Source organism: Mauremys reevesii, linkage group 5 (genome assembly GCF_016161935.1).
Source record: "Mauremys reevesii isolate NIE-2019 linkage group 5, ASM1616193v1, whole genome shotgun sequence".
Taxonomy (NCBI): domain Eukaryota; kingdom Metazoa; phylum Chordata; order Testudines; family Geoemydidae; genus Mauremys; species Mauremys reevesii.
Genome location: NC_052627.1, coordinates 111,722,828 through 111,867,006, shown reverse-complemented (window position 1 = coordinate 111,867,006; position 144,179 = coordinate 111,722,828). Strand labels below are relative to the sequence as shown.

At 41.5% G+C, this 144,179-nt stretch overlaps 2 long non-coding RNA genes across 2 annotated transcripts; one reads left to right on the top strand and one right to left on the bottom strand.

Moving 5' to 3' along the window:
* Positions 1-61,652: 61,652 nt before the first annotated feature.
* On the bottom strand, positions 61,653-64,051 carry LOC120405716. Its single transcript, XR_005598797.1, has 3 exons — positions 63,819-64,051; positions 62,938-63,226; positions 61,653-61,784 (listed from the first exon to the last, which is right to left on the bottom strand). It is a non-coding gene; the product is annotated as an uncharacterized LOC120405716 (long non-coding RNA).
* Positions 64,052-69,373: 5,322 nt separating this feature from the next.
* Positions 69,374-122,010, top strand: LOC120405789. Its single transcript, XR_005598880.1, has 3 exons — positions 69,374-69,422; positions 71,781-71,898; positions 119,786-122,010. It is a non-coding gene; the product is annotated as an uncharacterized LOC120405789 (long non-coding RNA).
* Positions 122,011-144,179: the final 22,169 nt, after the last annotated feature.

Sequence of the window (144,179 nt, the reverse complement as noted above, 5' to 3'; positions counted from 1 at the left end):
GCTGTGTGACTCTTACTGGTGAAGTGAAATGTCCTCTGCTTTTTCTCCAAGTTTCTGTGGGCATGAAAGGAGCTATTGCTTCCATGCTTTCCTTATTTTGGGGCTGAGAGACGTGGGGACCGCTCAGAGCCCTGTATATTCTGGGACCTCTCGGTGGAGCAGAGGCAGCATTAAGATCAGGACTGTTAATGAATCCACTACTGCAGGATGGGGTGAGTGGCCACTGGTGCAGAAATGAGAGGTAGTGAGGAAGCAGTCAGGCCACTCTACCCTTCCCCATTCCCCATCATCACCATCCCAGAAGAACATCACAGTAGACATAGGGGAGGGTGGCCTACCAGCTAGCCCCCAAAGACACTGGAAGGGACATCATGCTGGCTGCTCCATGAAGACAGTGTGAGAAAGGGGCATGTGTGGTGGGAGGAGAGTATAGGGGTGAGGCATAACACTTCTGAATCCCTCCCCCAGAAGACAACTGCAGTACTAGGAAGATGAGGTAAAATGGAGCCCAGCCAGGGCCGTTCCACCTCTGTCCCACCTGCCAGAAATGTGGACCTAGAATGTGCAGGAGAGACCCTCAACACACACTCTAGGGGCATTAGTGGGCAGCAGAACTGCAGAGGGCAGCCAGCCAAAAACTCCAGGAGGTGGGAACAGGACCAGCCAAAGTAGGAACCTTAGGACATTCCCGTTAAAATTGGAAAATGTTGTCAGCCTTTCTCTGCCCTGTGCTGATTGGCTGTTTGCTCCAACCCACCCCTTTCCTCGGTCTCTTCACCTGAACTTGACTTTGCACCTGCCCCTCCTTTCCTTTTCTGTCCATTACTTAGGATTCCCTCCTAACTAAATAAACCACCAACAAATAAATAAATAAATAACTGTGGCACTAACATGTTTGCTAGCTTCATGTTGTTCACCTGCTTGTGTATCCTACTCTTTCCCCCTTTCTGTTCTGGCTTGAATATTTAGACCATATATTTTCAGTGTTCCTTGTACTCATCCATCTGTCTGTTTCCATTTCTTGACTCTCGTTTTACACTTAGATTGGAAGCTCTTTGGAACAGGGACCATCTTTTTGTTCTGTTGGTACAGCTCCTAGCACAATGGGGGTTCTGGTCCATGACCAGGGCTCCCAGGTGATATGGTAATATCCAGCCCTGTGGAAGGAGGCTCCAAGCAAGTTTGAAGAGCGTTGATGGTGACATATTCCTGTAATTTTGAATGAACCTGAAATGCAACAAATCAAAACTAGTATGTTCTGTACCACCCTAAAACAGGAATTGCTAAGAGCCAGACTGCCACAAGCAAACAAAAGTTGGTTTGCAGGTTCATAAATATCAGGCTTTGAAAACTGTGTCTAGCAATCCCAAATGCCATTGTATCGCTGAACAAAGATTAAAAAAGAGTAATAAAAAAACATCTGGGGGTTGAGGGGAGAAATCTCTCAAGTAGTGAAAATAAAAGACAATAAGAGTATATGCTCTGTACACTAAACTCAAACACTTATGCCATTTAGCCTGCACCTGCATTTCAGTTGTTCTGAGAGAATGATGTGAATCACTAATAATGCTCCTTAGAGCTGACAGAAGAGAAGAAATAGCCAAAGCATTAGAGAGTCAATGAGTACTTATCACCAGAAAGAGTGTATTTTTCACAGGCTGAGTACTTATTTTCAGTCATCTTAATAAGAAGAGGAATATGCTATTTGTTGGCTATATAACAGACCAGAAAAGGAGCAGACCATGCTTCAGTGACTTGAAATCAAATATTCAGGATCAGAGGAGCAAAGAAACAGTGGGCATGTGTCTGTTGCTGAGTAGCTAAAACTTCCTATAATTCAGGGCTCATCCATGGTCACTCAGTGAGTGAGAACAGCATGACAGTAATGGGATATTGCTGTCATCTAGGCTACCACTTACTCCCGCACTGAGGAAAGACTTAGCAGATGCTCTCACTACTGCAGTTGTTCTGTCACTTCAGCTTGGTCTTCTGCTCTGGCTAGACTTGAGGTGGGGGATTTGGGGATCACAAGTGCTGGTAGAGAAATTAGAAATCCTTTGCCTCTTCCATCTCAACTAACTGCTAAATTAGCACATTTTGAGGGAGAACTCGATTTTTTACAAGCCCATCTATAAAAATGATTGGCCCTTGGAAACCACCCAATGTGAACTGGCCAAAAGATCTAATGGAATCATTGTCACCAGTTTTGTCCTGTATTGTTACAAGTTATGGTCTCAGTTTCAACATGGCTTTCTGCAAGTAAAACATCTTTCCGTTCATGTTTGTACCTGAGAAAGTAGAGAAACAATAAGGAGGAAAGTCATTTATCTGTCACAATTTGAAAATGTTAAGTCTTTTGGATTCAGGTTTGCTCATATTAGTTTTAGGCTAAGGTTTGTGGTGTGGTAGAAGGCCAAATCGGGATGGGCTTCAGGATTCGGATTTTGTGAAGATGAAACTTCTTGAGCTGTTCCCATGGTTTTTAACACCAAAATCAGTAAATGAAGCCCTTTCAGTTTTGGATCCCCTGAAGAACCAAATTGTACTGTTTGTACGTGGATCATAGGATGTAGGCTGAATTCCTAGGCATCCTGAGATTTGAGAGTTAAGATCTGAGATTGACTGACTAATTTGTAGTTAAAAATGGTTTTTGTTTTTAATTTCTTTTTACATGGGTGTGTACTTCTGACACCTTTACTCACACTGAACAGCATCTGACACCATAAGAGAACTGTCTTAGTGACTATTGGTGGAATGGAAATGGAGATGTCAGACTACGAGACTGAGGTTAAAGAACTCCTTGGAGCTAGATTGGGCCTTTTAGGCACAAATGGTTTGAAGGGATGGTGTGGAGCATAGGAGAGACAGAATGCTTGCTGGAGCTCCCTGCTTGCAATGGAAGACAGTAATTTGTGACACCCTTTTGAATGAGTGCAACACACTCTGGCAGGGGTGTGTCTGAAGGGTGGGTGAGGCAGGGAGAGAAGTGGGCAGAGCTAGGGCTCAGCCTACTCCCTACATCTCCCTGCCCCTTTTTGACAAGTTGCTCTGGGTGGCAGACAATTCTCCCCCTTGTACAACAGGGGCTACTATTCCGGGCAGTCCTTATTTGGGCTGCTCAAAGGGAGGTCCTTACTCCCTACCCCTCACCCAGTAGCTATGCTGCAATCTAGCCCGTCAGCTCTAATGATGGTTCTGCCATTGACTTGCTGTGTGATCTTAGAGGTCAGGTGACTTACTGGAGCCTCAGTTTCCCCATTGGTAAAACATGGGCAACATAATTAATCCACTTCCTATAACTAAATGTTTGTAAAGTGCTATCTAAGTATTATTGGGGAAAATCTGTGGTCAAGATGCAAATAACCATCATGACCTCCTCACTCTCAGCCTTCTGTCTCTTTCATTGGACCACATAACTTTGGAGGAATGTCATCTCCTTTCCCAGCAGCTGCTTCAAAATTCACTAGTTCAACTTTTTGCTCAAAAATGACCTTTGCATTTTTGTATGTGCCAAATTTGTGCAACTGTCCTGGTTCAGTTCAGAGAGCTGTGGTTGCCATGTTTGTGGAGGGCTAGGGAGACTAGGTGTGAGGGAGGGTGGAAGGCTGTGGGGTAGAAACATATCAGTTACTACGTCGTGTCACACTAGCCCATTATCCTGACTCCACCGGATACTTGAGAGGAAGGTACAAGAATCCCTGTAATGAGCAGTTATGTGCCCCAAAGCACATGGATTTATATCTCAATTGTTTTTTATCCTGTTCAGTGTAACTGTACTTTCTCATTGTGCACTATAAATATCCAATTCTTTCTTTTTTCTTTTTTTTCTAATTTGGTAAGCTCTTGGTCTCAGTGGTACATCGTGAAAGAGAGCTCAATAGGTTAATTATGTGTTGTGTTGAAAAGTATTAAGTGAATACATTAGGTGTGGAGGGGTTTTGTCCCAAAAAATTGGAAGGAAGGAAGCAATGGACATGGGTATGAGGGCTTGGGTTCTGCATTTTCTGCAGACCATTAAAATATTTTGTTATTGTTTGTTAGCTGAGTGACAACACTTCAGATAGGGAGTTTCATAAAAATGTGTGTACATTGTACAAAACAATCATAGAAGTGTAGGACTGGAAGGGAGCCTCAAGAGGTCATCTCGTCCAGTCCCCTGCACTCAAGGCAGGACTAAGTAATAAGGGCATTCCTGACAGGTGTTTGTCCAGCCTGTTCTTAAAAACCTCCAATGATGGAGATTCCACACCCTCCTTAGGCAAGTAATTTGTTCCTGTGCTTAATCATACTGACTGTAAGGAAGTTTTTCCTAATGTCTCCATTACTGCAATTTAAGCCCATAGTTTCTTGTCCTGTCCTCAGAGGTTAACAAGAACAATTTTTCACCCTCCTCCTTTCATGTACTTTAAAACTATGATCATGTCCCCGCTCAGTCTTCTCTTCTCTAGACTAAACAAACCCATTCTTTTAATTGTTTCCTAATAGGTCATGTTTTCTACACATTTAATCATTTTTGTTGATCTCCTCTGGACTTTCTCTAATTTGTCTACATCTTGCCTGAAACATGTCACCCAGAACTGAATACAACACTCCAACTGAGGCTTTATCAGCACAAACTAGAGTGGAAAAATTACTTCTCATGCTAACACAGCATCTTCCTCAGCTCAAGGTCTTAGATAGGGGAGAGGAGTAGTTGGAGAGCAGGAAACCATGGGGGATAAATAGTGGTGAATTAACCTAGGTTAACTACATGCAGTGGATAGCTGTGGACAGAGGAGTAGCTAGAACAATAATTGCAGGTAGTTTATGGGCCATATCCTCAGCTGGTTTAAACTGGAATAGCTCTGTCCACTTCAGTGTACTACCCTGATTTGTCATTTGAGGGTCTGGCCATAAATATTAAATAGTAACAATTCTGCTTAGTGACTAGAGAACTGAACTGGGACTCTGGAGACCTGTGTCCTGTTCCCGGCTCAGTCATTAGCCTGCTAGGTGACCTCTGGTAAATCATGCCACCTCCCTGCGGCCCAATATCCTCAGCTGTAAAATTGGGGATAATGATACTGACCTTCTTTGTAAAGTGCTTTGAGATCTACTGATGGAATTCACTACATGAGTGCTAGGTATTATTATTCTGGTACCCTCACTCACCTAGAGCAGTTACCTTACTGAGCAAGTAGCTCCACTGGAATGAATGGGGTAATTGTGAAGAAATGTACTACTCTGAGAGTGAGGGTGCCAGAATTAGGCCAAGTTATGGCTAGGTAGAGGAGCAGGTGGGAATAGTTTATATGAAGAACAAATAACTTCTTCCTTCCTTCCTTTTCTCACATCTAACAGAAAAACCAATAATGTGGAACTCATCAGACATTTGCCAATGATCTCCCTGAAGCTTGTTTATTGTTATCCGTGTCCTTTTGAGAAACGAGAGCTTTTTAATCAGCTTCTCAGCAACTAGGATTACAGTTCTTCTGTTCTATCCTGGCCAGTTCTTGTTCTTGTCAAGAAGTGAAAGGAACAAAAACATTGCATGTAAGCTTTTAGTATGCGGGTATAACTCTGTTAGTTGGTGTACATAATGGAAATGGTGTGTGTGTACTGAAAAGCTTTGTAGAGGCCTTTGATTTTAAGATATATAGTGTCCTTATACATTCATTTCAATTATAACCCAACTTACATTAAGCCATTTTTTTAGAACCCTATATTTAATTTCTCTAGTTATATTAGCTTCAAAAATGCTTTTACTCTGAAATAAACAACATTTTTTCCTTTTTCTTTAACAGCCAAAAACTCAAGACATTAAATAACAGCCTGATTGGGATTTTTTACCTGCCAGTTTCTGTGTGTTGAAACACCTGCTATACCTCAGTTTCGTCAGTGCAACTTGTTCATGCCTGTAATAGTCAAATACCAAAGAAATAAGGTGGCTGCTTTAGAAGGGTAAATGATCAAAGAAACTCTCAGTGACCAGATCAGTCATGACTCTAGGCTTGTCACTGATGTAATAGTTTACACGTCACAAAGAAATCTGTTCAACTTGCCATTCATGTGTAACTTAATCAAACATTTCATCTTATTATAGGAATTTATCACATCCTGTGTATCCCCAACTAAGATAAAAGAACATTGCTAGGGTTTGTGTGTGCTGATGCTGCTTGCAGAATACTTTTCAGTTTGCATTAACTAAGATTAGCATATAAAGTTCCACTAGATTTCAATCTGGGTTTCTTGCATAATGAAATAATTGCTCAATGAAATATACAGCGTTCCTTATAAAGACATACTAGGCCAAATTCGTTCCTAATCTAACTCCACTGAAATCATTAGAATCACACCAGGCATATTCCTTGTAGCCTATCTCTATTTTCCATATTATGTTTAATGGAATTGCCATGCTTTCTTGCCTTGACTTCTTGCATTATAATCGTGCACTCAAAGTATTAAATAGAGAATTATGAAGATAAACAACTGAGATTTTATTTCTTTTGTGTATCCTGCACACATAGAAAATATTAGCATTTCACAGTGATTGCTTGGGGTAATATTGCTTTAATATGTGGGTAGCTGTAGGACTTCTCTCTTTAATGGGATTTCTGTCTTTGTGTGAAATTGTGGAAGAAAAATAAAATCATATTATGGGACAAGCCTGAATATACAGAATCAAGAAAAATCATAATAAGACTAGAAAAGGCAGGTTAACACTCTGATCTTAACTAACATTTTTATAGTGGGTTTTTTTGGTGGGGGGAGGGGATGACAGTTTTGCTAGCCTGGCTTTTCAGTGTCAACTGAATTTTATTGCTTTTTCTGTGACTTTAAGATTCTGGAAGAAAAAAAAACAGCTACACTGAGAATTCTGGAAAGTAAAGCATTCTATAGATCAACAAATCTAGTACTACATGAACAGCAGCAATGAATGTATCCCCTCACTGCCATACCAATTTGCCTCACCTTTGACCTTTAGGTCCAAGCCTGATTCTCCAGCTAGCCCTTGTCATAGACATTTACTGCTTTGCAAACTGGGTGTAAAACATTATCAGATCTGAATGGCAACATCTCATATTTACATTGCAGAGGGATAAAATAATAGATGGAAGGCAGTTAAAAATTTGACCATCTGCCTATACAGCTTCAGACCAATAAAGGACCCAGATGCACTATGTATACCTGCCAAACAGGAATTGGACTGAGATTATCAACTTAATTCCTTAAGACCAGCAAATATTTGTCAGATGGACTTGATTTATTCACTGTCAGGATTACTGTACATACCAGTAGCACTTTCCTGAGTCATCCCATCCTTCATAAGCCAGATACTTGAGTTTTCTCTGGTTCATTTTTTTCTTTCAAATTTGTTGCAAAATGTAGGGGTCTGCATACATGGGATGATTTGGAGGGAGTAGGCGTTAGAGAAATGCTTTTAAAATAAACTAAAACCTACAGAAATGTTTCCATGATTGTTTTTTGTTTTGTTTTTAACTCCAATGGAAAAAGGTAACAATTAAAGGTTTCTGCCCAGTGTTTGTCATCTCCAATGTCGCAGCACTGTACTACTGAGAACCTGACTCTGAAGTTGACTACCAACTGACTAAAAACCGGGGTGAAACTTGCAAGCCTTTTTAAAAATCCATTTTCATTCCCCAAGCTGAGAGAAATAAACAGCAAAAATTAGTGATTAGTGATTTAAAAATTATTTGTATTTTAATACGTTATGGAAGTAATTGTGACAAAGTTAAGGATATTTTTAATATCATGACAATATCCCTTTAACTGGCAATTTAAGAGACGGAGACAGGACTTTCCTTAGTAACAGGGCCAAGCCTCTGGAAGCCTTTACTGGAAGAGATTAGAATGACCTCACTGCTTTCAGAATGAAGTGTAAAACTCACTCCTTGAATGTCCTGTTCTGGCTGAGTAGGATTTGCACAAAGAAAGTAGGAAGGTGAGAAAAAAGAAAAAGAATGAAGAGAGACATGAGAAAATAAATACTGGAGATGAGGGAGATAAAAGAAAGCAGGAAGAAAAACTAGGAGACAAAAATACAGCCCAAACTGCCTCCAGAAGCGGAGGAGGAAAACACTAGGGTCCTGCTCCATGACTAGGAAATATTTAATAGAAATAAATAACAATAGACCACTGGCCTATTGTGATTTCATTGATTGACTTTCATAGATTCCAAGGCTAGAAAGGACTGTGTGGTCATCTAGTCTGATCTCCTGTATAACACAGAGACCCATAGCACTTCTCCGGATTAATTCTTATGCAGGGCCAGCTCTAGGTTTTTTGCTGCCCCAAGCAAAAAAAAAATTTGCTGCCCCCACCCCAGCCCTGGTCTCCCCCCACACCACCTGCCCTGGGCTCTCCCCACCCCACCTGCACCCCCCTGCCATCCCAGCCCTGGGCTCTCTCCATGCTGCCCCAGCTCTTGGCTCCCCCCCTAAGCCCCTACAAGTGGCCTCCCCGACACACACCCTGCTGCCCCAGCCCTGGGTCACTGGTAACTTGCTCCCAGGGCGGGACATTCACCAGGAATTTTGGATGTGCATAGAACAGACAGGATTGGTTCCCATATGGTCAGAGAACTGCAGTAAAGTGGAACAATTTTCAGTTTGTGTGATTGGAGGATATCTGGATGCATATTATAAGACTGTTCTCCATAAATGAGTAAAAGTTGAGGTGCCTTTATTATTCTTTTGTTCCAGTCTGTTTCTGTGGGGAGTTTGCCAATGTAATATCACTGTCTTCCTTTTAAACAAATAAAACTCAAAAAAAAAAAAAGACAATGGCTGTTGGAAATAGCAATTCCAGTCCTAAAAACCACTGGGAAGCATTTCTTGCTAAATTTTATCCTACTTTTTCTACAGCAAATTACAGTGGATCAGTATATTTGATTTGGGAGAAATGAAGTAACAGCTGCCCAAATTGAGCTTGAGCACTCCTGAATTTTGAGGTGTTCAAATCTGGAAGGCAGGTGCTAGATTCCCTTTCTGAATATTAGCTAAATCTGGAAAGGAAAAGTCAATTTCTGCTTCCATGGTTCAGAAGTGGAACTCCTCCTAAGTGCCTGGTACTGTATCTAAAGCTGCCCAGGTCCAGTAGAGCCTCCCCTCCCTTACTTTTCATTTTAAATTCTAGTGGGATCCACATACCTCCCTTGCTAGGCTTCAGATAGAGAGGGGCACTGTCCATTAAGTCCACCCAATTCTTTCTTTGGGGTCTGCAAGGTGAGGTCACACCAGTATCCCTAATCCAGTCTGGGGATGTCTTCTGAAGGGGATAACTTGGCCAAAGCCTTCTACTGCCACCCCGCTCTAGCAGTGGGCTTTCCATTCACAGCAAGCTGCAGCATGAGGTTTCAACTACCGTACTCCCTCCCTCTCCCTTTCCTGTTGATAGCGGCCAAGGGAATGCTGGGAAATGTAGTTCTTTCCCTTCTCCAGGGCTGGCTGTATAGGCAGGGAGCTAACCAAGGAACTACAGCTTCTAGGGCCCCCTGTTGGTTCTCAGCTCCCAGGCTGGATCCCTGCCAGCTGCCACCCCTGCAAATGGGCTGTCCCAAGCACCTGCTTGCTTTGCTGGTGCCTAGAGCCGCCCCTGTTCTTATGTGAACTACAGCATATCTCTTAGAAAAGTCTCAATTTAAATATTAAATATTTCTAGTAATGGTGAATCCATCAGAATCCTGGCTAAGCTGTTCCAATGGTTGATTAATTTACTCTCACTGTTAACAATTTATACCATATCTTGAATCTGAATTTTCTTAGCTTCAGTTTTCAGCCATTAGAACTTGTTATACTTTTGTCTGCTAGACTGAAGAGCTTTCTTTTATGAAATTTCATTTCCCCACGTAGGTACTTACAGACTATCAAGTCACCCCTTAACTTTCTCTTTGATAAGCTACACAGCTCCTGGAGTCATTCATTACTAGGCATGTTATTCAATCCTTTAATCATTCACTTGGCTCTTCTCTGAACTCTCTACAATCAACATCTCTCTTGAATTGTGGAATTGTAGACACCAGAACTGGACACAGCAGTGGTCACACCAGTGCCAGATAAAGAGGTAATACAGCTCTACTCTTACTTGACATTGCCATTTATACAACTAAGGACTGCATTAGGGCTTTGGCCACAGCGTCATGCTGGGAGCTCACGTTCACCTGATTATCCAGTCTGAACACCCAAGTCCTTTTTAGAGTCACTGCTTCGCAAGATAGTTATCCCGTTAGTAAGTATGGCTACAGTCTTTGTTCCTGGATGTATGATTTTACATTTGATTGAATATTGAAATCCATATTGTTTGCTTGTGCCCCACTTTCCAAGCGAATCAGATTGCTCGGTATCGGTGACCTGCGGTCTTCATTATTTACCACCACACCCCCACCACCAATCTTTGCATCATCTTCAATGTTTGTTTTCCTCCAGGTCACTGATAAATAACATTAAGCAGTGTAAGGCCAAGATCTGATGCCGCTGGGACCCCACTAGAATCACATCTGCTTGATGATGATTCCCCATTTGCAGTTATTTTGAGACCTATCAACTAGCCCATTTTTAATATAGTTAATGTGTGGAGTTAATTGCAGGTACCTGATATTTACAATTTGAGTAAAACTGGTTGGTTTTGAATGAGTACATAGGTCACATAACATAGTTCCTAATTGGATGAGTGAAACACTTAGAATCTGGTTTCCAGAGTGAATACTCGTCATTTCAAAATTCACTTTTTATGAGCACTCTTTACTATTTGCCTAAAATTCACTATTTCTGTGAATAAGTCTGACAGTAAATGCATTTGCTAGAATATTAATATAAAGCAAACACTGAAGAGGCATAAATACTGGTGAAGCTAATTCAATTTCTTATTTGACGCATATTCACAGATTTCTTTCCCAGGTATATGCACCCTTGTTTATTACACAATCACAATACTCTCTGATGCAACCATTACAGAGTGACACAAGCTAATTCCACAAACAAAGCATATACATCCTGTATGAGGCAACAGAAATTTTCCTCTCACTGTGAAACCTAGTTTTATATATTAATGCATTCAAGGCTGAGTCATTGATATTTATTTTTACAGGTGTTCACTTGAAGAATGAATGTATAACCATCACATGAGCAAACAGCTTTCTCTGTTTGCTTTGTAGGAGATTCTGCTTCATGTGACAATGAAAGATAGCAACTAATAAACAAAAATGATGATAAGCTCTGTTGGTTGGGAAGAATGAAAGAAGGGGGAAAACAAGGGTTGCATATCATCCTTGCTGTATAAAGCTGAATAGTCATTGTGAAGCAATGATGATTCATTAAATTTAACAGGTATCCATGACACACCTATGCGGCGTGACATTTATACACAGTTTCTCCACTTCTGCTTAGATAACACATTAAGTGTGGCATAAATAATCATTCTTTCTCGCTCTCCCTCTTTCCTGTCCCTATGTGTCAAGTCTATTCTTCCCTCTGCATTTCCTTCCTTCCAGCAGCTCCTGTGGGTTGTGTTTCGTGTCTCATGTGCTGGGTAGTAACATGGGATGACTCCATTCTTGTCATTGAACTAAACTGGCTCTTTATTAAAGCAACTATTTATAGAGTTGCTCCAGCCACAGTTTTGCATTCTAGCCCTGAGCAGTGCACACAGCCTGACATCCTGGTGCCTTCTCCAAACACTGTTCCTCTCTCTACATTCCGTGCAGTGTGCTACAAGTGTCGCTCCCCTCCCTGTCTCTACTCTATGCACTAAAAATCATAATAATGAAATAGTTAATGAAGTAGTCACTGGGCTTTGAAAGTTAACAGCTCAGTGAGATTAGTGGAACTGAGTAGACTGCACTCCTTAAAGGTCTCATTACTCCCTGCCTCTCCTAGGGCAATCAGGGAGTGTTGGGAAGCTTTCTGTTGTTCCTTCTAGTGTAGTGGGGCTCTGCATGGAACTGTGTCAAATGGACATAATTTAGCTCGGGGGGATAAAAAAGCATTTTTTGCCTACCACTGTATCTAGTAGATCTGCCTGGAAACTGGAATTTCTGTTTTGTGGGAAATTCTGACTTTTTTAAAAATTCCACATCAGAACAAAAAGTCAGTTTCCTGTGAAATTAAAATTATATATATTGATTCAGGACCATCAAATTATTTCATCTCAATAAGGTAAAATGTGTAATTTTGATAAGGAAAACTTTTCATTTCAACTTTATAATTTCAATTAATTTTGTTTTGATTTTTATATTTTATATATAATATAGTGATTGAAATGGTAAAGTCAAAACAAAACACTTTTTACCCTACTGAAACAAAACAATTTGAATCATATCACAACAAAATGAGAAAGCTGAAGTGGTTTCAAGGTCTTCCTGCTGAAGAGTTTGTGAACATCAGGATGTTCCTGTGAAATCTTATGATTTTGACTAAATTGCATTTTTCAATGGAAAACTGTTCAGTCACAATTTTTTGACTGACTCTGCATTCCAACTTTTTAAAAGTTTTGTTCTACCTTCTCAGTCTCTAAACTTGTTCTCCACTGGTGGCACTGTATTAGCATTCTGTAATCCACTCATTTACTATCAGGATCTTTTCTGATTTCCATTGCCTTGTTATCCTGTATGTAGAACTATGCAAGTAAAAAGAATGGGATAGATCCTTATTTAGGGTAAATTGGAATAGCTCCATTGACTGCAATGGCTCTATGCTGATTTATACCAGCTGAGAAGCTGGTCCAATATACAGAAATCTGTTTGTTGGAAGAAGTAGAGTTGTTTTCAAGAGGGATATGCCAGAGAATCACCCTTGGATTCAGTGAAGAAATGTTATTCTTGTTCCAACAGTTCCTTTATCATTTATATATTTTTCTGGCGTTTGTGTGGGGTCAGTGCTTCTAAAAACAGTTGCAGGTCACCTTTCAAGTGGAGTTCTGTATATCTGAATGTGTTCTTGTGAACAATGAAACTCCTGTGCAAGTGTGAACAAAGAAACAGTTGTACAAAGTCCTATCACATGTCACGAAGATCAATAAAACCTGCTGTTTGCTCAAGGTATGGTTACGGTTTGTTCTATTGACAGTGATATAAACATTATTGCTGGATTCTTGTGACTTTCTTCTCGGTGTGCTCTTTGAGTTGTACTCATCCCTCTGCTTTCACAAGTATATTTATATAATGGTAAATTGCCCTGCCTGTGTGACAATAACTGCATTGGCCCAGGTGCTCCCCTGCACTGAGCAGTGTTGGAGAGGAACAAAGCATTGGAGAGGAACCAAGTAGTGGGGAAATGTTTCTAGGAGTCAGACTGTATGGAAGGAGCAGAGCAACGGATATACTGGATGGCTCTTTAGAGTCCATCCAAGTTACTCCCTGGGAACACCATAGTCTGGGGAAACTGGACATCAGAACCAAGGAGGCAGCCACCATGCAGAACCAAATGAGCTATGTGAATTTCCTTTCTGAACCTCCCATCCTCTTCAGAGTGATTTTGAGTGGATAGTTAGCATGGGGGAGCCCATGCGGCCTTGCTCTGAGATGTGCCATGATTCCATGAGAGGAAGAGGTTTAGCTTGAAGGAACAGAGACTCTGCACAGATGCTCCAAGCTCTGTTGGGCAGGATTTTCCATGGATCAATGGACTCCTAAGTAGTTAATGGCCCCTTCCCTTATGCTGGCCTACCCTTCCCCCTTCACTTAGGGGATAAACTGTCAGGCATTCTGCATGGTCACCTGCATGGCATTTTACAAACAACTTCCATCCTGTGTGCTTTTCATTAGAGGGACACATTAGGTCTGTAATTAAATTCATCTACAGTCCATGCCCAATATGTCACAAGTGCAGCTTCTAGAAATATGGCTGATGTTTACTCTAAGTTCAGGCAGAGTTAGTGGGCAATTCATGACTAACCTGCTGATGTAAAATGAATATTTTACAGTGCTCTTCATGGCCAGGCATTAGTATGAGACAAGGAATGTGTGAAATGCAACTTTTGGGGACAGAGAAATCACCGTAATTGGCTTTTTTCCCCATTTAGTTAAATGGGCTATCTCTATAGCACAAAGCCTTTATAAATCCAGTTCAGCTGAGGGAGTGCTATTCTGACCCATGCAGAACCTTAAAAGTCTGAGCCATGTGTTTTTTTTTGTTTTGTTTTTTTGAAAACATTCTTCTGCAGCAAACCCTATTGAAATACTAAAATGTGTGCTGTTGATGCCATTTGAACAGTGGCATTTTGTATTTCCATCAGAGCAGATGTCATATTCCAGCTGAATGGTAGACTCTGATGCTGTGTACTCTCTAATAAAAGAATTAACTTCAGGGCAATTCCCTACACAGCTAGGGCAAGTCCAGTTGAGTTAACTATGAGTGATTCATTGATTGCTCCTAGTGTATGACAAGAAAGGCTGTGACACCTCAAAACTTCTTGTAAGTGCTTTTATCAAGCCTCACAATGACCTATTTACACATGGCCATAGTGAGGCATAGAGAGGTTAATAAAGTAGGCCACATATGAAGTCAGCAACATACCTGAGAACAGATCACAGGAATCCCAACTTCCAGTTTTCTGCCATTTACTTAAGTAGGAGTTGGATCGGACCCTAGCTACACTGACAACCCTACTTCTATCGCTATAGTCGGGGATAAATAAATCCTGTGTGTGTGAGAGAGATGACATTAAGTCATGTCTGGGCTTCATGGCTTCACTTTTGGATAGTACGTTAATCAATTACAAAATAATTAAATTATCTGGGAATGAGATGGCTCCAATAGGCAGCCACAGTCAAATTCAAAGTTTTGATCTAAGTAAAAACCATGCTCATGTTTCTTTAAAATAATAATAGAAGTAAACCCCCCTCACTGTGAAAATTAAATTATCTAACAAATAAACTAACTATATTAAACTAGCACCCATTCAGTTTATCAAGCAGACCCTTTGAGACAGATACAATATTTTACTGGTGAGGAAAGTATTAGGCACCATGGATCAAATCCTCAGCTAGTGTGAAGTGGTGAAGAACTACATCAATTCACACCTGCCAAAGATCTGGCTATACTTTTACTGCCCCAAGTAAGAAGGGGCATATTTTAAAAAATACCACCCGCCAGCCTCCTCCCCTGAAATCCTCACCTCTAACCTTTCCCCCCACCACACACACAAAACTACACTACTCCTGTCAGCACTCTCTTTTTATTAACCTCAGTTCCTCACCCATCCTTATGTGCCCTCTTACTGATGCCTTGTGATGCTCAAGTGGAAATTCCCTAGATATTCCCTGGTCTCAAAGAGGAAATCAGGAAACCTAAAACCAATAGCTGGGCTGAAACATACCTAAAGACTGTGGGGCAGGTCCCAGGAGAGTTTGCTCTCTGCCTCAATCACTCTAACTATAGTTGATTCTTGAGGTTGAGTTGCTACTTGGGAACTGAGCACTGAAGGGAAAAAAAAAAATCTGCGATCGGCACTTCTACAGCTGCCGCTTCATTCTTTGGCGGCAATTTGGCGGCAGGTCCTTCCCTGGACCAAGCACCTGCTTGCTGCACTGGTGCCTGGACCCAGCCGTGTGTCTGTATGCCGCTTGCCACCTCTTCCAGGATTTATGTAAATAAACAAATTACATGAAGAATATTCCCAACTCTGTATCACTGCTTTCTTCTCAAATTGGAAGCTGACCTGCAAAACCCAGGACACCAGCTACTCCTTGTCAGAGGGGTGGCAATTCAAATATAAGAGGATGGATGATGATACACACTAGAAAGTCTAAGGTTGCTGCCTTAGAAATAATGGCAGCAGCAAATTTAGCAGCAGCAGAGGTGACAGCAGTGACCTTTCAGAGGCTATAGCTGGATTTGGGGGCAGGATATTTAGTTCATAGAGCAGTAACACTTCAAACAATGAGTCATAAGAATCTTGTGAAGACAGCTTCAGAAGAATGCTGTGATACAGAGGAAGCTGACTTTGGAAGTGTAAAATGTTGTAAAGATTAATTCACGAGACAAATTAGTCATATTCACACTGTTCACCTGCAAACTCACCTGCCCACTCAATCAATGCCTTTCTCTTTGCTGTTTGTTTAATTTTTAACTGGCATGTGTTAATACAGTGGTATAACATTATCTCAGTACCAGCTAATATTAATGAATGACAGAAGGGCAGCTACTTTACCAGTGTTTGAACAGAGAATTAGTTAATCCTAGAATGGCTCTCTGATCACTGACATCTGAAGTTACCTTTGGGTGTGGTTACCCTATGGCAGAGAGCATGATTCCCAGCCCTGGTAGACAGACTCGCACTAGCTCCATTTGAGCTAGCACACTAAAAATGGCAGTGTGGCTGATGCAATGGCGGGTGGCAACTTGAGCTAGTCCCTTGATTTTAGGGAGCTGGGCAGGTTTGAACTCGGGTGGCTTTCACATCTTTAGTTAATCCAGATTAATTTTCCTGGGTGTCCCTGTGTAGAAAAACCGTTAGTGTGATCGGCACCTTTGCCATCTAGTATGCTACAAGCTGGTGAGTGATAAGTAGGTCACTTTGTTGCATCTTACATTTCAGTTTTAAAAGCTTTCTATTTTCACCAGGATCAGAGAAGGGCATAAGGAGACGGCTCTGATTGTGGGCATGAGCTGACACTCACTGAAGTAAATGGGAGACTTTCCATTTTCTCCAGTGGGAGGTAGATTGGGCCGCTTATTCCAATTGAAAACCTCAATCCTGTAAACCATCAATGAAGCCAAGAAGACCCCTCATATGCTTAAAGTTGAACACTTGCTTAAGTGTTTGCAGGACGAGACCTAAATGCCTTCCACAGGGATGTATTTGTGCAGTCTACTAAAGATGTATTTAATTTCCTGTTGCCTGTCACTTATTTTATATGTGTATATCTAAGATCTTGCTCATGGACACCCAGTTATCTATGGGAGCTCAGTTTGCCCTGCACCTGGTGTAGCCACTTTTACCAATGCACAGTAAGCGTAAAAAGCTGCAATTCTGCATTCAGCATTCATACCCATTTTGCACTAGTGTAAATGATTATGTATGATGCAGGGCAATGTTGAATTCTGGCCTGGGTGTCATGGTTCTTTGCCATAAACATTTCACCCCACGCACAGTCTTGGTGTGGCGCAGCTCGGCACTGTCTCCACTGGGAACCAGTGCCTAAATGGCACTTAGCACAGCCTGGTCCCTCTGGTGCACTTCTTTGGCCTGTATGAAGTGTGTATTGGGGAAGGCGGCGGGGAACCAGAAAATGTATAGCCAACGGAGCACACAGTCTTTGCAACAGTCTCTAGTCTTAGCCTGGGGTGCTAGTGGTAGAAGACTCCTTGAACCTCACGTGCATATGTGCCAAGTCATAATCTGGGCCCCTGACTTTGAGTGTTGTACAAGGAGAAGGCAGGTCATTCACCTATAGTAGAAAGAGTGTATGGACCACTAGGCAAGGCGCACTTACTTGATGATGATAAAATGGTAACTGCCAATTGGATGTAAAGAGGCAAATGCATAATAGAAGGTCACCTTGGCAAACAAGTTAAGTTGAGAAGCTGATTCTCATTGTCAGGGAAGTTCTGGTTATATAAATACTCATGTAAAATAGCCTTAGGGAAATGAATCATATGAGTGAAGGTTGTTTAAAAATGTCCCGTCACTGGGTGTGCTACTGTGAAACAGCTTTGTGCGATACAGACTGAGCTGAATTTAGAAAGTAAGAGGAAGTTTGTGAATGATCACCACTGTACAATGACACTGGTGACAATGGGCTGGTTAAAAATAAGAAATACATTTTTGTATTTCAGGAAAATGAGAGTAATTTTCCTTGGGAAATGAGAAAAAATTGTATCTCAGAGAATTGCAAATTATGGGCCCTATTCTCCACTGCCCTGCACCTTCTGCAGTCATGAGCACCAGTGCAAAGTGGATATAAAATGATGCCATTCTGATTTGGTAGTGGTCAGTGTTTCATGCTCACTTTACCCTCGAGTAAATGACTACACACAAGGTTCAAGACAGTTGAGAATCAGACTCTGTGTACTTTCTGATTCTTGTACTCACTCTAATCTCAGAATTTACATGAGGAGATGTCACTTCTATTCTCATTGGGGTGCCATATGACGGTTATAGCCAGGGGCGGCTCTAGGGCAAGCAGGGCGGCGCGCTGCGGGGCGCGCTCTGGCGGTCGCCGGTCCCGCAGCTCCAAGGGACCTTTTGCAGACGTGCCTGCGGAGGGTCCGCTGGTCCCGCGGCTCCAGTGGAGCATCCGCTGGCATGCCTGCGGGAGGTCCACCCGAGCCGAGGGACCAGTCATGCCTGCAGGAGGTCCACTGGTCCCGCGGCTCCGGTGGACCTCCCACAGGCATGACTGCAGAAGGTCCGCCAGAGCCGCCTGCCGCCCTGCCAGCAAAATGCCGCCCCAAGCGCGCGCTTGGCACGCTGGGGTCTGGAGCCAGCCCTGGTTATAGCCACAGAGAATAATAATAATAATTAATTAATGAGGAATTGGTATCTATGGAGTCTCTGTACCACTACTTATACATTTTACAACTCTTGCAACAAAGACTGCCCATTATCTTACAAAACTCGAGAGGCAGCTGTCAAGAAAGCCTCATATCAGTTCTGCCCTTGTAAATGAAACTCAGACTCACGCTTTTCCCAGACAATTAACTGAAATTGGCAAGATCTTGATGGGTGTGAACTTAATTGAGGCAATAAGATACTGTGAGTACAGAATATCCATGAGTAACATGGAGCCAGAATCTTCCTGTGCATCTCTTCAGAATACTCTTGTCTAGAAGATTCTGGTCTTTCCAATTACCCTGACTGTAAATTGATCCACAGTTATCTTCTTGAATCTGTAGACTGAGAAAATAATAATGAAAGATGTGAATGTCCATGTACATCTTAATTGAGCATTCATTTTGAAAATTACTTATGATCATTTCAATTCCATCACTAATAATATTTCATTGCAGATTGTCAAGACAAAACCGTCCAACTAATGTGCTGATCAGGCTGTGGGTGGGATTTGTCACCTCCTACATCACATTCTTGGGAATGAACATCCTACTGAAATGGGCTGCAATTTAAATATGCAAATAGATAAATATTCCTTTGGTTGTTGAGGTAATAGAGAAGTTTGCTACTGCTATTTAGTGAGAGTGATCTTCAGTGATCTTGACATAATAGAGAGAGACTGGCAGCCACCACTGAATCTTGTGTTAAGTCTCTCTTCTAACTAGCATCACATACTTTGGTAGGCCCAGTAAAAAAGAATCTACAAAAGCCTGGGACTGCAAGGAAATGAGAAGTATACCCTTCATGTTCATAACTCTTTTTTTTTTTTTGCTTTTGGCAGTGCCTCTGCAGCTGTCATAGGCTTGGGAGGTAACCAAAATGTTGACTAAAAGCAGGTTCTTTTTTAAATAGCTTGCAGCACTGACTAGAAATTAACCATAAAGGACTAACCTCTCTGCTAAGAATTGACTTCAGTGCAGCTGTGCCAGAATACACCAGCAGAGAATCTAGACCAGGGGTTGGCACCCTCTGGCATGTGGCTCGCTGGGGTAAGCACCCTAAGGGGCTGGGCCAGTTTGTTTACCTGCTGTGTTGGCATGTTTGGCCGATCGCAGCTCCCACAGGCCGCGGTTCGCCGTCCCAGGCCAATGGGAGCTGCGGGAAGCGGCGCGGGCAAGGAATGTGCTGGCCGTGGCTTCCCGCCACCCCAATTGTCCTGGGACAGTGAACTGTGGCCAGTGGGAGCTGCGATCAGCCAAACCTGCTGACATGGCAGGCTAACAAACTGGTCCAGCCTGCCAGGGTGCTTACCCTGGTGACCCGCATGCCAGAGGTTGCCGACCCCTGATCTAGACCATTTCAGTTTCACAATAACGTAAATAAATCCTCTATCTTGGTATTTAAGTTAAACAGAAGTATCTCAATTTTATGTTTTCCAAAGACTCCCCTCCAAACCTGGGTTATTTCTGGAGCTAAATAAGAACATATGAATGACCATACTGCATCAGACCAATGGTCCATCTAGCCCAGTATCCTGTCTTCCGATACTGGCCAATGACAGATGCTTCAAAGGGAATGAACAGAACAGGGAAATTATCAAGTGATCTATCCCCTATCATCTTGTCCTAGCATCTGGCAGTCAGAGGCTTTGGGACACCCAGAGCATGAAGTTGAATTCCTGACCATCTTGGTTAATAGCCATTGCTGGATCTATCCTCCATGAATTTACCATGTCAGGGTCCCCAGGGTGCAACCTGGACTCTGGGACTCCTAAGCCCTTCAAATCCACCAACCTGGGTTGCCTCTCACACTGTGATGCTGATGTCAAGCTACAATCCTCTGACAGGCACTGCACTTACACAGACATCCACAGGCAGGGACACACTCAACTGAGTTATATGAATGATCTTCCAGCCAGTCATGAACTATCAACAGAGAGGCTCCAGCCAATTCCTGCTGGCTCCTCAGTCTTGCACCCCAAAACTGTACTGCCTTGCACGGGTCAGAAGCCGGTCCAGTGTAAGCTCATACTACCTACTTTGCCACTCCAACGAAAGGGTAGTGGACGTGCAACAGCCCTTGTTAATCTGAGCTGAGATTTCTCAGATACTTCAACCAAAACACACTGTCAAGGATAAAACATAAAATAAGTTTATTAACTATAGAAAGATAGATTTTAAGTTATTACAAGTGGTAGGCATAAACGTCAGAGGTAGTTACTTTAAGAAAATAAAAAGTAAACATACATTCTGAATCCTAAACTTTTAGTCTAAGCAAAAGTTGAATCAAATAATGTCTCACCCTGACAGATCGTAGAAGCAGGTTACAGTTCCTTAATACACAGATTGGGACTACTGTCCAGCATGGGACTACCATTCCCTGGTTCAAAGTCTTTGTCTTCCAGATGTCCTTCCAGGTGTTGAGTTGGGTGGGGAGAGAGACCAAGTGATGATGTCACTGTCTGTCTTTTTATACCTTCTTCCAACTTGCTAGAAAGATCCGTGCTATGATATAGGGGTTAGGCAGCCCCCATTGGTCAGGCAGTCTCCATTGCCTAAGTGCTCTTTCTGAGAAGTCTCTGGGATGGCTGTTGGGAGAGTGGATTTCCTTTAATGGGCCATCAGCACCTTTCTGACTGGTCCTTTGTTGCAATTGAAAAGTTGGCTGTGGGTGTCTCCCAACCTCACAATATATTTCAGTAACACATATAGCAATGCTTCATAACTGACATATAATGTTAGCACATACATATCAAGAGTTTTAAAATGATACCTCACAAGGCCTACTTTATATAAAACATATCATAATTATATGACAATGGTAAATATGGGAGTTCCAGGGTGCAACTTTGAGGTACAGAGTGCCACACTTACCTAATTGTTTTTTGAACCCAGTTATACTTTTGGCCTTCACAACATCCCCTGGGAACAAGTTCCACGGGCTGACCACGCATTGTGTGAAGAAGTACTTTTGTTTGCTTCAAACCTGCTGCCTATTAATTTAATTGGGTGACCCCTAGTTTTTGTGGTATATGAAGGGGTAACTAACACTTCCTTATTCATTTTCTCCATACACCATTCAGTTAATAATGTTAAGTCCTCATACTTACCCCACAATCTAATAGCATGTGGCACACTGCTAATTTTGCTGTGGTTTTACATTGTAGAGTGTAAGGAGTAAAGTGTAATGTGTTTTGTGATCGATTGAAGGAAGGAGTTTCCTTGTGATGATGCAAAGTCTGTCATTCTCAGTGAAAATATGTTGGGTGGATATTAGAATATGAATACGAGGTCCCATAACTTGGCAGTTACTTATTTTTCAGATTTTGTGCTGGGGGATGTTGCCATCCCTGGGGGTTGTTAGCCAATCTTAATCCCTTTCAAATGGAGACTTGTTTATGGAATTACATCATGCTTTGGTTTAGACATACCTTAAATGTTGGGTAATTCCATCTAAGCCTCCATTTCCTATCACCTTTGTCATCTTTGTCTGTCATGTCCTTGTCCATCCCTCCATGAACACAAGTTTCATTGTGAGCACGTTCTTTCCATTTCTGGCCAAAGAGTTTTGTCATGGGATCGGCCCAGCACGTTTTTGGTCAGCCCAGCAGTTGCTTGTGGTCTCTGGGGATCCAGTTACTGATGTGGATTGTCCACCTATCGTCTTACCTGTGGACTATGTGACCCACCCATCTTCGCTTTGCATTGTACATCGCCTGCACTACATCAGTCACCTCTGTACGCCTTCCGATCTCATTTGGTACATGATCACAGAGCGATATATTGCACATTCACCTTTCCATTGCTTTCTGAGTGATGGCAAATTTTTCTTCCTCTGCTTTTGTTGTTGACCAGCTTTCTGCTCCGTATATCATTGCTGGCAGAACAGTGGAGTTAAATAGTTCTTTCCTTTCCTTCATGGACAATTCATCATCCATTATAGACTTCTTTATTTTGTTGGAATTTGCCCACCCTGCCTTTTGCCTCCTACTGCATTCACCTTTGAATGAGTTGTCTCTGCTCAGCTGCTGATCCAGGTAAATATATTTGTCGCGCTCCTCGATTTCTTTCCTATTTACACTGATGATTCTTTCTGTACAATGCTCATTCCGCATCCACTTTGTCTTTGATGTGTTCACTTCCAACCCGATATCATGCGAAAGTGTTTGCAGTTGCTGTAATTTGTTCTCCAGTTCTGCTGTGTTCTTTGCCATTATTACGCAGTCGACAGTGAAGAGAAGATGCGTTAACTGTTCTCCGTCAATTCTGATTCCTTCTTCCCAGTTCAATATCTTGAACAGCGACTCCAGTACTGCTGCAAACAGCTTCAGTCAGATTGTGTCCATTTCCTATAATCCTTTCAAATAGGGATATTCCTCAATGACTTCAGTCAACACGTTTAAAAGCATGCTTTGACATATCACATGAGGGAATTGTGTCCTTGAACTTTTTAATGATGAGTTTAAAATCTTCAGTGAAGTTACATCAAGTACATTTCAAAATCAGGAAGGCTTACTTATTCAACAGAAAACTGACAAATACTTGTCAGATTTCTGTCTGACCTCAAACCCACAGGCGCCAGCTTCTAATTTCTCCAGGGGTGCTCAACCCCCACTCAGCCCCAGGCCCTGCCCCAACTCCACCTCTCCCCCAAGCTCCCACCCCCGTCCTGCCTCTTCCCACCCCACTCCACCTCCAGCCCTGTCCCCACTCCACCCTTCCCCCAAATTCCCACTCCCACCTCGCCTCTTCCTATCCCCTCTCTACCCTGCTCCTGGCCCCACTCTACCCCTTTACCCAAGGCCCCACCCCCCACCCTCCATTTTCCCCACCTCTTTCCACCCCCTCTCCCGAGTGCACCCCATCCCAGCTCCTCCACCTCCCTCCCAGTGCTTTCTGTATGCTGGGAGTGAGGGGGGAGGAGTTCATCGGCAGGGCCACCAGTGGTTGGGAGGCACTGGGGAGCTTGGCTGCCAGTGGTGCTGAGCACCCACTAATTTTTTTCTATGGGTGCTCCAGCCCTGGAGCTTCCACGGAGTCAGTGCCTATTCTCAAACCAATATTGTAATGTATTTGAATAAAAGATATGTAGTGAAAGCTAGTTAAATGGTGTTCCATAAAATTGTGAATTGGACAAATTGAAACTAAAGTACTTGACAGTGTAATATTTATATTAATCAGCATGGGTGAAATCCTGCCCCTATTGAAGTCAATGGGAGTTTGCTGTTGACTTCACCAGTATCAGTCTTTTACCCTAAGTCTGTTCAAGCTATACTACATAGACTCATAGACTTTAAGCTCAGAAGGGACCATTGTGATCATCTAGTCTGACTTCCTGCACATTGCAGGCCACAGAACCTCACCCACTCCTGAAATAGACCCCTAATCTCTGGCTGAGCTATTGACGTCCTCAAATCATGGTTTAAAGACTTCAAGTTACAGATAATTCACCATTTACACTAGTTTAAACCCGTGAGTGACCCATGCCACATGCTGCAGGAAAGGCAAAAAACCCCCAGGGTCTCTGCCAATCTGACGTGGGGGAAAATTCCTTCCCAACCCCGAATATGGTGATCAGTTAGACCCTAAGCGTGTGGGCAAGATCCACCAGGTAGATACCTGGGAAAGAATTCTCTATAGTAACTCAGTCTGAGCCCTACCCATCTAGCATCCCATCTCCAGCAGGTGGGGATTTTTGCTACTGGCAGTCACCAGTGGGCCACATGCCATAACATCCCCTCCATAAACTTATTGAGCTCAGTCTTGAAGCCAGCTAGGTTTTTCGCCCCTATTACAGTGTGGTCCTGAGCTTCTTGGAATGGAAATGAGAAGTGTCACAGTCCATGCTCTCTGGACATAGAAACCCTGGGTGACAGAGCTCCAATAAAGTATTTTGCAGAGATGACTGATACATTTGTTTGTGCATCGCTGTCTTGTTCTAGTCCTTCCCTGCTGTATGTGCATGTACTATTTTGGTGCTACTTGATACCTCAGAATGGTACATTTTTGCTGAATGTTCAGATTTGCTCTAAATACAACTTCTTATGCTGGACGCTCTTGCTTTTTAAGTATGGCAAGAACCTCAGCTACTATAGGATACTGTAATGTTTGCGGATTTTTTTTTTTTTGTTCTGCCTAATTTGGTTTTGATTATTGTTTTACATGGAAGTGTACTCATCACAACACCGTCACCCTGAGCTATCCATTACTTGTTTCTTTAGTTCTATAGCTGTTAATTGATTGTTCTCTCGTAGCCTTGCGCTTTCTTTGTTACTGTTTGTCTCAACCATTCTGTTTTAATTAAAGTATCAGTGACTTATTCCAATTTTCAGGAACCTGCTCTTTTGTTAACTCAGCTGCAAACTAGCCTGTGTTTCACCCATGATCTCATTAATATTAAAGTACAGATGCTTTTCCCATATCAGTTTTTTTCTGAAGGCTACAGTATGACTGAATTATTTTATTCTCCTGAGCTTACTGGAAGGAATTCAATATTTTGTTGACTTCTCATCGCAATATATAGAAATCCTTTGCTGGAGCTCTCACATGTTGTTTCTCACTGAGACCACTAGCACAGACAAATGTTAACATTTTGTGACAACCTTTCCAGTTTTTAGCAGCATTGTTTTCAAAACCAAGTGTACTTAGCAGAATCAGGAAATTCATGTTGAGTTCTTTAAGAGTGTGTGTGTGTGTGTGTGTGTTCAATGTAACCCTTCTGCCCATCAGAGTTGGCAGCAACAAGGGCCGGGTTCAGTATCTAGGGGTTCTATTTCAATAACACAATGCAAAACTGGCTCAAGTTCCTCCCAGTGACCTGGGACAATTACATACCACCCCCCTGGGCACCTCTAAGAGGCAATACTTCCTTTCTCACAAGCACCGCGTCTGAGTGTAGCAAAAGCCTTTTGATAAAGGAGGGAAACAATGTGGCATTATGTTGGGGAAACACCACAAACAAGATTCATAACACAAACCATGAGCAAAAGACCCACCCCCAAGTAAGTTTGGCAGTGTCCTTTTCCCCTGGGTCTTAAGTCCAGCAACGCAACAGTCACCCCACCCACGGTTTCTGTCCTTGGTCAGTGCAGCCCCCAGAGTTCAGAAGTTCATCTGCAGAGTTTACCTCCCAGCCTGGGTGGAAGTGGGGAGAGGTATGGGGGCACCTTATATGCTCTGCTGATCAGGTCAATGGCCGATTGCCAGGGCTCTCCATGGGGTTCTGCTGCAGTCTCCACCACCAGCCATGCCTCTCTGCTAGCCATCCTGCTAGCCACTCACCAATATGTCTTCAGCCCCCCCGAACCCTCCTTAACACAGCTCTCAGTGATTTCAGCTGCTAGTAGGGGTGCCTCAGTGCTGGTGCACTCAGAACCACTAGCCCAAAGCAGGTCTAATGCTTAGACCTAGGTATCAGTGATTTCAGTTCTGCAGCAAGTAATAAGACTCTTAATGGAGTCAAAATTAACTCTGCTATTACACAGTGGAGAGCGGAAGCGTCAAAATGGTGTTTTGGGTCCACAAAGGGTGCCCACACTACAGATACCTGTGCCCAACCTATCTCAGTTCACTGGGCTTTGAAACCCATGTGCCTTGCCTAGTGAGTGCTACTTAGTTGAGGGCGAGTCCCTCCATCATAAAATGCCAAGTACAGTTCTACTGTCCTTGATTCACATAACCAGGATAACAACACTTTATTACTCCTGCCCAATAACAAAGAGACTGGGGATCCTACAGCAGCCAAAGTGACCATTTGGACAAGCAATCCCATCATACTAGGTGGTCTGGGTGTGCCCAGGCAAATGAGATCAGCCCCTGAAGTCCTTTTCCATAGCTCATCACCAGATGTCAGGGTAGATCTCATTCTGACTCTGCTTACGTCAGTATAATAATATCTAAATGAGGAGTACCTGCCATTTAACTATATTTTATCACTGGTATCCTAGGCTTTAATTAAGATGACCAGATGTCCCAATTTTATGGGGACAGTCCCAATATTTGGAGCTTTTTCTTATATAGGCTCCTATGGCCCCCCCCACCCCCTCACAATTTTTCACACTTGCTGTCTGGTCACCCTAGCTTTAATACTCTTGGCTTACAGCTGTAAGCCAAATCCTTTTCTTTTACTCTTTTCAGAGTTCTAAAGTCTTGTTTTGTTTGTTCTGCAATGAAAGTCTGATTACTATTTTTATCACTATTGTCCATATCTCACCATCCAATCTTTTTCTGCACTGCTCAGAAACTATGGTGAGGAAGGCCATTTGATGAAGGCTCCACAGACTTTTATCCTGTTTAACTCAATTATATCGTGTCCATAAAGATACCTTTCTAATTTACATTATAATATATTTATAAATGAATGGTTGTAGAGAGCATTAGTAGAATGGAAAGGACACTTTTTAAAAAATTCTTCCATGTCATTTTATTGTTAAAGCCCAACTTTTGCTAGGATTTGAGTGTCACCAGTCTATTAGATCTTTTAACCGGCATGAATAGTCTTGACCAATATAATAATTGCATTTATTCTTGGTCTTTTTTCTTCCCAAATAAAAAAGTTCCAGTTTGCTCAGTTGAAGGCCTTATCTTCCATCAAATGAAAGAAGTTTGGGCTGTCTTCTAACTGGATAGTGGATAATTCCAAGAACTCTTCTAAAGGTGTCTGACAGCTATCTTGGGCATACACTGACAATATGGTTTGTAATCTTGAGGCTATGGCTAAAATTTTCCAACCTGAGTGCCTAAAATTAAGCTCCTAGAAAGAAGTAGTTTGATTTTCAGAGATGCTGAGCAACTTCTACTCCTAGATCACAAGGCTGCTTTACTTACATTACATACAAGTGGTAAAGTGACTTGCACTTGATTACACAGTTAGGCCTTGTCTTCACTACAAAGTTTTGTTGGCAAAAGCAGCCTTTTGCTGGCAAAACAGGGAGGTGTATAGTCTACAAAGCTACTTTTGGCAGCAAAACTCTGCCAACAAAATAAAATCACCTCAACGAGAGGCATAATGCTTTTTGTGGAAAGTTAAAGCGACAAAGCATCAGTGTAGATGCTACTGTTTGTTTTGTCGACATATCTGGTTTCCACCAGTATACCACAATGTCTCTTTTCACTGTTTTGATCTCTCTCTGCCCTGCAGGCATTCTCCCCTCCCCCCTTTCAAAGCTCTGGGAAGTATCTGACAGTTGAGCCTGCTATTCCCATTCAGGGAACAAAGAGCAAATCATTAACGTGGAACGTTCCTGTTCTGCCCTGCACTAGGAACACAGCAGCAGTCTGCCTGCTGCTGCAGGGAATGCGTGATTGTGCAGGGGGGGAAGGGACACACTCTGTGCTGCTTTGACATTCCTCAGCACAGACAGCTCACAGCCCTGCTCAGGATGCTGCTCTGGCAGCTGAGGAGGCGGTGGGAGATCTCGGAGGGAGCTATAGGCAGGCAGGCAGAGCAGGCTGCTTTGGGAGAGACTGCTGTGCAGAGCAGAGCTGGGGGCTGATGTGGGGGGTGGGGTATCCCCCTCTCCCAGGATAGGTCAGTCAGCCTGTTGACTGACTCTCCCCAGACACACCACGCTCCTCTCCCTGCCTCTCTTCCATGCTTCAGTTGAAAAGCAGCTAACAATCTACTAGGATCCCCCTAGAATTGAGAAACCTGCATCATGTGACACTGTACCTGCTCCATGAGGCATTGCAAACCCTTCCCAAAGGACCCTGGGGCCAGTTGCACAGTGGGATAGCTACCACAGTGCACTGCTGTCTGTGTTGATGCAAGAGCTGTTAGTGTGGATGCACTCTGCTGACACAAGGAGCTAGTGTGAACATGCAATAGAGATTTTAATTCAAATGCTTTAATTAAAGCAACATAACTTTTGCCGACAAAACTTTGTAATGTAGACAAGGCCTAAGGGCCCAATTTAAAAAACCTTACTCACGCTGATTGGTACTTGTCCCATGAATAGTCCCATTGATTTAGATTGAGTAGGTGTTATTTGACATGACTAAAAGATTTAACCAAGATTAAAAATGAAGTTAGTAGATTCCTATCTTTGTCGTTTAATTGCTTTAATAGCTACTGTAGCTTTCCAACATAGGCCTTGGCTACACTTGAGAGTTACAGCGCTGGTGGTGGCTTTATAGCGCTGTAACTCACTCCCCATCCACACTGGCAAGGTACATACAGTGCTGTATCTCTTTGGCTACAGCGCTGCTTGTACTCCACCTCCACAAGAGGAATAAAGAGAACAGCGCTGCTCCTGCAGCGCTGGGGTGCCAGTGTAAACAGGGAATAATCTTAGTACGCTGTGACTGACCTCCGGAAGCTTCCCATAATCCTTTTAAGTAAAGGTTCCGCTCTTTGTTTTGTTGTGATGCCTCTCTTTGTTTTGTTGTGAACTCTGGGCTCCGGAGCTGCTTATCAAAAAAACAAACACAGCTACTGTTTGCTGTGAATGAGCCGAGGCAGGGGGGCTCCCTTTGGAACGCCCACAGCTAGTGTTTGCTTAAAGAGAGGGGCTTGAGGAGAGAAGCAGTGCGACGGGTGGGCAGGAGGGGGGCGGTCCCTTTCAGAGCGGCTGCTTATCTGGTCTGTGAGGAAAAAAACAGCTGCTGTTTGCTTGTAGTGAGTGAGAGAGGGGTGAGGGAGGGGGTCGGAACTTGCAAGGCAGGGCGCTGACAGTGTCGGCTCCAAAAATCCACTCTCTCTCTCCCCCATGCTCCCTGTCACACTCCACCACACCCCACACCCCTTTTGAAAAGCATGATGCAGCCACTTGAATGCTGGGATAGCTGCCCATAATGCACCGCTCCCAATGCCGCTGCAAATGCTGCCAATATGGCCACGACAGTGCGCTGTCAGCTGTCAGTGTGGACAGACTGCAGCGCTTTCCCTACTCAGCTGTAAGAAGACAGGTTTAACTCCCAACGCTGTACAGCTGCAAATGTAGCCATACCCGTAGAGTACGATCTCTTGACATGTTCTGAAAGAGTGGGGGCAAAGCTAGAGAGATGATGATGATGATGTTCGTCCATCGTTTTCGAAGAAGACCTTAACATCTATCAGGTTGTGAGCTGTCCACGGTGCGTCCGCAAATGGCTGGTAAGGCCAATACGGGCACGAAATGTTCTGCCACATGTCGGGCAGACATGTGTGGGCACCACTGTTACAACATTTGCAGCTCTGGCTTTACGGAGTGCTCGCTTCTCTTGTGCTAGGGTTATCCTTCTGGCTTCAGATGTCTGGCAGCCTTGATGGATCAGCGTACGCCATGTCGATCGGTCTTGTGCCAGGGTTTCCCAGGAGGTGATGTCAATATCCAGGGACTTAAGAGAGGCTTTCAGCGTATCTTTGTATCGCTTCTTTTGTCCCCCGGGCGATCGCTTTCCTTGAGACAGCTCACCATAGAAGAGCTGTTTGGGGATGCGGTGGTCTGGCATCCTTGCAACATGGCCTGCCCAGCGTGTTTGGGCTTTCATAAGCAGAGTGTAAACTGACGGCAGGCCTGCTCTGGAAAGGACTTCTGTGTCAGGCACCTTATCCTGCCACCGAATCCTCAGAAGTCTGCGGAGGCAAGTCGTGTGGAAGTGGTTCAATTGCCTAGCGTGCCTCCTGTATACAGTCCAGGTCTCACTGGCATACATCGAGGTAGTTAGCACTACTGCTTGGTAGACTTTAAGCTTTGTAGCAAGGCTAATTCCACGGCGGTCCCACACGTTTGTCAGCAGTCCGCCAAATGCAGAGCTTGCCTTGGCGATTCTGCAGTTGACCTCGATGTCAATTGTCACTGCGCGGGAGAGGGTGCTGCCAAGGTATGTAAATTGGTCCACTGCTTGCAGCTTCTGCCCCTTCACTGTGATGGTGGGCTCTTGGTGTTGGGCTTTCGGGCTGGCTGGTGCATCACGGTTTTCTTTATGTTGATAAGAAGGCCGAAGTTATCGCATGCTGCTGCGAATTTGTCCATGCTGGCTTGCATTTCCTGCTCTGATCCAGCATTCAGGGCACAATCGTCAGCAAAAAGGAGCACAGTCTCCTTTATCTTGGTGACAGCCTGGAGTCTTCGCAGGTTAAACAGTTTCCCATCAGTCCTGTATCTCAGGCTGACTCCCAAGGAACTGTTCTGAAAGGCGTCTGACAGCATGGCTGAAAACATCATGCTGAACAGGGTCGGTGCCAACACACACCCTTGCTTGACGCCATTTGTGACGGGAAAGGCCTCTGAAGCTTCTCCGTCGTCCAGAACATGAGCCGTCATGCCGTCGTGGAATTGACGTACCATCAGGATGAATCTATCAGGGCACCCAAACTTTGACATGATACGCCACAGACCTTCACGACTGACAGTGTCAAAAGCCTTAGTGAGATCCACAAAGATGGTGTACAGTTCACGATTCTGCTCTTGACACTTCTCTTGGAGTTGTCGGACTGCGAAGATCATGTCCACAGTGCCACGCTCTTTACGAAAGCCGCACTGTGTCTCGGGTAATAGACCCTGTTCCAGGTGGTCAATCAGGCGATTCAGCAACACTCGTGCAAAGATCTTGCCTGCGCTGGAAAGCAATGATATTCCTCTATGATTCTCTTGACATGTTCTGAAAGAGTGGGGGCAAAGCTAGAGAGATACTTAGGGCTTGTCTACACTGGCACTTTACAGCGCTGTAACTTTCTCACACAGGGGTATGAAAAAATACCCCCCTGAGCGCAGCAAGTTTCAGGGCTGTAAAGTGCCAATGTAGACAGTGCACCAGTGGTAGCTATGCCCCTCATGGAGGTGGGTTTTTTAGAGCAGCACTCGCGCTCTGCCGTGACTATACAAGCTACGTTGCCACCGCAGTGCTTTAACGTTGCCAGTGTAGACTAGCCCTTTGACATTATGGCTATAGAAGCAATAGAAATAAATAGATCAAAAGGCAGCCAAAATGAAAGAAGAGATGAGACAACAGAAGCCTTATTGAATGTAGCCTCCAAAAATTAAGATTATAATTTTTTATTTTGTTTAAAGTTTTTGTCATTCATTGAAAAGTCTTTGCAATTCATCCACCAGAGCAAGCTTCAGGTTTAACACAACGGATTGCAAATAAACAGTTCTTTATATAACATGAAGCAGTTCAGATATAGAAAATCCATTGACTCAGCTATGCTTTGATTTCCAAGTTGCAGTTGGAAAGAATATACAGTACCGACATTCAAAGAAATGGAATGGAAATATAAGGTTTGTTAACTTACTAAAAGAAAACAATTACTCGACTACCCATCTAGATACAAGTTTTCAGAAGTTTATAGGACTTTTTGGCAGAATTAGCTTCCTATAGAGCTATCACTGGGTTTTATCTAAAAATGTTTGCGAGATTGTTTACTTTGCATTTTGTGAGAAAACAGGAAACATTAGCTAATATTACAGGAAAAACAAAACAAAAAAAACTTCCTTGGTTGAAGTAGAATCTGAGGCATTTATTAATGGAATAAAAAACACAGTTCCAACATTTGTTCATTCGATTTGTTAAATGTAAAAGATTCTTTAATTACTCTTATGTAATGTAAGTAAAGCAGCTGGATAATATTTGTGCTATTATGACTGGCCTGCATTCAAATAAAGCAAGCACGAATACTTATTGTGCCTGGAAAAAATTTTGACTGTCCAGATTTCCACCTATTTTAAACAGGATTTGTTCTCCCAAAGTTGCATTTAAGAGCTCAAGGGGCTGACTCTCTTTTCACTTACCCTGGTGTATATCAGGCATTTCTGAAGTCAATGGAATTAGATAATACAAAAGCACTTCTTTCCTAGTCAGCCCAACTCCCTTGTTAATCACACAGGGGGAGGGTGACCACAAGGCTGATCAAAGATGATTAAGGAACAAAGGCTAAAACTGACACTGTAACTGTAAGTAACCTGAAAGAGAACAACAACAACAAAACAAGCACCTTATTCAGCAGGGGCATATTCTTGATCAGCCTTGTGATCACCCTCCCTCTGTGTGATTAACAGAGGGTAGGACTGTTTTAGGAGAGAAGGGCTTAAAAGCCAGAGGCTAAGGTATGGCTACGCTTGCAGATGTAGAGCACTTTGAGTTAAACCAGCCTTTGGAGAGCGCAGTAGGGAAAGCGCTGCAGTCTTTCCATGCTGACAGCTGCAAGCGCACTGATGTGGCCACATTTGTGGCACTCTCAGCAGCATTGGAAGCAGTGCATTATGGGCAGCTATCCCACAGAGCACCTCTTCCCATTCAGGGGCTGTGGCTTATGGGAAGGAGGCACAGGGTGCGGGACATTCTGGGTCCTGTCCCAATGCCCCATGATGTATCGATTCGCATCCCAGCAATCCCTCTGCTTCCATCCACTTTTGGTGCCATCTTTCAACATTTTTTGTGCTGCGTGCTCTGTCTTCCCTTTCGGTCTCCAGGAATGGAGCCCAAACTGCTGAGGAATATGCTGATGAGTCTCGCCAGCACATCACGTTTGGCAGTCAAGTTACTCCTTAAGATCCAAACTGACAGTGAGGACTCACAGACGTCTGTTAGTCTATAAGGTGCCACAGGATTCTTTGTTGCTTTTACAGATCCAGACTAACACGGCTACCCCTCTGATAAGTGAGGACTCCGATGATGATATCGACTCGAGTAACACATACAACACAAGATTGCTTATGACATTCATGGAAATGCTCACCAACATGGAACACTGCTTTTGGGCTCTGGAAACAAGCACTGAGTGATGAGATCACATCGTCATGCAAGTCTGGGATGACAAGCAGTGGCTGCAGAACTTTCAGATGAGAAAAGCCACTTTCATGGGACTGTGTGATGAGCTCACTCCCACCCTGCGGCACAAGGACACGAGATTGAGAGCTGCCCTGATGGTGGAGAAGCAGGTGGCTATTGTAATCTGGAAGCTGGCAACTCCAGACAGCTACCGATCAGTCACTAACCAGTTTGGAGTGGGAAAGTCTACCATTGGAATCATGTTGATGCAAGCTTGCAGAGCCATTAGTTGAATCCTGCTCAGAAGAACCATGACTCTGGGTAACGTGCATGACATTGTGGCTGGCTTTGCACAAACGGGTTTCCCTAACTGTGGAGGGGCGATAGATGGGATGCATATTCCAATTCTGGCAACAGCCCACCTAGGCTCCGAGTACATTAATCGGAAGGGGTATTTCTTTTTGGTTCTCCAAGTGCTTGTGGATCACCGTGGGCATTTCATTGACATTAACACAGGCTGGCCCAGAAAGGTGCATGACGCACACATCTTTCGGAACACTGGCCTGTTCAGTAAGCTGCAAGCTGGGACCTTTTTCCCAGACCAGAAGATCACCATAGGGGAAGTCAAAATGCCCATTGTGATCCTTGGAGACCCCATTTACCCTTTAATGCTGTGGCTCATGAAACCCTACACAGGAAGCCTTGACAGCAGCAAGGAGCAGTTCAACAACAGGCTGAGCTGATGCAGAATGACTGTGGAGTGTGCTTTTGGCCATTTAAAGGGCCGCTGGCATTCTCTGTATGGGAAGCTGGACCTGGCCGAGGACAGCATCCCTGCAGTTATATCTGTGTACTGTACCCTCAATAACATTTGTGAAGGGAAAGGTGAAAGCTTCACTCAGGCATGGACCTCAGAGGTTCAACACCTGGAGGCTGAATTTGAACAGTCAGAGAGCAGGGCTATTAGAGGGGCCCAGCATGGGGCTGCAAGGATTAGGGAGGCCTTGAGGGAGCAATTTGAGGGTGAAAGCCACCAGTAATATCTGGTGCCCTGCACGGGAGTGAAGTGCAGCGGTTCCAATGTTAGTAGGAATCTGTGTTTGCTACACGGACTTGCAGGGCCTGTTGCTTTCCTGGGCTAAGGTATCTTTTACTTTATGCAATAATAAAGAATGTTTTCAAAGCCAAAAAAATCCATTTATTGAAAAGAAACACAACTGCTTGGGAAACAGAAAGGGCAAGGGGGTGGGGTGGGGAACGGTACAATTACAGATTTGCATGTGTCCTGTTATCATACTCAGCTTTCCTTTCTGGAGTGCTGTGCAATGAGTGCTGTACTTCAGGATGGCTATATTGCATGGTGATGGGGGTTGAATGCAGTGGGTAAGGGTCGTAGTTTTCAGGGCTAGGTGGTGAAGCTACAGGTGTTGGAGGCAGCTGGTAGTGATAAGAACCTGGATATTGGGGAAAGTGGGTTGGAGGTGACATGGGGGCAAGGTGGTGCAGGCGTGGTAGTGCTCCGCCTGCATGGCTACAAGCACCTGGATTGAATCCGCTTGGTGCTCCATGATGCTTATCATCCGATCCGTGCTTCACTGCCAGAGCTCCGCACTTTTGTGACAGTGATCCACATTCTGCTGGTGGATCCTCCCTTCACTTTCCCTCCATTCCTGTGCTTTTAGATTCTCGTTAAGTGACTGCTGCATTACTTCACACAGCATGTCTTCCTTGCTTCTACGTGGCCTCTTCCTGAGTCTTTGCAGTCTCTCGGCCGGCGATAACATGGACAGCTGAGATCTCAAGGTTGCATCTTTAAAGGCAAAATGTAACACAGAAGCAGCAGCATTGCAGCCAGACAGAGCAATGATTGCACAGTCTACACAATAGAATAATTTGCATCCCAAAGCAAGTGCACATAACCACCAAGCCCCAAAATGGCTGGCGAGTAAGCAGGATTGGCCCATATGCAGCTTGCCTATGTGCACTGTAGCGTAGCTGAAGTTGACATATATTAGATCTATTTAGAATCACTTACTTCGCATCCTCACAGTGCTGGATCGACAGCCGCAGCTCCCCCGTCGACTTTGCTTCCGCCTCTCGCACTGCTGGAGTTCAGCAGTCGACGGGAGAGCGATCGGGGATCGATTTATCACTTCTACATTACACGCAATAAATTGATCCCCGATGGATCGATAGCTACCCACCGATCTGGCGGGTAGTGTAGACATACCCATAGTGACCAAGGGACAGCAAACAGGAGTTGGAAGGAGATGTAATATCCAAGCTGAGTGGGGTTGCTACCCAGCTTAAATGCTATTGCAGTCAAGCTCAAAATCAGTCCAAGTTCATGACAAACATGGCCAGAAGTTCACTTTCTGGTTTCAGCTTCTACTATACAGGTTTCAGCTAGATCTACTGACTACACCATCTCATTTATACTTTCTTTTAGCTGGCATGAAGGCAGAACAAAGGGAAATAAACCTACGTTGTTTACTGATAAAAGCTCTCCCACCTCCTTGGACAACATACTGTCAATAAAAGTAATTAACAAACAGGAAGGCCAAAGACACATGGTTTCCTGACTAAGTGCTCAGTCAGCTGAGGGAATCAGAAAAATCAAAGACTGTTGAAGCCAGCCAAAGATCATATATTTTCCGCAATTAGAAATCTGGCTGTATTTTAATTAGATCTGGTCAAAAAATTTCAAAAAATAAATGAAGATTCAGGTTCATTAAAACATTTCCCAAATTTGTGCACTGAATTGTTTCTATTGAAAATAGAACATACATAGAATCTGAAAAAAATCATTAATTTTGACATTTTTAAATGAAATATTTTGATTCAAAACAACTTTTGTGTTGAAATGTCCTTCAATTTTTTATTTAAAAATATTTTAAAAGCTCTAAATAAAAAATAATAATTTTGTTTGGCCTAAAACCATTTTTTTTCTGACTGTTTAGTTTATTGAAAAATTTTTAGTTTTTCAGGTCAAGTCGAAGCAAGTTTTAGTTTTTTTGGAACTGCCAGTGAACCAAAAATCAGTTATTCACACAGTTCTAATTTAGTGCTAGTAATGTTGCTATTCCTTAAAATGATCCAGTGCAACCTAGAATAAACAAAGCACTACAGCTGGGATTTTCAATGATATCTAATGAAACCATTGAAATCTACTGGGATTTGGATACTTAAATCCCCTTAAGGCTAGCTTTGAAAATGATAGCCTACAATGTCTTCTTAAGGATTATAATGTCATGCCTATGGCTGCTATGGTTTTTAATGCACAGCAGTTAGTAGGTAACAAAGGTGAATGAGATAGTCATTTGTATGAAATAAAACAAGTGCACTGCTGATCTATCATTTCCATGACATTAATGAAGGTCTAAAGCCTCTGGCCTGTCACAAAATTCCTTCCGCTCATGAATTTATAGCACACAGCTTCCTAAAATTTTGACCTAAGACAGGATCACTTGGAGTTATTGTCTGTTTCCACCCACACACACACACTCATTGCTTTCTTCTCTTTCAGAGCTGTATTATCAGACTATACTGTATATTTACCAAGAATAAATAGCTGCACATACATGCTTGTAGAATATTCTAAAGCAACTTTCCTTAATTGTGTTCAAAATGCGTACTCACATACAGAGGGAAATTGTTTGTGAAAATGTCTGTTTCCATATGCAAATTAGGTACACAAATTAATGCTGCTGTAGAAAGTATAAACACACTTGAGATGATCCATCAAAACTTTTAACCTAAACATTTATTTTATATGAACATCTTAAAAGCCAAAGGGCTAGATTCAGTCCTTGCAAAAGTGGGCACCATTCCATTGAAATAAAATCCACTTTTTTCCTCTTAGGGTAACAAATAGTCATAGGTGCTGGAACTGGGGGTGCAGGGGGTGTTGTCACACCACCTGGCTTGAACTGGTTTCCATTATATACAGTATTTACAGTTTGTTTCAATGGCTCCAGAACCCTCACTGTAAAAATTGTTCTAGCACCTCTGCAAATATTAGGACTCATCATGCAAACCCATACAACCAGACTTGAGGTAACACTTGCAAATGTGCCGAAGGGCTTTATATTTGAAGGTATTTAGGTACCAAAAGATGCAGATAGGTACTAGTGGACTTTTTAAAAGCACCTCAGAAGGTTAGGTTAATAGATACATGAATTCCAAGGCCATAAGAGACCACTGTGATCATCCTGTCTGACTTCCTATATAACCCAGGTCATTATTCCTCAAACTAATTCCTAGAGATGATATCTGACTCTCATTGTTGTACATGGGACCCCAGCACCAGAACTTTTTAGGCCAAAACTTTTTTTTGAGGGTGGGGAGAAGGAGTGGGAGGGAGAATGGCAGATTTGATTTCACCAAAATTTTTTACCAAATCATGTCATTTTTCACTGAATTGTTGGGGAAAATAATCAGTGTTTTGTTTTAACATTTTCAAAACAAACCAATTTTGATTCTTTTTTGTTTGAAACAACTTTGTTTCAAAATTTTCATAACATTTTATTTTAAAAAAAAACTTTAATTGCTCTAAATCAACATGAAATCTTTAGTTTCACCTGAAACAGGGTGGATTTTTTCCCCCCAAATTTCTGGAACTGTCATGCACCATTGGGTGCCTGTCTGCAGCTTCAGGTCCCTAAATCCCTTTGAAAATCTGGCCCTAAGACCAAGACCCTAAAAGGAATTTTAATGGGAGTTAGGCACCTAAATACCTTTGAGGATCTGGGCCGAACTGTCAGTTTTGAAAATAGGACTTAAGCACCTAAGTGATTTAGGTGCTTTTGACAGTTTGGGTGTTTATTATCACAAGTAATTCAGCTGAACTCAGGAGTTATGCTTACTAATATGAATTCAATGGGACTACTCTCTTTAGGAAGCACTGGTACTAAATATTTGCAGGATCGGGTTCTGTGATCACATACCAGGTCCACGCTAGTCAGTCACAATCCAGGATTATTAATAGTTATTCCAAAGTGAAACATTCTCCATTTAAAAATAGATGAGTTTACTGGAACACCAGAAAATTATCACTATAGGGGAATGGCATAGCACCAACACCATAGCAGCTCGCCAGCTCATGTAACAAGCCCCCTTCTCTGCAGTCAACACCTGGGTGCAACTAGAGAAAAGGGAGCATGGGCTGGGCTCCCTGATGCCCGGGCCCATGGGATGCTGTGCTGGCCCTCTGGGATCACTAGTAGTCCATGCAAATTAGAGCTACCTTTATACCACTCTGCCCTGAGTTGCTCCTGGCTGAGCAAAGAATGGGCATCTTTGTGGGTAGCAATAGTGCTAAAAGTCTACTATTTTAAGCTAATGGACATGAAAGCACAATTAATAAAGGAGGCTTTACTATTGGAGACATAGTCACTCATTAGAGATGGCTTTCCTTAACCCATCTGCTATTCTGCTGCTCTTGCAAATTTGTCATCCCTAGCTTGTGAAAACAAATTACGATAATAATTACAATGCTTAATATTTATAAAGTGTTTTTAATCTTCACAGTCATTCAGCGGCATTAGTCGACTAATTGATAGCAAATCCCTTTGTCATACATAGTGTATGTTCTTGTTTAAATAACAATTGTGATGGGTTGCCCCCCCCTTTCTGGGGTGCCACCTGATATGCTGGGGTCCCACTGAGCCTACCTGTCCCACCAGCCTGGGTCCCCTCCCCCAACTCTGTGCTGCTGTGTCAGCTCTCAAGCCCCCTTTCCAGCACATACACAAGTAGGGACATGCCCAGCTGTAGAATCACACAGAGTCTGCAATCAGCTCTGGGTGGGAGGGCTCAGCTCAAGGAATTGTCCAGCACTGTCGTGCACACACCCTCTGGAGTGTAAACCCAAAATTGTATTGTCTGGGGCTATATATAGATCTATACAGCGTAAGCTCATGAAAATCGCCTCCTCCCTCAATGTGGAGGAAGATATGCACAGCTTTTGCTCCCCTCTCCCCAGTTATGAATGCACAAACTGGGTTTTGGAATGAACAGAGAACAAGTTTATTAACTACAAAAGGTCAGTGTTAAGTGACTATAAGATATAGCAAACAGAACAAAGCAGATTACTGAGCAAATAAAACAAATCACGCAAACTAGGCTGGATACATTAAAGAAATTGGCTACAAATAGTAATTTCTCACCCTAAATGTTGTTTCAAACAGGTTGCAGAGTTTCTTGAAGGTAAACTGCACTGCTTGCAGCTTAAATATCTAGGGATTCCTTTTATGGGTTGATCTGTCTCACCTGGACTCGGCCCCCTCCCCCCAGCTTAGTTCCTTTGTTCTTCAGGTGTTTTCAGCAGTCTTCCTTCTTGGGCAGGGAGGCAGTGGAGAAGAGCCCAGAGATTAACTCACTCCCCAGACTTAACATATTTAGGATTTACATATAGTGGGATTTTTTTGTTCCCTAGCCCACTCCCTTCCAGTGGAAAAATACTAGCTCAAGATGGGGACCCTATACCAGGTGACATGATCACATGACTTTGTAGTGTCCAGCAGCATCCCAAGAAGCTTCTCAGAAAGGTGGGAGATTAGTATCTTCAAAGTCCTATTGTCCTTCTTAATGGCCCATGCAGGCTGATTGCCTTCTATCTGGTGGGCATTCCCTCAAGTACACACACAGTTGTAATTGTTACATAGTCAATATTCCTAACTTTAGATACAGAAATGATAGATGCATACAAATTGGATAATTAAATTCAGTAAATCATAACCCTTCCAATGATATCTCACATGACCCATCTTTCATGAAATATATCTTAGTTATGCCATATTCATATTATAACAATATTTATATGAAGAATATAAGGTGCAGCATCACATCAATATTTAGTCTCCTCTGTATAACTACATCTTTATATTCTTAACAGTCTGAGAGGATTGCTCTACTGAAGTGATGACTGCAGGAGTTTTATAATGCAGCTCAGCTTTTTTTGAGATGGCTGGAGTGCCTTAACACCTGATACAGCCAGATTATGAGCATCACAGAAACGTAATTACGTAATTCTGTTAACAATGAAAGAGCTATGGGCATAACCACACATGTTTAGTTGAGTAAATCCAGTCAAGATTAAATCAGTTATAAAATAGAAACTCTTTGTTTTAGGGCCAAATCCTAATTCCATTGAAATCCATGGTAAAACTCCCATTGACTTTAATGGGATGAGAATCTGACTGTAAGAAAACACCAGACATATGGAAAAACAGTTAAGAACAGTCATTTTTACTGGTAAACTCCCCAGCAATTCAGCATAAAATTGAACTTAATAAAATGATTACTTGATTGGTGCTCTAAGCACGATACAGAAGTACAACCATTAATTCAGGTACAATGCAGAAAAATAGGGAATTATTGACCCTAGAAGAGAATAATACACTTACATATATACACTTATATTTTAAATGTTAAAACATGCTTATCCAACAAGTGCTAAGTGCACCCATAAAAATCAAATGCAGATAATTTCTTAACTGCATCAGGCCTTTGGGTTCTAATAGATCTATTGGGTCTGAGGTGGAAGCAAATTTCAGAGTCAAGAATTCTCAGTCAAGGAATGCCCTGTCTCCATTCCTCAAGCACTCAAATGAGGGACTGCTAGGAAAAGTGCCCCAGGGGCAGCAGGTTTCTACAATTTTTGATGGTGCCCAGAACAGGTCCAAGTCCCGCCCCCCAACACCTGCCTTGTAAGCCAATATATATATATTTTAAATATTGTAAAAATGTGAGGGCTCTGGGGTGGAGCTGGTGATGAGGGGTTTGGGGCATGGCAGGAGCTCAGCCAGAGAGGTGGGGTGTAGGGGTGAGGGCTGTGGGTGGGTCCAGGGATGAGGGTTTTTTTATGCAGGAGGGGCTCAGGGCTAGGGCACAGGGTTTGGGTGTGGGGAATGAGGACTCTGGCTAGGGGTGTGGGCTCTGGGGTGGGGCAGGCCTGGGTATGAGGAGTTTGGGGTGCACATAGGATGCCCTGGGGCTGGGGCCAGAGAGGAGGACTGCACCCAGCCCTCTCCTCACCAGCAGCAGTGAGCTCTTGGGGAGGCCTCCCACCCCGGCAGCACTCACCTCACACTCCTGTCACTGCATCTGCTCCTAGAGCTGCTCTCAGGTCCAGGAAACCCCCTCGCCTCCCCTGTGGTGGGTTCCAGGGGGGGCTGCTATCACATGTGTGCCTCCTCCCCTGCTGCTGCCCCTCACTGTAGCCTCACTGGGGGTGGAGGGTGGGGCTGCCCCTTGCCAAGCATGGGGCAGGAGTGGTGACTGCAGCAGGGAGCCTCCTATGCTGTAAAGGGTCCCGCTGGAAAAGGAAAGGGTCCAAGGTGGAAGGGCAGGGGCAGGGGCAGCCTGCCCTGGCACTAGAGGATGGGGAGGTACTAGGACCCTGCGGTGGCAGTTGATGCCGGGAGCCAGCAGAGCAGAACACAGTATGGAGCTGCAGGGGGCAGCCACCAGCTTGAAGCAGGGATGCTCCAGGGCTGGTGTGCAGGGGTGGCATGTGGGCCCCAGGGGACACTCAGGGGAGGCGTGTGGCCCCAAACATCGGTGAATCCGGGCCCTGAATATTGCTGAAGCCCAGGCACCATGGGACCATGTAACTTGCCGCCCCTTCCCCAGCTGATTATAGCTGTTGTGGCAACCTCTAATGTAACTCTTCTCATGATCTAGTTTAAACGGTGTCTGCATGTTTTATCAAAAAAAAAACCCAAGGAGTCCTTGTAGCACCTTAGAGACTAACAAATTTATATTCTTTTGTTGAAGAATTGCCACTTTTAGGTCTGTTATTGAGTGACCAGGAGATTGTTCTCCTACTGGTTTTTTAGTGTTATGATTCCTGATGTCAGATTTGTGTCCATTTATTCTTTTGCGTAGATACTGTCCGGTTTGGCCAATGTACATTGCAGAGGGGCATTGCTGGTACATGATGGCATATATCACATTGGTAGATGTACCAGTGAATGAGCCCCTGATGGTGTGGCTGATGTGATTAGGTCCTATGATGGTGTGGACAGAGTTGGCACCGGGGTTTGTTGCAAGGTTTGGTCCCTGGGTTGATGTTTTTGTTGTGTAGTTGCTGATAAGTATTTGCTTCAGGTTGGGGGTCTGGCTGTAAGCCCCCCAACATCCCCAGTGAAACTGATCCACTCCTGTTCAGATAAAATCAATTTTCTTTAATAAAGATCAAATGTCCTGAATGGAATCCAAAATATGGACCCCCTTGTGGGCTGGCTAGCTCAGCTGGTTAGAGTGTGGTGCTAATAATGACAAGGTCACGGCTTCAAGCCCCATGATGGTCACTCCATGTGCGGGAATGAGAGGGTGGCTTCTGCTCTTTGAGGGGGGGAGGGATAGCTCAGTGGTTTGAGCATTGGCCTGCTAAAGCAGCATTGTGAGCTCAATCCTTGAGGGGGCCATTTGGGGCAAAAATCTGTTTGGGGATTGGTCCTGCTTTGAGCAGGGGTTGGATTAGATCCCTTCCAAACCTGATATTCTATGATGAGATAACTGGCACTGTGGATGAGGGGAAAGTAGTGGGCATTTTATTCCTTGACTTTAGTAAAGCTTTTGATATGGTCTCCCACAGTATTCTTGCCAGCAAGTTAAAGTAGTATGGGTTGGATATATGGACTATAAGGTGGACAGAAAGCTGGCTAGATCATCAGGCTCAATGGGTAGTGATCAATGGCTCCATGTCTAGTTGGCAACCAGTATCAAGTGGAGAGCCTCAAAGGTCGGTCCTGGGGCTGGTTTTGTTCAATATCTTCATTAATGATCTGGAGGATGGCGTGGATTGCACCCTCAGCAAGTTTGCAGATGACACTAAACTGGGAGGAGTGGTAGATATGCTGGAGGGTAGGGTTAGGATACAGAGGGACCTAGACAAATTAGAGGATTGAGCCAAAAGAAATCTGATGAGGTTCAACAAGGACAAGTGCAGCGTTCTGCACTTAGGATGGAACTGGAAGAATCCCATGCACTGCTACAGTCTAGGGACCAAATGGCTAGGCAGCAGTTCTGCAGAAAAGGACCTAGTGGTTACAGTGGATGAGAAGCTGTATATGAGTCAACAGTGTGCCCTTGTTGCCAAGAAGCCTAACGGCATTTTGGGCTGTATAAGTAGGGGCATTGCCAGCAGATCTAGGGACATGATCATTCCCCTCTATTCAACATTGGTGAGGCGTCATCTGGAGTACTGTGTCCAGTTTTGGGCCCCACACTACAAGAAGGATGTGGAAACATTAGAAAGAGTCCAGTGGAAGGCAACAAAAATGATTAGGGGGCTGCAGCACGTGACTTATGAAGAGAGGCTGAGGGAATTGGGATTGTTTAGTCTGCAGAAGAGAAGAATGAGGGGGGATTTGATAGCTGCTTTCAACTACCTGAAAGGAGGTTCCAAAGAGGATGGATCTAGACTGTTCTCAGTCGTAGCAGATGACAGAACAAGGAATAATGGTCTCAAGTTGCAGTGAGGGAGGTTTAGGTTGGCTATTAGGGAAAACCTTTTACTAGGAGGGTGGTGAATCACTGGAATGGGTTACCTAGGGAGGTGGCTGAATCTCCTTCCTTAGACGTTTTTAAGGTCAGGCTTGACAAAGCCCTGTCTGGGATGATTTAGTTGGGAATTGGTCCTGCTTTGAGCAGGGAGTTGGACTAGATGACCTCCTGAGGTCCCTTCCAACCCTGATATTCTATGATTCTACAGCTTGCTTCATATTCTTAAACAGCTGTTCAGTCTCTGGATTTAATTGCGGGTGTTCTGTTGATACTGGCATCATTTCTAAGAAAGCTGCTTTTGCTTGTTTCCTTTTTCTCCTTTTTCTAATCTCTTAAGGCCATATCTGTCAATTATACCAGTTAACTCCAATTTGAACTACTGGTTTCCTGAACTGGAAGCATAGGACCCTTCCTTAATATCTTTTTTTTTTCTGCTCTGCTCATGTCATTCTTGGTCTCAATCTACACCAGTGTGTTTCTCTCAATTTCTCCTGCAGACTTGCTCTGTCAGATACAGCTTTCACTTGCTCATAGTTGGCAGAAATCCTGAATAATTTATCTATGGCACATACTGTACCTTCTTTTTCTCAGGATAAACGCTATGTCTCACAGAATTTCTATTGGAATCTTTAATTGATTATCTTCCAAAGTAGCTATTCTTTATGGTGTCAATGCCAACAAAAAAACCCCAAAAAACAAAACAAAAAAACCCACTGTAATATAAACAGTGGAATAGCATCATATTTACATCAAAGATAATACATGATTGTCAAAGCTAATTAGGTGACCTTCCAGATACAGTTTTGCTGCTCACAATTCAAAAACAAGAAATCTTCAGAAAAGAAAATCAAGGAACACTCAGTGAGGTGTTTGGAGAAAGTTCAGATCTCATCCAACTAGAACTTTGGCACCAAAAGCAAATGCTGGGGAAGTCTGCCTTTTTGCTGCACTTTTTTTTTAAAGGCAGTTTTGTAAATGTTTGCATAATGTTATCAGCTTTGCCTGTTACTTTAGGGTATGCTCATTTATTAGGGTTACTCTTCAGGGGATGTTCTGTACTTCTATCAATGTATTGCTTGTGTCACTTGTGTTTTCATACAGAGCTCTACTTCTCCCTGCTGCAAATTTCCTCCCAGTGGAGCTACCCTGCAGGACCTAGGTTCCCCAGGGCTGGATTCTTCCAGCCCCAGACTCAGATGAACACACACACACACACACACACTTTATCAGAGCGTGTCTGAGAGAACCAGGTTAATCAGCACTCCCAAGCTGACCCCTTATATGTCCCTGGACTCAGAGGGCTGGGCCGAGCAGCACCTCCAAGCTGTCACCCTCATATGTCCCAGGTTCAGTACGTCCCTATCCCCACTTTCACGTTACAATTGTTTTGGTAGTAACCCACTTGATGAGCAAACCCCACAGGATTTTTGGGCCAAGCGGGGATCTTTTAGCTTAGGTACGAGGAGTGTTGTTGCAGTGCAAATGAGAAAACCAAAAAACACCCATGAGAGGGAGGGAGAGAGAGAGAAGCAACCAGCTTAATCATGAAAGTTATTTATTGCCAAATAATAACCATAGGGGAGCCAAACAAACAAAACAGTTATCATATTACACCTAAGTTAAACTTGATTATAAAAGTCAGGTTTAGAAAACTATAACTGATCACACAAGTCAGGGTCAGAAAGTGAGAGAGAGAGATTCTCACCACTCCGTGAAGCTTGAATCAATCGGGGATCCCAGGTGGTGGTGGTAGCTCAGGGTCTGGAGTGCTGGAGACAGGCAAAGCCCCCAGCACGATCAGTCAGGAGAAGAAGTCCCAGTGGAATTGATGCAGATTTTGGATCCAGGCATCAGAACCCTTACTTAAGCACGGTAGGGGTTTTTGTAGAGAAACAACAATGGTTCGAGGGAGAACACTAGATTTGTTTATGTGTAAACTGATGGCTCAAGGGCATATACCAAAGTTGTTTTGTTCAGGCTAGACAGTGGGAACTGATCATTCCTGGCTATTGGCGGTGTTCCTTGGAGGAAGCTCACATGCAATGCCGTCTTTTGTGAGTCGGACAGCTGGGAACTGTGTCCTGGTTGCCCAAGAACACAGAGCTGCTAGGTAACAACAATGTGTAAAGCATTTTGAAAATTAAAAGACCACAACTTCATAACAGGTACCAATAAACCCACAAAACAAACCCAGAGCTGTGAAATTTACAAATCTTGGCTTCATTGAAACTGCAAAAGTTTGCACTAGAAAAAATGTTTTTTCAAGACAAATTATGATGATGATCCTCTTAGTCTCATCAAAAAGCAGCTTACTGCACAATTAGTCCTATAAGACCAGATCCTCAGGCGATGTATATTGTCCTAGCTCCACTGCAGTCAATAGAGCTATACGAGTTCACACCGAGGATCTGGCCCATTGATTTTGATAGAACTACTCATGGGTGTAGAATACTACTTGGGGTGAGCAATGGTCCCAGAATCTGATTTTTCATGCTTCAAAGTTTGTTCAGCAAAATCTGTTTTTTTCCACAGCTTTGCCTTCAACCTGCTGACAAAGTAGCAGCAACAATTTTCGTCAGTGCTGTAGTCTGTGTCCCACAGAAAATGTTCATTTTCTTGCCTCAGTCTGTTTGAAAAGAAAAGGGGAGGAAAAGTCTTTTTCCTAACTGTTGGTCCTTTCTGCTTGGTGATTTCTCTTTGTTATTAAAAAGCAAATAAAGTAGTAATATGTTAGGAGAACTAATTTCTGATACTTTGGGATGGAGACTGGTCTGAACTTTTAATTGAGCAAAGAGGCCTCTGTCTTCTAGTACCTTTCTCCACAGCACTCCACAACTTGCTGTTTTGACTTTGATCAACACTCCAGTCTCCCATTGCAAATGTGTGTCATGAGAACTATTATTCTAAGGAAAAACAAAGTGGCTGCAGTTTCCAATTGTGTTGAAGGGACAGCTTTCTTTTTAACACCTTTCCTCCAAAAACAACATAACTGCATTCTTACTTTAACCTGTTGGAGACACATACAAACATTCACTTACGGCTAGCTTGAGGCCTTAGGCTCAGCTAAGGGCATTGGCTAGTTGAACAGCTCCAGGGTGCACTTATGCCCTCCACCTTCTTCTGCTCTGGTGGAGTGTCTTGAGGACTACTTTACTACAGCACTCTTCAGGTCAGAATATATTCCCATTTGTAGTCAGCCAGCTTCAGTAGCTGCTGTGTATATTATGGGGACAGAGCCATGGCTCTATCAATTCTTTGTCCCTTTCTGTCCATTTCCATATCACTTTCTTACTCCCAGGAAGAAATACGAGCTGCGCAACCTCTGCTGTCTTCCCCATGCCTCCTTGCCATCTCAGGAGCTATCACTGGGGCATGTCTAATGTAACTGTGCAGGGGAGCTAGCTTGCTCCCTGACAACATTAGACAAGTCCTTAATCAAGCCGTTAGCTGAGAGTCAGGAAACAACAGTGGCTTTGGTCCATTTTTGTTAGAACTTTCTTCTAATTTATACATGGCCAATTGGTACCCATTTGTTCTTGTGCCAGCATTGTCATTTAGCTTAAATAGCTCTTCTCTCTCCTTCGCATACCCCTCTGGCATATTTACAGAGAGCAATCATCTCCCCCTCTCAACCTTCATTTTACTAATGGCCAAGCTCTTTTAGTCTCCTCTGCTAAGGCAGGTCTTCCATTCCCCATATCATCCTTGTAGCCCTTTTCTGTACCTGCCGCAGTCCCAGTCTGAATTCATCTTTCTTGAACACAGAATTGACCAGAATTGTACAGTTTTCCAGATGATATCTTACCAGTGTCTTTTACAATAGTATCAATACTTCCCTATCTCACGTGACATATTTATTTCCTTTTTTTACAGCTGCATTACATTGGTGTTTGCATCCAGGTCGGTCTCTTCCTTTGCTGTTACCAGCTGATCAATCCCAGGTTTCTAGCGGGAATTCTTGTTGTTAGTCCCTAAGTGCATGACCTTGTACTTAGTACAATAAAATTTCATCCCATTTCTATCACTCCAATCCTCTAGGTCATCCAGTTCTTCCTGTACAATATTCTAATCTTCCACCACCCACTAAGGTTTGGTTTAGTCACATTTATAGAAGAATTTGCCTAGTTTAAAAAAAAACAGAGCCAAGAATTTCAGCAGTGACTTGAGGTACCTTAATGGGACCTGATTTTCAGAAGGTGGATGCTCAGCAAACCTTGGTATATTGTTTTAAATGCATTTGATTTGTAATAGCAACAAAAGTATATTGTGATTGAACAGCCAGTGTAATGAGAGAGCTTGTATGGAGAATTCCCTAGAACTATATTATAAGAAGTTGGACTAAAATAGAATTGTAATTATATTACAACATACTTCACGCTGTGCTGCATACATGAAAACCCCTTCCCAATGCTGTACATTAACTGCCTTGAAGAAATTTGACTTGATCTGAAGTCATTCCTAGAGTTGCAGATGAGGGAATTGACAGCGATAAGAGGGGACTCCACAAACAGAAGGCTGTGGGAACAAAAGTTGAATTTTGGCAAGATCTAAAAAGATTTCCCCCAAGAAATATCCCATTATGCAGTAGCTAGCTGACTATTGCAATAAGTTACACCACGGATGCATTAGTAGGCTATGGGTGAATGCCTCAGGTGCACTATAAGGGATAAAGCTAAAGTGCGTTTAGCCACCCAAGAAGCACAGCAACAACCATCTAATGTACACCTTCAAGTGGCTCATTTCTATTGGTTTAAAATGTCAAGACCAGCTCTTACACTGATTCATGCCAGCTGAACTTCACTGATTTAAATTTGTAACAGCTGAGACTCTAGCCATGAATTAAAAAATATATAAAGTTAATAGTGTCTTTTAAATTTTAAAAACACTTAACTGTTACACTGGTTTCATGCTGGTGTGACCCCATTGAAATCAAGAGTTCACCAATGGTGTAACAGAATAGAGAATTGGGTCCTTATGTCATGGTTTAAAAAATATCAAACAGAAGCTTTCTGCAGCATATCATTCTTCTAGAGAATGTAATTCATGGAGGGGGAAAGATTAAAACAAAATGTAGGGAAAAAACTGTAAACACCAGGCCCTAATACACCTCTGTGAAGTTGTGGGGAGGGAGAATACAATCCTGTCAAATCAAAATGGGAGCACATTTTGCATCCTCTTTGCCCATGTAAATGACTATTTACATGGTGCAGGGCAACAGCATCCCATTTCTCCACAATTTTTACTGTATAGATTGTAAAATATTTACTGTGGGGTTTTTTTGGGTGGTGGTGTTGTTGAATCAATTTTCGGGTCTTATGAGTCTCTTCTCCCTTTTTCCATCCTCCCAGTAGTCACTTCAAACTTCCTATTATGGAAACAAAACTGGGAACACTGACAATTACCGGATAATATAATAGGAAGGTGAATTGAAAGTGGCCAGAAAAAGTCAGCTTTAAATTGCTACTCCCAGCTCTCTCTTCCCACTGCAGATGTTCTTTGCTGCTGTTCTCTCTTACAGCATGAACCAGAATGACTCATTCTTTAAGAAAGCTATTCAAATAGGCTCAGTAGAACATGTGAAGTGGGCTTATGTACACAAGAGAGAGGATCCCCCTTCCCCTGACCACCATCACCATCTAAAGCAGCTTTTTCAAATCAAGATTCATCTCCAGCTTTAACTTCTTACATTCAGGGGTCACTCTGACAGCTCATCAGCATGTGGCTGAGCATCACAGCGAGGTTATACAGGGAAGTGGCTGTTTCTGTTTGATGTCCCACTGCAGTAGTAAGAGCAATGGGAGATCCCACTCATGTTGCCAACATCAAGCATTCAAAGTCACCCCAATAAAAATCACGAGATTGTCTTAAAAATCATAATAAAACCAATACATTTTGAGTTCTTTTAATTTTCCATCGAGCCTCTACGGTGTATTCAGGTCATGATTTTTAAGTCTTTTCTCTGCAGCCATGAGGGCCTAGAAACTTACTTTAAAAGAAAAAAAAAAGCGAAGAGTCTCATGTATTCACATGACTCCAAGTGTTATGAGAGACAGCTTCCCACTCACAAAGGGAGATGCAGCTAGAACCTCCAGGGGCCTGAATTGTGCAACATCTTGTATGACAGGCTATAGAATAGCTGGAGACAGGTCAGAAGGCAGATCACAGTGACAAAAGATAAGGAAGCAGTCAGAGCTGCAGCCCTGTTTGTAACATCTCAGATATATGAAATCAAGGTCTGTTACTGTGAAGCCTCAGGGATTTCTGTGTCTTATTGACAGAATCAGAATATGGTGTGAGAGTGGGATTTAAGCAATTTAAACCAGGCACTATTGAGGGCTCATTACCAGATACCTAAAATAGAAGAAATCCTACCTGACCTTGCTAAAGCAGAGATATTTTCAGTGGTAGATGCAAAAGATGGATCCTGGTGAGTCCTTTTAGATTAACAAAGCAGTTCTTACCACCTTCAGGACACCAGTAGGCAAATACAGATGGCTGAGAATCAAACTGTTGGAATCAAACCGTTTGCAGAAGAATATCACTGCCACCAGCAAGCTATCAAGAGGATTAGCATAATAGCTGATGACATTTTAGTGCATGGTGTGGTGATACAATGGAAAAGGCAATATCAAATCATGATTGTCGTCTCACTAATCTCCTTGAAAGGGCAAGGAGGTCAACCTAAAACAGAACAAGCAGAAGATGTGACTGCAACTCACTGAAGTATCTTACATGCGACACTTGCTGACCTCACAAGACCTGCACCCAGATCCAGAAAAGGTAAAAGTAATACAACAAATTCCCAAACCTTTTAATGCCAAGTCTCTGCAATGGTATTAGGATTTGTAAATTACCTGACCAAATCCCTCCCTTGTCTCTCAGACATATGTGATTTGAACCTCTTACATGCTTATTAGATATAGGTGCAATGTGGAACTGGCTACCCCCATATGATGCAGTTTTTCAACCGCATTAAAGACTTGGTCACCATACACCCTGTGCTAAAATATGATGAAGTGAAAGAACAATTACCATACAGCAGGATGCCAGTGAAACTGGACTTGGAGCAGCACTTCTGCAAAACACACAACTGTTAGCCTTTGCATTAAGGTCCTTATTTCCCACAGAAAGACAATATGCTCAAAATGAAAAAGAGCATCTAGAAATTGTATTTGCTTGTAAAAATTTGATCAATACATATGAGGTCAAAAATCCATGCATATTGAAAGTGACTGCAAGCCACTTGAAGTCACTTTCAAGAAACCACTGCTAACAGCTCCAAAATGCCTCCAACATATGCTATTAAGACTACAATGTTATCACCTATATGTAGGGCCCTACCAAATTGACAGTTATATGATTTTAGAAATTGTAAATTTCATGATTTCAGCTATTTTAAATCTGAAATTTCAGGGTGTTGTAATTGTAGGGGTCCTGACCCAAAAAGGAGTTGTGGGGGGGTGTCTCCCAAGGATATTGTAAGGGGGTTGTGATACCGCTACCTTTACTTCTGTGCTGCTGCTGGTGGCGGCACTGCCTTCAGAGCTGAGCAGCTGGAGAGTGGTGGCTGCTGGCCGGGAGCCCAGCTCTGAAGGCAGAGCCGCCACCAGCAGCTGTGCAGAAGTAAGGATGCAGGGTATGATATTGCCACCTTTACTTCTGCGCTGCTGCCTGCAAAGATGGGCCCTCAGTCAGCAGCTGCCACTGTCGGGCCACCCAGCTCTGAAGGCAGCAGCGCAGAAGTAAGGATGGCATGGTATGGTATTGCCACTCTTACTTCTGAGCTGCTGCTAGCAGGGCACTGCCTTCAGAGCTGGGCTCCCGGCCAACAGCTGCTGCTCTCCAGCTCTCCAGCTGCCAAGCTCTGAAGGCAGCGCACAAGTAAGGTTGGCAATACCATGACTCCCCTAAAGTAACCTTGCAACCCCCAATTTGAGAAATGCTGGTTTCCACTGCAAAATCTGTATAGTATAGGGTAAAAGCACACAAGACCAAATTTCATGGTGGGAGACCAGATTTCACGGTCCGTGGCGCGTTTTTCACGGCTCTGAATTTGGTAGGGCCCTACCTATATGTATGCTGTGAAAAAGGAACCAAAATGTATATAAAGAGACTTACCATCCAGAGCACAAGAATCTGAAACAACTGAACAAAATGATGAAATCCTTTACTTAATTTAAACAAAATCCCCAAAGAAATAGGAATATAGCTGATTTAATTAACACTTTGTTTCCCAGCAAGGACTACAGAAAGTCTGTGAGCATATGGTACAGAATCAAAAGCTACAAATTCTGACATCTGTTATTTTAACAGGGTGGCTGAACACATGTGAAGAGGCACCAGAGGCCACTTGTGAATACTGGAACTATCGTGGTGAACTCAGTGTGCAGGACAACATTACATTCAAAGGCAATCAAAAACTTGTGCCTAAGATCTCTTTTCTTAAAGCCTTATCTTGAATACATCGCAGCCACTGTGGGATAGAAGTGTGTCTACAAAAGCTAGGGACGTAGTATACAGGCCAAATATCAGTTAAATTAAAGATCTGATAAGGAACTGCAACACATGTGCAAAATCTCAAGCAAGTCAGCAGAAGAAAACTTTGAAGATACATAGCATTCCCATTAGACCCTGGGGCAAGGAGATAATTGACCTTTTTGTTGTAAATAACACTTACTACCTCATCATACTTGATTTACTGCTCTGAATTTTGGGAATGAAATTAAATATCAAACACCACTGTAGCAACTTCAGTAGGCGCAGCATGCTCAGATAATGGACCACAGTTCACAAGCAAGGAATTTGCACACTTTGTCAAAGATTGCAGCCTCTCCCTACAACAGTCAGAATCAGATGTCAAAATTGCAAAAACTCTCTTAAAGAAAACCTTAAAGAACAAGGAAAACAAGTGGCAAGCCATTCTGGAGTGGAGAAATACCCTACAGAAGGCATGACCTGTGCAATGTCTAATGTCCAGACACCCACATCCATTGGCTGTATATAACAATGAACTATTAAAACATGAAGCAGTGGAAGGAGTCACAGGTCAAGTAAAGAAGAAGTGCAACAAAGTTTTAAAACCTACTATGACAGGCAGGCAAAAGGCCTTCCAGAGATACAATCTGGAGAACCAGTAAGAGTGTGAATATTTCCTCAGGACAGATCCCTCACATGAAAAAGGGCAACATGCCTGAAGCAGATAAATCCCCACTCCTGTATTGTTGCAGTTGGTGGACATACATATTGCTGGAACTGTAAATTAATCCATCCAATACAATATCCTACAGCCAATGGAAACCCCACAGAGGGTGAAGAGGAACTGCAAGACCCTCCTTACAGTGATACATAGAAAACAATGAATTCACTGCCTAACACACACACACACACTCCAGAGGTGGGACCAATACACCTAACCACCCAACAACGTGAAGGGATAAGCAAAACTGAGACCAATGACAAGCTAAACACAGTAGCCTTTTCTGGTACCATGAGAAGTATTCACACATGAAATCACATTAAACCACCTTCCATATACAAAGACTTTGACCTGACTGACTGGTAAACCATTGACCCTCCCAAACCATATCAGCTGTTGCATAAATTCTGTGAAGTACCATTTTAGTATTTATTGTTTTATTACAGAACCACTTCTTACTGTCCTAAACAAATAAGACTAAGAGGAGGTTACGAGACACAGCTTCCCACCCACGAGAAGGAGCTGCAGCTAGAACCTCCAAGGGCCCGAGCTGTGCAACATCCTGCATAATGGAATGTAGACTAGTCAGCATGGCTAGCAGCACTAGTCTGCAGTGTTCACTTGGAGGAGCCGTCAGAGGAGCACAATGACTGGATTTCTAATCAAACCCTATCTGGGGAGGAACTTTTAATCCTTTCCTCCCTCCCCTCTACTCACCTGCACAGGGCCAGTCACAATAGCTGCTTATTTGTGTATGCAAAACTTTATGCTCTTGGTTTTACCCTTGGCTTCCCCTATTTGTGTACATAAGCCCACTTCACCTGTTCTACTGAGCCTATTTGAATAGCCTTCTCTAGTAACCTAAGTCACTCTCATACATGCCCTAAGAGAAAACCACAACAAACAACTTCTAAAGTATGGCAATTCGATGTAGCCATCAGCCTCTGGAGTACTACTACAGGCTTTAACAGACATGTTACTAGGTTCCCATTGCACACGTTTACACATGCATAATATCTCTGCCATAATGGGAGCCTAGGAACGTACTGACTGCTTTTTTTCTCTTTTTTTGGTCTGTAATCACACACAATCTGTGGATGGAGGGAATGGAATATTTCCCTGAAATGTTCCTCATTATTCAATGGTGACTAAGAGTCTTTTGTGTGTAGGCTGTAGTTCCCAGGACATATTTGTATATTACTTGCCGCTAACAGTGGTTTCCTGGAACACTACACAGTGACTAGTGTTTATGAAAACTACCTCCAGGAACTGGTTTAAGAAATAAGGTTGTTTAATACCTGCACTGAGTTTCAGTGCAAATAAAGACAATGATACAGGGCATAATTCTCCTCCCATTTCCACTGATGTAAATCAGGAGTAGCTCTATTGATGCCTGTGGATTATATCAGTATGAAACTGGTGCAAGCAAGAGGAGAATTACAGAACTCAGTTGTCCACTGTATCAGGGAGCTAGTTTAATAATTTGTTATGAATATTCATTGCAAATTTTGCCATTTTTTTCTATAGAATAAATTGGGCCTGACTGTCAACAGGTGAAAATCACAATAGCCCTACTGAAATGGGGGAAATTTCTCTGATTTACTGAGAATCTGGCAAATATTTCCATTGTTTTACAAGCTCTACCTACTCCTATCAGCTAAACTTAGTAATAGCACTGTCTCAATTCTATTCCTTTCCTAACCTCATCTCCAAAATTAATGTCTGTTTGTTGAAACGTATGCATCTCTTTGAGAGAGAGGCCACCCTCTCATATTCAGATAAATTATAATTCAAAATGATCTGGACAAACTGAAGTATGATCTGAAGTAAATAGCATGAAATTCAATAAGGACAAATGCAAAGTATTCCATTTAGGAAGGAACAATCAGTTGCACACATACAAAATGGGAAATGACTGCCTAGGAATGAGTACTGAGGAAAGATCTGTGGGTCATAGTCTATCACAAGCTAAATATGAGTCAACACTGTTGCAAAAAAAGTGAACATCCTTCTGGGATGTATTAGCAGGAGTGTTGTAAGCAAGACACAAGAAGTAATTCTTCCACTCTACTCCGAGCTGATTAGGCCTCAGCTGGAGTATTGTGTCCAATTCTGAGCACCACAGTTCAGGAAAGATGTGGACAAATTGGAGAAAGTCCAGAGAAGAGCAACAAAAGTGGTTAAAGGTCTAGAAAACATGACCTATAAGGGAAGATTGAAAAATTTGGGTTTGTTTACTCTGGTACAGAGAAGACTGAGAGGGGATGTAACAGTTTTCAAGTACATAAAAGGTTGTTACAACAAGGAGGGAGAAAAATTGTTCTTCTTAACCTCTGAGAATAGGACAAGAAGCAATAGGCTTAAATTTCAGCAAGGCAGGTTTAGGTTGGACATTAGGAAAAAACTTCCTAACTGTTAGGGTGGTTAAACATTGGAATAAATTGCCTAGGGAGGTTATGGTGTCTCCATCATTGGAGATTTTTAAGAGCAGGTTAAATAAACACCTGTTGCTTAGCCCTGCCATCAGTGCAGGGGATTGGACTAGATGACCTCTCGAGCTCCCTTCCAGTCCTATGATTCTATGAAATACAATGTAGTTAGATTATTATTAATTATTATTATAGGCAGAGGTGGTTGGGCCATCTATAGTCATGGTTGCCCGACACTTCCTATTGATTGCTGCACAACATAGCAATCATGGCTGGCGGACTGTTCTTGGAGACCACACAGGAGAAGAGAGTCTTAAGGGGGGATTTGAAGGAGTGTAGAGGTCTTACAGATCAGTTCAGGGAAGATATTCCATGCATAGGAGCAGTGTGAAAGAAAGCATAGAGACCTCTGGTGGGATGGGGGGAAGCTGACAAATGGGAATTCAAGGTTGCATCACTGGCAGCAGAGGTGGCTCTAGCTTTTTTGCCACCCCAAGCACGGCAGGCAGGCAGCCTTGAGTGGCTTGCCTGCGGGAGGTCCCCAGTCCCGTGGATTCGGCGGCTTGCCTGTGGGAGGTCTGGTGGTCCCACAGCTTTGGCGTACCTACCACTGAATTGCCACCAAATCCGCGGGACCAGCGGACCTCCCGCAGGTAAGCCGCCGAAGGCTGCCTGACTGCCATCTCGCAGGTACCGTCAGGGCACCCTCCGTGGCTTGTCACCCCAGGCACGCACTTGGAGTGCTGGTGCCTGGAGCCGCCGCTGACTGGCAGAGCGTAGGGTGAAGGTGGTAGGTGCAATGGGGCAAGAGACAAAAGCAGATAATAGGATGGGGATAGAAATGCCATGAAAGGGAATACAAGAAGCATTAATACGATGTAGTATAAAACACAGAGAGAGTGAAGGGGTTAAAAGAGGTAACATGATCAGAGCATCAAGACAGGAACATGATCCTAAAAGATGTTGTTTGAATGGACTACTTGGAGGTGATGTAGTGTCTGGAAGGCCAGAGAGAAGGAGGTTGCACTAGTCAAGATTAGAGTTATGGTGGGTTGGACAGAAGGGAAAAGGTCAAATTTTAGCAAAACCAATGCACAGTAATGACTGATATTTATACTTGACAATGGCTTTTATTCCAAGATGCCAAGTGATTCAAACTTTACAAAGTACATATGCGAATCACTTCACCCATTACTGAGACGCAGCCAGTTCTGTGGTAGAAAACATCACTCTTATCTTTGGCACTACTGAAAAATAGACCAGTGAATTTTTAATAACCACAAATGATCAGAGGGGTGATCTGAAAGATACTGATAGATTCTGTACAGTATTTACCTCACCTTTGCTCTGTGTCCTAGAATTTTTACAGCCAAGAATCATTAATTTATTCTAAATACTGTAATACCTAAGTTGAATGCTTTCTTAATCTGACATCAGTTAGGAAAGGATAGGTGTGTGCATGTGTCTATATATATATATGTGTAATTAAAATCACACACTTTTGAAACTGCCATCTATGCAAATATTTTCCTTCATGTGCATCTTCTTACCTGTTGCTCAGTTTTATACCAAAAGGAAAGGGAAAGCTCAGATATGGGCAAGCATACAGACAAATGCAATTCCATTGTTGTTCTTTCTGTAATATTTGCAAGGGATCTTAGTGCTTGTGTTTATAACTAGTTAGGATCAGGCACAGGTAACAAACAGTCGGAATGTTTGTCTTTGTGCCCCTGGAGTGGCTTATCTACATAAGGGAATTGATTCTCTTCTCACATCTGAGTATTCAGGTGTAACTTTAGTAAAGCCAACAGAGTTACATTGTAAGTGAAAAGAGAATTGGACCCAATATACTTATGAGTCTGCTATTACTTCAGCTAATGGATTTATTACTAGAGCTGAATGAAATCTGGAATTTCTGTCTGGTGGAAAATCCTGACAATTCAATATTTGTTTTCATCACAAATCACAGCAAAACCCTGAAATTTCATTTTTTTTTTCATGGAATAGGAGTTCCAAGGAAATTGTAATTGAAAATTTCAAAATGTTTCAGCATTTCTGAGGTTAACTTCCTACTCCCTGAGTCTTCCACCATTCTCTCAACTTCCATCTTCTCACTATTATAACAGGAAACATCCTTGATTGCCACCCTGAGGTAGAACAGACAAGGGGATGCCATGTGGAACTATATGGATCACAGGTTCCTAGCAGTGACTCTGGTTAATATTCTTCTCCACATCTGTAGTTTCAACTATTTCAGTGCTCAGTATGTTTCTGGAATTCTCACTGGAACTTGTCAACATTTCCCAAAATTAAAGGGTTTTTTTTTAATGAAATTTCTTTGAAACATTTTGTGATTTTTGACCTACTATCGATCTGATTTGAAATTTTTCAACAATCAAAACATTGAAATTCCAACATTTTTAGAAATTCCAAAAATCAGTAACATTTATCAAGCATCAGAGGGGTAGCCGTGTTAGTCTGGATCTGTAAAAAGTGACAAAGAGTCCTGAGGCACCTTATAGACTAACAGACGTATTGGAGCATAAGCTTTCACGGGTGAATACCCACTTCATCGGATGCATGCCATTTATTTATCAAACAATTACTGCAACTTTTTAAAAATGTTGTTTTAGCAATTCTAATTCTCACCTTTTGGATAAAATGTAAAACCAGTGTAGATAGGAAGCCCCTAGATACTATATACTACCGAAAAGGGGTAAGAAGAACTTGGCCTAGATTTTTTTTCCCCATTACGTCCATTTGTATTTAAAAGCAATTCCTTAGCAGTATTTGAAAGCATAGCAGTGTTAATTAAAGAGGGGCATAAATCAAAATCCCACCTCCAACATTTGGAGTACTCAAAATCCAGTCCAGAAGTCTACATTAACTCCAATATCTGAGGCAAATTCCAGTTTAGAAAATAACATTCTAGAAAGTACCTAAACTTCCCCTGGAAGTTTGTTAGGTACTATATTTTCTTACAGTCCTTATCTCAAACTGCTCTACGGCATTCTATGCTTTAAAACCTCTTCTGCATTTCATAAGAATGCCTCTGTGGAATCTGTATTTGTAGTTACTTTGTGAATGTTTTGGCATCCCTCATGAAGAAAGCTGATCTAAAAAGTGTAGTGAGTTATTATGGACTTCCTCCAAAGCCCATTGAAATTAATGGAAAACTTCCATTGACTTCAATGGACTCTGGATCAGACCCTACTTCTTTACACTATTTATACCTTGCCAGACAAATAAGCTGCTTGCATAACAATTCCCTGAGCTCTGTATTGTCCCAAATGCCTACCAGTAAATTGTGCTGAAAGACATGCATCAAATAGCTACAAACTCATTGTGCCAAAGCTGTTAAGAAGCTATCTTTTTCTTTCTCATTGCAGAAATTAAAGAATACTTTCTCATGGGAGTGGGGTGGAGGGAAGCAAAAGCATTATGCACATTAGAGGGTTCCCGACGGGGGGTGGATTATATTCTCTTAATAAAAGAAAAGGAATTGGGTGACCAAATATTTTGAAATTTAGGTAAGAAAATATTTAAAAATAGAGCAAAATGCGGTTTCATATTTACTTCCTCTATGCTAGAAGTACCTTCTTCCTTTGTTGTAAACATGCAGATCCAGGGATGAAAGCTTTCCTTTGCGTGCCACAGCAGTTTGTGTACATTTCATGTAAAAAATCTAATCCTTTTAGAGAGACCTGTGCCAAGAGCCTAACAGGTAACAATAAGACCATGGACTGAGTCCAGGTCTCTTCCTGTAAAGGATATTCTACTTCTAGCATTCTCAAACCTTCTCTATACTAAGAACAACTTTGAAAAGATTTCCTTGATAATACCAGCAAAAGACAAGGTGGAAAATTCCCGTAGTGAGTATATAAGGCCTTAGAAGTTTGATTTTTGTAATTCTGTACTCCCCAGAAACTAGTGCAAAATTATCATGAGGTTTTTTAACGAGGACTGCTGAGCTTGTAGGCAGCTAATATTCATATTTTTCATACTCAGAGCTTGGGATTTTCTTCCTCACCCCCAATAAAAAAGAAAAGCAAATATTAATTAGCCTCCATACATAATCCTAATATTTACTATATCTTGTTGGGTGCAGTTCCCTTTGAGTTACGGTAGTTTGTATTAATTAGTCTCGTTATTATTGATTTTTATGGACCTGATCTAAGCCCATTAAAGTCAATGGGAAGACTCCCACTGACTTCAGTGAGCTTTGGATCTAGTCCTATTTGTGTAACTATTTCTGAATAAAACACAAGAGAAGACATGGTCCCTTACAATCTTGAAAGAAGCCAGGCTGCTTGACCTATGCACTGGGAGGGTGTACCAGGAGTAGGACACTGCAAGGAAGAGCTCATGAAGGAATGCAGGAAAGACACAAAGGGAGTAATGAGGAGAGCTTCATTGGAGGAGCAAAGTGGGCAAGAGGGGAGGGGTAAGAAGTGAGAGAAGAAATGCAGAAGGGGGAAATTTTGATGGCAAGGATGAGAAGGTGAATCTTGACACAAGTGTGAGGAAGGCAGTAGAAAGATTAAGGTTCAGATTTCAAAGGAATTTAGTAGGAGTCTAATTTACTTAAACGGCTCAGAAAATCCCAGTTCAGAGCCCTGATTCAGTAAGGTGCATGTGTAACCTTAAGCATATGAGCAGGGATGGACTAAAGCAATCTGGGACCCAAGGCACAACATAACCAAGGGCCCACCATGGTCCCAGTCTAGGGTAGTCACCTCTGAGGTACAAAGAAATGGGAGATCTGGGATGATCCTGAGCCCATACAACTGGACAGCTTGCAGGTCTACAGAACACCCTTACAGATTTTCCAGGACAGCTACCTCAAAAAAGGGATGTTCCTGGGAACGGACAGGTGGCAACCCTACCCCAGTTCCATGCTGTGGCCCTGCACCTCATCAGGAGGAAAGGGGAAGTGGCATATAATTATTTTCCTTTATTGTCAGCAGGAAGACCTCTGTAGTTACCTCAGTAGCAGGCATGTATCTGCTTGGATGGGTGGACCAGGCCCCCTGTACTACTCTTCTCCTATGTTGCCCCCCGCCACACACAACCATCTGTTGGAGTGATGTTCATGCCCCCCTGAAAACAGCGGGTCTTGGAGTTAAAATGTCATGGAGATGCTTGGGTCAAAGACACCTCCCAGAGCTATTGTTTCAGGCTTTCTGCAGACTCAGCCAGAGATCACTGCTTTGTTTAACAAGGGTAATATTTTCCAACTTTTCTTCACTACTGTGAGGGCTAGTCAATTATTTTTTTAATTAAATGAAAGCTTACATTGTGTTGTAATCACATGACTTCAGGAGCTAGAGTTTTAGGCATAGGCCCATAGAGTATGTTACATGAAGGGATTTAGGCACAGTAATGCTGAGTGTCATGGGGCAGAAACATAGGTGCCCAAGAGAACTTTTACTCTGAAAACATAGGTACCAAGTAAGTGTGGGCCTACCGGGTTTGGCATGAATTTTGTGGATCACAGTGGAGCAAAAATGGGGACTTAGGCACTTAAACTCCAGATTTAAGTACCTTTGTAGATCCCACCCATAGTGCCTTAATCCAGCCCTGAACATTAGTCCGGTTGGTTAAGCACTTTGCTCACATGGCCTAAAAGAGGGAAGTGACATGGTCTGAGTATGGAACAGGATGAGTATTTTGGTTGCTGCATTTCAAATGGACAATGAGACTGAGATGGGAACCGAGGAAGCCAGAGAAAAGGAAGAAGTTTCAATTGCTGAGGAGAAAGATAAACAAGGTACAAACAAGCATTGTTAGCACAGTGATGAAGAAGGCTAAGGTTTTTGAGATAAGGTGGAGAAATATCTATTGTGAGTTCCATGTGCAGAAACAGGAGGAAAAGGGAGTTCGAAATTTACAGTGAGGTTACAAAAACTTGAGAGAAGTGGAGAAGTCTGTCAACAGTTCAGGAGAAAGTGTAGAGAGGTTAGTCTCTAAGGTGCCACAAGTACTCCTGTTCTTTTTATAGAGAGGTTGTAAGGAAAGATGAGGAACTCAGTTTTTGCCACATGTATTCAATTACAGAAAATTTCGTCATTTGTATTTTCCAACACCTGTCAGTAGCTTGGTCAAGAGACATATATAATGCCTTGAACGTTTCCCTTTATGCAGTCAACAGTGTTTGATTAAAAAGTTCAGATACAGGTGATGGAACTGTGAAGTTAAATTGAACCTGTGAATGAGAGCACTAGAATCCAAATAGTTGTCCCATGAGAGCATCTTGTAAAAGTACTACATAGCAATAAAATGTTCAGATATTTTATTACAGTTTAAATTTTACTTGTATTACTGTAGTGCCTATGATCTCCAGACATGGACCAGGAACCTAGGTTCTCTACAAACACAGAACAAATGGTCCCTGCTCCAAGGAATTTACAGTCTAAGACAAGGTAGTACATGGAAATGATGTGACAATCTTCACCTCCTTAAGATAACCTTAAATAGAAGAGAGAGAAAAAAAGTTAAAATGAGATCATGTCAAAGCAGTTCAATTCACTTGATGCCATACAGCTATGTGCAAAGTTATATATAAAATCAAGATTATTTAACTCACTACAGGAGTCTGAGCAACTGAACTGCCCTTTATACTTCATTCTGGAACACTGTAAAGGGCATATGATGGAGATAGTGTAGGAGTCAAGCTCCTCTGATAGAACTAATACACCATTATCTTATGGCATGACCATATACTGGGAATGCCAAGCCTATTAATCTATATAATTAACCAATATCTAAGATATGGTGTCCTCGATTCATGGCATTTCTATCTTTTTCTGTATGAGGGGTTAACAACATAAGCCAGAAGTATTTTAGATCTTGATGGATTTTGAAAAGTATTTGCTTAATTTTATTGCATATTAATATCTTAGTTGGAAGATTTCATCCCTGATTTCTTTTATTATCTGAGAGTTTGTCAATATCATATACCCAGTATTTATTCAACCTCCAGCCTGCACTGCCTTAGAGGATTATAAAACTGAATAAAACCAAGCTATTATGCCTTTCATTATTATAGCTTTGAACTCAATTAGCTAGTCAGTATTAAAAAGAAAATGGAAATTCCTTAGGAAGATTAGGCTGAGTTTGCATAAGGCATCTAGTTTTCAAATAGTCCTGAAATTATTGATTAAAATTTTAAATCCACCCGTTTAAAAACAAATTAGAATAGCAGCTGGTTTGGAACCAGACCCAGTGAGTTTTTAAAACATAGTAGCTTTCAGAAATCATAAGCCCAAATAAGCTTGATTAAATTCAATCAGAAAAAAAAACAGGATAGAAGTCTGGAAGTGGTGTGTTTGTATGGTGAAGAGTCACGCTGTGGCCTGTTAGGGTGTGTCTACACAGCAAGTATCAGAAATCCTCAGTCTGAGTTGACAAACTCAGGCTTGTGCTACAGCACTAAAAGTAGCTATGTAGGCATTTAGGCTTGGGCTGGAGCTCAGGCTCTGAAACCTAGGGAGGGAGTAGGTTTCTGAGCCCAAGCCGCAATGCCTACCCAGCTGTTTTTAGCACTGTTACACAAGACCTGCAAGCTTGAGTCTGTCAACCTGGGCTCTGAGTCTCGCTGCTGTGGGCTGTGTAAACTTACCTTCAAAGGCATAACTGCGGCTGGTGCTCTGTGGACTCACCCCTCAGTCCAAACGTCTGATGGAGCGATGATGGTTTAAACCACAGTAGTGCTCTATGGGCTTGATCCTGCCTGGTTCTGAACACTCTGGACTTGACCTAGCAAGTCACTTGAGCACATGCTTAACTTTAAGCACATGAGTAGTCCTATCAATGGAGTTATAGCAGGGAAGAATCTGAACCCGAGACTATGTAGAGGGCAAGAATTTCATAACACATCATGTGTTAGGGTGCTTTGAATACCCCTCTGTCTAAAATAATAAAAACAAATAGTCACAAAAACACCACTGACATTTGTTGGTGGTGGGTTTTTTTAAAATACAATTTGTCCCTATGTTTCTACCCTTTATTCTTCACAAAATCCTCATGACACTATATCACTGGGTGGGTCATTGGCAGAGGGATTGAACTGGGGATCTCAGCATGAGATTCTGCTTCCTGAGTTAGAAGACCCAGCTGTATTAGCTAAGGCCATAGCAGGCTCAGCCAAGTGTATTTCAGCACAACAAGAGCTGTGCAAGGGCTACCCTAACTGAGCTAACTTGAATCAAGCCAGTGAAGACAGTGCAGTCGTGGCTAGTGCATCAAATACATACCCGGGGGGTCCATGCTGGGCTTGTACTGCCTGCATTGTGCTGTCTTCACTGTTGTTGTTACCCATTGTTACTGAACTGGCCACCTCCCAAGATCCACCTTGTGATTACAGGTTGCTCTGCAGGTGCCTTGCCCTCTTCAAGGGGTTGCTATAAACTCTGCACAGGCTTTTACAAGCCCAGAGACAACAGCCCTGCTTAGGAGCTGATTTATTAACTGAAAACTCAAAAATAAGCACAAAAGTCTTACCCCATCCTTAAGGTGGCATCAGTGCCAAATTCACCTGGTGTCTTAGGGTCCTTCCTAACTAGAGCAACATCCCTAGTCTCAAGGCAGGGGTATGTGTACACTGCATAGAAAAACCTGGAACACTGAGTCTCAGAGCCCAGATCAATTAACTTAGTGCTTTGGAGTTTTCTGTGCACCGTACACATACCCTAAGTCTTACCTCCAGTAGACTTTAGCTCCCCTGGCTTCAGCATTTTCCCTATAGGAGGCTCTCACTACAGTTTTCTTATGAATTCTTATTTTATTATTCCTTGTCTTCTTTTCCCCAAAGCTTCCCGTTGCTCTTTGCAGGAGAATCAGCTCCTCCATACCCAGCTGGTTCTACTAATTAATCACAGCTGTGGTTGCCAACTCTCCAGGATTGCCCTGGACTTTCCAGGAATTAAAGTGTGTGAGAGTTTTTTTTTTAAAGAGAACTGGAAGGGACCCTGAAAGGTCATTGAGTCCAACCCCCTGCCTTCACTAGCAGGACCAAGTACTGATTTTGCTCCAGATCCCTACATGGCCCCCTGAAGCATTGAACTCACAACCCTGGGTTTAGCAAGCCAATGCTCAAACCACTGAGTTATTAAAGATTATGTCATGTGATTAAACCACCCAAAATTGGCAACCCTATGCCAGGGTCCCCATCCCAGGTGTGGCAGGTAGGGCTGATTGGACTGTGGCTAGCCAGCTCCAGGGGCAGGTCACTCTATCACACCCATTTTAGCTAGAGTCAAGCTAGCCTGGGTAGGCTAGCCCATGCATAGCTTGTGCTGGGTAGCTGTACTTTAAATGTCTCCCAGTTCCTGTTACAGGGGCATAGAGCACCATGCTAAATAGCTGTGGGTTACTCAGCCAGAGAAGCTTGTCTCAAGCTTCAGAGGGTCCCTCAACTCAAATCCCTGTATGGGATGGCATGTGTAGTGAACCATGTATAATGATCAACCTTAGCTAGGAATTCTGAGTTGGACTCTGACCAGTACTGAACATATTTGGTTTTTTTTCATTTACAAAACTGCCCTTTTCCTTTTCCAGGTTGATTCTGAAGTGTAACTAGTGATTAAGTTTTTCTCTCTCCAAGGTATGGGGAGGGGACTGTTTTTGGTTTTTTTTAAATTCTCTTGCAGATGGTTGCAAAAATAAACACTTCCTTATTTCCTTTTGTTAGTTTTTGTGAGAGGATACTAAAGTGTTTTAATGAACCACACAGATGAGGAAGCTATTGTTCAAGATAAGTGTTATGTTCCAAAATGTTCTTGTATTATCATCGGTAAAATGAGTGAAAAAGTTAATATTTTGCTTGGAGATATGCTAATACCCATGAGGTATTTTAAAACTGCAATAAGGCTTTTTAGTCATTTTATGTACTGTACATTGTGTTAAAAACATAGGTACTGGGCAGATTTTAAAGGCAGGAAGAAAACTGAAGTAATGATCTTAATGTAAATTATCTTAAAGTAGTGCGTCTTTTTATTTGGTTGTTCAAATTGCATTCTCCCATGGGTTTGGGTTATTGACCAAGGCTAAATTATGCATATCTGAAAGCAATAACGTTTGCTTTCTGTCACTGACGCATTAATGAGAACTTGTAGAGTGCTACTACAGAAATATCGGTCCATAGTACTTTATGTTGTGAATAGACCCATTTTCATAAAAAATGGCAGAATTCCACTGTGCCCCTCACCCTCCATTTTTTGGGTCTTTTTCAGCAGCAAAAAAAGAAAACTAGGGGAAAAAGTAGAAAGTGGAGAGAGATTCAAACTAAAAAAATTTCAGCAAAAAATGGAACATTTTCAAACTAATTTAAAAAAAAAATTCAGAGCAAAAATATTTTTGAAAATTATCATTTTTTTTCCTTTGGCCAGATCTAATGAAAAATCACTACTGGAGAGATCAGAGATAGAGAACAAGTTGGAAAAAATAATTGAAGGAGGAATCAGAAGAAGAAAGAAGTCCTGTGGCTCACAAGAAAAGGAAGGCTGTTCCAGTAATCGGAGGCAGTTTGAAAGCAAAAGCTAAGAGTGGAAAGTGACAAAATGAGCATTAAGGAGTGAGGAGTGGCCAGAGTGTGAACTGGTTTTGAAAGAGAAAGCAAAATCAAAGAAAACAAACTTTTGGGGGCAGGGACTGTCTTGTTATATGTATGTACAGTGCCTAGCACAACGGGGCCTAGTCTGTGATTGGGGCTTCTAGATACTACTGCAATGTAGTACTAATAAAATAGAGGTAAAGGCATTGTAGGCTGTGTGACGTTATTGATATAATCTGGGACCATATAGAACGTGGTTGCAACCAAGGTCCTGTAGTGGCACCAAATCTTATGTAAAGGGGGTCATATAAGGTGTCTAAGACCAGGTTACGGGTTGCTGGTTATGATTATGCTGTGGGTTGCTGGTTATGATTATGCTGTCTATATATATGTATCATTTTGTAGTTGAAGTTATGAGTATTGGCTCTATACTGTCTGTATTTCAAACTTATGCTATGCTTCCGGGAAACATCCCAGACAAGCTCTGCCTAGCCTGCTTGATGGTCCATTAAGGACCATCAGCTACACAATTGACCCACTGAGAGAAGGCAGATATGCCTTGTAACTCAGCAAAGTATGCAGGGACTTGCCCATGTGACTCCAGACTCCATTTTGCTGTAAGTTTCCACAGTAAGAACAAAGAGATGTTCTTACACCTGGAAAAGCCTATATAAGGCTGATGCCTCATCTCCATCTGGTCTTCAATCCTGCTTCTTACCTCTGGAGGGACTTTGCTACAAACTGAAGCTCTGAACAAAGGACTGATGACCCATCCCAGCGGGGGATGTACTCCAGAGACTTGATTTGAACCTGCAGTTTACTCCATCACTGCTACAAGCCTGAACTAAGAACTTTGCTATTACTGTATGTAATTGATTCCATTTAACCAATTCTAGCTCTCATCTACATCTTTTTCCTTTTATGAATAAACCTTTAGATTTTAGATTCTAAAGGATTGGCAACAGCGCGATTTGTGGGTAAGATCCAATTTGTATATTGACCTGGGTCTGGGGCTTGGTCCTTTGGGATCGAGAGAACCGTTTTCTTTTACTGGGGTGTTGGTTTTCATAACCATTCATCCCCAGGATGAGTGGTACTGGTGGTGATACTGGGAGACTGGAGTGTCTAAGGAAATTGCTTGTGTGACTTGTGGTTAGCCAGTGGGGTGCAACCAAAGTCCTCTTTGTCTGGCTGGTTTGATTTGCCTTAGAGGTAGAGAAACCCCAGCCTTGGGCTGTAACTGCCCTGTTTAAGCAATTGGTCCTGAATTGACACTCTCAGTTGGGTCCTGCCAGAACCTCATCGTCACAGGCTGGCAGATGAATTTGAATTTGAGGAAAGAGAGATCATGCTAATGCAGAGGGCAAGGAGAGGGTTTGACATGGCTGGAGCTACAGGAGAGGGAGTTGATGAAATTGTGCTTTCTTCATTGTCATGCTGCAGACTCATACGTTTAGTTCTGGCTTTGCCTAGTTCTGTCCCCTGTGTACCAATCAAGATGGCAGCCATCACACCTAGATAGACAAGACTCTAACTGAAATGCATAAAGAACTGCTGTCTAGGTGGATCAGCCAAAGCAAAAACATTCCAGTCTGGGTACTTCCATCAGAGGTGAAGACCCCATTGACGGCGGCAATAACACGTTCCCTTCCAGGTTCTGTGCTTGCTTGTGAGACATTGTGCCTTGTGCCAGCAGACTGTCTCCTCAGCCGTTTATGCAAGTAGCAAACTGTCACTCCCACTTTCCTAGAGTTTGTTTTTTTGTAACAAGATTTAGCCCTTTGTGTGTGTATGTTTTTGTATATAAAATCTATCAAGTTCCAGCCCAAGAAATCAATTTTTCCTTTAATCTTATTTATTTCTGACTGCATTAACATTCAGCTGCTAGTCCTACTCTGTAACTTTGGATACTTGATTTCATGTCTTGTAAATTGTAATTAATCATTTCCTCTCTACTGTGAAGGGTATTACAACAACATCTATACTGTCTATGGATTTTTACCTGTTTAAATACAACTGACATTAATTGTACATATTGTTTGAACCAACAAGGTATAAAATTAAGGGAGCAACCTTTCTAATCAGTGGAACTGTCACAAATTCCTCACTGAATCATTGGTTTATTTAAATTTGCAACTGATCCTACAAATATAGACACAGCAAAGGAAACTACCAGCTAGAAATAAGAAAATCAAGAGTCATATTCACCACTGGTATAAACTCCCTTAATTTAAATGGAGTTTTACCACATTATATCAGAGGTGAAGTGAGCCCCAGATTTTCTCAGTGGGTTTCTGGATAACAAAGGGATTTTTTTTTCCTTTCAATTTCACATCCCCTATTGCCTGAGTGGCAAGAAAACTGGTGTGACATAACCCAAATTCTGTTCACTAGTCCCAGCGTGGATGAATTTACTCACAAAGTAAGTATGTTGTTTACTAGATACTTCTACATTTTTTTCCCTAAGGTAATGGTACAATCTTTAATATATATAGTGCTATTTCATATAGTTTTGCAAAAATGCTCATTGAAATTGACAAGCATAATACATGCAAATTTTCCTGAGTTAACATCCAATTGAGATGAATAAGCATTCTATACTTTGAACATGTTTCTTCCGATATACTTGAAGACTGAGAGTTTTGGGGAAGGGGGATTTTTTTCTTCTGTACAGCACCTAGCACAATAGGGTCCTGGTCCATGACTAGGTTCTTTGGAACTATGGTAATAAAAAAATAAGACTACAGCACTGTTCGTATTTGGAAGGTTCTCTCTAATAGAACTGGCTATAAAATGCTAATCCCCTTTTTTTCTATCCCCAATCAGGACAAAAAGGGGGTGGGGGGACACAATTTTCTTTTTTATGGGAAGGGATTTTCAGAAAAAATCCATTTTGGGAGAAAGTGAAAGTGACAAGAGCCTTCCAGTTTGACAATTGAAATTTTCCCACAGAAAATTCAGATTTTTTTTCTTAAAAGGGCATTTTCCATCAGAAAATAATTTCAGCAGAGAATTCCTAGCTCTACTTTTTACATCCAAATGAGCCAGGTGAACACTTATTAAATTGCAGATTAAAGTGTGTAGAAATTGATGGGGTAATATCAGTTAGATCCTGAGAGCACATGTTAAGGAACCAAACAAACCAACAAAAATCAGGTATCATATGTAAAAGAGACCTGCTTTGATACTCTAAAATTAAATAAAGGGGAGAGGAAATACCATTCAGTTGTATTGTTTACTGGAGCTATTTAAAATCTACACCAGAAAAGCAAAACTACTTGAAGTTCAAGTTTATTTATATGAACTAAAAAATAAAGCCTGTAACAAAGAGTTGTAACACACAAACACCCATTTTATCCCGAGACTCAACATCTTCCTCTGTAATTGCCTATTATCTACTCACCCTCCCCCACCACAGGGTTTCCTTCTCAGGAACTTTCTCCCAGCATGCCCTGGGAATGGCTCTTAAATTTGTCTGAGAGCAGCAGCTGCCTCCCTAAAATGGCCATTTTGCAAATGACTGTTAGGTGGTGCATCTCCTTCTCTTCTAGTGGGTAAGTGTTCCTAATGCCTGATATTCTTTCTTCCCAGTTGTTTTAAGGAAAGTGGCATATCCACACAGGCCCTTTCTAGTTTTGTATTTTAAAAAATTAAGTATGTTTCTTTCAGGTTTGAGTTGACCAAATAGCTATTTTCTAGAATTTCATGATAAAGCAAAATTTGGGTGGAATGAACTTGCCTGCAAAACAGCAGATATTCTGGTGTGAAATTATGCTGAAAAATAGTCCCACACTTTGCTCGGCTTTGCTCTATATTTTCTCTTTGAAGTTTCTGTATTCACCAGTTACACCTGTATTCCCCTTCTATGGGCCAGAAGGGCACCTACTCTAGGCTCCCAGCTCCTAAATCATCACCTCTCTTGGGTGTAGATGTGCATTTCTCTCCCTTCTGATTGGGGTATTTCCAGGCTGCACAGTTACCTCGCTATACGGTGATATCCCTGCCTAAGCAGGGCTGCTTCGCTTCTCTCCTCAGAGAGGCTAAACAGTTGTGATGGCCCATGGTTATAAGTTATCATACAGCTTTTCTACGCAGGCACATTTATTCTTAAGGTGAAAGCATTACAGAGAAAACATACTAAAAACAATTTTAAAAAGCCCTTACATGTATGCTAATAAGCTTACCAGAGATCACTCCCTGACTCCAACAAGGGCTCTTTAAACCCCCCACAGGAGGTTTACCTTTGGCAGGGCCGTCCCTAGGGGGGTGCAGGGTCTGGGGTGGAAGTGACAAATCTGTCACTTCTGGGACCAGTTGTGCCAGGCATTGGCACCTGCCTGTGGGACTCCCCCAAAGTGTGAGGCCCGGAGCGGTTGCCCCAATTTGCCATACCCTAGGGATGGCTCTGACCTTTGGTTACCTGTTTATAACCACTTTTACCCACAACTAGCCTCCCCCATAAGTTGGAGTCCCTCCTTTATCCAGTTTGGGCCTTTGAAGAGACCATGAATAGATAATAAGCCAGACAGTGGGTTTCTCGTTAAGGCGTAACTTCAAAGGGAAGGCTACAGAGCTGCGTAATTTGCATTCCCCGCTTTCCAAGTATTTCCCAGGAACCTCACTGAATTAAAAATTTAATTTTGTCTGGGCCATTTGTATTTTAATCCTTTGAAGCACATTGGTCCTGTCTCCCCCTTAGACTATCCCCCAATACTATGTAAATATTTGTATATTTAATACAATGACCTCCTAAAATAATTAAACTTAATCCAATAAGATTTAACTTAATTCAATAAGGTTTGTCCAGGATATTGTCATATTTGTCAGAAGCACATCCACAGAGAGTGTCGCACATCCAGCTTTGTCATGTGGTGAATCTGCCTAGATATGTCCTAAAGCTATAATCATTTTCTTACCCATACAGACAGCTTGTAAAGGAACTGAAAAAAAATTATAACAGAAAGGAATAAGAGCCAAACTTTACATACAGCCTCCTATTTTATGCTAGTCACAAATACCATTAATACATTCTTTGAAGGTTTTTAAATTGTTTAATCAGTTTCCAGCTGCAACAGAAATAGAAGAAAGTAGCACCTCAGCTTACTCAACAAGAATGACAACCAAGTACTAAATAATGAGACTCAAAATATCACCCCCAAAGTCATAAGACTGAGGGTGCTCATGCTTCATTCCACTTCTGAGATCAAAAGAAAACAAAATCTACTGAAAACAATATTCCCACTAATGATTTGTATGCCCTTTGGGGAACCTTTCACACAAGGCTCACACACCAGAATAGTTAATATAATTGGAAACATCTTGTGTTTTGGTAACTTCTCTTTTCATTGCTTTAAAAAAAAATCTAGTGACAATATACTCCTGTTGTTAGAGACAATCAGGATAAAAATATTGCCCAGAGGTTAAAGAAAAGTGTGTCTGCATGTTGCCCTCAGCTTTAGGACAATATCAAACAATTTTAGGAGCTACTTTTGCATTTTGGTAAGTCTGTCTTTGTCAGATCTGAGATGCCTATTATAACAAATGTATGTGCTGCTGTCAGCAAAGAGCACAGTCTTATCTCATTAAAGTCAATGGGAATATTGCCACCAACTATGTTAGAAGCAGTATCAGTGTCTAACTTCTATAAATTGCACACATACACAGTGGGAGTTGAGACAAGAACCCTTGTCCTCAAGTTCAAAAAAATACCTCTCCTACTTGAACTAAATCAGAACTTCTTTAGCTTAGAAATTTTCAAACTGAGGTCAGCAGAGGGCTGGTTACCTGTATTATTCGGGTCCATCTGCATTATTTCCAGTGACTGTATTGCATTAAAAGACAGCTAAAAATACATTCTTAAATATCGTTAACACATAAGCAGTTGCTGATATTGGTACAAATATTATTTACAGTTATGAATGGGAGGCGGTGGTCATGTGACATTGAACACAAAGGAGATGGTTCACAGAAGAACCACTAGGCTGAGCTATACTGAAAGTGTGTAAGAACCCCAACTATAGCTAAAGAGCCGTAAGTACCAGTTTCTTAGATAGTACCTGCTCCAAAGACTTTATTATCTCTTACCATAGATTTGTACAGCACCTACAGCAATGGGGGTTTGAGCCTGAGTGCATCATAATACTAATCATTAGAACTGGTAAAATTTTTATTGAAACTATTGTTGTCTTTTTGACCACAATGAACATACCGGTATTTTCACAAGAAATAATGTTGGTCAAAAATTTTCATTTTTCAGTGAAAATGTTTCAAAGGGAAACATGTTGAATATTTTTGTAACTTTTTAAAAAAAATCTTTTTTGTTTTGGGGTGGGCAGGAAACATTCTCCCCTTTTAACTCCCTCTGCCCTGAAGGAGAGAAAATAAAGGTTAAAAGAACCCACTAGCACGCTTTGCCTTTTTTATCTTCTATGAGCCAGCTATTTAAGGGCAACAACACAAAGCCAGTACATTTCAATATTACCTTGGTATCTGATCTTTGATCCTGGTATCACAGTATTACCTTTTCATCCTAAAGATGATCTTTGGAGACTGGGCAAGCCATCTCCTCCCCTCCCCCCCCCCCAAAAAAAAAGACAGAAAAGAGGTAGCTAGCTGCCCAGAAGATGGGATGAGAAAGGGATCAGAGGTGGATAGAGGTGAATAAAAGCCAGGGTCTATCATATTTCTTCCCCACCCCAGGAGTAGAAATCTTCACTTCTCACAGGATCTGGCGTCCTTGGGCAAGGGGCTGTGATTGATTTCTAGGATTCTGTAAATGGGAGAATCTTTTTTTTTCCCCTTCCTTTCTTCTTCCTCACTTCTACCCGTGATGTCTTGCATATTCATGTTTCTGATCTGGGTCTGGTACGGATGTCTAACAGGTTTCTGCAGCATGAACTCTCACAACCAATGGATTTTTTTTCCCCAAAAAATGCTTGTATCAGGATTTAGCATGATAGTGTTGTGATGTGAGCAGGGCCTAATAGAGACTGATATTTTATTAAGGGAGGTTTTTCCAATTTTTCACTTGATTTGAAAAGACTATATTAACTCATGAATGAAAAAAGGGCAGCTAAGTATGAAGAGGAGAAACTGCCTCTCCAGCTACACAATTGCCCTAGTGCATAATAAATGGGGATCAGCTTCTTAAAGGATAACTTAAGCAATGAATTAATTGGAAAAATAAAGTGGTAATCAGAAATGTTTGCAAGCAATGTATATCACTAAACCTTTCAAAATATGTTTTTAAAGCAGCTTTGAAAGAAGCTACAGTCTGAAATTGCTACTTAACGTGTTGGGTTGGTAGTCTCCTTCATTGCTGATTCAGGTCCTCCAAGGTCAGACCAACTTCACTTCAAGCATTGTTTTGGATGTTATCACGCCAAATGAAACTTTCTCTGCTGTGAATGGATTGGAAAATTGGGATTATTTTTAGTGCTTCTAGAGAAGAATAAAGGATATTGTGAGCAGGATGATACAATCCTTTCAGGCAGGTGACCCCCTTTGAAATCGATAGGTATTTTGCATGCCAAAGGGCTGCAGGATTGGAAATAAGCACATCAAATTGATTACGCATTCATTTTTCTGCAGCTAATAGCAATTCAAACTTATTTTATTTGCACAGTTAAGAGCTTTTTGACTCTGCTGTATACTGAAACTGTAGTGAAAGGAGTAATATGTTGTTCTCATTGTATGAAGAACAGCTTTCATCCCCGGATCTCAAAGTGCTTTATAAATATTAATAATATTATAAATGACATGCTTCTGAGTTTAAGTATCAGCTGGGAGAACAGAGCTTATTATTTCAACCCTTGCATATGAAATGCATGCAATGAAGGCCCCAGTCCTGCAGTGAGCTCTGTTCAAGTGGACCCCTAGAGAGGTGAATGGAACTCAGTCTGTAGGGCATTCTCTGCATGGGGCTCACTTAGGGTGGAGTCCTAAAGATGAATGGGAGGTTTTGAAGCAAGTCACCACAATCATGGTATCACTTGGAGCATAGCTTTTGAATGCTCATGTGAAATTTGTACTGTCCGTAGCCACGTTCTGCCCCCTCCAGGAGAGCTCTTCTGGTTCCTGACTTTGGTTCTCCCCTTTGGTATTCTAGGTGTGTTTGCTTATCTGCCTCAAGTGTCCCTTCCCACTGTCCTAGCTCTCCAGGACTTGCCCAAGATGGGCAAGATTTAGTCCTGCATCAACAACAGCTTTTACAGACACTATACAAAATCACAATATCAGAGGCCAACATCCCGTGGAACTAAATACAAAATATATTTTTCTCCAGGAAAAAAATGTATTGGGACCTACTACTTGTGTCTAGCTTTGAAAGGGAATCAGGTATCAGACCTTATAAATTGTAACATTTTTTTAACCACAAATCATCTTTCCAGATTTATTTTAGAGGCTTTTCAGGCTCCCTGTAAGCCCTGTATGGTTGGACTCATGGTAACAAAGGTACCTTGTTTTACAGGTGGAAGGATACAGAAGCTAGTCCTAATAAAATTAAAACTCAAAAGCATACATAAGTTTCACCACTTGTGAGTAATGGGACCCTGTCAAACTCATGCTGATAAAACCTTTATAATTACAAACTACACCAGTATATATTCCCTATATACATACTGTATATATACAAACTTCTGTAAAAAGTGATTCACATTATGCAAGTATGAGAGTACAAATGGCACGTTGATTACAATTTCAGAAATAGTCTTAACTAATGAAATGTTCTGGGCATGCAGCAACAACTGAAGTCTGGACCAGCTGTTCTAGAAATGTTAATGTGTATCTTTCAGGTTAGATTTCATCTTCTCTCTTTCTGTAAAGAACCAAATTTACTTCCTGATCTTTTGGGGTAAGGGGTGGGGAGTGAAAAGATTTTCATTACCCAATAATAAATACTCTGATTGCAAGAAGGACATATTGAACAATGCATTTAAACAAGTCTTAATATAGTACCAGACTACTTGGGATAGTAGCTTTTGTGTAGTATCTACTGAAATAACCAGCCTTTAAAAGGATACAGATTTATTCTTAGAGTATTAAAATCAATGGCGAGAAACCAGGGGCAAATCAATGGAGATAGACCACGGATGAATTTGGTTAATATTTTTCCTGCTGAATTTGCTAACATGTAAGGTATATTTACAAAATATTATAATAATAATAGGAGATATACCAATCTCCTAGAACTGGAAGGGACCTTGAAAGGTCATCAAGTCCAGCTCCCTGCCTTCACTAGCAGGACCAATTTTTGCCCCAGATCCCTAAGTGGCCCCCTCAAGGATTGAACTCACAACCCTGGGTTTAGCAGGCCAATGCTCAAACCAAAGTGCTTTTCTCTGTTTTTGTAAACCTGTTAAAACTCCCTGAATAGACAGATTTTTAAAAAGTGTTTTGCTCCCAAACTATTTAGAATATATCCTTTCATTTACACTAGACACAGTATTTTAAAGTTAATAAAAAATAAAATATGCCCTGCCAAATAAATAATACTCCCTTTTGTTAAACATACACATTAGATTAAATGACTTTTTTTTCATACCGTGCTTATCACGTTAGACAGAATTCATTCTGTCATAAGAGCAGATGGCTTGGTTTGATGGAATGTGTTTCATTCAAGGAAAGGATTGAATAGTTTGACAAAATGAATTTTGTGGATGGATTAGACAAAGGAACATGACTCGTATTATCTATGGAAAGCACCAACAAACTGATTTTTAAAAACGTTCTGTATGGAATGGATTGGAGAGGTTTAAAACATGCACTTTATTGATCAAACAGATTCAGAGGTCTGGCAATCAGTAAAATGTGTCCATAGAACTCAATGGGGGTGTTTTTCATGCAGCGGCACGCTCCACAAATTGTATTTTCTCATATGTTTCAAATGATCCCATCAGTACAATGCCATTCCCTCCCTGCTTCCTCCCCACTCTCCATAAAAGCCTCTTTTTTTTCCTGTGACAAGAGAAGATATTTGGTAAAATTCCTCAACATGGCTCTAATTTCAACATTTGGGGACAGTATATACCTTCAAGTCAGTGGCACTGCTATGGGTACCTGCATGGCCCCACAGTATGCCAACATTTTTATGGCTGACTTAGAACAAGGCTTCCTTAGTTCTCGTCCCCTCATGCCCCTACTCTACTTGCGCTACATTGATGACATCTTCATCATCTGGACCCATGGAAAAGAAGCCCCCGAAGAATTCCACCATGATTTTAACAATTTCTATCCCACCATCAACTTCAGCCTAGACCAGTCCACACAAGCGGTCCATTTCCTAGACACCACTGTGCTAATAAGCGATGGTCACATAAACACCATCCTATACCGGAAACCTACTGACCGCTATACTTACCTACATGCCTCCAGCTTCCATCCAGGAAACACCACACGATCCATTGTCTACAGCCAAGCTCTAAGATACAACCGCATTTGCGCCAATCCCTCAGACAGAGACAAACATGTACACGATCTCTATCAAGCATTCTTAAAACTACAATACCCACCTGCTGAAGTGAAAAAACAGATTGACAGAGCCAGAAGAGTACCCAGAAGTCACCTACTACAGAACAGGCCCAACAAAGAAAATAACAGAACACCACTAGCCATCACCTTCAGCCCCCAGCTAAAACCTCTCCAGCGCATCATCAAAGATCTACAACCTATCCTGAAAGATGATCTCTCACCCCCACAGATCTTGAGAGACAGACCAGTCCTCGCTTAGAGACAGCCCCCTAACCTGAAGCAAATACTCACCAGCAACCACACACCATACAACATAAACACTAACCCAGGAACCTATCCTTGCAACAAAGCCCGATGCCAACTCTGTCCACATATTTATTGAAGTGACACCATCATAGGACCTAATCACATCAGCCATGCCATTAGGGGCTCGTTCACCCGTACATCTACCAATGTGATATATGCCGTCATGTGTCAGCAATGCCCCTCTGCCATATACATTGGCCAAACCGGACAGTCTCTACACAAAAGAATAAATGGACACAAATCTGACATCAAGAATCATAATATTCAAAAACCAGTGGGAGAACACTTCAACCTCTCTAACCACTCAGTGACAGACTTGAAGGTGGCAATTTTACAATAAAAAAACCTTCAAAAACAGACTCCAAAGAGAGACTGCTGAACTTGAATTAATATACAAATTAGATACAATTAACTTAGGTTTGAACAGAGACTGGGAATGGTTGGGCAATTACACTAATTGAATCTATTTCCCCATGTTAAGTATCCTCACACCTTCTATGGGTCATCTTGATTATCACTTCAAAAATTTTTTTTCTCTTGTTGATGATAGCTCATCTCAATTGATTGGCCTCTTACAGTTGATATGGCTACTTCTACCTTTTCATGTTCTCTGTCTGTATAAATATCTTCTTGCTGTATGTTCCAGTCTATGCATCCGATGAAGTGGGCTGTAGCCCACGAAAGCTTATGCTCAAATAAATTTGTTAGTCTCTAAGGTGCCACAAGTACTCCTGTTCTAATTTCAACAAGAAATACATGGAGTCAGGTTCCTCACATCCATTAAATACATTCATCTTAGATGTAGCAAGGCAGGATGATCCATGGTTTGGGTAATCATCTAGAGCTTGGGAAACACTGATTCAAATCCCAGCTCGGCTATAAACTTCCTATGTGACCTTGCCAAGTAACTTAGTCTGTCTGTGCCTTGCCAGTGAAGTGGGGATAATAGTATTTCACAGGAGTGTTGAGAAGATAAAAACATTAACAGATTATGAGGCAGTTGGGTATTATGGTGATGGGGAACGTGTAAGCATTTAAGATGGATGAAGATGGACTCCTATAAGTGCTGAACACACAAAATTCCCAGTGATTAAGGGGGAGGAGGCAAAAGGGGGGCAAATATTACCTTTGTTCTTCAGCAAATTATTGTATATTAAGTACTACTGGAGGAATAATGTTATAAACAGAACCCATCATTCAATATTTCAGAGAAAAGCTAAGACCTAAAATGGTACAAAAGAAAATAATTCTCTCAAAACAAAGAAATCTATACTGAACTATGACTATAAGTTGTATTTTACAGTTAGGGTGATGCCAAGTGATTTCTATCCCTCATAGATGGGCTGTGTTATTGGAAAGATAAACAGTAACACAGCTGTATTTGCTACTAGATATGGTTAGGTCTTCAAGGACCTACTTGAATAGTGCCAATGAGCTTGTTGAAGGTTTAATTGAAGATAAGTGACTGTTATTGGCATAAATATTAAGCAAAAGCTTTCGAACTAAATGGCAGCTTTAGGTTATTTTTGTCATTTTTAATATTCCGTGTTTTATTGCTTTTATCATCCTTTGTTTGTCACTAATACCCTCATAAAAGTTCATAATGGTACTTCATACAGCCAGATTGAAGTGTTAGTAGATTGTTCATTAATAATGTTAACTGACCAAATTTAATGAAGGTTCATTAACATTCATAAAGCAGTTCATGCATATTTCATAAGAGACTCTAAACATGAAATGCAACATTTTTCCAAACATGGAAGTTCACAAACTTAAATTTTTTTAGGAATTGTCAGGAGCTTTAATTAATGAAATATCGGGAAAAAAAAGTCAGTCAATTTCTAAATGTTTGAACTCTTTTGAATAACTCCTGTATATTATTTAATTCATAATTCAGTACACCTTTAAGAAAATATTCCATATGTAGTTAATAAGCAAGGGCCTGTTATGGGATGGGCATAACCCACGGCCCTTCATCCAAAAGATGTCATTAAGCTCCTTTATATGACTTGTGTAGCTGAAACAATAGGAACCTCCACTCAAAGTAGGCACATGTCATTACTCAAAACAAAAGCAGATGCAAGACACATGTGGATGAAGGGCTTCACCGGCTATTGTTTTAGGCGAAAGGTGTGTGTGAGAGAGAAGGAGGAGAAACACCACAGAAGGAGACAGAGAAGGCAGCAAGGAATCACCAGACACAACCACAGAAACGCTAGTAGAGTGATCCTGAGAAAAAGTTGAAAGAGAGAGGCTAGGACTATGAGCAAAGAAACTATCACTTGTTGTTTGATTCCATCAGTGTTCAAGGAAAAAAGACTTTGTACATCCTTTGTATATAAACAAGATTGTCTCAGATCAATAACTATAATCAATTTCTCATAATGGAAACATATCCTAAAGGACCCCAAAAGTTGTCAGAAAGGGATAATAGGCCTTATCCTTTAAACCTTCCTCATGCAAGGGAATCCTTAGTCATGCATGCAGTTCCATTACCAGGGTATTTTCTCATCATTGTGGAATTACTTCTTTGAGTGAGGGTTACCCATCTGAGTAAGAATTGAAGGATTGGGCCCCCAAATGGTATTTTCCTCCAATCCTAGGAGTCTGATTCTGCTCTTGTTAAAGTTGATAGACGTTTCAGTGTAGGATCCTAATGTTTATAAAAATGCGTAGGACTAAATGCACTGTACAGCTATGGTTTGTGGTGGTTTGAATGGTAACACTGCAAATTCAGTGATGTTCATTTATTGTTTGAGCAATTTACACATGTAAGAGACAAGCACACAGTTATCAAATCTCCCAGTGATAACTGCACATGGCTTCTAGGAATGCTACTAGTAGCTGCATATATGTGCCAGTAACTGCCTCTCTGTGTTCTAAGAGTGCAACTAAATTACTGAATAAAAGTCACCAAAACTAAATAAAATGAAGACTGAGCTTCCCTAGAAATTGCCTATGTTTGGAACGACTCTCACATCTCTAAAAGCTGCTAACTAAAACAGTCTATTTTATAAAACCCTCCATTTCCTGTTGTTTTTGGTCAATCCCACCCATCCATTTTCCATTTGTTTCCTCTATTACCTGGTTGCAGTGTCTCATTCCAAACCTAGTCAATGCCAGTCTGCGCATCAGCCATTGAAGATGTTTGAGGATGATTCAAGGTGCTCCTCCCACCAGGGCTAAGCATGCTGCCAGTGCTGAAAAAGAGCCAGTGCATCTCTTCACCCTATTTAAATGTTCCTTTTCCGTGTACAGCCCATTTTTGTACTTCAGACAGCAATGAGTTGATAGCACTTTTCATCATAGAGATGTCCACAAACCATTCAGATATTGGGGGCTAGATTGTGGTTGAAAGCTACAGCCCAGTGTCAAGTGCAGACAAATGGTGTGGGGGGGGGGCGGCGGGGGGGCGGGAAATGCATCACAGTAGGACCCACCGCACACAAATCAGCCTCCTGAGGATTCCTATGGAGAGCACAACAGAGTGGTGGCTCCACCACTCTGGGGTTAGGGCTAGCCAGGAAAAGGGGAGAGACAGGGCCTGTTCTCATTCCTCCCCGTCCCTTTAAGTGCCATATGCAGTGTTCACCTTTCCCAGATACACGGTGACTGGCCCTTGCATAGAGATGAGAAGAGTTGCACTGTTCCATCTCACGGTGCAACTGAGCAGGCCCAGACAAAATCTGTTCCTGAAAGATAAGTGATATGATTAAGGCTTCCATAGTTCAGGATAAAATTAATTTGCAAAACAGTTAATAATTCATTAGCTTACAGTTAATCATAATGCATGTAAATCATAATGAGAAAGATCAAGGACAGAGACGATTTTCCCATATGAGTATAATCTATGTTAAATCATGCTTTGCTTCAGTTCTCAACCCAATTCCTGCTCCCACTATCGTTCTGCAAGTATGTCATCTTTTTAATGATAAAAATGGATGCTGCATTTTAAATTTGAGTTGTATTGCCAACACTGTCTGGATTTTTATGTATACAGGTAGGAAGGCATTTTATGACTGGGTGGGAGGTCTGATGATGTGACTTTCAGCAAAAGAACACTTTATGAAAATTATATGCTGCTCAATGAACTGTGCACTTATTTTCAGGCAATTTTAAATGTTTGAGGCTTATCTTCAGAACACGTATAACCCTTTCTCCCACTGAGCTGCAGGAGAAGGGACCTGGCAGAGAGTTGGACGGTTCATATGGGAGTGAGCATGGGTGGGGTACTTTGAGAGGTATCAAGATTTCCTGGCAGCTGGAGGCAGAGAAACTGTCAGTCAGGAGGAGCCTCCAAACCTGTGTATGAAATGAAGGTTTCAGATGATATTAATTAATTATTATAATTATTAATATAAACTACTCTTTTCCTCAGTAGATCTCAAAGTGCTTTAAAAAGTTGCTCACTAGCCCCATCCCAATTTTGCTAATGGGGAAACTTGAGGCACAGAGAGGCCAAATGTCTTGCTCAATGTCACCCAGCAGCAGAGCTGGGAATCCAACTCTAGGTCTCATGAGTTCCCATCGAGCCTGCTATCCACTAGGCTACACTGCCTCCCATTGGCTTATATTGGTTTTGATCCAGTATGGGGGTGGAGGGCATTGCTCTCTCATGACCTGATTCATAGAATCATAAAATCTCAGGGTTGGAAGGGACCTCAGGAGGTCATCTAGTCCAACCCCCTGCTCAAAGCAGGACCAAACCCAACTAAATCATCCCAGCCAGGGCTTTGTCAAGCCTGACCTTAAAAACCTCTAAGGAAGGAGATTCCGCTACCTCCCTAGGTAACCCATTCCAGTTCTTCACCACCCTACTAGTGAAAACGTTTTTCCTAATGTCCAACCTAAACCTCCCCCTCTGGAACTTGAGACCATTACTCCTTGTTCTGTCATCTTCTACCACTGAGAACAGTCTAGATCCATCCTCTTTGGAACCCCCTTTCAGGTAGTTGAAAGCAGCTATCAAATCCCCCCTCATTCTTCTCTTCTGCAGACTAAACAATCCCAGTTCCCTCAGCCTCTCCTCATAAGTCATGTGCTCCAGCCCCCTAATCATTTTTGTTGCCCTCCGCTGGACTATCTCCAATTTATCCACATCCTTCTTGTAGTGTGGGGCCCAAAACTGGACACAGTACTCCAAATGAGGCCTCACCAGTGCTGAGTAGAGGGGAATGATCTACTCGATCTGCTGGAAATGCCCCTACTTATACAACCCAAAATGCCATTAGCCTTCTTGGCAACAAGGGCACACTGTTGACTCATATTCAGCTTTTCATCCTCCGTAACCCCTAGGTCCTTTTCTGCAGAACTGCTGCCCAGCCATTCGGTCCCTAGTCTGTAACAGTGCATGGGATTCTTCCGTCCTAAGTGCAGGACTCTGCACTTGTCCTTGGTGAACCTCATCATATTTCTTTTGGCCCAATCCTCTAATTTGTCTAGGTCCCTCTGTATCCTATCCCTACCCTCCAGCGTATCAACCACTCCTCCCAGTTTAGTGTCATCTGCAAACTTGCTAAGGGTACAGTCCACACCATCCTCCAGATCGTTAATGAAGATATTGAATAAAACCGGCCCCAGCACCGACCCTTGGGGCACTCCACTTGATACCGGCTGCCAACTAGACATGGAACCATTGATCACTACCCGTTGAGCCCGACCGTCTAACCAGTTTTCTATCCACCTTACCATCCATTCATCCAGCCCAGACTTCTTTAACTTGCTGGCAAGAATACTGTGGGAGACTGTATCAAAAGCTTTGCTAAAGTCAAGATGTATCACATCCACTGCTTTCCCCTCATCCACAGAGCCAGTTATCTCATCATAGAAGGCAATTAGGTTAGTCAGGTTGTCCTGCTACCTGCCTCAGATGCTCCAGGCTGCCCCCATGTTGGTGATCTGGGGAGCTCCTCAAGCTCTCCTCCTACAGGCAGTCACAGGGAGTGGGGCACAATGACGGCTGGCTGGCTGGCTTGCTAGAGACAATATATTTCGCTTTTGTTTTTCACCTGGCAGACTCCAAGCTAATGGTTGAAATTTGATAAACTTAGGATCTAGACTACTTAAGAAAAAGCACCAAAAACCCTTGTCCTTGAGTTCAATATGTATTATCAGTTTTTTATTACAGTTTAATTTATCATGTTGGGTCCTTGTTTTTATTATTCACAGAGGATTTGTTATAGGTTGAAAGAATTTGCTCCAACGCTGAGACAAATACTCTAGTCCATCTATAGAATAATAATAATCATACCTAGCACTTCTATAGTACTTTTCAGCTGTAGATTTCAAAACACTTTACAAAAGCGGTCAGGATCATTACAGATGAGGAAACTGAGTTACCGGGAGGTGAAGTGACTTCCCCAATGTCTCCCAGCAAGCTATCAGGAAAGCCAGCAACAGAGCCCAGCTCACCTTCCTCCCACTCTAGTGTTCTAGCCATTAGGCCACACACCAATTTGCACCTGCATTTCCATGCACTATGGTGACCACTCAACTATTTGGCACATGCCATCTTTCTCATATGGTAGGAGATCTATTGGGGGCTAGTTAGTGATGTCACAAACTTGAAAGAGAAAAATAAAAAAGACAGGTATTTTATTACCTGTTATCTACACTGGATAGATATTTCCAAAATTATTCAATTCCAATTTAGCAGGATAAAACTCAGTACCATAAATGAGCTTCACCGTTGTTATGAATTACAATAAGCGTGGAGCTGGCCTTACAGATAGGTAGTAACATCGCTAGGAATGTGTTTTTATTTTTTGTAAATCTTCATCAATTACTCAAGCTATCCCAAAAAAACAGTATAAAATCTCCAAAGAAGTTGGCTTCCTGATAATAAAATACTCTTAATGAAACAAGCAGGGGTAAATGGATGCTCCTTCCAAATTGCCTGGACTTGTTCAAATGTTCACTCAGTAATTTTATTCATAATGAGTAAATCATTTCAAACACTGGAGACTTGTTGGGTAAGAGCCATCCCTTAATAATCTGCACTCTTTGGAGAAAGGCCCCTAGCTACTGAAGACTTTTAAGCTGTGATAACGTTTATCATGACAAAACCATTTTTCTTTAATTGGGAGCTATCAGAATTCAGAACCCATATCTAATAGTAGGTCCAGGCTTCAGTTCTTGAACCAGGATGTTTAAGAGGGAAAGGGGGGACACTAACACAATATCTCAGTTGTTACATGTAGCTCCAATTTGTGATTTCCCAAGACACAATTATATGCATCCAATCTAACTACGCTAGTACACTACCAGGATAATCTCTTATCTGCAGCACGTTGTCCTTGTCTAGTTGAATAGCTCAAAAATTCTCCATCACTCACAATCCTCAGGCCAAAGTCTGCCTGGATTCACATGCCATGGAACCCCATATTATTCAATGGGCCATCACAAAACAAAGAATAAGCCAGTTGCCTTTGCTTGGATGGTTGCTGCTTACTTTATGAGCTGCGTAAGTGTGCGTATAAATTGCTCTCATTAGCAGATGCTTGAGATTGCCTATGCATAACTATTATTAATCCCAATGATCCAACATTCTGTCACCTTCCAAATGATACTCTAGGATCCAAAACTTTAATACACTTACCTACCTTTATCCAACACAGACAAATGATTCTTGGTGGAATCAAATTATAAATCACCTTGGCATACACACTACTTGTTTTAACTATGTCAAGTTAACGGGCCTGATTCTTCATTCCCCTGGACCTTGTGTAGTCATTTATATCCATTGAAAGTGGTTGTAAACCACTATTATTCTGGCTTTGGTAGCATTTTACATCCACTTGGCATTCCCTTTGCAGAAGTTAAATGGTTACATTATGTTCAAGATAGTAGAGAATCAGTTCAAGCATGTTGTAACTATATCCATAAAGGTTTAGATTTCAATCATGCTGCATTATAGACATGTTTAACTATGAGTCATTTTAACTTGCAAGACACTAGAATGAATATATACTGCATGATATACCCTTAAGAAATGGAGGCAAAACAATTTTGGAACTAGGCCTAACCAACTTAAGAAATAGCCTTGGTTCTTGATATTTGCAGACTTTGGATCTTCATGCTTATTTTATTATCTTTTCTTTTACATTTGGAAATTTAAAAAAAAATGTTGGAAAGAGAGTTTCTGCCTAAGTGGATTTCCTCTGGAACCTCCAAAAGGATTTAGTGCCATTTTAAATAAGGTCTGTCAAGTGATTTAAAAAAGTAATTGTGATTAATCACAGTTAATAATAGAATAGCATTTATTTAAATATTTTTTGATGTTTTCTACATTTTCAAATATATTTATTTCAATTACAATACAGAATACAAAGTGTACGCTCGCTTTATATTTATTTTTTATTACAAGTGTTTGCACTGTAAAAAGACAAAAGAAATAGTATTTTTCAATTCACCTTGTACAAGTACTGTAGTGCAATCTCTTTATCATAAAAGTTGAACTTACAAATGTAGAATTATGTACAAAAAACCTGCATTAAAAATAAAACCATGTAAAATTTTGAAGCCTGCAAATCCATTCAGTCCTACTTCTTGTTCAGAACAATCTCTCAGACAAACAAGTTTTTTTTACATTTGTAGGACATAATGCTGCTCACTTTTTTACAATGTCACCTGAAAGTGAGAACAGGCGTTCTCATGGCATTGTTGTAGTCAGTATCGTAAGACATTTACATGCCAGATGCTGTAAAGAGTCATATGTTCCATCAAGCTTCAACCACCATTCCAGGGGACATGCATCCATATGTCCATGCTGATGACAGGGTCTGCTCGATAACAATCCAAAGCAGTGCGGCCCGACACATGTTCATTTTCATCATCTAAGTCAGATGTTATGCCAATATAATAAAAACCAGCAGGATCTTATTAAGAGGGATAAGGCAAAGATGCCACATTTATTGTAAATATAATAGTAAAGCAAAAGATAAAAGCAAACAATGTTGTTTTACTACTTATTTCTATCACTACTTATTCCTTACACACACATACATATATTCATTCACACAATCATTCATTCAGGTTCTGTATAGATGTTATAGTTACCAGCCTAGACGTTGCTCATGCCAAGTTACTGGCCAAGTATCTTGGTCATGAAGATGGAGCCGAGTCTGTGTCAGATGCATCTGATGCTCCTGGAGGCTGGCAGCAGAACCATAGACTCAAAGTCCTCAGTCTTCAGAGTCCAGTTTTATAGGAATTTATTCCTATGTCAGTCCATGAGAGTTGCTTTATTCTGCTGTTGCTAAATCAATCAGCAGGTGGCTGGCTCCATGGTATCAGATGTTTGTTTTTTCCTTCCTTTGAGGAGTGGTGGGGTGGATTCCAGTTTGCCCTCTGGGGGTCATCTGGTTGATCCCACTTGACACCTTCTTCCACACTGAATTCTTCAGGCTGGTAACTCCCTAACCATTCATTCATTATTTAAACTAGGCACTCATTCACATACATTCTCTATCTTAATCACATCAATTTCACTGTTTATTTACCTTTTGGGGTGTTACCAATTTATGTGAGACTCCCTGTCTTTTAACAATTAAAAATAAAGTGAGATGAAAACTTAGAGGGTGGGGGTCTCTATCTATATACTATAACAGCTACTGTTTTGGCTTACTTAGAGTCAATTGACATCAATTAACCACTTAACAGCTTACAGCTGCTGTTACAAAGTAAAGTAGAGACTACAAAGTTTTACTTAGAGAACAGGTATCAGAGGGGTAGCCGTGTTAGTCTGGATCTGTAAAAGCAATAAAGAATCCTGTGGCACCTTATAGACTAACAGACGTTCTGCAGCATGAGCTTTCGTGGGTGAATACCCACTTCTTCAGATGCAAGTGGTGGAAATTTCCAGGGGCAGGTTTATATATGCAAGCAAGAAGCAAGTTAGAGATAACGAGGTTAGTTCAATCAGGGAGGATGAGGCCCTGTTCTAGCAGTTGAGGTGTGAAAACCAAGGGAGGAGAAACTGGTTCTGTAATTGGCAAGCCATTCACAGTCTTTGTTTAATCCTGAGCTGATGGTGTCAAATTTGCAGATGAACTGGAGCTCAACAGTTTCTCTTTGAAGTCTGGTCCTGAAGTTTTTTTGCTGCAGGATGGCCACCTTAAGATCTGCTATTGTGTGGCCAGGGAGGTTGAAGTGTTCTCCTACAGGTTTTTGTATATTGCCATTCCTAATATCTGATTTGTGTCCATTTATCCTTTCTCTAAGGAAAAGGATAAATGGACACAAATCAGATATTAGGAATGGCAATATACAAAAACCTGTAGGAGAACACTTCAACCTCCCTGGCCACACACTAGCAGATCTTAAGGCCATCCTGCAGCAAAAACTTCAGGACCAGACTTCAAAGAGAAACTGCTGAGCTCCAGTTCATCTGCAAATTTGACACCATCAGCTCAGGATTAAACAAAGACTGTGAATGGCTTGCCAATTACAGAACCAGTTTCTCCTCCCTTGGTTTTCACACCTCAACTGCTAGAACAGGGCCTCATCCTCCCTGATTGAACTAACCTCGTTATCTCTAACTTGCTTCTTGCTTGCATATATAAACCTGCCCCTGGAAATTTCCACCACTTGCATCTGAAGAAGTGGGTATTCACCCACGAAAGCTCATGCTGCAGAACGTCTGTTAGTCTATAAGGTGCCACAGGATTCTTTATTACTTAGAGAACAGGCACTTAGAGTCAATTGACGTTTAACAAGTTTTATACAAAGTATTTCTTTGAGCAGGCTTCACACAGACACAGCTGGTGGCTTGCAGGTTAGAGGCTAAATGTTGGGAATCACATTTACTTCTAATATAAACCTTCAGTTATAAAGTATCATTTAACAATAAATCATTTTTCATATAAACCATGTTTAATATAAACCTTCTTTAATATCCCTACACAGATGCCACCAGCTGATGGTTGATTTTCTTTTTTGGTGGTTTGGGTTCTGGAGTTTCTGTATCAGTGTGTTGATCTTTAAGATTTCTGAAAGCATGCTCCACACCTTGTCCCCCTCAGATTTTGGAAGGCACTTTAAGATTCTTAAACCTTGGGTCGAGTGCTGTAGCTATCTTTAGAAATATCACATTGGTACCTTCTTTACATTTTGTCAAATCTGCAGTGAAAGTGTTCTTAAAATGAACAACATGTGCTGGGTCATCATCTGAGACTGCTATAACATGAAATATGTGGCAGAATGTGGGTAAAACAGAGCATGGGACATACAATTCTCCCCCAAAGAGTTCAGTTACAAATTTAATTAATGCATTATTTTTTAATGAGTATCATCAGCATGGAAGCATGTCCTCTGGAAATGTGTCCGAAGCATGAAGGGGCATACGAATGTTTCGCATATCTGGCACATAAATACCCTGCAATGCCAGCTACAAAAAATGCCATGCCAAATGCCTGGTGACATTGTAAATAAGAAGAGGGCAACATTATCTCCTGTAAATGTAAATAGACTTGTTTGTCTTAGTGATTGGCTGAAGGAGAAGTATGACTGAGTGGACTTTTAGGCTCTGAAGTTTTACATTGTTTTGGTTTTGAGTGCAGCTGTGTAACCAAAAGAATCTACATTTGTAAGTTGCACTTTCATGACAAAGAGATAGCACTACAGTACTTGTATGGTGGATTGAAAAATACTATTTATTTTGTCTTTCTACAGTGCAAATATTTATAATAAAAAGATACACTTTGATTTCAATTACAACACAGAATACAATATATATGAAAACATCCACAATATTTAATAAATTTCTATTGGTATTCAATTGTTTAACAGTGCAATTAAAACTGCTGTTAATCATGATTAATTTTTTAAATCACAATTAATTTTTTTGAGTTAATCGCATGAGTTAACTGTGATTAATCGACAGCCCTAATTCAAATCATTCTTTGTGACAGACAACATGGGTTGTTTGCAATGTTAGTGAGATGATCTATACAAAATAATGAAGAACAAGTTCACTTGTAATGTTTGTTATTAGCAGGGTAATACCCCATATTCTCCTTTATTATTGATCTTGGACAATAGTAAGGATAATATACTAACTTGACATTGAGCGAGGACAGTGACTGTTAATAGGTGTCCATTCTCAGATCTCTTCCAAAGTCTGCACTTTGTATTATGCTCAGATTTTGATTACATTTCACAATTCTGTAAATATCTCTGGTCTCATTAGTTATTTTTTTTTGTCACTGAATTTCTGAAACCTCTTCTTCATCCCAAAATCTATATCTTCAATAATTTTGAATGTGTTTACTCTTTGTCATGATATTCTGCCCCATTCAGTTTTATGTCATCTTAAAAGCCTGTTTTTCAATTACCATGCTCTCTAAATCAGTGCAAGCTTAACAATTATAGAGAGTGGGTATTATAACCATCTGCATGTCTGCACAATAAACTATTTATTTTTATTGATAATCTCTGTTTCTTCCTCCTCTGTCAGTTTTTCATTTGTTACAACAGTGATGGGGAACCTGCGGGCCGGATCCGGCCCCTTGCTTCATTTCATCTGGCCCATGGGCCCCCTGCAGGGCTGGAGCTGTGAGCACTGTCTCATCCCTCCATGGGGGGAACCCTGAGCCTCTGCGCAGAGGCACAGGAACTAGGGGTGTGTGGGGGTGATGCAGCACCCCCAGGTTGTGCATGGGTCCCACACCCGTGGCTCTGCTCCCATCCCCAGCTGTGGTCCCAGCCTCAGCCCCCTTACCCCTGTCTGTGTTCTGCCCCACCCCGTTCCCACTCCCAAAGCCATGGCCCAGTCTTTGCCCCAGCTCTGGGGAAATGGGGCATGGACAGGGGTAAGGTGGGTGCCAGGCAAAAAGTTTGGGGACCACTGGCTTTCAGCACCCCTACTGTAAAAATTGTTCCAGTGCCACTGCCTCTGTGACCCCCGCCCCTGTGGGGCTGGGGCTTGCCCTGGTGCGGGGGGAAGCCCCGAGCCTCCGCCCCGGCAAGCGAGTGGCCCGCGATTAATTTTTTCTCTGTGGATCAATGGCCTGTGACAAAAAAAGTGTCCCCACCCCTGCATTACAGTATTTATTTCTACCACATTGGAATAGTTTTATAAATTAATCTCTTACACAAAAGTGTTCATGTTATCCACATTTTTTGTCCTCTGTCATCTTTGCCTAGCAGTTCACTTATTAGACTGCACTTACAGAACTCATGGCAGGTTGCTCTGTTATGCTCTCTTCTGAGTAAGAGGCATTAACTGTCCTTTGCTAAATAATACATTTGTAAGGTTATATTGTTTCATATCATATCCCCATATCCTTTGTTAAACTTTTGAACTATATTAGCCACGGACACCCCTCTGGTACTTCCGCTTTCTGTGATGAGCTGCCCGTGGTATTTGCCAAAGGCTTTTCTACTTCCCCTGCCACTTCCTTCATAATGATGGGATGCTATCCATCTGGGTCTCTTGCCTTGTCAACATTTATTACATTTAATTGCTAGGCTATATGCTATCTCATGATCAAAAAGACTCAGAACATTTTGTCTCTTCCCCAAAAAATTCTGACCCCGTCTCCAGAGCGCAATCACCCTGTTTCTTTTTGTCAGATCTAAGACAAAGTAATTTTCAGAATCACAGCAATACACATCTCAACTATCATACACTTTCTCTTGGTTTCCATATTGGTCCCACTCACTCTCCGCCAGGTTTTTTAGCTAGGGATTAGGGAGCATCATAATTTTTCCATCAAAGGTGTTTATTGGTTGAAAATTGGGGTTTTGATACAACAAAATGTCCTTAAAAGTGTCTGCTTTCCATGAATTTTTTTTTTGGTGGGAAAAAAATGAAACTGTTAAGCTGAAAACCAAAGCACTCACATGAGACAACACCTCCTATTTCAAAGGGAGAGATTAAGTGGTGGCACAGGATCTAGAAAGGAGAGAATGAGAGATGAGAGAGAGGCATAGAGAGGGAGGAAGGGAATATCTAGTTTGAGATGTGGCTCTAGAATAAGATAAGGACCATAGAGCATTTTTTATGTTATAAAAGTGTCTTGCAGCATTTTCCAGGTCTGGGAAAATAAGTCCATTTTTTCCTCTTAGAGACAGGTGAATCTTTACATGAACTCTGGATAACGTAACCAGAAGAAGAAATGGGGCACCATCATAGCCATTCTTTCCATAACCAATCATTGTACCAAGAGAGATCTGTAAAGTGTCTGAAACTTTTAACAGGCAGTTCTATGTCTCCGAAACAGCTGATGGGTCAAAATGCTGTTGCCATCTCCTGTGAGGACAGACACCTTCCACCACACTCACAAAGTGAGATACTAGACAGAAAATTATCTGTGTCAAATCTACTCAGCACAATCAAAATCTTGCCAACCAATCTGTGATTTAGAGCACCAGTTTTTCAGGCAGCCTCTACATTTGTGCACTCAGCCATTTGCATATACAAAAAAAGCACATACGCACTGGAAGCGGGTAAGCAAACATGCAGGTCACTAACCCAATTTGTACTGTACAATTTTTTTCTAAAACAGGAGATAGAACAATAGAAGATAATGTCCATATTGGGTCAGACCAATGGTTCATCTAGCCCAGTATCATGTTTTCCAATAGTTGCCATGCCAGTGCCAGGTGCTTCAGAGGGTATTAACAGAACAGAGCAATTATCAAATGATCCATCCCGTTGTCCACTCCCAGCTTCTGGCAGTCAGAGACTGTAGACACCCTGAGCATGAGATTGCATCTGGCTAATTGCCAGTGATGGGCTGATTCTCCATGAACCTACCTAGTTCTTTTTTTGAATCCAGTTATAGTTTTGGTCTTTACAACATCCCCTGGTAATGAGTTCCACAGGTTGACTGTATGTTGTGTGAAGAAGTACTTCCTTGTGTTAGTTTTAAACATACTGCCTATCAATTTCATTGGGTGACCCCTGGTTCTTGTGTTATGTGAAAGAGTAAATAACACTTCCTATGCACTTTCTCCATACCATTATTGATTTTATAGATCTCTATCATATCCCCCCTTAGTCGTCTCTTTTCCTGACTGAAAAGTCCCAGTCTTTTTAATCTATTGTCATATGGAAGCTGTTCCATGTCCCTAATCATTTTTGTTGCCCTTCTCTGTACCTTTTCGAATTCTAATCTTTTTTTGAGATGGGGAAACCAGAACTACACACAGGTTTCAAGGTGTGGGCATACAATGGATTTATATAGGGGCATTATGATATTTACTGTCTTATTAGGAACCCTTTCCTAATGGTTCCTAATATTCTGTTAGCTTTTTTGACTTTTGCTGTACATTGAGTGAATGTTTTTCAGAGAACTATGCATAATGACTCCAAGATCTTTTTCTGGAGTGGTAACAGCTAATTTAGACCCCATCCAATGTGCATTACTTTTCATTTATCAACATTGAATTTCATCTTCTATTTTATTGCCCATTCACCCAGTTATGTGAGATCCCTTTGTAACTCCTCATAGTCTGCTGTGGACTTAACTAACCCGAGTAATTTTTTATCATCTGAAAATTTTGCTGCCTCACTGTTTGCCCCTTTTTGCAGATAATTTATGAATAGGTTGAATTGCACTGGTCTCCATTCTGAAAGCTGACCACTTATTCTTATCCTTTGATTCCTGTCTCTTAAGCAATTACTGATCCATGAGTAACTGCTAGTATCTTATCCCGTGACAGTTTACTTTGCTTAAACTGTCTTTGTTGAGGGACCTTGTCAAATGCTTTCTAAAAGTCCAAGTACACTCTGTCAACTGGATCCCCTTTGTCCACGTTTGTTTGACCCCTCAAAGAACTCTAATAGATTGGTGAGGCATGGTTTACCTTTACAAAAGCCATGTTAACTCTTATCCAACAAATTGCGTTCATCTGTATGTCTGATAATTCTATTCTTTACTATAGTTTCAACCAATTTGCCTGGTACTGAAGTTAGGCTTACTCGCCTGTAATTGCTAGGATCACTTCTGGAGACTTTTTAAAAAATTGTATCAGAGGGGTAGCCGTGTTAGTCTGGATCTGTAAAAGCAGCAAAGAATCCTGTGGCACCTTATAGACTAACAGACGTTTTGCAGTATGAGCTTTCGTGGGTGAATACTCACTTCGTCGGATGCAAGTCTGGCGAAGTGGGTATTCACCCACAAAAGCTCATGCTGCAAAACATCTGTTAGTCTATAAGGTGCCACAGGATTCTTTGCTGCTTTTAAAAAATTGGTGTCAGTATATTAGCTATCCTCCAGTCATCTGGTATGGAAGCTGATTTAAGTGATAGGTTACATATCATAGTTGTTCTGCAATATCATATTTGAGTTATTTCAGAACTCTTGGGTGAATACCATCTGGTCCTGGTGACTTATTACTGTTTGTTTAATCAAATTGTTCCAAAACTACCTCAAATGACACCTCAATCTGGGAGAGTTCCTCAGATTTGTCACCCAGAAAGAATGGTTCAGGTGTAGGACTCTCCCTCACATCCTCTGAAGTGAAGACCAATTCTCTTCAATGGCCTTATCTTTCTTGAGTGCTCCTTTTGCACCTTGTTTGTCCAGTGGCTCCACTGATTGATTGGCAGGCTTTCTGCTTCTGATGGAGTCTCTGAATGTGTCCACATCTTTCCAAAGAATGGTGCCTAAATCTGGACACAATACTCCAGTGCCAAGAAGAGTAGAACAATTACTTCTTCTGTTTTATGTACATCACTTGTGTTAATAACCCCCAGAATGACATTTGCCTTTTTTGCAACAGCATCACAGTTGACTCGTATTCAATTTGTGATCCACTATAACCCCCAGAACCTTTTCTGAAGCATTGCTTCCTACCTAGTTATTTCCCATTTTGTACTTGTACATTTGATTTTTCCTTCCCAAGTGTAGTATTTTGCACTTGTCTTTATTGAATTTCACCTTATTGATTTCAAACCAATTCTCCAATTTTTCCAGATCACTTTGGATTGTAATCCTGTCCTCCAAAGTGCTTGTGATCCCTCCCAGTTTGGTGTCATCTGCAAATTTTATAAGCATGCCTTCCACTCCATCTTTCAAATTGGGCAGCGTTTTTAAAAGTGTCTAGTTTTTTTGGGTGCCTAACTTTTAAGACACCTTGAAGGGACCTGATTTTCAGAGCGCGGGTACACAGTACTTTCTGAAAATAAGACCCCTTTGAGGTTTCTCAAGTTGGGTAACCAAAACTTGAGGGAATCTAAAATCACTGCTTACATTTTAAAATGTTGGCCTTAATCATTGCTATCCTAGGCTGTACTTGAATCTGCCACCCAGCAGTGAAGGGTCTGTATCCCAATATTAGAAATGGGCTGGAGCCAAGATCCTAACACCCTGAACTTGGAAGTTCAAGCTTAACTTGCCTCCTTATCAATCCCCAATCTATTCAAGTTTCCTATTCAATTATTAGTTTAAGCAAATTACGGTGTAAACTTTGGATCCATGTTATCTGTAATTCAGAAGGCAGTAACCTTTTCAGCATAAGGAAAATCATACAATGTTAGCAGTGTGCCAAGGTAGCTATATAATTCTCTATCCATATATAAACATATAGTAAATTTTGACCTCGAGACTAAAAACCAAGTATCATCCATAACTAAATTGATATGACAGCAAGCTTATATAATGCTGCAGGAAAGCATCTTGGAACAGGGCAGGCTATAAATGTAATTTCAAGGTTTGAAGTAATACAATGTGAAAACAGCACCTAGAGTTTCATTGGGTTGGAATGTCAGTATATCACAGATAATAGAAGTAACCTGTATATTTATGATACTCCTTTTTTAGGCCATAGAGGATAGCTGTAATATTGGATGCTAGAGAGAGATTTAGTGTGGTATGCAAGTTTTGTATTTACATTCACAGAGAAAGATATTAATGAGCATCATTTAATTAAAAGTCAGCCTTACGGACTGATAACTTTCTTGTAATTGAATTCTACACATCTGTTAAATGAAATACAGACTTTGTGCATTCTGATTACAAGTAAATCTTCCGTTTAATTCAAGAAATGCATACTGTGTACAGTAAGCTATAGCAAACTGCAGTACTAGCGTTTTCCTATGTATAGCTGTCTATAATGAAGTCTAGAAGAATTTTGTTAAGCAGACTTTGGGACTCCTTATAAGAGCTGTGTCAGGGAGGGAAAATGGTCTTCTGGTTCAGGCACTGTAATGGAACACAGGAAATCTGTATTCAAGTCCTGCCTCTACCCCTCACTTCCTCTGTAACCTTTTGGCAACTCTGTCTCTTTGTGATTTAGTATCCATCCGTAACATGGAAATGCTACTGATTGTCTCCCAAAGATTGGCTACTCAGATTATATCAGGGACTGTCTCTTACTTTGCACATATACAGCTCCTTGCCCTATAGGCAGGGCTTAAATTTCAAACCCTGCAGGTCTGAAAATATTTACCTGAGCACGGCTCTGGAGATCTCTGGCTGAATTTAAGCTCTGCCTATACACCTTTATATTGCACAATAAATAAAAGGATGTTGTTAAGTACTTTTATAATCATTTTCTGTTTTCTTCATTTTCCATTTGTTTTTGGTAATGGCCTCTTAGAAGCTTAAGAATAACGGCTAATTAAAGTAAAAAGCCAATACACATTTGATAATGCAGCCGCAGTAGTTACCCTTAAAAACATATAAAGACAAAAGAGAAATTTGTAAGGGCATCTGCTGGAGTTAACATAGGAGAGAATCAGAGGTGATCCAAAGTTCATATTTTCTGTTTCCTTTTTGTTATTTTCTTAAACCTAATCCTTAGGAGGATTCTCTTATCCGCAGTAATACTTCTTTGGATTGCCTAGCTCTACTTGAACCATTTTGAGAGACTCCTAGCTTTAGAACTGGCACTGGATTTGTATTTGCTTTGCCGTTTGGAATTTAAGATTTTAAAACTTAATAAGAGTTGAAAGTAGTTTTCTTGAACATATAATTAGATTGTTCTTTTCTTTTTTGCTAGAGCAGAAACAAAGCACAAGAAAATGATGGTTCAATTATTTGTTCCTTGTGAAGATTTAGCAGGTTTAAATTTGGCAAAAATCTGACCAAGAACAAGTATGTGGGGGAGAGGGAGGAGGGAACTCACCAAGAGTGCATTGTTTAAAATGATCTGTTTTCAGAAGTATTTTCCATTTTCCAGGGAAAAGCACTGGCAAGAGTGAAGCACTGGAAAAAGTAATAAGCATGAACAACATTTTAAAGTGGGCTTGCTCATTTTATGAGCAGTTGACAGCGTGTGCCAGGAAGGACAGGGAAATATGGCAAAAAGGGTTGTTGAGACAAGAACGAGAAAGTCATTCATGCTTCAGTTCACAGTCAGTCTATTTAGAGAAGCATCTGGCCAGTAATAAAGAGGGATCAAGACTCTGTTCAAGAGGTGCACCTCCTGAAATGTTAATGGTAACTCTACGCAATGTGTCACTTTTCCCAGTTTCACAAAAGAAAGTGTCTGTTACTTTAATAGTCCCCAATCCTGTATTATCTGAGTGCCTCATTAAGTATTGAAAAACAGAAATAATAACAATCTCTTTCTTCCCTCCCAGCCTGTAGGAGAAATATTTTGACTCCTAGTTTATAGAAGTTTTTGTTTGCTTGTGTCTGTCTGGGAAGAAATAGAAGGAAAGCAAAGTCAAAGAGATGGTTTTTGTATGTAAAGTGTACTTTTCCATGGTCTTAATCTCTTGTGGGAATGAGTTATTTAGCATAGGTCTGTCCTCTTCATTCATACATCTCCCCCTAGTGGTTGATTTTGATCAGTTGGAACATAACTATCCATCCCACAGTAGCTATAGGACCGATCCCATTGAAGAGTTTGAACATAAGGAGACAAAACTAGACTGTACTCAATGTGGGATCCAGTGCAAAGAGTGACTCTCTACACTGTTTCAGCTGCCTTCTAGAGGAAATAGTTTCAAACATCTCCAGTGTGAAAATGGCTGTGGTGCTGAAATATCATGGACAAACAAAATTGTTGCACCATGAAAAGGCTTGTTACAAAATGAGAAATATTTTAACGTGAACTTTCATAAAAATATGTATGGTTTTCCCCCAGCTCAGGTAATGAAATGCTAGTTCAATGGATAATTACATTGCCACAATATCCAATTACCGAATCTAGTACCTAGCCTTCAAATATCCCTTTATTAGTATCTCAAATTTGCCCTCTTTTCTGACTCAGCTCAGCTGCAAAAATGGGCCCCAAACTGGTAAACACTTACACCAGTGCTAATTTTTGCTCATATGAACCGTCCAGTGGACTGATTGGAACTTAAATGACGAATTTAATGACGAATTGATGGGGAGAAGGGCCTTCTAATACAGTGGTTGTGGATCTGAAGAACAGAAGGAGCATTTCCCATGGTTCTGAGACCACTTGCACACATAGGGCTAAATCTTGACTCCATTGAAATCAGTTACAAAACTCTCATTGACTTCAATAGGGCCAGGTTTCACCCCAAGGCTTTTCCTGCCCCAGAGCTCTGGCAACAGAGTTATTTTCCCTGCTTGTTTTTCTTTTCCTGCAGTTCTTTAATACTCCTCCAATGAGGGGTCTAGATTATAGATGAAAACTAACTGCTGCTTGCTTTTGGCTGCTGTTTCACAATTACTGCTGAGGCATCTGCCACCTTTCCTCTTCACCTACTCTCTCTGACACTATTGTATGACATTCCCATAATGGTTCTCCTCTTCACGCACACTGGACCTCGGGAACAGAGCCCGGCTTTCCTCTTTCCACATGTGCAAAATGTGTCAGCTAGATTATAAACAAGCAACAAGCAAAAATAGCAACAAGATTAATCTCTTCCTCCACAACTTCTTGTAGGATCAGATCAATAAGAGAAAGGCATTTGACCTTCAGAATATGGGAATGAAAATTTCATTGAGAGTTATTTTTATAGATTGAGAGAGAGGCATTTTCTTTGTGTGTATTTTGGAAGCTGTAATTCCTTCATCGATCAGTATGCAAAGCCTTGAATGAGATTGCTCACCTATCCACAATGGCACTTCAGATAAAATATGGTTGCAAATCCACCAGTTTCCCTCATGATGCAGACTAGCATTGGCAGAAGCAGCAGAAGAAATGAAAAGAAGTGTTCAATTTTAGGTGAAAGGCTACTGGAGTTAAAGAACTGTGGCTTGACAAGAGGATTCTCAGAGTTCATTGTTCATCTCACTCCCAGGGCTGCACAGAAGTTTTGGGGGGCCCATGTCAATATCTGAAACTGAGGTCCCCCCACATCCAAAAATAGTACTACTGATGGAGAGGGGAGATGCTGGGGAAGGGGGCTTTTGGGGAGCAAGCCTGCCCTACACTCACGCTGCAGCAGTGGTGCCTGTAACCACAGAGCTGGATCTGACTTCTTGTTCCTGGCATTGCGACCTAGTGAACGGGATTACCACTCTATAGATTTACACCAGATTGCAACACCACTCGGTTTGGGGTCCCTCTCAAACAGGGCACCAGTGGCAAACTGCCCCTTTTGCCCCTTCCCTCCCTGGGGCAGCCCAGCTGCGTCCTGTAAAATCTGAGCCCACATGAGGGTTATTAAATTTAGTCTGATTTAATCCGATTTATGCAGCATTCTCCCAATCCCTGTGCCCTTCCTTCTCCCTCTGTATCTGATTCTAATCTCACCACTGGTTATGGTACCTTAAGATGGTGTGGAGGAGCTCACACTGCACCATCCAAGGAGGGGGAGTAGCTGTGGGCTAACGCTGTCCTCCCCACCCCCAAGCTAGGCAGAGAAGTGGGAGCTGTGCTATAAGCTTACTTTGCTCCTGAATCTCTCTGATTTTTCAGCATTGCCAACCCCGTGTCTCAAAATAAAATAAAAAAACAAAAATGAGATTGGTTGAAAATCATGAGATTTAAACAAAATAATTATTGTTGGTTTCCTTTTAGTTGCTTCCTAGGTTTTTAAAGGATTTTATTGCTTGTTCTGTCTTGCAATCTTTTCCCTCCCCCTGATTCTGTTTAATAAACTATTTCTAAAAGAGTGATTTTAAACAAATGCACACATTAATTTTAAACACTTTTTTAAAAAATATAATCTTTTCCTTGCAATCACCTCCAACATAGGATGCAGACAAAAACACAGATGGTGGTGGCAGGCTAGAGATAGGGGCGAGATGGGATGTGGGCAGGCTGCTCCCCCCACCAAAAGCCCTAAAGAAAGTATTGAAGCAGGTTGTTACTCAACACGGGAGGCACAACCTGTCTCCTCTGTGTCCTTATGCTGGCATTTGCACAGGGATCAATCTGGCCCTGGATCTAGGGGCTTTAGTCCATCTTTACTTTTTAATACTGAAACAAGTGAGTAACCTTACTGACATGGATAGACCTATTACCAGCAATGAGTCACTTATGGCAGTATGTAGCCTCAAATATTTGGGATTGGGGGCTTTAGTTATATCATCCCAAGATCATCTGATTAACTGCTTTCCCTGCTTGTTGATAAAATTATATTCCAGTTGTGTTTGGATACTGTTAATTTACTCCCTCTGAGTAGCTCAGTTCTTCAGCAACCAGATTTTTCCACCATCTCATTTTTGTAATAAATTCTTAATGCTGCTGAAGGGATGTCTGGCCCTGAATAATAATAATTTCCATGTTAGTGTCAGTTTCTTGTCTCCAGTGCTATGAAGTTCTTTTTTTTATTTTTTTTTATTAAGCTTGCAATGTTTTGAAACTTTTGCTCTGCTTGCTCAAGCTTAAGGTTTCTTTGTTTGTCTCTTCTATGGTATGTTTTTAATTCCAGAATGTGGTGCTGCTAATGTGTCATTGGAATCAGCACTGAGCACCTGCAAACCAGAAGGCTGTAGGTACAGGTAGGAAGGAGGTCAGAAACAAAAAGCCTGATGGTACGGGAAGTGATTGGTCGATTAGCAAGGATGATTTGGGAGTTATATGTATAATATTTAACTCCAAATCTTCCTTAATAATAGATTAACATATATATTGTGTGTGTTTGTGATTCCTAAGTGACAACCAAAGGATGGGGATGTAACTCTGCAAATATTTCAGAGCTGTCAACACCAAAGAGGCAGAAAAATGATCCAGGAAGGTACAAGGATGTATAAATTAAGAGTAATGGGAGGGATTTAAGATAATTAAAATTTAGGCTAAATTATGAGCAAAAGTTCATGACAGAAATATCTATCAGAGTGTGGAGTAGTCTCCCAAGGGTCAGGGACCCTACTGCCAAATCATTTGAAAATGTTTAAATTAGACTGGGCAAGGCACTATAAAATGTGCTGTAAGAAACAATCCTGAACTGGCAGGAGGCTGAGGCCTAGTAGGTGAGTTTGTTTTTGTGGGCTGTGGCTATATTCCAGTATGCACATCTGGTCTTTGGTTGAGTTAATACATTGTACAATGATAGTAATACCAGCAGTCAAATTTTGCTATGACTTGCATCTTGTGCAACTCAAGTAAAGGACATTAAGAGGTGGAAGCGAACACAGGATTTAGCCCCATTGAGCTGAAGTCTATTCTCATGTATAGTGGTGTAAATCTGGAGTAACAGCATTGACTATAGTTGTTTTTCTGATTTACAGCAGAATTACTGGGAGCTGAACTGGGCTTTTTAGCTCAAATTTGGAAAAAAGCTGGGAACACACTTTTCTTTTCCAGAAGTTTTGAGTTGGTACATATACACAACAGGCTTTTAAGATCACATACTAGTAATAAGCTTTCCTATAAGCCCTTTAAAGAAATATAAAAGGTTTTTAATGGCTATGTAGCTACTTATGCCCCCCATACCTGCAGTATCGGAGAACCTCACAAATATTAATGTATCCTTATCTCACAGTGTGAGGTTGGAAATGCTATTATCCCCATTTTACAGATGAGGAGCTGATGCATAGAGAGACTAAGAACAAATTGAATTAAAACACAAACAAACAAAAACTTGGAGAAAGGGCATGCATCATTTTTAGGTTCACATGACAGAAATCCGCATGTGTGCGCACAAATTGGTGCTTGTGCGTGAAGAAGAGCCTTATGTATACCTTTACTTAATTTACATTTACCAATGCAGCTGTTTGCATGTGCATGCAGATGTGCCCACTAATTTTGTGACTGCAGTTTGGGAAGTCTTGGATAATTTGCTCCTTCATGTCCACAGAGGGCTGTAAGACCCCTCTTGTAATCTTGAACCTTTAGTTGTATGCCCATATAGAAGCTTGGAATGGAACTTGATTGCATCATTACCCTACTTCTTCTCAGCAAGGGGATGTTTGAGTCTCCATATAATTAATGTGCACTCATTTAGAGGCGGTGTGAAAGGAAATGCATGAGGTAACATTTCAAATTGGCTATCTATAGTGTGATCATCATCACCATAATACCTAGGGGATTTTCAAGTATTAAGAGCAGTTAGATGTACCATTTCCATTGACATTTGGCTAGCTCCCGTTAAGTGTTTTAGAAACACCCACCCTAAGCACCTTATATTCCTTATAGATTAGCAAACATAAATACAAAATAATTTTAAAAAATAACTACCTAGCCTTTAAGAGAGAGAGGCCCACATTTTAAAATGTATTTAAGTATTGCTACACTCAACATCACAAAGCTTAAGTGTTTTACGAGTCTAAGTCTCATTGGCAGTCAATGGGACTTAACCTCTTAAGTGCTTAAATCACTTTTGAGAATGTGATTTAGGCTCCTATGTCACTTAGACCTGGCAACACTGATTAGGAACAACCCCTAAATACATTCAAAAATCTGGGCCAAAGTGATCTGTGAAGGGTTCATGCCGCATGCAGTGACAAAGGGATGGATTATTAGCACATTGTATTTTAAGAAACTTGTCAATGCCTTGTTCTTGAGCTATGTTCAGAAATAAAAATACGTTGTTACCTGCTGGATGTTTCATATCTTTCTGTGAATCAGTGTCAGGTGCCAAACAGAACATGTGCTGACAATAATCAAGTTATAACGCTTGTCTTCTGCCTTACAGGAGTAAATGTTTGCTTTCTATAGTATTTCATCAGAAGTAATTTAGCTTATCAGAAGCCTAATTTATTAAACGAAACTGAGTCTAAGAGCTCTAAAACAAACATTGACCCTACAACTAGCAAGTCTGACACAAATCTAGGTGCATGATTACTTGGCTAATGGATCATACTTTGTAACCAGTAGGGCATGCTGTGATTAATAGGATATCCTTGCTTAAATGAGATTCTATGCAGGTTTAACGTTAAACTCTGAGTGACAAGCATTGATACACTTAAGAACACTGGAATGCTTAATGGATGCAAGTTAACATAACTGGGTAGGATTTCAAGTACTTAAAACAATAAATGTAGATCTCAAAAACAAACCTGTCCTCTTAAGATCTGTCTGCAACTCCTGCCAGCATTTATGGGACTTACAAATGTTGGCCAAATCTTGAAATGTTTAGCTAGTTTATACTCGATCCTAACTCATGCACATTTCTAATTGAAGTTAAGGGGAATTTTGCCTGAGTAACAGTTCAGTGAAAGGTGAGTATGGATTTCAGGGTTTGACTCACTGGGGGAGAAAATTGTCCACATCTTTGGCTAATGCTGAGAAGCAGACGTCATAGCTCAGGGGAGCTGAATGTGCGAAGATGGCCTTTGCTTTTCCCCAGTCCTGAACCCAATCTGTGGCAGGCTGGTCCCTGAGCATAATTTAAAACACCCTTATGCCAGCTGCAATGGCCACATGGAACTCCCCTAGCCATGCCTCCTATAAGTGTGGAGCGGATCAGAAGAATAAGGAGCCCAAAAGCTGTCTCTACACTCCAAGAAGATCCCCCAACATGGAATTGATCTTTCAATGGCCTCTACACTGGTGTTAGGGCTATAATCTGCTGGTGGTGTGGCACGAAGCAGCTGCACCAGAGCGAATAATCTGAGCATAAGCCGAACTCTAAAAGTTCTCCACGTCATGCAGTAGGTTCCAGTTTGCCTTCTATCAAAACCTTCAACACTCAGAGACTAGCTGATTATGGCAAAAATGGCAGATTAGAAGATCCCTAAGCTGTTGCTTCACCTTCAAATAGCTTTTTAAAGCAATGAATTGACAATACACTTAGTGTGAAATGGGCTGGATCCATACCAAACTGTCAGCAATGAGCAGCTAAAACACGTGGAATCCAGTTTTCAAAACTGGATTCCTTAGCGTGCATGAGTCCACGTCTGGGAGCTCAAATCAACATTTGATTAGGCATGCACCTAAAATGAGCATTTGAGAGCCCAATGTGGAACAGGTGATGCAAGTTTGAAAATGAGCTGCCACATTCAAGAATTCCTTTAAAAGAAGGTTTTATTTTTGAATAAATTTTATTCTATGCAAAGCTTTAAACACTAAAAGAAGTTACAAGTCTTAGTAAGTTAAACACTTTGGAACTTTTTTACACGTAGTGATTTTTTTGAATTACTTTTTTCTTGCTGTTTTTCAGTTAACATGTTTTTAAACTAATCATTATTATACATGTCAATAGCCTTCATTTATAAAACATCTTCAAGCCACAAAAGGCTGGTAATCATGGGTTAGCTAAACATATCACATTATAGGACTCCACTGCACTGTATCTATCCAATAGTACATAATGTTCATCTGAATAACCCAGCTGACATAATGAGATATAATTATCCTTTTCAATTTTTCATTGTAAATGGTAATTGTATTTTAAATTACTGTGCAATTTAACAAAATCATGAAATATAATTGCTGCCTTTCAACATGTATATGTTAGAGACTACGATCATTTTCTAAATTTATATGCGTTTCTCTCTATTTTTTTATTTTACATTTCCAGCTAACATACTCTGAATGAAGGTCTATTGTTCATTGTTAGTCATCTTGCTAATTTATTTTCGATATTCAGTAAGAAACTAGCAGTCTTGAAGCTTGAGACAATAATATAAACATTTCTTTTGATTAATCTTCCGTGCACAAACTTGAAGTTCTAGTCTCCTCGGTAACATCAATTTCATTAGTCTTATTTCTGGTTCTTTTCACCCAAAAAAAGCAACATTATTTAACTGTATCGGTTAGAGTTGTTTCTTCAGGAATCCTTTCTTAGTTCTTAAGCCTAAGAAGGGGGGAGGGATAACTCAGTGGTTTGAGCATTGGCCTGCTAAGTCAAGGGTTGTGAGTTCAGCCCTTGAGGGGGCCATTTAGGGATCTGGGACAACAATCTGACTGGGGATTGGTCCTGCTTTGAGCAGGGGGTTGGACTAGATGACCTCCAGAGGTCCCTTCCAACCCTGGTATTCTATGATTCTAAGGTACAGGAGATCCCTGCAAAGCTTTCAGATATCTCTATATTCCCTCATGTATGGGAGCTTCAGAAAGGAGGGCAGAACTAAATAGAGAACCATAGCTTCTAGCTCTAGGTGCGCTTTTGCTGTTTGGCACTAAGAAGTTAAACACAGATTTAAAACAACATGGTCTAAGTGGAGGTACATGGACACATGCGGATCTGCCAACTGCAGGCTAGATTGTAATGTAGCATTCTGCCCTTGGTAAAGGACAGTGCATAGCTTTACTGCCTCACAAGGAACCCAGAAAACAAATAGTGCCTGAGTCACAATCAATTTCCTGGTTCTGCACTTCTATAAACCAATAGTAGATAATTTTTGCCTCTATGCTGGCCTGGTTCTGCTGACTGGCACACTTAAGGGTGGGGCTAAAGCTCTGCCTGTTCCCTACCCCTGCCTGCCCACTCTCCACCAACCAGTGCAGGGGAGGGAGCAACAACCCTGAAGTCTTTGGGTACCTCTACACAGCAGCTGGGACATATGGCTGCTAAAAATAGCAGTGTGGCTAAGGCAGCATGGACAGCAGCTCGGGCTAGCTGCCGAAGTAGGTTCCCAGGGAGTCAGGTGGGACTGTAGTGAGGTGGCAAGCCTGAGCCACAGCCCATGCTGCTGCGGCCCCACTGCTATTGTTGGAGCACTAGCTGAAGTAGGGTGCCTAACTCCTTTGGGCACCTATGCAAATCCCAGCCTTAGATTGGACAACATATGGTACACAGAGGTTCGGTTTTAGGGATTTTTCCATTGGCATCAGTAGAGACAAGAGCTCACTCCTAGAACTGACAAATCTCACTTGTGCTGAAGTGGGTTTCGTGTTGTGCAGGCTGAATTCCTTTGAATTTCTTGTAAGAAGAAACAGGCCCTTCCTATAGGATTGCATGCCAAATAACATTGGCTTTAATGTGACATTTGAGAACCAAATGGTGCCTCCACCTCTGTATGGGACAGAAGACCACAGTCATTAGGCCATTGAACCCAGCCCAAAACACTATGGCCCAGATCCACAAAGGTACTTAGGCACCTAAATCGCAGGTTTAGGCACCCAAGTCCCAGTTTGGGCTCCACTGTGATCCACAAAACTCCCACTGAACACAGTAGGCTCCTAAATTCAATCAGCATCTAAATTTTCAGAGTAAAAGTTCCCTAGGTGCTTATGTTTCCACTCCAGTGCCTGAGCACTGCTGCCTCACTCTGGCATCCGTCTAAGAGCCCGAGCCAGGCCCGATTTGAAGGAAGGCAGGCATTCAGTCGACTAACCTGTGTGTGGGCAACCTCTGAGCACACCTACCAGAACAGGTCCCATTCAAAATCTGGCCGGAAGAGGAGAGGGTAGTGGATTTGATTGGTGCATTGGGCCTGGACCCAGGGCCTCCCACCTCCCAGACAAGTGCTCTAACCACTGGGCTACAAGTTATAAGGTTGGCACCACACCATCTCCTCCGCCTCCCTCCTGCCCACCCAATTCCCAATCTTGTGTGGTGCAAGGCAGGCACCTAACTCATTCCGTCAAGAGACTACTGAAGCACCTAAGCTGGCTAATGTCAGGTAATGGGTTCCATTTGTGCATGGCTAAGCAGAGATAGGTGCCCATCTCCAAGAGATGGGCAGAACTTAGCACACACCCGTCGCGTTGGCATCTGCCATTGGTCAGCTTAGGCAGCTCCCCATCTAGTGTGCTTGCTTTTGTGGATCACGTTCAAAGGCACCTGTCGCTCCCCATTCATTATATAGGGAGCCTAGGTGCTAAATCAGGCTTTGTGGATCGCAGTGTTTTTCTAGGCTCCTAAAAGTTAGGTATCGCAACACTCAGCCTGCCAATGCCCAAGTCCCTTTGTGGATCTGGACCTATCTGTCTGTCTAGGTATTTATACAGCTCACATTCCAGGATGTCTAAATACCTCACAAACATTAATTAATCCATCTCCACAACATTGTAGTGAGCTGGGGATATCATTCCCATTTTACATATGGGAAACTCAGGCGCAGAAAGATTAACAAAGACCACACAAAACTGAGCGAGCTATTGAACCCACATTTTCTAAATCCTAGGCCAGTGATTTAACCAAAAGGCCCTCCATTCCCAACCCCATCCCTCTAAAAAAGTGTTCTTTACAAATATATTGTGATGTATCTGAAAACATATCCGTTACCGACCTCTGGGATAAATCCTTTTAAATGGGAGGAGAATTCAATTTTCTAAAGTTATTTACAGACACAATATGGGAAAATACAGGTTGTACTCCTGATACAGCTGTATTTTTCAAGACAATAAGCTATTCCAAAGTTGCACTCTCATTGCATGAGATACAGGATCTGAAAGTCACTTAGGCTACATTTGATATTGTGAGGCCAGTGCATTAATCAAATAGTAGCCTTGGAAAAAGCACAACAAAAATTTTAACTGTAACCTCTTGGTGCCAGCGGGTCGGAAGCTCCCACTGTTAAGTGCTGATGCATTTGGCATTGCTCCCGAGACGTCAATCCTCCAGGTGCCAGAAGGGCTTATTAACTTTAAATAGCCTAATGCACTGTTTCTCCACCCTAGTGCTGCTACCCTAAGGCTGGTCATAATGGAGTTATTGTGGGGCTGCGGCCTAATTCTGCTAATTTTAAACAAAAGAAATTCTTGTTGTCATGGCAATGTGCTGCAACTGCCCCCCTTCCTTCCTTAACCTTGCCTCTGTTCACAGGTGTATTCATGGGGGAATAAGGGAGACATAACCCCCTCCCAGTTTGTTCTTTCTGCTTGATCAGTGTGGCTGCAGAACTAGTGCATTCTTCTTCCAAGCATAACTCTCTTAGTGTGGTTGCACCATTATTTTGGCTGCAAAGAGGCTCACTGCTTCTCCTATCACTTTAGCTAATGGGAGATTTTGCCCTATCACCTCTACTGCATGAAATTACAGATCCCTCTGCTGTCTAGGGAGAACAATGCAATTCAGCAACATTATATAAAATAAAAACGATGTGTCACATATATAATCGCATGAAACCTCTTCATGCTGCTGTACCCTTAGAAGTTTAAAAAGTCTTTGTTACAAGACTCAGGGTATATCTACATTGCAATCAGAGGTATGACTGCAGCACATGTAGACATAAGCAAGATAGCTTTGTTCTAGCTAGCTTGAATAACTAGCAGTGAAGCCATGTCAGCCTGCCCAGGATCCTGAGTATGTACTCGGGCAGATTGGCTGTGCTACCACAGTTGCACTGATACTGCTGTCAAGTTAGCTAGATCAAACCTTGCTTGAGTATCTCTATGCGTGCTGCAGTCACACCTCCGATTGCAGTGTAGACGTAACTTCAGCGTGTGTAAAGAAGTGTATCTTATAGAGTGGAAGCACCAGCATCTCCAAAGAACTGGTTAAGACATCAGGACTGTCTCTCAAAATTGGGCATCTGGGCAATATTTATTTTTATTATTGTTTTTCCTAGTTAACAAGAATTTCATATTTTATGTGCAAGAGCAAGAAATCCAGCCCCAGAGGTTTGTGTTGTGGAGATGGCTGGAGCAATACAATCCAGTCTGATTCCTTGGCTGGGGAGCAAACCTGAAATCCCGAGAAGGGACTCAACTTCTCACATAATGGCTACTTGGCAGCCTGACCCTATTCCCTACCAAAGGATGAAGTCCAAGATTCTGAGGGTGGCTCTTACAAAGCTCTACACGTATACAGATATTCCCAGACTGTGGAGATGGTGTTGTGTCTCTACAGCAGAGATCTTTAGAGGGGACCTACAACCCAAAGAACAGCTTCAGCTGATAGCATCAACATAAATCCCAGCTGTGGGAATTTCTGGCCTTTGAACCGAATTGTGCAGCTACTCCTGAGCTACTCTGGGTCCTTTCTGCCCTGACTTGGCTATCCTCAGAATCCATCAGGACACTGTGGAGTGACTCCAGGCATTCCTTACTTTAGTTCACAAAAGGGTAATAATTTGTTCCATAATTAATATTTCATGGAAATGCCTTTGAAATCTCCCAGAAGTAATTAATATTAGATATATTGAAACAGAGTAGGATCATAGGGGTTCACCGCACTCCTGAGAGTTATGATAGGCAAGATTGTGGGGTATAACTACAAAGGCCTGCGGGATTGGGGTCCTGAGAAGAAACAAAAGCTATTCTTGAGGTCAGTGACTGAGGAAGTTGGAGATTATGTGGTCTAAGCATAAATGTAGAGATGACCATTCAGAGTGTATGAAATCACTGTTCCTAACACTGGTTACCTTTTTATTTCATCTTTTAAAAAGGGGAGGGATGTTGTATTAAAATTTCTTTCTAAAAGGCAACAAAACTCTCTAATAGCCACAGCTGGGCTACTCCCTACTAAGACATCCTCTCAGTGTCATGTTCTGAAGCAGAGAACACCGAAGAGGCATGAACATTACTCTAAAGGGTTGTGTTATACTCCAGTGCCCTCAAAGAAGTCTGAATGGCAGTTCACATTTTAATCACGCAGCAGAATATAACTGGGAGAATGGACAGTCTACGGAGAACAGTTAGCAGGCCCTGGACAAGAAGAAGCTTTGATTGCTCAGAAAAAGACACAGGTTCATCTCAAGCACAGCAAAAGGCTCATGTCCTGCAACTGGCCATCTAGGTGTAGTATGTGCTCATGCTGGTGGGGGCAATCTATGTAGAATATCTGAGTGCTCCTCCTCTCATTTTCCAACCATGAGCTCCTCTCCCAAGGAGTCCATGGACATTACATAGACAGCCAACGGGGGAATCACTAGAATTTTGTGCAGCTGGAGTACAGGAAGTGAATTTGAAGGTGGAGGCATAAAAGCTATTGTCGCTGGTAATTTTTCTGTTTTGGCAACAGAAAAGCCAGCTAGTCTTCCCACCAGGATCATATAGTATTTAGTACTACATTGATTGTCAGCACTTGGATTCTATGGGCCAGATTCTCTTCCTCACCAGATCTCTATTCAGCAGGAAAAAGAGGAGAGGGATGAGGAGTAGCCCTCAATGCACGAGACAGCTCTAAATTTATCACCACACAAAGGCTATGGTCAATTAAGCACCCTAGCTCCACTATGCCCCCTTTTACTCTCTGTTTCTCCTACAGTGGGAGTGAGAGCAGGGGATCTAAGGTGCAGGACCCAATGCTGCCACAGATACACCAGCAGGGAGTTCCCCTACAACAGCTGACATCTTGTGCTAACTACTTTCAATCCCCTTTGTACCACCTAAATAGCTCAAAGGAGCTGGGTTTAAAATTGAAAAACCAACCAACCAATCAATCTCCTCCCCCTCCCCTGTCAGCATTAAGACAGACAACCTACTTGTAAAATGATGTTGTAAACTAGCCTCCTATAACCAAGCTACATATTAATCTAATGAAGGGCAACCTCCGAAGGTTACATGTTTTTTATATTTATCCAAGCGTATGCCCCCACCCCATCACTCTTTGCTGTATCCCCATATGGTTTCCTCCACTCCTACCTGGTGCTGTGTTTTTGTAGCTTAAGTTTCTCTCTGTTTCACCATAGCAGCTTGGAATTTGTGGACCAAGTCTCATTTTTCCACTGAGTCATTACATTTTTTATAACAGTCTGTGCTATTAGTTACCTTTGCAACCATTCACTGAATCTAAGCAGCAGTTTTTATTGAATACATAAAAAAATTGAACTAGCGTTGCTGAGGGTAGCAAAGCTTTGTCACACATAGTTATTACAGGCCTCAGGTCAGGAAGCTGATGTTGCACACAAACAGCTATGGGAACCCCAGGCTTCAGCTAAATATTTAGCAAGCTTTCAACTAAGTATACCTGACCTGGGTCATTGCACAAACTGTGGTAACTGTCAGAAAATGTACAGTATTGCTAATGCACTCAGCGTTTGCTGACGAACTGGTGAGATAAAAAGAAAAATATTGTAGAAAGGATCATCTTGTACTTTGGGGACCTATCTAACAAAATCCTGATAGAAATTCTGTACATCGTTCATCGTAAATTCATCAGAAATGAACTCACTGGTTGAAAAATTACATGGCCCTTGATTCAATAAAGCACTTACACATGTCCTTAACTTTAATCACATGTGTAATCACATTAAAAAAGCCCTAATGTAGCAAGATACTTACATATTAACATACTTTTAACATAGGTTTTTTTTGTGTGTATAGTTTCCTAGTTTTTTAAAAAGCAAACTGAAAAACAGAAATCCCACCATATGGCATAATGTTGACACCCATATGGATCATCAGCGAGGTTGGAACATTTAGATCCACCGCATAGACTTCTGCGACTTGAGCAAACGGAGCAGTAGGTTATCCTCCTCTATGTGGGCACTAGAGAGGGACTAGACACACACTTTGTCACTGGGTTTCACGGATATTTGCTGACAACAGAGGAATGGCGAGACTCAGAAATCTTCCGTTCCTCTCCAGGTTCTGGAGGGAAATGTGGTAGAGCAGTCACAGACCCTTCTGCCCCTGTTCTCCTCAAGCCGTGATGCTTTCTGCCTGCGTACTCTCCAGACTATCCCTGGCCCAGTACAGTCTCTTCCCCACACTACTCTTCAGCCTCTCATACTAGTCCTTGTCTTGCCAGCCCTAGTTTCCAACCTCCCAAGGCTTCTTATTAGATCCCAGTCTTCTCCTGACTGCCTGGCTTCTTATGCAGTCTGCTCCCTCCACACTCACTCCCCATCTAGCTTTTGTCCCTTCTGTATTTGAGTCAGGCGGCTTTCACCTCTTGGTGTCAGAAGGGGAAGAACTGAGAACACCGGAGAGACAATCTCCCTGCTCTCAGGTCTATGCCCAGCTCCACAGTGACACACACCAGCCAGGAGCAGCAACTGTAGGGGAAGTCTTGATCAGCTCCTGCAGCCCCAGGGATGGAGCACTCTGTGGAGATGGAATCTTCAGCTACCAGACTCTAACAAGTCTCTACAGAGCATGGCTGAAGTGAGATGTTTTTCAAAGGCTTACCACTTGCCAAATTTGTAAATGAACACATTTGAATGGGAACACCAAAAGGCACATGCCTGGCTGTCTCTAGGGTGACCCACCTCCACCTCACAATTTCAAGTCCCTGCCCTAAGCGTGGAGATGCCAGAAATTCTCAACCAATCAGTTGCCAGAATATTCTTGAACCAGCAAACCAAATTTTGTTGAAAGTTTCCAGAAAATTAAATTCAGCATAAGGCAGACACATGGTATGGAACATCATTTCAGTTCAAGTGATTAAAGTTTGGCAAAGTTATAAGCAACTGAAAACAGCGTTTTACTGTGGGAAGTGTCAGGAAACCTTAAATACAGGTCGAAGTTCCAGCTCTGCCTATAATTTTTTGTCATCTGGGCTGCTTCTTAGCAGTTGTCTAATGTTCCATTGTTAGATCAAGTAGTAGAGGGGATAAAGGATGTGTGATGAGTTTGTCGAGAGAGAGTAAAATCAGTGGGCAGTCCACTATTAAGATTAGTTCCAGCACTGGGATCTCTGTATGTGGCCAATTGGCAATATTATGCAAATAACTTGAGTAATCCATCTTGTTCTTTAGAATGATTATAGAGAATCAGTGGTCACAGTGTATTTTCTTATCTCCAACATATCATCCATTGCATCTCTAATTTTCCTTTCAGTTACTGTAGTTCTGATGGTTAAATCTTCACAGGATCTCTGCATCATAACCAAGCCCAATCTCAGCTTCTCCCCCAATTTGATGAGGCAAATAGTCATTGCCTGAACTTACTTCTGAAATAATAAGCACCAGATCTGAATAATTATTAAAGGAGGTGACAAGAGATAATGCACCGCCCTCTCACATGTTCCCTCTCCGAAGGGGGGAGTCAGAGGTAGGTAACAATGATCTGTGCAGTCTTGAGAGTGGGCTAATGTAAAGAACTCACTGCTGTCTTGGCTGGTTTCCTGTCACTGTCTCAGGGGCTCCCAGTGTGTGTGTGTGTGTGTGTGTGTGTGTGTGTGTGTGTGTGTTGGGGGTGGGAGGGGAAGGGAGCGAGGCTTATATAGGCAACTCCCTGCTACCTCTGGAATCAGTACTCATGGTGCTGCACTTGGCCCCCTTCAATGATTTTTATCTTCTCTGGTGACTTTTATTTTGCGCACTTTATTTTCCAGGCAAGGAAAACTAAACTGATCTATTTTGATCACCTTTCCACTGAAGTCACTGGGAGCAGGAGCAAGAGCCCAGATTTTCATGGCTGACAGCTTTGCTAGTTATCTTTCCTTCTCTTTCCTTTTTTTTTTTTTTTTTAATGATACTCTGGAACAGGGTGGCCTGCCCCTTTAAGGGCCTGGGCCCTGCCAGCCCTGTTTGGAGATGGAGTCATTTTTAGAATTGGTGTTTGGACTTTGGAGAGTGGATTATCAGACCCAGCTGGGACGGGGTCAGATGTTTCCTATGAAGGGCTGAAAGAGTTCGGCTGAAGGGGTTTGAGAAAGGTGGTTGGCTTCCGTGGCAGGATCTGGAGCAGGGCAGAGGGATGCAAGGGAAAAGGCACTGGGGCCCTTCCAGCCCGCTTTGGTCACAGGAATAACTTTGAAGATTTTTCTATGTGGTTCATTAGTCCCCCAAAGCAGGAGTGTGAATTCTAGTGTGCCCTACATGGGTGCTAGAACTGGGGGGCTGCCACACCCCCAGGCATGAAGTGGTTTCCTTTCATATACAAGGTTTACAGTTTGGTTCAATGGCTCTCAGCATCCCCACTATAAAAACGGCTCCAACACTATTGCCGCCCCAGCATGTCACACACTAATAAACCCATGTGGACCCTGCTGGTGCTCACTAAAAGTTCCCTAGTGCGCACTAATGAAGTCCCATTTCAAACAGCACAATGAGGGAACTTTCAGTACACACCAGCAGGGTCCACATGGGCCAGTTGATGTGCAATACACCGGTGCACGTTACAATGTACACCCCTACTGGGGAGGACTAAGGCACTATGTAGACAAGCCCTGTCTCACTGTGTGAGTTTTGCATTTGAAGAATAAAACAGTGTCCTGAAGGAAAGGCCTAAACAGCCTTTGGGTACAGTTTTAGTTTTTCCTGGAATGAGGACACAGGCCTACTATATCATCTCTTAACTCCCAAAGTGGGAAGCCCTCCATAATATACCCCCTGCATTAGAAGAAAATAACAATACCAGCACATTGACAGTAAGCCAACAATATAGAAAATTACAGATTGCTACTTGGGATGTTAAAAAGAATTCATTGCGGCAGATGGAGGCAGATCGCTTCAGGAAATTAACAGCTGCATTGGCCTACGTATCTTTCCCACAATTTAAAATTAATGCATTAATAAATTCACAGGAAATAGTGCATCATTGAATAAATACAGACCCCTGTCATATGGCAGGGCTGAAACCTTTTGTAATGCCTGTATCATGTAACCGAGGACAGGAAATAGAGTGGTTTCATACCAATGATTTTGTCTGTTACATCCATTTTACATTTATAGTCTTGATTTAACTCCTATGACCAAAGTCTACATGAGGAATTTTCTGTTAAAAGGAAACTACTGCTTTCTTGGCTTGTACTGCGAGGGATTGTTTTTTTTTATTTTAAAATGAAAAGCCAGTCAGAAGTTTGAAGCAGGACATGCAGCTAAACAGAGAATACCAAGAGGGGAGGTGAAGACAAGCAGCAGATGGTGGTGAAGAAAGATGGGGGTAGAAGCCGTGCTGCTCGCTTATGTGAAAAACTGCTAAATGATTAAATTCCTCATGTACCAAACCTTTTCATCTGCCCATCAGCTGTAGTTCCAATTATTACATGAATAGCTGTAAAATGGATAAAATGCATATGAGAATATTTAAAATGTTCTATTATTCTGTGGTGTGTTTTAGTGCATCATTAATTCTGCTGATAAATCTGGCTTTGATTAGCCAGATTGCTAAACATCTATTCTCAAGTGCTGATATGGTGTGAGAAATTACCTGCTGAACTACAGAAGTGTCATCTGAACGCAGTTTATCTCTCAGATGTTGAGGATGGGCCTGTGCCCCATGACATTTCTTTAACATGTCAGGAGCATTTTAATGCTGTCTCTTTGTGTATTATGGAAATTGCTGAAAAAAATGGACAGATGAATTCAAATACTTGTATTCACTGAAGTGGAACTAGTGTTGTGCATGTAAGTGCTTTGCACCATAGCTTGAAAAAATGTCAAGAGCAACTTCATAGCTTCTAGGAGAGAATGAGGTATCAAATGCAATACCACACTAGTCTGTTAAACTGGGTCACGAATGCTAACATTTTGCTTTCAATCACCACCAATGGAGCAAAACATCAAAGAGTTGGTATACTTATATTAGTACTGTTTTGAGTCCTGATCTATACTCTTATTCATTTTATTTGCCATAACTGAATTAAAACTGAAATGTTTTTATTGTGAACAAGGGTCCTGCAAAAAAAGACATTTCCCTACCAGGATCTCATTCTTGCTCTAAGTGGGTCAGACACATTCAAGTTGCCTGAACATGCACTAACCAACTTCTGCTTGTACTTTTTTCTTTGTTCTCTTTTGAAATGATACGAGGATGGGTTTTATTGTACCGCTTTTTGTAATGCTGTTACTTTATTACTGAGTGACTTGGTGGGGAGACTTTTACGAATAGATGTATTCCTGTTTGTGCCAGAATAGTTTGGCTCAGGAGCTTCCCATGAATATTATTGGCATACCTCTGAGAAAACATGAGTTGAGTTGGCAGAGTCGTTTCAGATTGTGCATTCTCTGTGTGATCTCAGAAGGGAAACATATTGGGGCAAATTCACCCATGTCTACCGGGGAGGATACGGTGGCAGTTCAAGGTGTCTACAACACAGTTTTATTACTATTGGTATTGCAGAAGTGCCTATTGTGCTAGGCACAACACAAACACAAAAAATCCCTGCCCCAGGGAGCCTACAGTCTAATGATAGGATGGAGGAGAGCAGGGTGATGGAACAAGCAGACAGGGAGAGCATGACATAGCAATGACATGATTATGAACAGCATGATAAGCAACAGTCCCAGCATATCCACTTCCTAACCATTGTTGAGGTTTTTATGGTATCACAGCATAGGTGAGTTTTGAGGAAAGATTTGGAGGGGGGGCTATGTGATGGATTTTCACAGGGATTTTTACAGGGAACAACATCTGTGCATACGAGGTGGCATAGGAGGAAGCATGAAGATGCTTGTTGGAAAACCTCCTTGTAACCTGATATCTGGGCACCCTTGACTGGAGAGGCTGGTAGGGTTAGGGCAGCCAGAGGATGAATATATTGAGAAAATATATTCTGGGCAGCCTTATGCTAGTAAGGCTTCTATTCACTCCACAGTGGAGCTTGGATGAATACCCCATAGTGTATAGCTGAATAGGCAGGAGCAGGGAAGTTCAGTTTGCCACCTGTCTGTGTCAGCAGAGAGAAAATGGATTCCACTACCTGTTTAAGTATTAACAGTATGATTGCTCATTATTATCAGCTTCCAGTTTGTAAGTCACACCAAGTTTAAATTCGTTATGCAGCAATTACTTTTGTCTTTAACAACACCGGCAGCCAAAAATGAAGCAAGCTCTGAAATCCCTCAGCATGCTGAGTTTCATACTGTATTTCAATAACTCCAGTCTTGTTTTTACTATGTTTTAAAAATACAAATAATATTCCCTTAAGCAAGCAAGCAATCACATTCTGCAGCCCTTGTCACATAGCATATTACTCAACATTCTGCGAATAGATGATCCAGGAATTGTGACAAAGATATCTTTATTTAAGTTTGCCTGTGACCACCTAAATGTAATTTTTGTTCAGTGTGATAGTTCGGGAGGAAATAGAATCTAGACCTTTGGCAGCTAACATTTATCTGCACCTTTGAGATCACTGGGAATTCTATAAAAAGACTGGAATATAGAGGAGAATTTTATTTAGGCCTACGGGGACTGATTTCTGTATGGAGATAACTGGAGGACATTCTCTCAAATAGGCATCCTCAAACCACAAGCTGTATCAGCTCAATTATATGTTTAGGAATGTTGCTAATGGAGACCTTTACTCTGGACCTAGGCATGGACTGAGGTTATAATTAAATCCATGTAGCTGCATTTGTATTCATAATATACTTAATGACATCATAGTCTTCTCTGTGGAACAGCTTTTGGTATCACAAATACTAAATCTTGAGATAAAACTTGAGATAGGCATCAGAAACAGATAGAAAGGAACAGATTGTTTTTGTTTATTTTTAACATGAGGCCAAGAAAAAAAAGATTAAATGTACCACAACGTTCACAGGAAAGAGGGACAAGGGGTGTGTGCCTATAACAGACGTAAGAGCAGTAGGTATGGTCTTAAAGTGATGTATTGCAGGAAGATGGGAAGCCTGGGATCTCCTAAGGGTATTACCTCCTGAACCGACACTAAAGAGTTAAAATATTACAGCTTAGCTATTACAAAGCCACACATATCTGGTGCATTCACTGCCTAGACAGACCTCCCCTCTGACTAGTCTCTGCTTGGTCCCTTTTAATATGGCCTCCACTGTCTCCACACCCACCATCCTTACAGAATCTAAGGATGTGTTCCCTCTGCACTGTATCAAAGGGAAAGTTCTCTGTTCCTCTTCTTCTCGATCGCCAGGCTGCAACGGATGCAGCTCTTCACTCTTTCCCTTTTGCTTTCAGCACTCTGTGCTGTCTTGTTTTTGATCTGCCTTTCTGCCAGCTCCTATAGTCCCTGACAAAAATAAGTACTTAAGCACATGTTTAAGTATATCCATATTCAGTATTTTAGTATTTAAGCATATGCTTAAATCTCAGTGGGATTTAAGCACATGTTTAAAGTTAAGCATATACACCCTGAATAGGGTACTTTTCTGATTTGGAGCCTGAGTGTTCCTACTGGTAGCATGTTATCTTCCCTTCTACCCCCACTAGGGTGACCAGACAGCAAATGTGAAAAATCGGGACGGGAGTTGGGGGTAATAGGAGCCTATATAAGAAAAAGACCCAAAAATCGGGACTGTCCTTATAAAATCGGGACATCTGGATCTGGTCACCCTAGCCCCCACTAGGTCAGTGCTGTCCTCTGCTCTTGTTTTACGTCTTCTTATCTGTTACAAAAGGTTCCCCATCACCTTTGCAGAAGACTTCCAAATCTAACTTCCCCACTCTCAACTTTCTGCAACCATCCATCCTGCCGCTGATACCTGGAAAATCTCTTACTTTGCCACCCATTGTCCTTTCTTACCGTTGCAAATTCCCTTCTTTAAAACTCATTTCTTCAAAGATTCCTTGCTCCACTTGTTTCCTCGCAACCCAGCTGTCTATATCCTCCCCTATGCAAAATTCTGTCCTATTCTACCTTTCTGTGTTACAATACAGGATGTTCAGGACAAAGAACTATGTCTTTTCCAGGTTCCTTAAGCATCATGTAGGATTCACAACATTATAGATGTTTATTATCATTACTAATAGAAATTTTCCACAATGCCAGGAGGTGCCTTCTGCAAATCTTTTGTGCCAGGTAATCTATTCTTTTCTCCCTCATGTTAGCATATGTACAATGTCATTGGGAGTACCAACATTTTTTCACATAATTTATTTCAATCAAAAATACATTTCCTTTTTTGAAAAACCAGAATGGTTCTGAAAAATATGTTGACATTATCAACATAATCTGTGTGTGAAAATTTTTGTGATATTTCTTACGATTTAACGGACATTGTCACTAAATTTTTCAACATTTTTTATTTACTAAAACCCACATTATCTTACTGAAAACTGTTTTCTCTAAAAGAAAGAAATGTGCAAATAATTTGATAAAAATGTCAGCAAAAATTAGAAAACAAAAATTAGAAAACATTTTGCAAAAGATGGAAAATGGGTCCATTTCAAACATTGCAAAAGAGAAACAACTCCTACATTTAATTTTTTTTGCAAAGTTGTTTTTCCATTAGCACACAACATCACTGCTGTAACAAAACAAGAAAGAAGAGTGTTCTTTTCTTCAAAGCCTTCTGATTGCATTTGTTTTCATTATAGAGAGTACTGAGCACAATTCTAATATATTATTTGCAGTAGCAACTTCCACTGACATCATATTGTTTAAAAGCTATTGTCAAAATACTGAGACAAAGTAAAAAAACAACAACAACCCGGTGATTATTTTTGTTGGTAGTTCCATAGGCATAGAAAAGGAAATAATATATCATCATGAGTTTCTCGAAAACACACCAAACAGGATGGGATGTTTCCTGAATAAGCAAAGATTTGAAGCACACACCTGCAAATATTTTGTCTCTGGGGCTTGATACATTAGAGAATTCAGTTTCCTATCTTTCAGTGAAAGTTCAACTCCCTGAAAGCATGGCATTTCCTGTGGACTTTTCTTTAATGGCATGGGGCAACCATTAATGAAACAGGACAGCTGGTTTTAGAATTGTTAGGTGAACTGGTTGTATGCCAAAGTTTGCTATGAATTCAGAACAGTTGCTGAGCCAGCTTTGGGGGGTTATTGTGCTACCTATATGAGTAATATGTGCACTAAGGTGACGGGAGGGAGGAGAGAGGGTTATTCCTTGTATATTCTATCTGCATTGTCCCAGCTAAGATCAGAAGATCTGAGATAATACTAAGCGACTTAAATACTACAATTACTCTGATTATCATGGTAGTAATAGAAATTATTAATTAATGGTATTCAATAAAAATGGGCCTGATTCTTGGATTTTCATCACAGTGTAAAATACTCAGAAACCCAATTGATCCTTCCCCCTCAGAGTTCTCCCATAGCACCTTTTCCCAGGGAAAAGAAGACATAGCTGGGGCATCCTTATACCACCATGCTCTCTAGCTGCTAGTTTGGCCCTTCTATCAATTGACAGTTGGGCATAAGTTAGGTGAGCTCTGAGGCTGCTCTAACTTCTGCTGGGGGCCAGCCCAGCTGTCAGTCAGCCCCAGGATCAGGGAAATGCAAAGGAGCCCCCTTTCTGGTTCTGTGACCAGCACTGCTGTGCTCGATCAGACGATGTGGGGCAATGTTTTTGATTTCTGTGACATCTTGACATTCTAGGCGATTCCCTTAAAAATAAAAAAAATGGAGATAAAGGTAAATAAGATACAATTCTAAAGCCGATCATTATGTCAGCTTGATGCCTTTTAAGATATAAATGGTTTTAAGACCTGTTTATAAATCTGATTTTCATAAAATTAGGAGGTAGGGGATAGCACAAAATTTGAGCTACAAATGCAAAGACTTGGTCAATATCCTCTCTACCTCTGCAAAGTCTCTCCCTAACCTGGTAGAGAAATGATGTCACAGAAGGTCCGCAAGTTCATTGGGACCCAGTCCTATTCTATTGGGGTTCTTATGCAATACCCATCACAGTGGCAACTGAACAACTTTTTAGCATCCAAAAGCTTTAGATCAGTAGTTTTTAACCTGTGCTCTGTGGACTCCTGGGGGTCCACAGGCTGTGTCTAAGGGGGTCCGCAAAAGGTTGTCATTATCATAGAATAGTGGTTTTCAACTTGTGGTCTGTGGACCCCTGGGTGTCCATACACTATGTCAAAGATTTCCAAAGAAGTGTACACCTCCATTTAAAATTTGTTAGGGGTCCACAAATGAAAAAAGGTTGAAAACCACTGCTTCGATGTTAAAGCCAAAATTACATTGGACCCACACATTGCTTTTATGTCTAGTGTTGTGATTTCCTGAGTAATCTTGTTAAGGCAGAACTGTGCTGGAATAAGTGGGGGTTTTGGCATGTGTACAAGCTATATACTGTGAATAAATAGTACTTAAAACAAAAAGCAGATCCGCTCTTTAAAAAAACAACAACTCCACTTATACTTAGTGGAGGAGACATTTTTTGGCCTACTGTGATCTCTATTTACTTCCTCCTTGCAGGATCCACTGCTGATTGCTACAGTTGTTATAAGACAGAGAAAAACTTTTGCTAAGAAAGCATCTGGAAGTTTAATAGCTTGTGACTTTTTAAACTCCAAAGCAAACCTTGAAAATGAAGAAGCAACTCTCATTATAAACACTTGCCACATTCCTCAATGTTATCTGAAGTTTCTGTTCTCTTGAATAACTTACCAAAACCAAATCAACCCCATGAAATTAAAGTTATCTGTCTGGTATTTTCTTGCCAGATGATTCTTTTTAATCTGATTCTGAACAAAGCGGCGAGGCGTCCCCAGATCTATAGTTTTCTTGCAATAACAACAATCGAAGACACCATTTGTCTTTTTGTAACAGAACTCTTCCTTATTTGGTATCATGGATTTTTTCCTTTCTAACTTACAGCAGCAAGTCAAGCCAAAGATGGTATGGTGTGATAGTACCAGTAGCATGGGGCAGGGAGCCCCTGGTAAGAACACTGATCCAGCACGATGCATATCATTTTAATTGTGCTTCCTAAAAATCCTAATTATATTCTAGACATGAAATACAACTTTGTACAAATTTGTGACCACACAGGACTTGATAATTGTCACTGTCCTGTTCACCATGCCACTTGGAACTTCACAGTGGGATAGAACTATTATCCTTTTATTTCAGGTGAGCTGAAAGAAAATCTAATCTGAGACCTCTGACATGCAGTTAAGCAGTCTAATTCTATCCAGGACAGGGCAGCACTGTCAGTATTTTTAGTTTGGCAGTATGTATTCTTCAAGCTATCATAGTTATCTATGGATTCTCCTGTGACACAGGTGCAACTGACAGAGAGCACGAAGGGTTCCTGGGATTTTATAGGGATCTCCTGGATTGGATATCTGCATAGTAGTTCACCAAAGGTTGCATGTGAGGTCTCTACTGATCATCATAATCACTGCAAAATGCATGTATGGATATTATTTAAGGAGCTATGTATCTAAACTGAAAGTTATGTTCTTAAGATCTTGGAGTTAAGGCAGGTCACCAGGAGGTGGCATTCCTCAGACATTCTTTTCTGGCAGGAGGTAATTGTGTCACTGAGGCTCCCTGGCAAAGGTTCTGCTGTTCTTTGCAAACAACTCTCACCTCAGACCTGACAAACACATGTCTTGCAGGATATTTATCCATAAAGAGTAATGTGTAAGGTATCTACAGAAAACTCATAACTTGTCAAGATTCATAATCATTGTGAGATACATGTATGGGTAACATTTAAAGAATAATATATTTATATTGAAAGTATGCTTTAAGGATCTGGAGTAAAATTAGGCAGCAACAGATGATGTCTCGGTTCTGACCCACTCAAGCAGTAGGAAGTATACACCCACACCCACACACACCCTTCCCCTCTCTCCTTGGTTGGCCGGTGATGTAATGCCATGCTGAATTGTCTCGCCTTGCTCCTTCTCAAGACTTCCAATGAAAAATCATCAGACACAACTGCAAACAATTGAAACAACTTGGAGATAAAAAAAAGGGGGACATTACATCAGACAGAGAACCATCCTGCAAATGAATAAGGACAATAGACTGTTTCAGTATTACACAGGAAGTGGGAAAGGTACTCTTTGATCCATTTACTGAGGAGACATCTTGAGGAGAGAGGTATTCTCATGAAAAAAATGGATCCTGGTTCCTGTGAAGCCAGCCAGCTCTACAACCGACTGAACTTTGGGGAGAAATCATATTTTATTATAGGAAAAGTAATGATTAATGCACCTATTGTTAACCTGCAACTCAAAGACAGGGCTGTCATAGCTCAGAGGACAGTGCATGAGTAGCTGGTAGGATGGTGGTATTAGGGAGATGACACCCAGCTAGGCACAGGCAAGACTCCTTCATGAAGAAGAAGGGGTTAACAAGGTGACTCACAATCCCAGGTGCCCTCAGAACTGTCACAGTAACATCTCCCTGTCTGGTCATTTGTGTATTGTTATATGCCTCCTTGCATACTGAGCCACAGGAAAAAGAAGAGATTGCAAAATCTACAATAGAGGAAATCTACAGGAATAAACAAACGGGGGGCGGGGGGAGTGTCCTGTTTATGAATAAAGACAAATATTTTTTCTAGTATAGCTTGGAGATCAATGCAACACACTGGGTCCTTCATCTCGGAGGCAACTGACAGCCTGCTTGTTTCAATAAAGGACAATCACAACCAACCTATGTACAAAACACTGCAGGGATTTTGGGTGTGCATTATTCTACAAGATGTGAGAGTATCTATTTAGTTAGTCTTTGGAACGCATGTTATGATTTTATTTTATGTGTAACTGTTTCCAATAGTTCTACTTGCTGCTACTTGAATCTCTGTGCTTTAAGTAAAATTATACTTGATTGCACTGTAAACGTATCCAAGTGCTGTGTGTTAAACAGAGCAGTGATATGAGATGGAGCTGCTAAGATGGCGGGTACTGCTTCTTTGGAAGCAGTGAATCTGTGAATGTCCAATGGACCACGGGCTGGACACTCCATGGAGATGCTCGGAGAGCTCAAGGGTTGAGGGTGCCTGTAGAATAACAGCGAGGCCTAGAGGAGAGAGCTTGTATTGCCTGTGGAGTTGGGGAGCTAACCCATGGCAGGCACAGAGAAGGCTTCCTCACACTAGGGGCAGGTGGTAGCTAGGTGCCTCACAACCCTGGGTACCTCCAGGAAGTGTCTGACTTTCCCCATAATATCCTTTCAGCTGGTTAGATAGAATAAATGGCAGTACTGCAGGGTTGAAAGACTGCACCTATAATCTAGCTCAGACAGCATTCATCAATGGACACAATGAGTTTGTGAAATTAATGGAGACATAATTTAACACACAATGTTCTTTCAGTACTGCAGAACTGTAATTTATTCATAGAAAACTAATAGGACTAGATACTCCACATGCTAGAAGAAATGTGCATAGAGAAACAGCAATGTGACCTAGTTATAGAAAGTTATAATTAAAGCAAAGGTGAGTCTTGCCTTTTTTTGAATGAATGTCCTTTGGTTCACTTGATGATCATAGAATCATAGTAATGTATGGCTGGAAGGGACCTCAAGATGTCATAAAGTCCAGCCCCCTGAACTAGGGCAGGACACAATAAACTTAGCCCATCCCTGCCAGGTGTTAGTCCAACCTGTTCTTAAAAATCTCCACTGATGGGTATTCCACAACCTCCCTTGGAAGCCTAATCCAGAGTGTAACTATCCCCTTCAGTTAATTTCCACCCACCCCCCAATATCTAACCTAAAATTCCCTTTCTGCAGATTAAGGCCACTATTTCTTGTCCTACCTGCAGTGGACATGGAGAACAATTCATCACAGTCCCTCTTTATAACAGCCCTTAACATATTTGAAAACTGTTAGCCGTTTCCCCCCTCATCTCCGTAAACATGATATAAGAACAGCCATGCTGGGTCAGATCAAAGGTCCATCTAGCCCAGAATCCTGTCTTCTGGCAGTGGCCAGTGCCGGGTGCCCTAGAGGGAATGAAAAGAACAGGTAATCATCAAGTGATCCAACCCCCATCGCCTGTTCCCAGCTTCTGGCAAACAGAGGCTAGGGACACCATCCCTGCCCATCCTGCCTAATAGCCATTGATGGACCTATCCTCCATGAATTTATCTAGTTCTTTTTTGAACCCTGTTATAGTCTTGGCCTTCACAACATCCTCTGGCAAGGAGTTCCACAGGTTGACTGTGTGTTGTGTGAAAAAATACTTTTTTGTTTGTTTTAAACCTGCTGCCTATTAATTTCATTTGGTTGCCCCTATTTCTTGAGTTATGAGAAGGAGTAAATAACATTTCCTTACTTACTTTCTCCACATCAGTCATGATTTTATAGACCTCTATCATATCCCCTCTTAGTCGTCTCTTTTCCAAGCTGAAAGGTCCCAGTCTTATTAATCTCTCCTCATATGGCAGCCATTCCATACCCCTAATAGTTTTTGTTGCCCTTTTCTGAACCTTTTCCTTTTCCAATATATCTTTTTTGAGATAGGGCACCCATATCTGCACACAGTATTCAAGATGTGAGCGTACCCCATGGATTTATATAGAGGCAATATGATATTTTCTGTCTTATTATCTATCCCTTAATGATTCCCAACATTCTGTTCATTTTTTTGACTGCTGCTGCAGATTGAGTGGATGTTTTCAGAGAACTATCCACAATGACTTCAAGATCTTTCTTGAATGGTAACAGCTAATTTAGACCCCATCATTTTATATGTATAGTTCGGATTATGTTTTCCAGTGTCCATCACTTTGCATTTATCAGGATTGAAATTAATCTCCCATTTTGTCGCCCAATCATCCAGTTTTGAGAGATACTTTTGTAGCTCTTCGCAATCTGCCTGAGACTTAAGTATCTTCAGTAGTTTTGTATCATCTGCAAATTTTGCCACCTCACTGTTTACCTCTTTTTTTCAGATCAATTATGAATATGTTCAATAGGCCTGGGCCTAGAACAGACCCCTGAGGGACACCACTATTAACCTCTCTCCATTCTGAAAACTGACCATTTATTCCTACCCTGTGTTTCCTATCTTTTAACCAGTTACCAATCCATGAGAAAACTTCCCTCTTATCCCACGACTGCTTACTTTGCTTAAGAGCCTTTGATGAGGGACCTTGTCCAAGGTTTTCTGAAAATCTAAATACACTATATCCACAGGATCCCCCTTGTTCACATGCTTGTTGACACCCTCAAAGAATTCTAGTAGATTGGTGAGGCAGGATTTCCCTCTACAAAAAACATGTTGATTATTCCCCAACAAATTATGTTCATCTATGTGTCTGACGTTCTTTACTATAGTTTTAACCAGTTTGCCTGGTAGTCAAGTCAGGTTTACTGGCTTGTAATTGCCACGGTCACCTTTGGAGCCCTTTTTAAAAATTGCCATCACATTAGCTATGGTCCAGTCATTAGGTACAAAAGCTGATTTAAATGATAGGTTACAGAGGACAGTTAGTTTCACATTTGCATTCCTTTAGAACTCTTGGGTGAATACCATCTGGTCCTGGTGACTTATTACTGGTTAGTTTATCAATTTGTTCCAAAACCACCTCTAATGACACCTCAGTCTGGGACAGTTGCTCAGATTTGTCACCTAAAAAGAATGGCTCAAGTTTGGGAATCTGCCTCACATGCTCAACCGTGAAGACCGATGCAAAGAATTCATTTAATTTCTCCACAATGGCTTTATCATCCTTGAGTGCTCCTTTAGCATCTTGATTGTCCAGTGACCCCATTGGTTGTTTAGCAGGCTTCCTGCTTCTGATGTAATTAAAAAAAATTGCTATTACTTTTTGAGTCTTTGACTAGCTGTTCTTCAAATTCTTTTTTGGCCTTCCTAATTATATTTTTACACTTCATTTGCCAGAGTTTATGCTCCTTTCTATTTTTCTCATTAGGATTTAACTTCCACTTTCTAACGGATGCCTTTTTGCTTCTCACTGCTTCTTTTACTTTCTTGTTTAGCCACAGTGGCACTTTTTTGGTTCTCTGTTTTTTAATTTGGGGTATACATGCCAAGTTTTGTTTAACCTTTCCTCAGAGGTAGGATGACCAGATGTCCCGTTTTTAAAGGGACAGTCCCATTTTTGGAGACTTTTTTTTTTTAATATAGGCACCTAGTAACCCCCACTCAGGGCATCCCATTTTTTTTCACAGTTGCTATCTGGTAACCCTACTCAGAGGTCATGTTTTTAAAATATTTATTATATTTGTTGCTCTCCTCTGTGCACTCTATTTTGTACACATCTTACCTCAGGTGTGGTGCCCAGAGCTGGACACAGTACTCAGAGGCCTCACTAGCGCTGAGTAGAGCAGCACAATTACCTCTCCTGTCTTACATACAACACTCCTGTTAATACACCCCAGAAAATTACCCTTTTTTGCAAGTGCATCACATTATTGATTCAAATTCAATTTGGGATCTACTATAATCCCCAGATCTTTTTTCAGCAGTACTACTACCTAGACAGTCATTCCCCATTTTGTAGTGGGGCATTTGATTGTTCCTTCCTAAGTGAAGTACTTTCAACTTATCTTTATTGAATTTAATCTTGTTCCATTTAGACCAATTCTCCAATTTGTCAAGGTTACTTTGAATTCTAATTCTGTCCTCCAAAATGCTTTCAACTCCTCCCATCTTGGTATCAAGGTAAAAAATTTATAAGTATAGTCTCCACTCCACTATCCAAATCGTTAATGAAAATATCGAACAATACCAGACCCAAGACGGATGCCTGCAGGGCCCCACTAGACACACCCTCCCAGTTTGACAGTGAACCACTGATATCTTTTCTATGAGTATTGTCTTTCAACCAGTTGTGCACCCACCTTTTATAGTAATTTCATCTAGACCGGGGTTCTCACAACAAAATTTTTGGTGGTCTCAGAGTGCGGCCACCAACTCTTGCTGGTGGCCACTCTGACAATTTTTCCTAAAATACTTAATTAACTTTAAAAAAAATAAATAAAAAGGCACATACACATGTCCAAATCATTGTAAAATATTTATGTAGGGGTTTTTTTTGGCGATTCAATAATAAAAATAACATAGAGTTATCGCTATTCTTTACTGGACCTAAACAGAATAGAAACACAAATAAGGTGCTTTACATGTTTTTGTCTTTTGTTGTTGTTTCTTTTGCCTTTTTAAAAAAAAGACTTGCTAGCTAGTAAGTCTCCTGCTGTGAAAAGAGATATTTATATGTCTGTTAGTATCACTTTTCACAACAGCAGACTTGTTAGCTATCTGGGAGGCACTGAAAAGTGATATTAACAAACACACAAATATCACTTATCAGAGCAGACTTATTCAGGCCTGGCAAGCCAGGGGACAAATTAAGCCTTGGCTGGGAAGGTGGGTAGGGAGGCAGCAGGGGTGATAGGGTGGATGGGTGAGGGACTGAGGGATGGAGCCTGTCGAGTCCTGTGGCTGAGGATGGAGCCCATGGCTGGAATCAGCTGCCATGCGGCCAGAGCCCCGGGCCAGAGCCTGTTGCTGTGTGGCTGGACCCTGCCTCCCGCCACCCCAGTGCTGAAGCCGGAAGCCTGAGCTCTACCGTCCCCGGGAAGGTGGGGAACTCACACCGACTGTCTGCTCCTCCGGCATTTGTGCTTCCAGATGGAGGCAGGGCCCAGAGATGGGGCTGCTGCTTCTCCTCCCCTCCCCTCCCAATCACTGCCTGGAAGGCTGCGGCCACAAGAAAAGCCCCTGGTGGCCTCATGCGGCCATGGTAGCCGCATTTAGAAACACTGATCTAGACCATATTTCCCTAGTTTGTTTATGAGAAGATTATGTGGGACTGTATCAAAAGCCATACTAAAATTAAGATATATCACATCTGCTGCTTTCTGCCTTTCCACTAGGTCAGTAACCCTGTCAAAAAGGGAAATTGGGTTGGTTTAGTATGATTTGTTCTTGACAATTCCATGCTGGCTATTCCTTATAATCCTATTATCCTCTAGCTGCTGACAAATAGATTGTTTCATAATATATTCCAGTATCTTTCCAGGTATTGAAGTTAGGCTGTCTGGGCTATAGTTCCATGGGTTCTCTGAGCTACCCTTTTAAGGATAGGGACTGTGTTTGCCCTTTTCCAGTTCTCTAGGACCGTACCATGAGTTCTCAAACATAATTGCTAACAGTACTGAGATTGCTACAGCTAGCTCCTTAACTACCCTAGGATGACTTGAATACAACCAATTTATCTAAATATTCTTTAAACTTTTCTTTCCCTATTTTGGCTTACAGTACTTCCCCCTTGTTGTTGTTGTTGTTGGGTTGAGTCTCTGATCACCATTAACCTTTTTAGTGAAGTCTGAAACAAAATAGGTATTAAATACCGCAGCCTTCTGGATATCATCAGTTATTAGGTCTCCTTCCCTGCTAAGTAGAAGACTACCCCTCTGATAAGTAGAAGACCTACACTCTCCTTCATCTTTCTCTTGCTCCTTATTTAAAGAACCTCTTCTTATCCTTTTAATGTCCTTTGTTAGATGTGACTCATTTTGTGCCTTAGTCTTTCTGATTTTATCCCTACATACTTGTACTATTTGTTTGTACTCCTCCTTAGCAATTTCTTCATATTTCCACTTTTGTAGGATTCCTTTTTGATTTCCCGGTCATTAACAAGCTGTCGATGGAGCCATATTGGCCTCATGTTAGTCTTCCTACCTTTCCTTTGCATCGGGATAGTTTGAACTTGGATAATAAAATATGCCAATGTACCACTCTCAATGTGGAGGTAGGTTTTTAAACACTTAACCATTTTCCATCAAATCCATTTTGATGGAAAAAAATGTTGTGTGAAAACTATCTTCTTTTTTTGGTCAGAAAAATGAATGGCTGAAAACCGAAATATTTTAACTGAAAACTGAAATATTTTAACTGAAAACTGAAATATTTTAGTTTGGAATTGCAGCTGCAGTGCATCTTGGGAGTTGGAGTTCAATTACCTCATGTCCCAAGTCTCCTTTATGGGCTTGGCTCCCTGACTGGACTACATCACCCAGGATGCACTTGGCCAGGGACTCCCAGAATATGCTGTCTCCCCCTCTCCAAGGGAATGCTCTATTCCTTTTTTTAAAAGTGAAATTTAATTAAAAATGGCACCTTCTCACAGAAGGTTTCATTTTTGGTGAATCAATATTTTTTGAGGGAAAAACATTCTCTCTGAATATTTCAACTATGTCTACTTGATATGTTTACTCTCCTCTGAGTGTGGCCCAAATTGTTTAAAAGAAATGTATTGAAGTGTGGTGTATTCCATTTTAAAAAAAAAACTACTCTGTGTGAACTGGGTTGCCTGTTGAGTTAACATGTATATTTTACTTTATTAAGAGATCAGGTAGTGGATATGAGGACACACATACATTTCATTACATTCTCACTTGCCTGTCATGCATAGCTCTGCATTAGGGAGTTTCCAGAAGGAGCTCCAAGGGATTGTGCCTTAGGCACAAGGGCTTGTCATCCAGTGTGTAGGGGGACTGCAGAGGCTGCACTATCCTTTAGGATGCTGCGTCTTACTCAGCCCTGCTGATATGGAGGGAGGTGTCAAGGCAATGTCTCTTCCTTTCCCTAGTCCTCCTTCCCCAATAGGAGCATCTCTGTGCTTCTCTGAGAGCAGACACTGCAATTGAAAGATATCCTTCTGTAAGCTGCACATGGGGAGCAAAACTCCTTGCATTCTACACCCTCCCAGCGCACATCCATAGAAAATCCTGCACAATCTACAAACTTTTACCACACCACAGCACCTCAGATACCACCACTCTTTTCTGATCTAACTAGAAAAAGGCTGAGCCCTCTCTTGTTGGTAAATGTTTATTTGTTAATAGGAACCATTGTAACACATAAATTACTATGCCCTGTAAGATGTTATGCCTTGCATAATCAGAGAAAATAAAAAAGAGTAATAGTCAAAGTCCCTGCAAATCAGCTCAATATAATATCTTGCAACATCTAAAAGAATTTCCTAGGAGGCTCCTTTTCTCAGGTAAAGCAATCCCTAGCAGGCTCCTGGTCTCCATGAGGGTAAAATTTACCCCAGTGTGGAAAGCTGGTGTAATGCCCTCAATACCATGTAGCCCCCATGATAAGGTTATTGGTCAACTGAAAAAGTTTCCACAGAAGGGACAGAAACTTCACATGTTAGGCTGAGATCACAGGGCTTGCAGAATCCTTCCTCCCCTCCTTGGCTCTTGACTACATGTGATTCTGGTGCCAAGCTCCTCACCTGATCGTAATGGCCACTTTTGTTGAGTTAGGAGTGAAGGTTTCTGATTCTTCTACTGCCCAGATGCTGTGGAGTTTTGAAAACACCTTTCCCTTCTATAGGAGAAGGATATGGTATTGTCCTTACCTTCTAACTGGAATATAGAAGGTCAAATTCACCATTGGCATCAAGCTGACCTAACTCCTTGGAAATCAATAGAGTTGTTACTGCTCACACAGGTGATTATTTTTGATCTATTATATCACCAATAACTGGCCTAAGAAATAACAAGAATTATTTCATAACAGCAAAGAGACACTCATTTTACCCTGGTATAACTCCATTGACTTTAATTAACTTACTCTGGTATACAGCGATGGTGTAACTGAGGTCCCTGGTTCTTTGCAGTCTTTAGTGATCTGAATTTACAGGTCTGACCTACAATATGTCCTGCTGTATGGAGTGTGGTGGTAGAATTATTGTATCACCTAAATTTTTCCCTACCTTAATTCATTCTTACCCTATAGGTTTATAACTATACAGATAAAAAGCCCATCCCTAAAAGATCCATTATACAAGTTCCATTTGCTCCATGATTTACAGTACACTTGAAAATATGAAAGATCATCTTCAACCTGAGGCTCAAGCACTGGATTCACATTTCCGGTTGTCCACAACCTTGAAAAGGGCTATGAAAGCAAATCCAGTATTATAATAAATAGATAAATGAAACTTCCAAAAGGAACTACTGTCTCCACCTCATTCTCATCATGCAGTCATTAAGGTTAATGATTTTGCAGAGTCCAGTTGCTGCCAATGGATTTTACTAAGATTATCACTATTGTTCTCAAGCCAGGCTTACAGTACTGATGAATCTGGGTCCCATTAATTCTCAGTCCGCCTCGGCTATGTGGATAGGCTTAATCCTGAACATCCTTTGAGATAACAACATCTCACTTTTTGCCCAAGTGGAGGTGAAAGAGATGGGTTAGGAGTGGGAGGGTTATGAGCAGCTGATACCCATGTTACTCATATTCATACATGAAAATTAGACTGTAAAATACACAATATAAATAGTCTCCTCCACACACAGTCCTAACAAATGATGTGTCAGAGTACACCTACAGTGTGTATTTATTTTAGGATGAAATCCCATTAGTCACGGGCGGCTGGTGACCCAGCTGTTGGGGGAGACTAGCCCCCAGCCCCTCCCCTTGTGCCCGAGTCCCTACCCCTTCCCCACCCTTTCTGCCACCCCTCCCCTGCAGGAGCCCAGAGCACCCTCACCCAGTGCTGCAGGGCTGGGGGGCGAGGATCTAGCTCCGGTGTGCCGGTCCCCAGCCCTGGCGTGCCAGGAGGCACAGCCACAGCACCAGCTGTCCTGAGTCCCTGTGGGAGGCAGGCTGGCCAACCCCAACCAGCCTGGGCCAGACAGGGCAGTGTGCTGGGAACTGCAGGAGGGGGCCTGGCCTGGAGGTGAAGCATGGATGGGGCCATGATAGGCTGTTTGGGGAGCCTCCCGCTGCCTACGATAGCCACCACCCATGCCATTAGTCTTTAACCAAATACTTGTATATTCCAAGTCCTGTTCAACATAACATTGATCATGACATGTTAAGAAAGACAGCTAACTTCAAATTATTTTAGTAATACTCCATCACGCATCTACCTCTCTGATCATGGAAAAATACCTCTAATGTTTTGCATTAATTTGAATGCAAATCAAGAGTTTACTGGCATCTGTGCTGTAAACCTGTACTTTTCCCTAATACAACAGACCACAAATGTGTAATTAAGAGTTGAGTGAACTATTCACGCCAAATGTTTTATCCAACACTTGAGCCTTTTTTACTTTGTGCAAATTATCCATGAACAACTTCACTATTTACAAATGTATTTGTTAATTGCAGTTTGAATACATTATTCAAAGATATTTCAGCCTAGGCTTGTTTGCAAACTGCTATTAATGTCATGTGATTGGTCACTTGGTGTTTCTATTCCCTATTGGATGACTGAAATTTTTTATAAACAAGGGTGAGCATTCCCAGTATGAATAGCAAATACCCGTGTTTGCACAAAATTACTCACATCTGCCAGTGAAGAGGGCAGTTCTGTGACCAAGAAAAAAAAATCCCCAACATTTGTATAACCAAAGCCCCATTAGTATTCTTCATAATGTTTATGTTGTGATACTGCCCACAATGTGCTAGGCACTTTTTAAACATAGATGAATCCCTGTGCTGAAAAGCATACAGTCTAAAAAGATGACACACACAAAGGATGGGGGAATTTGACATAACATACAAGCAATGCGATTAGGGTGATAGATGTGTGGTATTAATTATGTTTTGTTTATTTGTTTTAAAGTTAATGACTTAAATTGCTCTCTTTGCTCCCATCCCCCACAACCATTGTCCCTCACTCCCTTCTTGGCTACTCACTTGGGAGTGGAAGGAAACTATTAATCTGCATCTTTAAAAAAAATATTCTTCTGCATCCTCTGCTTTTCTTTTAAAATCAACCCTCTGATTTATATAGGGAAGTGTGGTGGCACATTCTCATGCAAAGTATTTTTAGAGAATATGAATAATTACACCAGATGGTTGTTTAATTCTGTTGGCATTATCTCTGCTGTATATTTATGGTTTAAAGTAATATTTCCTTATATTTTTAAATATTCCTGGAAGGTCATGGGTAAGGACTTTTCCCTTATTTATATTTGATCCCTTTTGTAGACATATTTCAATGCTACAGCTGTTGAAGAGTTACAAACGTGTTGATCTAAAGGCATCTTAACAAACAATTTGTCTGTTTCAGCCAAGGAAGTACTTTCATAAGAAAACATTACATCTCTAATAACAGATTGTTCTTAGTGTTTTATATACAAAGGAGAGCTACTTATTCTGTGATTGCCTCTATTTAATCCTCCAACATTTGCTAAAATTACCCATTTCAATCGCCTCTTCATTTTCTACTGCAGTAGAAAAAACAAAGGGATGTCTGAACAATTTTTCCCCATTCTATATACTTTGGCTGCTTTGTGAACTGCAGAGAACACCTCTGCTGTTCCCTTTGTTCTATGGGTCAATGAAGCTAATTAGGCAATTTTTTCCTTCCAAATTCTTGAGCAATTGGATAAAGGTAAAAGATGTATTCTTTGTGTTATTTCAGAACACCACAGAGTGCATAGCATCCAAGTCATTCAACTGGAGTATAATGCCAAGAGAAATATTCTAGGCGAATATTCAGCACATTTCTGGCTAAAGGTGGTTTAACAAGAATGGGTACAATTGTGGTGACGTTTGGGCACGTCTGAAGCAGGTAAATTATGCAGCCAAATGGCTCAGCAGCACAGCAAACAAATCTTATTTTGGAACTCTTGAATGCATTTAGCATAGACAAAAATACCCTCTCTTCACACTGCTGCATGTTTCTGGGTCACTGCTGATCATCTCAATCTGCATGAAATGTGCAAAAGTCTCCCACAGACTAAGGCATTTACCCTTTGACTGTCAGTGCCAGCTCTCCTCTGTTCACAAGTTTAACTTGCACTCAGAACAAAGCAATTCTGTGCTAGATAAAGAGACCTACACAGACTATAATAGAAAGCAGACTTCAACCAGTATTTTTCTTGTAATTACAGATTTATATAGAAACATAGGTCTAGAAGAGACCTCAAGAGACTGTCTAGTCGTCATCCCATGTTGACATGGGATTAAGCATAATTCGACCATCCCTGATAGGTGTTTGTCTAACCTATTCTTAAAAAAACTCCAGATAACTGATGTATTTGTTAGTATCCTTCCAATTTGTAATTCATTTACTAGGTGAGTCAAATTGGCAGTAACCTTGTGGGTTTTTCTCCTCTCTCTGCAATGTGGGGTGTGGGGCACTTGTTAAGATTATCTGTGTATATCATGTCTCTGCCATTGCAGAAGTCTTGCGCATTGGTGCACCTCACTCCCTGCTGTTCTTTGCCTGTGGCACATAATGGACTAGTCTCCTGTGTGCCGTAATGCTGTGGTCTAGTTTCTGTTGTTGGGTTTCGTGTGCAGGTGATGGGTGGGGTTGGTGGCCGGCGATATGCAGCAGATCAGACAAGATGATCCCTTAGAAGAAAAAATGTGACATGAATTCAAGATGGCTGTTTTATTTTTCATAGTAAATGAATTACAATCTGGAAGGATACTAACAAAAACATCAGTTTTCTGGGGGATGTTTTAATATAAAAGAATAACCATGTAACTGTACACTACATATGTCAAGAATGGTATCTGAAAAATAGGCTTGATATACCAACCGTGTTCCCCAAGAAGAAGAAAGCAGAAGAGGGAGAAGCATAATGCCACTTATGGTGATCTAAACTGCAGAATACCTCCCCAGCTCAAACAGGCTTTTTCTGAGTAGGTAATTCAGCATTCAAACATGTTGCTCTTTGTGACTGCGAAACGGACATGTAGGGATAGCTCTTATCCTTTCCTCTTCAGATGTGGAAGATGGTTTTTCTGCAGGACCAGTCTGATGGCAGCATGTGCGATAGAATTTGAAGAACTGGTGCAAGGACACAAGGACAGAGGTGGTTCCTTTCATGTTGGTGCATATAATGGATTTGGGGGGAAGTCCTGGAAAGGCAGGGCAGGCTCACCTTCCACAATGTCACTCCACAAGCTGTTCTCTCTACCTCTTTCCTATAGAGGGTGTGCAAGAAGTGTGCTCTAGCTCTGTAATCTCTCCATCACCTGAGTAGGAAGGATTCCTTCCACTCTAACAGAGTAACTCCCCAGAGCTCAGCAGGCATGCTTTGTTTGTGTGCTTGGGAACTATTAGCGCTGCAATGAAAGAAAAGAAAATTGTGGTGACATATACAGAGCTCATAAATTATTGAGTAATCATAAACATATTGAGCAAGCATGACATAGTAATGCATACAGCTGCTCACTCTTGGTGTACGGAGAGGAGTAGGGCTCAGCCACAAATTCCAATATACAATACATGAAACAAGCTGCTCCTGGAAAATTACACCTTCCTCATATTGTAAATGGATCGACGTCCGCGGCTCCCCATGTTGACTCCGTACCGCCATTCACGTTGGTGGCATTCCGTAGTCGACAGGAGCACGTTCGGGGTTCGATATATCGCGTCTAGATGAGACGTGATATCATAGAATCATAGAATCTCAGGGTTGGAAGGGACCTCAGGAGGTCATCTAGTCCAACCCCCTGCTCAAAGCAGGACCAAACCCAACTAAATCATCCCAGCCAGGGCTTTGTCAAAAGCCTGAAAAAAAACTCTAAGGAGGAGATTTCATTACCTCTACCTCCCTAGGTAACCCATTCCAGTTCACCACCTACCAGTAAAAGTTTTTCCTTTTCCCTAACCTAAACCTCCCCCTCTGCAACTTGAGACCATTACTCCTTGTTCTGTCATCTTCTACCACTGAGAACAGTCTAGATCCATCCTCTTTGGAACCCCCTTTCAGGTAGTTGAAAGCAGCTATCAAAATATATCGAACTCCGAGAAATTGATTGCTACCCGCCGATCCGGCGGGTAGTGAAGACGTACCCTAACATACCAGCTAGTTCTGAAGAGACAGTGAAACCTTCAGATACTCTGCTTTACAGCCTAACAGCAGATTGCAGAGACTGTAACTCAAAGAAGTGTTCTAATATGGGCTGGCTCTCCAGGAGAGATTTTGGGGGAAATCTCACACTATGACACTACCATCGCTGGAAATAATGGCAGGAAGACTAATGCAGACAAGACGCTGGTATTTTTACCACTATATAGTCTAATGCTGCTGAGAGAAGGTCTAGATGAGACAATGTAAAAATGCAGATGAATGCCAATGCCCTACCTGCACTGGTGCTTCCGGTGTTGCTACCACCACTGGAGTTTGCCTGGTTTCTAACCTCCACCTGGAAATTCATCCCTAGAAGGTGGCATTCCTACATCCCAATCTTCCCCATTCACTGCCCCTCAACCATTCCTTTTTGTGATTGATTACATCCAACTAAGAGAAGCATTCAGCAGTTCATTGCCGTGGACATTAGAGAGGGGCAGGACAAAGGTCTGATACTATTTTACCACTCTAGCAATCTCTTTAAATTGTACACATTGTACATGTTGTGTAGTGAAGGTGAATGACTGTAGCAAACACCAACATGTGGCTACACTGCAGCTTAACATTGAAGGTTACCATTGCAGCAAATGTGTCACAATAACATTATTGCCTAACTGTAAACAATGGTATTTCTCAGGCACTATAATTGTCTTCTGGTAAAACACCTTTGCTCATGGTTTTACCATACTGTCAGTATTCTTTAATATGAAAATTATTAATAATTTTACCACAGCTTTATTGTAAACAATTTCAGTTGTGCAGTCACCATAGACATTTCAGTTGAAATGAAAGCTGCATAAAGTTAGCAAAGATATTTTCCAGACTTAAGATGTAAGCAGGTGATTGTCTACATCAGGGCCACATTCTGCTCCCAGATGTATAGGTGAGGCAGGAGTCATGAACATCCATGTGGGACAGGATTTTCCCCAAGGTATAATCTGGATAGATATTGCTATCATTTTTGAGAAGGGATGCACACAGCTTTCCTAAAGTATCAAACAATGTTCAGAGCAAAGTATGTCAATCTGTCTTTTAGGTGGTGAATGCCGGCCTCGTGGAAACATGTTCTACCACAATAGTATATAAAATGCTTATCTCTGAAAAAGGGGCTGTCGCAGCCAAATGGAAAGCGCCTGCCCTGCTTGCTCTGTGAATATAGTTGAAAGGTTAACAGAATAGTATCAATGCAGGAAATAACAGCAAACATTTAAAAGATTCCTTAGTGACCAACAGTTGTTGTTTGATGGCTGTTTAGTGTCCTGTGTGAAATTAATTAGTGCTTTCAATTCATTACTGATCACTTGGCCCTAAGTAGCAGCTTCGTCGGTAGGATCAACAACAAGGGTCTGGAGTGACTGGATGTGGTAGAACAATACTTGTCCTGACAACCTGGTCCCTCTAGCTCTGGGTTGACACACACTGGAGGAAGTTTGCATTAACCTTGCCCATGCTGTGAGAACATAAGGATTGCCTAGTGGATCAAATCATTACTCCATATAGTCCAGGATCCTGTCTCAGATATTGGCCAGTAATAGATCCTTCAGAGAAAGGTCCCTTAGGGACAGTTATGGGCACTTTGATCAGCACTAGCTTGTGGGTTTTTTCTAAATCCTAATGAGTTTTGTATGGCATGGGAATGTAGCTGACTATCATCTAAGAATGTGATTCAGGTATTTTTAGACCTACAAGAAATAAAAAGAGGCAAAAGAGTCATGCAATCAAAATATTTCTGGCATGTTCTGCAAGAAGTACTGGCCCTGATGAACAACTTATCCAGTGGACAGTCTACGAGGGGTGGGGTAGAGGGACTCCATCAGTAGAAACCTCTGTTACACTACAGGAATAGCTCACCTATAGAGTGTGCCATGCTGAACAAAGAAGGGGAATGTGGTCGGAGGGTACTATTGAGACTTCTTTGGCAACCCAAACATAGAATGGAAGCTCCCCCCATACAGTGAAAAATCCCAACAGTGCTGCCTGTGGGCCAGTCCCCACAGGAGCATGTGGGACAATCAGCCTTGCCTTTAAATTTTGCTATCAATGTTAGTACTCGACTATGATCCCTGTGATTGTCAATATAGATTCTGATAAAAAAGCTCCTTGTTTTAGACTTCTATTTTTTAAAGAGGAAGCCATAACAAATAAGAAAAGGGGCAAACAGGATACCATAGTGTGTATAAATGTATACATTTAATGGAACATATTTTGGAATCTTAATGGGCTGAATGTGTCCATTTAAGATACTTATTCAGAACAAGAAATAAATCCAACCTCCCAGAAATTAATCTAAGCCCAACCCTCTTGTCAATCTTTAAAAAGGGAAGTGGAAGTGTGTTTCATGCTGAGACACTCTGAAGAAGGACTTGACACAGCATGAAGTTCAATGTTTTCAATGGGGGTAGGGTTACCTGAAGTGGGCACTGGACAAGGTGAAGCAAAATGCTTTTAGAACAAAAGAGCATTCCATATAAAAGAAGCAAATGACACATTATATCATACCACAGATACAGCTACTGCTACTGGCTCCCCAAATGAACCTGAAATTGGCATATGAGATCAAGAGCAGTGCATTTGCTTGCAAAGAACAAAGCCCACATTGTCAGTAAATAGGCAACTTCCTACTGGGTTACACAGAGCCTTGTTTATACAGAGTACAATCCTCTGGGGTGACTGTTGTAGTACTGTACGTATTGAAATAACAAAAAAAGACTAGAAAGAGAAGTGGGCTTTATATTTTGTAACAACAATGTACAAATACAGTTGCATTTTTGTTCAAATTATAGAGACCATTACAATGTCACACAATTTCAATGGCCAATTATATGTTCTCATCATTCTCTAAGCAAAAAATCTAACAAAAGAGGAAAATTGCACCAAATTAAAGTATTCCTGTGACAAAATTGTGATGCAAGCTGAAACTCATTAAGAAGACAAACTAAAAATTCTCCTGCTCAGATGCCCTACACAGAATAATCACACAAACAGCAAAGCCAATAGTTTGAAGTGAAATAAAAGAGAAAAAAGTGTTGTGTGTCGTCTTAAAGTATGAAGTCCATTGATCCAAACAAACTGCATATCACAAACAGAAAAGCCTGCAGCCTTGGAGAAAACAAACCTTATTGAAACAATTAGGCAAGTCAGAACCAGTCCTTCAAAGATTGAAAAAATAGGCCGAGTTGATGTAAAAGGGTGTAACTACATTGGCTGATTATGTAGGTGCTTATACAGCCTCCATCACCACAGAATCTGAGCATCATGCACACACACTAATAAATGTATCCTCACAACATCTTTGTGAGGTAGAAAGCAACAAAGAGTCCTGTGGCACCTTATAGACTAACAGACGTATTGGAGCATAAGCTTTCATGGGTGAATACCCACTTCGTCAGACGCATGTGGGTATTCACCCACGAAAGCTTATGCTCCATGTCTGTTAGTCTATAAGGTGCCATAGGACTCTGTTGCTTTTTACAGATCCAGACTAACACAGCTACCCCTCTGATACTTTGTGAGGTAGGGAAGTATTATCCATTTTACTTACGAGAAATTGAGAAACAGAGAACTTAAGCATCAAATTTTCAAAAGGTCTGAGTGCTTGCAACTGGGCCATATTTTCAAAAGAACTCAGCTCCAATTTATGCCACTAAGGGCTTCTCTACACTAATAATTACTTTGCAGTAAGCAGGGGTGTGAATCTACTCCATGCTAGCCTGCCTTGGACTAACTGTCCATGTGAACCCTGCTAACGTTCATTAACAGTCAATGCACTTTGACCTAGTCCTCTTTGAAATGGGCTAATGAATGTCAGCAGGGGGTTCTCATAGATATTTAGTCTGTAGCAGGCTTAATTCAGCCCATTGTATGTACTGTGTTTGTAGCAGAATGTCTTGGCACAAGAGAACTGATACAACCAATATCATCGAGACACCTGCTGTCCAATATAAAAATCCTTTAAAAACAAGCAGAAGAAATTTGGAGTCAAGTTACAGAAACCTATTTTCAATTCAAAATCAATGGCTAGGATGCTTTTCTTCCATATACTAAAAGCACTCACACCATATCTCAGGCTAATTGGTTGTAAAATGTAAATAATGTAATGATATTTTGCAGACACATTTACAGGAAACTGCACTACTTTTGTTGCGGCTAACAGAGAACCATAATGAGAGTTACAAGCATAGAAGAGAGGGCAGAATATCACCTTAAAAATTGCGAGGGAAGAAGCATTTGGCAGTTTGAATAAATAATTTAAAATAATAAATTGGAAAGGATTGTTATTTTAAATGGTAATTATAATGGGTATTTCTGAGCCTCATTCAAGAGGTGGCCATCTTTCTGGGATGAGACATCATTTGAGACAAACCAGGGTTGCAAACTACTTTAACAGTTCGGAGAGTCAGAAGAACCAAAACCCTACATGCAAACACCCAAACCTGGATGATACAGATCTGAATTCACAGTTGACCCCTAGCAATACTGCTGATCCACTCCCCTCCCTTGAATGTTGGGATAGTAATTGCGATTCTCCAGAGAGCTATGTTAAAATTCTGCCTCCCTGCATAGGGGGAAGTTGAAGTGATTTCTTTGTCTGTGAAGGAGTTTACCCCTCATCTGTACATTGTTTAATCACCCCGCCAGAAATGACTAAATCTGGGAGATCCTATAGAACAAATTCTATGGCAAGTATTTTTCAAAAAATGCTCAAAGAAGAGAATAACTCAGTGTTTCACTATATGGTCATTGACCCAGCCCATCCTTAACACATTGAAGGCAGCTCTAACTGAAGTCAGTAGGGCTTGCAAGTGGTTAAAAGGCACGGAACACCTCAGAATTTGGCCCTACAAGCTTCCAGACCTGCTTGAACATTGTTGAGAGCTTGCAAGCTTAAGATGATGTAACTGTTCCCTGATGGGCACACCCATCAATTATACCTACACAGAAGAGGAGCGACATTGTTAGGTCATTTCCCTGTTCATCCCCATGGAGAAATACCCTCACAGAGAAATCAATAAATTTATTTGGGCATAAGCTTTCATGGGCTAAAACCCACTTCATCAGATGCGTGGAGTGGAAAATAAAATAGGAATATATATATATATATACACAGTACATGAAAAGATGGGAGTTGCCTTACCAAGTGGGGGGTCAGTTCTAAGGAGACAATTCAATTAAAGTAGCCCTGGATGGTGGGGCTCTGATTATTGGCTCCCTGTCCAGGGCTGAAGCCCTCGGGCTTCCCCCCCACACACACCAGGGTGGTGGGGTTCAGGCTTTGGCCCCCCTGCCCGAGGAGGTGGGGCTTGGGTGGGCTCATGCTTCAGTCCCCCTTCCTGGGCTTGTGTAGTGATTTTTGTTGCCAGGAGGGGGTCGCAGTGCAATGAAGTTTGAGAACCACTCTTCTATTAGTATGGCATGGGAAGTGAGTCTGATGGATTGTGGGTTGCTGCATTGATTGCTACCTGCTGCCTGGCAGTTTCCAGAAAGAATGCTGCAGAATCTGCAAACATCCACTGAGACACTGGAAGACTCCACACTGGTGTGTCCATCAGAGGTTCACCTCTTAGTGGTACAATCAACTCACTTCAAATTAGCTGGTGAGCATGCATTTCTAGTGATGGCCTGAAGAGTTACAAAGAGAAGCTGCCTGTGGGCTTGTCTACATGAAAATTAGACCATGGCAGGATGGGGTGTGAATCTACCCCCCAATAGCCTGCTGCGGTGTAACTGTTCATGTTTACCCTGGTGATGTATGGTAACAACTCACTAGAGCACTTTGATCCGTCCTCTTTGAAACAGGACTAGATCAAAGCTCATTAGCAGACTGCTAACGTGCATCAGCAGGGTATACTCTAACTGTTAGACTGTGGCAGGCTAGTGTGGGCTAGAGTCACCACCCCAGCTTGCCATAAACTAAATCTTCCTGTAGGCAAGCCCTTAGTCAGGCTTTCAATTTCATATCTGTTATAGTGCTGAGGAATCATCTGCATTTTGTTGTATTCCCTGAATATGCAGCTTTTTATTGCTATTTTGGAATCTTCTTGTTATTCCATTGTATTTTTATTGTTGCACAGATCCCCATATGCACTTCAGTATGTGGCACAAAATAAACAGATTTGATATTCTTACTAACAATTATGGGCCCAATTCCTCACATTAAGAAGTCCCATATTGTGCAAGCAGTCCAACTGAAACCGGTGAAGTGATCATTATTAATATTTGTATTGCAGTAGCATCTATGGGACCTAATCAGGCATTGATGCCACACTGTGCTGGGCATCATACATACGCACATAACAAAAATAGTCAGTGTCCCAAAGAGCTTGCAACATTTGTGGTGTATGGTACTTAACTTGAGAAGGAGGCTTATATAATGTTATGTTATTATACGGGATTATATTCACAATAATCCATGATATTACTCCAGTCTTCCAGTTGTAGATTACAGTTGCATTATAACAATACTTGCAGTAACTCAAATTGAAATGTAATTGTTAGAGATCTTACAGGTTACCTGTTAGACATATTGAAATGTATCACTGTGTTGCAGAATACAGTACAGCCACTTGAACTAGTTAAGTGTGTGTCTCTTTGTTCTCTTTAGGTTGGGAAAGCATAGAGCAGCAAGATACTTGTGTCAGTCTTTGTCTGAATTCAGTTATATTTGTACAGAGTTAAAGTTCCTGAAGGCAATCTAGATTTTTGACATATTATGAAAAAACAGAATGAGCGAATTGTTAAGGCAGTGCCCGAAGAATTCAGAGATAACACAGATTCCAAAATACGTGAGCTGCTTGTGGCCCTCCACTTTTCTCTGTACTCCTCTTTCTTTGATTAATCACTTTGGGTTATTTAGCTGACATTCAAGCAGGTCACATCACACAAACTGTCTGGAAATGTCAGAGTCCCCCTTTTCTTGGAAGCATTCCCTGTGGATAATTGGAAAGTATGCAGGACAGCAATCTCTTAATTTTGGAAATTCTTAAGGCACTTGACTGAAACCCTTGTTTCTAGAAAAAGAAATGTTTCTTTTTAAATGTAATTTTTTTCTGGTGCAATCTACAGCCTTCCCACCTTGACATGCAATATTATCAGATCTTTCACACAGAGATGGACAGAAATCTTTGATGAAATTTTGAATTTCAGTGAGAAGCATGGAGGAAGAAATTGACAAGGTTTCGTAAAAAAAAAAATCTGATTTTTCTCAAACAATTCTACTCACCAACTAAGCAAGTTGAAGGACAGCCAGTTGGAGACAGTAGACAGAGTGAGTTGCAGGTAGAGGCGCTGGTGAATGGATAGGTGGCACTCTTCCCTGAGCTAACCGAACCAGGTGGTGGGAGCAAGGTATTGCCAGAAGTGTCATCCTTGAGATGAAATTTAAAGTTAAGGTATTTACATTATCTTTACCGTGTGCTCATTAAAGATTCCAGGGCTTTGACTTTTCCATGACTTTGCAAATGTAGCTGTGTTAACCCCTGGGTAATGGCAGAATTCCAGTTTGGATAATTACACTCTGCTTAACTAAATCACTGTGCTGTTTAAGATGGATAAGGTATTCCGAATGTTCTGACAATTTTAAATGATTGTATAGCTTTGCTGTGAGTATTAACATCTTCTCTGGGGTTTGTGATAGTTCAAAAAGGGGAAAAAATCCTGTTCTCTTTTGAAGTTGCCTTGGAAACGGTACTCTTGCAAACTAGAGTTTCCACCTATCCATAGCAAAATTGAGAAACTCAGTGTTTGACATCATAGCTCGGTTTTTTTATGGCACCAGAATGGAACCACAGAGGCCTGATGGATTGGTACCAAAGCACTACTGCTATGCTTAGCAAGCTGAGAGTTGCGCCACGCCTCCTTTCTCAGAAAGAGGCTGTAGAATGTTCCACGCTGCACTTGGCTCTTTGGTATAAAGAACTAAGTACTGAAGCTGTTGAGCCTTCTATCACTGCTGGGGCAGGGGGGGAGGAGAGGAAAAAAGCCCCACAGAGAAATAAAGAATGAATAAACTTCCTGATTGCACAGCAGGGAATAATGAGTTCCTCCCTCCCTCCCCCCATTACAATATAATATGGAAGAGGAAAGCAACCATGAAGGAGAAGAGCCTCCTTCTCAGCAGCCAGGAGATCCCTTCCAATAGCAAAGAAAGAGTATGGTGCATAGGGTCCCTATTTATAGGTCTTGCATTGGTGCCTATTGCCATGGAATCTGAGTCCCTCCAGGTCAATCGATTGGCACAGTGAGGTCATAGCACAGGAACTAAGACTCATTCGATGCAATTAAAAGGAGGGAAATTTAAAATTTAGATCTGGGAGGGGCATAAGGTTGGGCAGATTACTCCACGTCTGCCTACTGCTGGGTTCTTATACCTTCCTCTGAAGCATCTGGTACTGGCCATTGTTAAAGACAAGCTATTGGACTACTGGACTTTGGGTCTGATCTGGTATGGCAGTTCCTGTGATCTTAATAGACTGCATGGGATCTTAGACCATTCTCCCTTTTCAGTTACTTTACTTGGGTGGTTTTTAGTGCCATGGGGGGTGAGGGGGGGTTACAGTTGTCATCATGTTCCTTTTGAAATGTGGACAATGCTTGAGAAAAGGGACACAATGAACTGAAGGGATTGGTGGATGGATGTAGAGGTGGAGTTTATTTTGTTCTTTTGTCTCAATTCAGAATTAGCAGCACTGAAATCTTCTCCTCTAACATTCTCTTCTCAGCCCCCACAAAATTAACATCTTACTATACTGCAGCTCTTCTTTAAGAGATACTGATTCTCTAGTACATATCTGAGTAATAAGCTGAACATTTCTTCAGGTGTAAAAACAGTGTTAAATCACTTGAAAATAACTAAACTTCAAATGTGTAACTTTTTTCTTATTCAGAAATGCCACAGACTTTAAAAAAACCAACACCCTCCCTATAAGCATTTCAATGGGCAGTTTTTCAAATTAATGCAGTTTAACTATTACATTAACTTAATGGCTATTTTCCCCTACTTTAACCATGTTAAATGTGCCGGCAATAATGAGCTTC